The 144,179-nt window shown below is 32.4% G+C and overlaps 14 protein-coding genes and 1 long non-coding RNA gene across 29 annotated transcripts; 7 read left to right on the top strand and 8 right to left on the bottom strand.

Moving 5' to 3' along the window:
• Positions 1–3,359: 3,359 nt before the first annotated feature.
• Positions 3,360–7,545, bottom strand: LOC127262647 (annexin D4). The gene is made up of 6 exons (XM_051291435.1): positions 7,443–7,545; positions 7,177–7,349; positions 4,744–4,962; positions 4,071–4,292; positions 3,904–3,969; positions 3,360–3,763 (listed from the first exon to the last, which is right to left on the bottom strand). Exons 1-6 carry the CDS (start codon positions 7,486–7,488, stop codon positions 3,551–3,553), a joined length of 939 nt encoding a protein of 312 aa, XP_051147392.1. The 5' UTR covers positions 7,489–7,545; the 3' UTR covers positions 3,360–3,550.
• A 7,096-nt stretch (positions 7,546–14,641) lies between these two features.
• LOC127262393 (uncharacterized mitochondrial protein AtMg00810-like) lies at positions 14,642–15,780 on the bottom strand. The gene is made up of 2 exons (XM_051291049.1): positions 15,690–15,780; positions 14,642–15,231 (listed from the first exon to the last, which is right to left on the bottom strand). The coding sequence occupies exons 1-2, from the start codon at positions 15,778–15,780 to the stop codon at positions 14,642–14,644; spliced, it is 681 nt and encodes a 226-aa protein (XP_051147006.1).
• A 35,134-nt stretch (positions 15,781–50,914) lies between these two features.
• LOC127262248 (annexin D3-like) lies at positions 50,915–52,596 on the top strand. Of its 2 annotated transcripts, none has more exons than XM_051290847.1 (6): positions 50,915–51,061; positions 51,194–51,339; positions 51,425–51,652; positions 51,755–51,997; positions 52,090–52,179; positions 52,298–52,596. In XM_051290847.1, exons 1-6 carry the CDS (start codon positions 50,986–50,988, stop codon positions 52,499–52,501), a joined length of 987 nt encoding a protein of 328 aa, XP_051146804.1. In that variant the 5' UTR covers positions 50,915–50,985; the 3' UTR covers positions 52,502–52,596. The 2 variants fall into 2 exon arrangements, with proteins under 2 accessions (XP_051146804.1, XP_051146803.1); XM_051290846.1 differs by having other exon boundaries at positions 50,939–51,061; positions 51,173–51,339.
• Positions 52,543–57,296, bottom strand: LOC127262247 (CSC1-like protein At3g54510). 5 transcript variants are annotated; one of them, XM_051290841.1, is made up of 11 exons: positions 57,185–57,296; positions 56,957–57,096; positions 55,732–55,878; positions 55,433–55,496; positions 54,807–55,019; positions 54,535–54,726; positions 54,168–54,466; positions 53,786–54,065; positions 53,399–53,677; positions 53,082–53,315; positions 52,543–53,011 (listed from the first exon to the last, which is right to left on the bottom strand). In XM_051290841.1, exons 2-11 carry the CDS (start codon positions 57,067–57,069, stop codon positions 52,838–52,840), a joined length of 1,995 nt encoding a protein of 664 aa, XP_051146798.1. In that variant the 5' UTR covers positions 57,070–57,096; positions 57,185–57,296; the 3' UTR covers positions 52,543–52,837. The 5 variants fall into 5 exon arrangements, with proteins under 5 accessions (XP_051146798.1, XP_051146797.1, XP_051146801.1 ...); XM_051290840.1 differs by having other exon boundaries at positions 56,957–57,284; XM_051290844.1 differs by lacking the exon at positions 57,185–57,296 and having other exon boundaries at positions 55,732–55,849; positions 56,957–57,091.
• Positions 57,297–57,465: 169 nt separating this feature from the next.
• LOC127262249 (thioredoxin-like 3-3) lies at positions 57,466–59,968 on the top strand. 6 transcript variants are annotated; one of them, XM_051290849.1, is made up of 6 exons: positions 57,470–57,624; positions 57,727–57,795; positions 58,661–58,711; positions 59,127–59,313; positions 59,395–59,420; positions 59,493–59,968. In XM_051290849.1, exons 3-6 carry the CDS (start codon positions 58,671–58,673, stop codon positions 59,710–59,712), a joined length of 474 nt encoding a protein of 157 aa, XP_051146806.1. In that variant the 5' UTR covers positions 57,470–57,624; positions 57,727–57,795; positions 58,661–58,670; the 3' UTR covers positions 59,713–59,968. The 6 variants fall into 6 exon arrangements, with proteins under 6 accessions (XP_051146807.1, XP_051146805.1, XP_051146806.1 ...); XM_051290851.1 differs by having other exon boundaries at positions 59,123–59,313; XM_051290850.1 differs by lacking the exon at positions 57,727–57,795 and having other exon boundaries at positions 57,466–57,624; positions 59,508–59,968.
• A 10,583-nt stretch (positions 59,969–70,551) lies between these two features.
• On the top strand, positions 70,552–71,473 carry LOC127262583 (zerumbone synthase-like). The gene is given in 3 exon segments (XM_051291332.1): positions 70,552–70,598; positions 70,668–71,145; positions 71,147–71,473. Coding segments are annotated over 3 exon segments (852 nt in total).
• Positions 71,474–77,988: 6,515 nt separating this feature from the next.
• Positions 77,989–88,264, bottom strand: LOC127262559 (protein CHROMATIN REMODELING 24). Its single transcript, XM_051291292.1, has 25 exons — positions 88,004–88,264; positions 87,835–87,924; positions 87,617–87,715; positions 86,625–86,723; positions 86,396–86,500; positions 85,409–86,292; positions 85,195–85,325; positions 85,045–85,099; positions 84,551–84,676; positions 84,350–84,457; positions 84,180–84,235; positions 84,001–84,091; positions 83,600–83,722; positions 83,434–83,511; positions 82,598–82,804; positions 82,450–82,521; positions 81,502–81,582; positions 81,297–81,415; positions 80,368–80,479; positions 80,039–80,107; positions 79,572–79,666; positions 79,301–79,429; positions 79,008–79,073; positions 78,782–78,914; positions 77,989–78,356 (listed from the first exon to the last, which is right to left on the bottom strand). Exons 1-25 carry the CDS (start codon positions 88,104–88,106, stop codon positions 78,231–78,233), a joined length of 3,357 nt encoding a protein of 1,118 aa, XP_051147249.1. The 5' UTR covers positions 88,107–88,264; the 3' UTR covers positions 77,989–78,230.
• A 7,336-nt stretch (positions 88,265–95,600) lies between these two features.
• Positions 95,601–98,274, top strand: LOC127262025 (probable folate-biopterin transporter 7). The gene is made up of 2 exons (XM_051290502.1): positions 95,601–96,190; positions 97,220–98,274. The coding sequence occupies exons 1-2, from the start codon at positions 95,926–95,928 to the stop codon at positions 98,272–98,274; spliced, it is 1,320 nt and encodes a 439-aa protein (XP_051146459.1). The 5' UTR covers positions 95,601–95,925.
• Positions 98,202–110,292, top strand: LOC127262024 (glycosyltransferase-like KOBITO 1). 5 transcript variants are annotated; one of them, XM_051290496.1, is made up of 12 exons: positions 98,202–98,315; positions 99,856–100,270; positions 100,689–100,838; positions 101,865–101,917; positions 102,148–102,256; positions 102,341–102,475; positions 102,653–102,697; positions 103,202–103,389; positions 103,574–103,715; positions 109,466–109,512; positions 109,699–109,786; positions 109,878–110,292. In XM_051290496.1, exons 2-12 carry the CDS (start codon positions 99,914–99,916, stop codon positions 110,127–110,129), a joined length of 1,566 nt encoding a protein of 521 aa, XP_051146453.1. In that variant the 5' UTR covers positions 98,202–98,315; positions 99,856–99,913; the 3' UTR covers positions 110,130–110,292. The 5 variants fall into 5 exon arrangements, with proteins under 5 accessions (XP_051146453.1, XP_051146454.1, XP_051146455.1 ...); XM_051290497.1 differs by having other exon boundaries at positions 98,211–98,315; positions 99,828–100,270; XM_051290498.1 differs by having other exon boundaries at positions 98,247–98,315; positions 99,888–100,270.
• Positions 110,293–110,826: 534 nt separating this feature from the next.
• LOC127262026 (protein IQ-DOMAIN 11) lies at positions 110,827–112,931 on the bottom strand. The gene is made up of 5 exons (XM_051290503.1): positions 112,809–112,931; positions 112,208–112,471; positions 111,907–112,101; positions 111,551–111,682; positions 110,827–111,462 (listed from the first exon to the last, which is right to left on the bottom strand). Exons 1-5 carry the CDS (start codon positions 112,875–112,877, stop codon positions 110,827–110,829), a joined length of 1,296 nt encoding a protein of 431 aa, XP_051146460.1. The 5' UTR covers positions 112,878–112,931.
• LOC127262027 (uncharacterized) lies at positions 111,151–113,645 on the top strand. The gene is made up of 6 exons (XR_007841051.1): positions 111,151–111,293; positions 111,361–111,638; positions 112,003–112,111; positions 112,211–112,497; positions 112,823–113,180; positions 113,272–113,645. It is a non-coding gene; the product is annotated as an uncharacterized LOC127262027 (long non-coding RNA).
• Positions 113,646–124,646: 11,001 nt separating this feature from the next.
• LOC127261955 (uncharacterized) lies at positions 124,647–128,039 on the bottom strand. Its single transcript, XM_051290397.1, has 12 exons — positions 128,024–128,039; positions 127,609–127,926; positions 127,285–127,522; positions 126,943–127,184; positions 126,626–126,832; positions 126,453–126,542; positions 126,245–126,343; positions 125,839–126,147; positions 125,682–125,744; positions 125,487–125,571; positions 124,879–125,018; positions 124,647–124,788 (listed from the first exon to the last, which is right to left on the bottom strand). The coding sequence occupies exons 2-12, from the start codon at positions 127,921–127,923 to the stop codon at positions 124,771–124,773; spliced, it is 1,806 nt and encodes a 601-aa protein (XP_051146354.1). The 5' UTR covers positions 127,924–127,926; positions 128,024–128,039; the 3' UTR covers positions 124,647–124,770.
• Positions 128,040–128,119: 80 nt separating this feature from the next.
• Positions 128,120–129,813, bottom strand: LOC127262392 (uncharacterized). Its single transcript, XM_051291048.1, has 2 exons — positions 128,307–129,813; positions 128,120–128,199 (listed from the first exon to the last, which is right to left on the bottom strand). Exons 1-2 carry the CDS (start codon positions 129,811–129,813, stop codon positions 128,120–128,122), a joined length of 1,587 nt encoding a protein of 528 aa, XP_051147005.1.
• Positions 128,992–135,186, bottom strand: LOC127261956 (uncharacterized). The gene is made up of 5 exons (XM_051290398.1): positions 135,116–135,186; positions 133,345–133,437; positions 131,968–132,062; positions 130,619–130,687; positions 128,992–130,074 (listed from the first exon to the last, which is right to left on the bottom strand). The coding sequence occupies exons 1-5, from the start codon at positions 135,155–135,157 to the stop codon at positions 130,056–130,058; spliced, it is 318 nt and encodes a 105-aa protein (XP_051146355.1). The 5' UTR covers positions 135,158–135,186; the 3' UTR covers positions 128,992–130,055.
• Positions 135,187–135,637: 451 nt separating this feature from the next.
• On the top strand, positions 135,638–137,893 carry LOC127262391 (uncharacterized). The gene is made up of 6 exons (XM_051291047.1): positions 135,638–135,673; positions 135,898–136,203; positions 136,322–136,765; positions 136,859–137,144; positions 137,192–137,243; positions 137,674–137,893. Exons 1-6 carry the CDS (start codon positions 135,638–135,640, stop codon positions 137,891–137,893), a joined length of 1,344 nt encoding a protein of 447 aa, XP_051147004.1.
• The last annotated feature ends 6,286 nt before the right edge of the window (positions 137,894–144,179 follow it).

Here is a 144,179-nt window from a genome sequence, read left to right as displayed (position 1 = left end):
CTACTTTTTAGCCAATTTTTGGCTATTTTGTGTAATTTTTATTCTAAAACCTTCTAGAAAATAGGTAGTTATTAGTAGTTATATTAGTAGCTATTTTTAGAGTTAGTTATTTATGGTTATTTTTAGAGGTAGTTAGTAGTTATTTTTAGAATTAGTTATTTATTGGCGGTTGTAACCGTCAAGCTTCTAGAAGCTTTTCCCCTATAAATATCCCCTCTAATTGTACCATATATATATATAGACCATAGATAGATATAGATACACCATAGATATATATATACACCATATATACACAATAATATACATTATATTTTCTCCATTTCTTTTCTTCCGTATTTTTTTTATCTAGTTTAATAATACGAGATTTTCGGTTTTGTGTCGCGAGCAAACTGATTTTCTCCCCCTTTTTCTTTTAATTTCAGCATATTATTTTAGCTAGTAAAATTCCTATCATATTTCTCCACATCACCTTCACCCAAAAATTCCATGTTCGATTTGAATTGTTCAAGTTGGATTTCGACAAGGTTGCGGAAGGGCGACAGAAGAATCGACTATTTCAGCCCTGTTATGCGCCAAAAGCGGTTTCCGGGTAGTTCAACGTAGCTAAGTACGCGGGAGCCTTGTCGACCTGCTTAGTTGCTGTTCTGAATTCGATTTCGATTAAAGAGAGGTAATAAAAGGGGTAGAGCCACTAGCGGAACGGTTGGAAGAATAATTCATGGGGCATAGGCGGGGGTCTATTGGGTCACAGAGATTCCTAGTAACAGTAGGGTTTCTTGCTTATAATGTTCTTCGCCGGGTGTCGCTGAAGCCTCGTTGTAAATCCCCCAAGATCAAGTACCAACCGAGTCGAGAATCGGCTTAAGCGAGCAAATGCGATCACGTTCATATCTTTGTGCCGCCTCGCAATTATACATATATTTTTCGCTATCACGCCATCGTCATCCCGCTCATTTCATCCATGGAAATCTAGTCATTAAGGAACGCAAAAGTCAGACACAAACGCCTCGCTTCATCCCTTTCGAGATACGTATATTTTATCGCTTTTTAGTTAGATTTAATTTCCGCAATTTATCTTTTCAGTTTCTTCGATTGCATTAACTCATTGCACTTTTTCTAATTAAATATAGGATATTTGCATATTCCCTGAGTTCGACCCGGACACTCACCGGTTAAAGAGATTTTTTATTTTTGACGAAGTTTTTGGAGTGACTACACGAACACACATGACACTATTTTCATTTTATACATATATCATTTTTTTTGTATCTTAAAAGATATTTTAAAAACTCTCCAAAAATCTTCGATCATTTCTGTTTTTGGAAATATAATTAAGCACTTTAATCGCATTTTAAATTTTAAATTTTATAATTTTTTTAATTTTAATTAAACTATTTACTTATCATAATCTTAACCTATAATTATTTTTATTAAATAATAATTATTTTTACTAATAAACTTCTTAATTACTTACTAATTATACTTTACCTAAATTCTCGTATCAACATTAATACACTCGTGTTACATGGGACGGAGGGAGTATTAGATTATAGAATCAGAATATGAATGGGACAGAGCAGAGGCAAAGGCGCTGCTGTTCTGCAGACCCTTTTTATTTTATTTTTTTAAAAAAGAAAAAAGAAAAAATTATTTTCCGCTAGAATGATAGAGCTGTCCCAGTTTGATCTTGTTGGTTGATATTACATTCCCAAAATTTATAAAGCATACCGTCTATAAACTAAATATTCACGCTAAAAAATATAGAATTAAAAATAAATTATACATTAATTATGATTAAGCATACAGTCTTGAAAATACGAAGATTTAGAACAAATTTATGAATCAATACGTAAATCAGCGAATAAATTAAAAATTAATCAAATAAATTATAATTACTTAGCTAACCTCTTTCATATATATCAAATTATGGTTAAGTTTCACCTTCCAATCCTCTATTTCAAACATGTTACATCTTATAATACCTGATGATGACGAACGGAAAAGAACATACATTGGGTTACATCATGCCGCGGGCATTCTTACTATATACATGGGGGCGTTTACTTCGAACGATTAGGTCAAATAATATTATTTTATCCTGATTTAAAGTATCTGGGCCCGAGATAATCACATTTAGAGTATTATTAATCTAACATCCTAATATTATTTAATACAATTTAATAAAATTACTAAACTATTTTTATTCTTAATCCATTTTTTGCTCACACTTCTCAAATCTTCTTCGCACACTCATTAGCTTCAAATTTTTATGGTAATTCATCGACTATATATATATAGGTATCGAATGAAAAAATCAATGACCTACACTTTAGTAATATGAGTTTGTTGAAATAATTTTGTTAAAAAATAAAAATGTTTGTAATAATTTATTTGATAAAATATATAGTGAAAATTATTAGAATTATTTTATATTAATATAATAATAATAATAATAATGTTTTTGTTTTATATTTATTTACATTTTATTTTGAATTCATTTGAAAAGTAATTATAATTTTTTTATCTTAATTAATAAATATAAAGTAATAAGAATGAGATATATTATATTGCTAAAAATTAATTTATAATTTTGGGATAAAATTAAATATATTAAATTTATAATAAAAAATATTATTTCAAATTCTATATATCATAATAATATCACAATTAATATTTAATGGATTATTATATATTATATTGCTATAGTTGGAAAGAATGAATAAAATGTATAAAACATATTATATATAATTTATAATATGCATGATTATGAAGAGCATTTCGAATAAAAAAATAATAATCATGTCATATAATCTAACAAAATAAACATTATATAATTTTATATATTGTTCAATCTATCAAAGTAAACATTAATATTATATTAATTAATCCTTTGATTATTTAATGTCTTGAAATAATCCTTAGTATTATAATGCAATCAATTCGAAGTAAACAATCGTACAGTACAATTTATCACGTTTCATATAAGTATATAAAATTAATGCCCTAGTGAATTCCCGTACAATTTTTCAATCTAACTTATGATTATAACTGTTGAATATATTACATATTATGTGGGATCTCCCCTTGACTTAATCTATCACTAATTGGTTTTTAGGTTGAATGCTCGGATGATCCTTCTTAACATAGTATTAGAGCCATGGTGTTCGTATTGGTTTGGATCTTGTATGAATTTTTTAGATTATTATCTCGAGAGAGAGTGTTAAATATATCCCGTGAAAAATGTGAGATCTCCTCTAGATTAGAAGTTCGGATCCCTTCTTAACAATAGCAACATGAATATATAATTACAATACAACGAATTTCATCAAAATATCACGAATAATATAATTTCCAACACATATTCAGCAATACAAAATTTATAAAAGTAAATGATGATAATAACAATAATAATGATAATAATACTCAATGCACGCAACACAACACATTTATAACAATTTTACATCAATAGAATCTTATTTTTAAAAAAAAAGAAAAAAAAAGACAAATATATAAAATGAGTGTCATTACTACAAACGGAATGATCGATCGATCAAGATTCTCTTGCATTAATCAAAGTGAGTATAAAATCTCTATAGTTGCCATTAGCCACTTGAGCAACCTTTGTGGAGAGATCCTCACCATATTTATCATGGTATTCTTGTTTGATTTGCTTCATATCTACATCCGCCCGAGTCGCCGTTATCCTAGTCAGCCCTTGTTTCTTTTCTTCATGCCCCGACGGGTCCAACGACGCATTTAATACCTATACATAGGATTTGTTTTTTTAGCAAATTTTTTTCATATTTTACTATTTGAATTCTGTATTTTTCGAAAGATAAAAATATTCTCAAACTTATCAAAAGAAACATTACTATTACTTTAATTAATTAATTAGTAGATTACCTTGGCGAAATACTTGTGAGGGGTGCACAAGCATTCTACTGTCTGCTTCAAGTACCCATCAACATCCTTCATTCAATAATTCAACATGACAATGGCAAGAAGATCGATCATCCAATTGAACCGAGGGAAGTTTAATTTAATTTAATTTAAATACCTAATTATATTACCTCATCCAAATTATTGCCTGCAGTGATTTCCTTGTAATGCTTGTGGATGGCCTGGAGATGGAGTTTACTCCTTGTGGATAATATCCTAATAACCTCCTCATTATCAATTTGGAGGCCTAATTGCTTATGAATATCTGAAAGGGACTTGGCTTCAGCTCTCGCAGCTTCTTCATCCACTCGGGGGCCTTCGTAACGATACGCGCTAACGAGCGCAACCAAGAGCTGTTATATTTGTTATATATATATATACACATACGGTGGATAACAGTTAGTTACGTTGTTAACAGACAGACAAATTTACGAGGAAGATTACGGTCTTGAATGTAAAATATAGAAACAGCGCACATCCTTATTACATACAACATGTGTTGTTTGTAATAAAAACATGTGTTGTTTGTTCATAATTAAGCATTGTATGTATTATGTGAGACTATATCATGTGTTGTGTGTGTAGTATATTAACTAACGTATACTGTGTGTTGTCTATGGTAACACCGTGTGTTGTCCGGTAGCACACGGTGTGCTATTCAGCGCAGCACTGAATGTAAAATTTTACATTCAGCATTGTAGCCGCCGCCACGTGCAATTGACATAATATATATGTAATCCTACTATATATATATATTTAAAATTAAACACACTTATAAAATTGGATCGGGATTGGAGTTGGAACCTTTTTCTCGGGGCCATGGATGCGAAAAGCAACATCTTCCTCAATGGAGCGATCGGTTAGGGAATGATAGGCTCGGCGTGCGCCTAAGAGCTCGTCGGATGATCGGCTGCATGCAACTTCAATAAGGATGTCAGCTTGAAAAGGCACCTCCTCTAATGCCCTCTTTACCAGCCGGCCATCCCTCTCCCATGGATGCATTGTCCAAACCACAATTGCATCCTAAAACAATTCATTAATATTTAATTTAATTACTATCATTTGCATTTCAAATTTTTATTGATTAAAAATACATTATTAATTTTTACATAGTACGAGTGTGTTTCCTTAGAACAAGTTTGGGGAAATTTACTCTTCGGACACTGTTGAGGAGGGAAAAGGCGCGAGATCATCCCTACAAGACATCGGCTGATATTCTAAGAAGAGTAGATTGTTTGTTGTTGTCTTTTTTCTTCTTTTTTTTTAAAAAAAGAAATAAAATAAAATAATAAATGTAAATTAAAATTTTTATAATACCTACTTCCTCCGTTCTAAATACTGTGCAATATTTTCTTTTTGGTATGTCCTAAACTCTTGCAACATTTCTAAATTAAGAAATAATTAATTATACTTAATTTATATCCACACACTTTATCCCATCACATCACCCTAATACAAAAATAAAATATACAATTTTTTCTCCATCACATCACATCACCTAATTATTAAATTATCTTACTTAATATTTCTCACCTAAAATTCGTGTTCAACTTAAATGTAGCATCTTGTTTGAGACGGAGGAAATATAATTTAATAAAATATATATAATATATATGTCATTTTGTAGAAAAATTTTTTTATAATACATATCAATAAAAATTTAGAAATATATATATAGATATAATATAAATTCACAATTAAATCTTACTTTTATTATGCACATTTATATTATTATATTTATTATTCATCAAATCAATCATATCAAAACTGTCTAAACTCCAACCAAATCTAAATATAAAACAAACATCAAAATTCAAATTTACCTCAAAATTTAAATAAAAATCAAATTCAAACCCAAATTTCCCGAAATCCCTGAAGAAACACACCCTAAGTGATCTTCCAACACCTCACCTCGTTTTAGTGAATTATGATCTTCTTTTATAATACATATATATTTAACGAGTGAAAGCTTCACATATGGAAATAGAATATACTACTTCATTTCACGAGATAAATTTTTATTCAGCACTTAAAAGATATATCAGTATCATGTTTTATTCAAAATGATATATCTAAATAATTATTATTATTATTATTATTATTATTATTATTATTATTATTATTATTATTATTATTATTTATTTCAACATTATTAGCAATTTATGTTAGAATTAAAATATCAGATCATGTTCATTCCAAACCACACAAACCAACAGTTTTTCTTCCAATTTGTTATTATTAGTACTATTTTTTGGGGGGAGGGGGGACACAAAAGGGTGATCTGAAACATGTGGGGAATGGAATGGAGTGGTGATGCATTATTATAATTATTTAAAAAAATAAATAAATAAAATCATTACTAACTAATCTCTTAAATTTAAAAGGTTGCGGTTGCGTTCTTATGCGAGTTTTATCCTAAATTTTTATTATTATTTTTTTTAAAAAAAATATCAAATTAAATAATTATTATTTTTTTATATTTTATTATAAATTTATTTTGCATTCAAAATATTACATCAATATTTACATTTAATTTTTTACTATTAAAAAATTCAAATCAGCTAAAACCCACGAACAAACATACTAAAAGAGTTGTTATTCACAATTTCATTGTGATCTTTTATTAATTATTTTATTATTATATTATTGTTTATATAAAACTTCAGAAGAAATTTAAAATAATAACAAAATAATAATTGATGTGATGTTTTATAAAATAAAATATATATTTAATTTGATATTAAAAAATAATAAAAAAAAGTAAATAGTGTAAAAAATTTAAAATTGATGTTGTTCAAACAAATTTACATTTTCAAATGACCTCAGTATAAAATTTCTAACTCCAGCTGTAATGCTTGCACATTAAAATATATATATAGCATTTATCAAATCAAATCAAACCCACTGAGTTTTTATTTTTTATTTTTTATTTTTTATTTTTTATTTTATATATATATATATATATTCAGATAGAGATGGTTTTAACACCATGGTTAATCTACAATTCAAAATCTTCTACTACTCTCAAAGGTAAATTACAAATTACCTTCATTCTAATATGGTTCACAAAACAAATCTCAGAGTTCCTTTAAATTTTTTAAGCGACCTTACGATTTCAACGATAAAGACAAATAGTAATTAACTTCACGAAAAACGGTAAATCAGAAACCGATATCTTCTGCTTTTGGTGAAAAACTATTGAAAAATTCACAGTGATGTACATACATAGATACATACCTTGAGACGTAAGAACTCGTGCTGAAGTCGGAGGATGTGGCGATCGTTCCATCGCTCAAATTGACGCTCATCTTCCACGAATAAGTCGCGGCTGCCTTTTCTGAAGCTCTGCCTCTCATTTGGATGCAGCCTCCCCAAAATCGATATCATCGTCTTCTCATCCACTCCAATACCTAATTAATCACATCATTTACCGCCAAAATTAATTACTGCGATTCACAGCTAAAATTAAACAAAGAATATGCGCCAATACACAGAAATGTTACCTGAGAAAGCTCTTGCGAGCGATCCAATCTCATCTGAGGCAGCCATTGATGAAAAGTCTTCTTCTCTGTAAAAACTCTCTGAACTTCAGCGTGAAAGAAGAACGCAATGGCGGAGTGTGATATTTCTTATATATAACCGTAAGGGTAATTCGGAGATTTCCTCGTCCTGGTGTATTGACATAAATACCCTCGTATGAGTTAAGTGAATTAGGTATTGATTACTTATTCAAACATCAATAAATTAGAGATTAATGTAACGACTTTTGTAGTTAATACATTCTCTATTAAAAGGTTTTTCTTTTCTTTTTTTTTTTTTTTTTGCATATTAATGAATTTATTATTGGTATCTACACAAAATAAACTATAATTATATATGTAATAAAAAATTTGTATATTTTTTATTGATTGTAAAATTTTATTATTAAATTTTTTACCATATAATTCGATAAGTAAGACAATTCTTTTGTTTTGGAATTATTTTAAAAAATAATAAAAAGATTTTTTAAAATAAAAAATACAATTTAATATGTTATGTTTATAAAAGTATAAATATAAAGAAATGGTACTTGTTGAGATATTTTATATATTCAGTTTTAGATTTAGTAGATTTATATCTAGATTTGATCTTATTCATATATTAGATTACTTATATTTGAGTCTATCGATATCGAGTCTATTTTGTATTGCCTATATATATATTCCTTATTTTGATGATCAATAAGACAATCTCATTATTTTCCCCCAAAATTTCTAACATGGTATCAGAGTCCTTATTCCTCGTGCCGTAGATATAGCCTACCAATCCGTGTTTCTACGGGTACATTCAACCTGGATTGTACCCGGAGGTCTTGTGATTTTGAAATCATGCCTTTGCAAGTTGTATTTTTGCAAATCTGTCTCGTCTTTGTTGCCTGTGTGCAATATAAAATTTTCGTTGCTTGTCTGTTTCCTGTGTGCGATCTGAAACGATCTGTCATATGTCCGTTGTCTGTCTGTTGCTGCGTGCGATCTGCCAACTATCATTGTCTGTCTGTTGCTACATGCGATCTGCTATTTGTCGTTGTCTGTCTGTTGCCTGCGTGCGATCTGAAAATCTGTGTATGATATGCCATCTTTTCGATGTTTGTCTGTTCCCTGCGTGAGATCTGATCTGTCCGATGTTTGCGATTATGGTTTTCGGCTCCGGTGGAGTCATCTCGTTTTCGGCTCCGGTAGAGCGTCATCTCGTTTTTCGGCTCCGGTGGAGTCATATCATTTTCGGCTCAAGTGGAATCGTGTTGTTTTCGGCTCAAGTGGAGTCGTATTGTTTTCGGCTCCGGTGGAGTCATGTCGTTTTAGGTTCCGGTGGAGTCATGTCGTCTTTTGCTCCGATGGAGTCATGTGGTTTTTGGCTCCGGTAGAGTTATCTCCTTTCGGCTCCGGTGGAGTCATGTTGTTTTTAGATCCGGTGGAGTCATCTCGTGTTCGGCTTCGGTTGAGTCGTGTTGTTTTCGGCTCCGGTGGAGTCATATCGTTTTCGGCTCCGGTGGAGTCATATCGTTTTCGGCTCCGGTGGAGCGTCATCTCATTTTTCGGCTCCGGTGGAGTCATCTCGTTTTCGGCTCCGGTAGAGCGTCATCTCGTTTTCCGGCTCCGGTCGAGTCATATCGTTTTCGGCTCAAGTGGAATCGTGTTGTTTTCGGCTCAAGTGGAGTCGTGTTGTTTTCGGCTCCGGTGGAGTCATGTCGTTTTCGGTTCCGGTTGAGTCATGTCGTCTTTTGCTCCGATGGAGTCATGTAGTTTTTGGCTCCGGTAGAGTTATCTCCTTTCGGCTCCGGTGGAGTCATGTTGTTTTTAGATCCGGTGGAGTCATCTCGTGTTCGGCTTCGGTTGAGTCATGTTGTTTTCGGCTCCGGTGGAGTCATATCGTTTTCGGCTCCGGCGGAGTCATCTCGTTTTTTGCTCCGGTGGGTGGAGAGTCAACTGCTAATTTTATTTATATTTTCTATTTGCGTTTATATTCAGATTTCTCATCAGATCTTATTCATAGATTAGATTACTTAGATTTGAGTCTATCGAGTCTATTTTGTATTTTGTATTGCCTATATATAGACAATAAGACAATCTCATTATTTTCCCCCAAAATTTCTAAAAGGTACGTATTCCAATATTATCTTTGAACTTGCATTTAAAGAAATTTAGAGACAATTTTTTTTATTTTGGAGTTAAAAAGAAGCATCGAAAGTTTTATCTACTATATATTCTTTCCACATTCAAATGGACTTTCCAATTTTATACTATATTAAAAAATAATAATATCTTATTGTATTGTAAAATTTTGTAAGATAATTTTAATTTTTTTATTTTTTATTTTATATATAAATTAATTATATATAATAGTATTTTTTTAATTTTATATAAAATTTAAATGATAATTTAAATGATAATTTATTATTATTATATGATTATTTTTACTAAATTAAGAAAGATATACTTTTGAATCAACCTGAAAAATAGTAAAAAAATACTTTTAATTGAGATGAAGTAATTTTATGTTCTTTAAATAAAAATATAATATTTTATATTCCTTCCGTCCGGCTAATAAGTATACATTTACTTTTGTCGCTGAGTTTAAGAAATAATAGTATTTAATTGTAACTGAAAGTTAAAAATAGTGTAAATATAATTTTATTTTTATTTTTTATATTTTATTTTTTAATATAAAAGTAATGATATAATAGTAAAAGATAATATTTAAAAAAAAAAAGTAAGATGACAAGCCAAAATAAAAGTATACATATTTTATGGCTGGACGGAGGGAGTGTATCTTATATCTTTTAACTAAAGGTACTATTTTTACAATTTTTCTATGTTCTATTTAAATGTATTAACTTTTTATTATACTAAAAATAATTATATATTAATATCAAAATATTCTTAATTTTTACATAAATTATAAATATATCATTACATATCTAATTAAAATTTATGCATAAGATATTAATGATAAAATATCAAAATTATTTTATACATTTTCACTAATTACTAAAATATTACTCCCTCCGTCATAATTTAAAGTACATTTTTTTACTATTTTCATTCGTCACACTCAAAAGTGTTTATTTCCTTTTTTTTTATTAGGGTGTGTTTGTTTGGAGGTTTGAATTTTGAGTTGGAATTTGAATAGTAAAAAATTTGAATTTGAATAGTTGTATGATGTTATATAAATAGATGTTGATGTGATATTTTTTGTGGGAAAAATTTGATGAATAGTGAAAGTTTTGGAAAGTCTCCCAAACAAACACAATCATACATTAATACTAAAATACCCTTAATTTTTATCTAAATTATAAACATATCATTACACGTACAATTACTTTATATAAAAAAAATATCAAACGGTAAAAATGTCAAAATGTCTTACACAATTTCATTAATAATAAAATATTATTATTTTTTAATATACTACATAACCCCAAATTGCCCATTTTCAAAAGGCACGAAAGACGTATTATTTTTTAATATTCAAAAAATCTAAAATCATACATTTAGTTGAAAAATATGTAGGATTACAAGACATCACACACGAGTGATTTGTTTGCTTATAGTGTTTTCACTAAAAGTTTATAATGTACATCATTTTCTAAAATTATTATTAAAAAATTAAATATATAATATATAACATACAATATATACATACAATAATAAAAATTAGTAAAATTATATAAAAAAAAAAAAAAAATTCTTCCATTCTACATATTCTACAATATTTTCTATTTTAATTTGTCTTATATATTCAGCAATATTTTTTTTCAAAATAAAAAATAATTAATTAAACTTTATTTCATATCACTTAAATAAAATATATATATATATATGCACTCCCTTTCATCTCATTACATAATTCTCAATTTATTTTACTTCATAAGTAGGATGAAAAGAATTATTATTTCATACTCGACCACTCTCTCTCCGTCTGATTATGTCATTTTTTTTAGAATGGTTATTGAGAAAATATATATTAGAAAATTAATAATTTTTAATTGAATTGATGCCATAGTTGTAATAGAGTTAAATATATATAATATTTATGAGTGAAATACATATTAAATAATTTTGGCACAAATAATTTTTAGATTTGGACAAATAATTTATGTAATAATTGGTAATAATACTATTTTTTTTAAAAAAAAAATAATTTAAATTATTTATAAAAAAACTATTGTGTAATTACTTAAAATATAGATTAAAAAAAATATGTTTGGTTGGATTTATCAAAAAAATAAATAAATAAAAAAATTTATTATTCACCAATTTTTTTTTGCTAAAAATAACAAATAAAACTCTTATATTTTATTTATTATATTATATTAAAAACTTTTTCATATTAAAAATATCAAATCAATACATATTTATATAACGTCAAATAATTATCCAAATTAAAAATTTTTAATATTCAAACTTTAAACTCACAGCCAAACATGCCACTAGAGTTTATTCACATTACTTTTTTTTTTAAAAAAATATCAAATGGAACTTTTATTTTTTGATATTAAAAATTATTTCATATCAAAATATCACATTAATACATATTCATATAACATTTAATAATTATTTGACTTGAAAATATTAGACATTATTCACCGAATTTTTCTTTAAAAATATCAAATAAAAATTTTATTTTTTATTTTTATATTATACTAAAATTAATTTTACATTCAAAATATCATTTCAATACATATTTATTATTAGAGAAAATTGCAAAAAATATTTCACATATATACCCCATTATCATTTTTGTCCTATATTTATCTCGCTGGTAAAATATAACCTACATGTTTTCAAAGGTCACTATTTCTACATGTAGGATATATTTTAGCAGCGAGATAAATATAAAAAAAAAGTGACAATAAAATATACATGTGAGATATTTTTTACAATTTTCGCTTTATTATTATATCAAACAACTTATTTAAATTTAAAAAAGTTATTATTTCAAATCCAAAACCTAACCAAATACACCATTAGAGTCTATTTACCAATTTTTCCATTTTCAATATATCCATATTAAATTCTTATTTTTTATTTTTATATTGTATTATATTAAAAATTAATTTTACATTAAAAATATCCTATTAATACATATTTTCACTACATAAAAAAATCCTATTCAAGTTATTGTTATTATTGTTAAAAACTAAATTTAAAATCCAAATTTCAAACCAAATACACTGTTAAAGTTTATTAATAATAGAATATTATTTTTTAAAATATTAAAATTTAGATTATTTTTATTTTTTGAAAATTTCAGGTCAGTCCAGCCTAAGTCCAAATTTTATATCATATCCGAATCGAGTTTTTAAATTTTTAGATCATGTAAATTTTTATCAGTTCTAATTAAATATAATTAAAAATAAATTATTAAATAATTTGAAGTAAAAAAACTAAATAGATTAATCTTGATTAAGATTTAATTATTATTAAAATTTGTTAATTTTATTTTTTGTTTGAAAATGTTATATTTGGATATGACAGCTAAAAAAACTGTAGCATAATCGAGTGAGACGAAGAAAGTACGAAACGGAGAAAATATAATATTTCATAATTACTCATACAACACAAAAAGATTATCTAAAAATATAAATACACACATGATGGATGGTTTGGCGGTGTAAGAGTTGAACTTGTGATATTGAGGTTATGGGTTCAAGTTAGTTTTTTTTATTATTTTTTTTTCATAAAAATTAAAAAATATTGAATTAGAGTTAATAATTATGATTTAGGTTATGTAATATTTATATTAGAATTATATTTAATTATTTTTATTTGGCGAAATATTGAAATAAATATTAAAGTAATATATACTCCATTGTATTTTTAACTAATCTTTATAAAAATTATGTATCCATTGTAAATTAATACAAATAATTACATGAAAAAATATAATAATTTAAATGCAATTAATACAATAAAAATAAATTGTAACCATAGAAAATTTTAATCTAAATAAAATCTTACATAAAGTTCTCCTCAAAATATTTCCTTCTAAAAGTATTTTTTCCAAAAATATATTTAATTATTACTATTATTTTATCTAAAAAATATTTAACAAATAATAAAATTAAATATTTTAACAATATTTTACAAATTTTAATACCTAACAACCAAAATACAAAAAGGGTTTGTTTGTGAGGTTTGGTTTTGAGTTTAAATTTTAAATAGTAAACTTTTGAATTGAAATAATTATTTGATGTGATATAAATATATATTAATATGATATTTTGAATGTAAAATTAAATTCTAATATAATTATTATAAATAAAAAATAAATATTTAATTTAATTCCCTTGAAAAAAAAAATAAGTAGTAAAATTTAAACAAAACTCGACAAATAAACACATCATAAAAGAATGCAACCTTTGACTTTTTTTTATTAGTGAGTATTAGAATTTGTGAAAAAATTATAAATTGTATTATTTTGAAAATAAGAGTACAAAAATATACTCCCTCCGTCCCAGAACTATAGTCTAGGTTGTGTTTGGCTCGGGATTTAAAGAATATTGATATTATATTGGTAGTGGGTAAAAAGTATGGGTAAAAGATTTTTTTGCCCTTATGTGTGTATTAGTGTAAAAAGTGGTAGCAATTGTGTAATAATAATGAAAGAGTAAGGGTAGTTTTATAGTGATATGATTATTTATGGAAATGAGACTATTATTTTGGGACGAACAAAAATAGTAAACAAGACTATTGTATTGGGACGGAGGGAGTATATACTAGTGGGCTTAGGGCTAAACTAAAATAAATAATACAGAAGATATATCTATAGCTAACAACCCCTCAAACTCAAGATGGGACAGTAAAGACCAACTTGAGTTTGTCCAAGAGAAATCGGAATCGGCTGGGAAGAAGAGACTTGGTGAAGACATCTACAGTCTGATTTGCGGAGGAGACCAGAACGAGATGGACAGTCCTACCGACGACATGTTGAATGAAGTGACAATTAAACTCAATATGCTTTGTGCGATCGTGGAATGTATCACTGTATGCCATCTTTATAGCACTCTGAGTACGCAGTAAAGAGCCGTAGAAGATGGTTGAGAAACACCAAGATCAGTGAGTAGTCGACAAAGCCATAGAAATTCTTAAGTAGACTCAGCAAGAGCACGATACTATAACTCAAAACTCGATCGAGAAACCAAATTCTGCTTCTTGTTACGCTAAGAGATGAGAGAATCACTCAGAAAGAAACAGAAACCAGTGGTCGAACGACGATCAGTAGGATCACCTGCCCAATCAGCTTCAGAGTAACCGCTGAGAGTCAAAGACGAGTGAGAGAAAAAGTGTAAACCATGGAGGAGAGTACCTTTCGTATAACGAAGAATATGTAAGATGACAGAGTGGTGAGAGGTCATCGGAATAGCCATGAACTGACTCACAATATGGACTGAATGAGCGATATCTGGTCCAGTGATAGTCAAATAGATCAAGCTCCCAACAAGTTGATGATAGAAGGTAGGATCATCAAGAAGAGAGCCATCATGAGGGGTAAGTCGAACGTCATAGGCAAGTGGTGTGTAGGCTACCTGACAGTCTGTGAGACCAGCTCCAGCAATAAGATCTGAGGCATACTTAGTCCGAGACAGAAAGAAACCATCAGGAGAATCAAAGACTTCAAGTCCCAAAAAGTAATGAAGGGGACCCAGTCTCTTCATCTCAAATTTCTGACTAAGATATGATTGTAGATCAGAAATATCAGATGCATCATCTCCCGTGATGATCATATCATTAACATAAAACAAGAGGATAACTGTGACATCCCAACTCGCAAGCCACGCAAAGCCAGGATTTTAGACTGGTCCCATAGGTTTTTCAGTGCGCTTCTGTCCTTACTCACGCACACCTTGGGAGACTTTTCAAGAAGTCACCCATCCTTAAATTATTCTAGGGCAAATACGCTTAACTCTAGAGTTCTTTTAGTAGCGCATCTGAAAAAAATGTGCACATTATTGACATGAGTAATCTATTCAATCCATTTAACCTCTAATAAACTTTTGGATGGCCTAATGCCAACTCATCCGCACACGGAAGTTGCCCTGGCGACGGCCCAACTTTAGAGGTATTATATCCTACCCCACTTAATAGTATAACGTTCCCGTTGCACCTCAAGGATACCTCAACTGTTAGGCCCATCAACCCTATCAATAGTCCAGTCAACGACTACGGGCTGTCGCAGGTCGGCTTTAATACCAACTGTGACACCTCAACCCGCAAGCCATGCAAAGCTCGGCTTCTCAGGATTGTAGACTGGCGCACAGGCCAACACGAGTCCTTCCAGTGCGCTTTTGTCCTCGCTCATGCGCACCCTGGAAGACTTCCTAGGGGGTTGCCCATCCTTAAATTACTCTACGGCAAGCACGCTTAACTCTAGAGTTCTTTCAGTAGGATTTTCGAAAATGAATATGCACATTGTTGACATGAGTAATTTATTCAATCTATTTAACCTCTAATCAACTTTGGATGGCTTAATATCGGCTCGTCCACACACGGAAGTTGTCCAAGCAATGGCCCAACTGCAGGGGTATTACAATAACTATCTTTGATGAAGAACAACGAAGACATAAACCGGAATTATAAGTGCAAGTGTTAAAACCAAACTCCAAGAGCACAGTGCTAAATGTGGCATACCAGCCCGAGAGGCCTGCTTCAACCCATATAGAGCACGGCGTAAGCAACAAACCTTTCCAGAATATGAGAAACCTGGATAAGGAGTCATATAAACTTCTTCAGAAAAAGTGTCATGTAAGAGTGCATTCTTGACATCTAACTAAAGAAGAGACCACCGACGAACATCATGATGGCAAGAAAATAACAAACAGTAGTGAGATGAGTAACGAGAGCAAAAGTCTACTCATAGTCAACCTCATACTCCTCGGAATAACGTTTGGCCATCAGACGAGCTTTGTAGTGCTCAATGAAACCATAAGATTGTGTCTTTATTTCAAAAATCTAATTGCACCCAATAGAGGTCTTGCAAGGGGCAAATCCACTAAATCCCAAGTGCGAGTTTTTTCCATAGCCTACAATTCCTCAATCATAGATTGTTGGCATAATAGATCAGCATTCGCCTCACGAAATGACCTAGGCTCATGGTGAGATAAATGACATAGTAACAATGGTAATCAATAAGGTGAGAGTGAGGTTTACTTATACGGATGGAGCGACTACAATCAACAAAAGGTGCAAGATAAGGCATCGGCTTAGGAGGTGCGGACGGATCAACTCTAGGAGACGGTGACAAGACAAATTTGATCAATGAGTTGTGGTGAAGATGAGGAAGAAATGTCTGGGAAGAGATCAGAGAGAGAAGATAAAAATAATGAGAAGATAAGTGAAACAGTGTGCTAATCTGGATAAGGTTGAGAAAAAATTGTCGTCCCAAAATGTGAAATGACGGGATATATGCAACCGATTAGAGATAGGATCCCAACATCTATAGCCCTTGTGTTAGACTCCATAATCCAAAAAAACATAAATGAGCTCGAGGTTGAAGCTTTGTCCGCTCATGAGGAAGAAGGAGGACAAAATACACACAACCAAATGGATGGAACACACTATAATCAGGGGACTGACCAAATAAACGCTCGAATGGACTGATATTATGGAGGACTGGCGAGGGTAACTGATTAATGATGTAACATCAGTCAAGGCTGCTTCCCCCCAAAAACGACCAAGACACTTAGTAGAAATAAGGATGGCACGAACTGTATCGAGAATGTGATGATATTTGCATTCTAACTGCCCATTTTGTTGAGACGTATAATGACAGGAACGTTGTACCAAGGTTTCCTGACTTGATAGAAACTGCAAAAAGGATGAACTCTTTGAAAAAATAGGAGTAGACTTGATCGATTGGTTTCGAGAGATTATTAAAATATCTTTAAAATACAAAAAATGATATATGTGTATAAAATAAAATAAGTGCCGTGTGTGTTCATATAGTAACTCCAAAAAATTCATCAAAAATAAAAATTTTTGTAACCGGTGAATGTCCGGGTTAAACTCAGGGAATATGCGAATATCCTATAATTAATTAGAAAAAATGCAATGAGTTAATGCAATCAAAGGGGCTGAAAATATAAATAGAAGAATTTAAATCTAACTAGAAAATGATAAAATATATATATTTATCGAGTGGATGGAACGAGTCCTTTGTGTGTTACTTGTGCGTTCCTCAATGGTTATATTTCCATTGATGATATGAGCGGGATACAATGGTGTGATACCAAAAAATATATATATATAATTGTGGGGCAGCTCGGAGGAACATGTGTGATTACATTTGCTCGCTTAAGCCCTATCCTTGATCCAATTGATACTTGACCTTAAGGGATTTACAACGAGACTTCAGCGACACCCGGCGAAAAATATTATTTTGTAGAAAAACCGCTATATTATTTTGTAGAAAAGCCGCTATCACCGGGAATTTCTGTGACCCGATAGGCAAGCACATATGTCCAATGAATTATTCTTCCAACTGTTTCGCTAGTGGTTCTACCCCTCTAATACTTCTCTTTAATCGGGGTTAAATTTAGCTCACGACTAAGCAGGTCGATAAAGTTCCCGCTTACTTAGTTGCTACGAACCACCTAATCTCTGTTAATGAATACGACACGATCATAGGCATGGATAGTTAACCCTTCTGCCGCCCTTCCATAACCTTGTCGAAAGTCTAGCTTGAATAATTTAAGTGCGAACATGAAATTTTTGGGTGAAGGTGATGTGAAGAAGCATGATAGAAATTTATTAGCTAAACTAAAATGCATGAATTAAAAGAAATGGAGGAGAGCTTGCTCATGAATCAAAACTGAAAATCTCATTTTGTTAAATTAGATAAAAACTATGGAAGAAAATAAATGGAGAAAATAAAGTGTATGGAATGATAGGTTGGGTGTATGGTATTTTGAATATAATATACAATGAGAAGAGATATTTATAGGGGAATAGAGCTTTTAAAAGCTTGGCGGTTACAACTACTCATAAATCACTAATAACTACTTATAACTTATTAAAAACTATCTATCTTCTAAATAAAAATTACATAAAATAGTCAAAAATTGGCTAAGGTAATAATGCAGAAATTTAATAGAGGAATTGAGATAGTGTTCATAGTAAATGCAACGGTTGGAAGAATCTGAACAAATTTAATGCAGGCTGGCGCAAAAAATGCGTCGCTGACAGGAGAAAATAAATGGAGCCGCCACTGCTGATTGACATACATAGAATTCTTCTTCACTCCAATTTCCGCGCTCATAAATGTAGCCGTTGTTGCACTCAGTTTCATGTATGAATTTCTGCTCCACTCAAATTTCCGCACTCATAAATGCAGCCGTTGCTAACGGATTCCACACAGCCTCCGCTCGCTTTCGGCACAGCCCCGTTCACTTTGACCTATTGACATTGACTTTTGTGTTGACTGTTGACTTTTGAGCCTACAGCTCATTTTCGCTCATGAAGCTATTTTTTGCGTTTTGAAGCCAAATTTGGACTCTCATACCAGTTTTAAGCATTAATTCACTTGCATAAATAATAAACACCTTAAAATTATTTATTTGAATAAACATGCTTACTAAATAATACTCCTTCCGTCCCACCTATGGTGTCCACATTTCTGTTTCTGTCTATCTAACATTCTATGTCACTTTTCTTTCTTGAAAAATGATTGCATATCTTAATCTCATTTTAATTTTCCTAATTTATAATTTTTTAAATTTTAATTAGACTAATTAGTAATCTTAATCTTAATCTATATATATTATATATTTTATTATAGGATAATTGATTTAACTAATATATTCTTAATTATTTATTAATTATACTTATCATAAATTCTCGTATCTACAATAACCCGGACACGCTAGGTGAGACGAAGGAAGTATTAACTTAACAAAAATTAAATACTTAAATAGCACGTAAATAATTCCTAAAAATATAATTTAAGAAACACATAAATTAATTTAATTTATACATTAAAATAATTATAAATTACACCTAAAAACTAATAATTTAATATTTTACAAATAATATACAATAAATATAATTATTGGAATAAATGAACATAAATATACCAAAACTCGACATAAATAATTAATTAATTAAATAAATATAGGCTATAATGCCAAAATCAAGAGTTATCAATGTTGTTTTCCAAACTTATAATCGACACAATTGAAAGACTCAAAACGACCTAGACCTAAAAGACTTTAGTATGAAGTAATTGGATTTTATTGGAAAATGCATGACCTAGATGAAGATGCCAATGAAGACGAGAGGAATAAGAGGTGAGAGCTACAGAGTTGGGATATGTGGAGGAGGTAAAGAGATTCAAGCTCAAATAATCGACATGTCTTGATGCCCGTCCTGAGAAGCTGACCCGTATGAGAATCCTGAACCTGCACACCACAAGAAGAGAATGTAACAGCAAGACCTTGTTCAACTAATTGACCAACATAAATAAGATTTAAAGCTAAGTCAAGGATGTAATATGTATCAAGAAGATATAAGAAAGGGGAGGACACAAGACCTGTATGGGTAATATGCATGGTAGTATCATTGGAAGTATGTATAGATGGTAAATAAGAGAAAAGAGACATAGAGGACAAGTTATGAGGGTTAGAGGTCATGTGGTGACAACAACTAGAATCAAAATACCAAGTAGATGTACCTTGAGTGGTAGTTAGAGCATAATTGAATTGGATAACCTTTTTTAGGATGGTTTCTATGTCGTGAAGAGTGTAAGACGAATGTTGAGTCTCATTTATAGTAGCAGTTGTAACTGAAGAAGAAACAGTCAAAGAAGACACCACTAGGCTCCCGAGGTTTGGAAGCTAAACCACATGAATGTCTGGGAGAGAGCTACCGAAATGTTTGGGAGCAGAACTACCTGAACACTGAAATCTGGTGGGACAAGCTAGAGCAATATGGCCATGAAAATGACAGAAGTGGCACTCAGTCTTCGGATAAGTGGCCCAAGTGTGATTAGAAGACTTGCAAACTCGACATCTGGTACTAGCAGATCGGGACTGGCAAGACAAAGCTAGAGCAGAATCAGAACTCGGTGTCTTAGCCAACTGGAATTGGGTCTCCTAAAAAATAATCTCCTCAATAGCAGCATCAAGGGTAGACAATGGATGTCGATGTAGGAGTGATGCACGAACAACCTTATATTCAAGTCGAAGGGCCATCAGGATCTGGATAAGATCAAGATGGTCCTGACTAATCCGTGCGTGCCGAAGATGATAGTGAATACACTGAACCTGAGCAAAAAACTCATTAACAGACTGGCCAGGTTACTGTCGAGTGGAGCTCAGCGTGGTCCAAAGTTGATAATAATAATGAGCAAGACATGTAATCTGAAAACGAGCACCAAGCAAAATCCCAAGCCTCATTTTATGTATTAAAAGAAGTCAATTGTACCTGAAACGCAGGTACTTTACGCAACCAAGTAAGAATCTGATGATTCTTACTATCTCAATCTTTCGATTTGGTGACATAATTTGCATGCTCCCGAGAGGTTGGATCAACATTCACAAGAGGTCGTCTGATATCACCAGTGACAATTTGCCATAACTTCCTACCAATCAGAAAATTTTCATAGACTGCATTCGGAGATCATAATTATTGCCAGACAAGATAGCAGTAATAGGAGAATGAATGTCTATACGCTCCATAACAAAAAAACATGTGAATCACGAGATCAAGATCCAAATCAAGAAACTAGATCGAATAATCCAACCGGTAACAGTCGCAAAATCAAATCAATTCCAATGAAAAAACCAACAACACCACGACGAAGGGAATCAAAAGAGGAGTTGGTGGCCGGAGGTGGCCAGACGCGCCGACACGCACGGTCAAAAGGGCGGCAGTAGAAAAGCCTTTCCGCAACGATTCACGTCGGTGGAGCGTGAGGGCGGCAGCAATTTTTGGAGGGCAGGTCGACAGCGACGAGGGGGTCCTAACGGTGGCTGCGGTGTCGACCAGAGCGCAGCGGATAGCAGCGGCGGCGGCTAGTGATACCATGTTAGAATTTGTAAGAAAATTATGAAATTATATTATTATGAAAATAGGAGTACAAAAATATATATACTAGTGGGCTTGGGGTTAACTAAAATAAATAATACAAAAGATATATCTATGGGTAATATTGGAAAAAAAAAATTCAAATTCAAATCTTATTATTCACTAATTTTCGCATCAAAATATTAAATCAAAAACTTATTCTTTATATTTTATATTATACTCTTTACATCTATCAAATTTACTCTCAATTTTTTTTTTATAGTATTTCCACTGAATTGATCCAATTACTAATTTTGGTAAAGTTAACAAATCTAACATTTAACTATTATTCTTCATTTCAACATTTATGTACAGTAAATGTCATTATCTTTATTACTTTCTATTTTCTTATTTTCTTTAATTTTTAACTAAAATTTTTAAAAATACTCTCAAACTATTTTCTTTTTACTTTTTATCACTTTTCTAATAATATATTTATTTTCTTATTCTCCGTGCCAGGATCAAATATTCTAAATTTATTAGATGGAAGGAGTATTAAAAATTAATTTAAAAGTCAAAATGTTATATTAATAAATATTTATATTATACTTCATATCTCCTACCACAATAGACACCAATTCCATTTTCGTCTTTCTCATAACAATTGATACTTTTTTATTTTGGATAAAATTTATTAATAAAAACATACTTAACAAATATATATCAACTTAATTAGTTTCATAACATATAACATCATACATTATGTAGGACTCATTCAAAACTTTTTTATTTCTAGTTCTCTCTTTAAAAAAATAAAAGTATTTTTTTATTTACTTGTATTATAAAAAATTTTATTGTATATATTTTTATAACGATATAAATTTTAAATATTTAAATACATATTTTAATTTTTTTAATCATATATATTAAATTTATTTTACAACTATTAATACTATTAATTACAAAAAAATAATAAAATAATATTTATTATTATTAATGAATTAAACATCATTACCTTAAATATCGTGTCTCTTATGAAAAATATAAACTATCTTGTGACCGCTAAAATATTAAATAATTATTCAAATTTATTTTATTATGTAAAACTTAAGTCTCTCAAATGCACAACTAAACAAACTTTAAAGTTGCCGATGTTAGTAATTCAATGAAATGTGGAGTAGTTAATTTATTAGTTATTACTTGCAAGAAAATACTATTGAATATCTAATATATATATATATAGAGGCTTGATTTTGTGTTTCCGTGTTGGCCTATTAATTTTTTTTTTTTATAAATGTAAGTTTCACGAATTAAAATGACTTTCATCTTTCTAATCGATGACAATGGTTGCATTTTTTTTTTTTTAAGTTTTTTTAAAAAAATTTATGAATGTAGATCCTACAAATTAAATTTATATTTTTTTTATTATACAATAATAATATTTTTACAAATTCATGTGCATAGGACAGGGTGACCACTAGTGTGTATATATATATGCATACATCAAATAAAACAAAAAGTCAATAATTCCATTTTTTTTATATTTTTTTTATATTATTGATAAGTTTCTCATATGTAATATAAAAATATATAAAACTAACTTAACAAATACATCTTTATTTCTGTATTTAAATTTAAGTTTTTTATAAACATAAAATACTTTCTATATCGAAAATAGATATCTTTTTATACAAAGTACGATATTGCAATTAAAAAAACAAAAAAACCAAAATATCTTATTTTTATTAAATTTTCAATGATTATTTTAACAGTATTATCATAATATTCAATACTCAAATTTTATTTAAGATGATATACTAACAATTGGTGCTATATAGTTGAATAAATTTATTTGATATTATATTTATAACAAATAAAGTTATTAATAAATATGAAGTATAAATAAACAATACAATATATATATATTAAAATATATACAAATATAATATATAAATTGACATAATAATAATATTTTTTTAATAATTTATACAACACATATTACAACTGAACTCAATATATTACTCTCTCCTTCCGTCAAATTTATTTTCACTTTTCTTTTTTCAGTCCGTCCATTAAATTTATCTCATTACTAATTTTGGCAAAGTCAACAAATCAACATTTAATTATTATCCTCCATTCAACACTTATTTGTTTTTATTACATTCTCGCGCTTCATTTACTTTTCTTTTAACTAAATTTTTAAAAATACTTGCAGCTGCTTATCACTTTTTCAATAAAATATTCATTTTTTTTAAATTCCTGTGTCGAGACAAATGGATTAATTTTTCCTCCGTTCAACACTTATTTATTTTTATTACATTCTCGTGCTTCATTTACTTTTCTTTTAACTAAATTTTTAAAAATACTTTCAGCTGCTTATCACTTTTTCAATAAAATATTTTTTTTTTTAATTCCCGTGTCGAGCCAAATGAATTAATTTTAATGGACGGAGGGAGAGTATAACTTATATTCATCCAAGACACTCTATCAATTGTATATTCAATGCATGCTTTCCGTTCATACGTGTACAATGTAAACTGAGATCATATACTGTATCTTTATTTTTTATACACATTCTAATCAGTCTTCTACAGTGGGTACGAAATTATAAGAATAATATAATTAAAAAATATATTAATAAAAATAATTACAAATAATTATAGATTAAAATTAAAATAATAAATTAATTTAATTAATAGTAAAAAATTACGACTAAAATATAATTTTTTTTATAAAATATGAGACAGAAGTATAATTTAGACATTTGATTTTTTATTTCTTTTTATTAGTGAGATCATTATTGACATATAATATATTGATTAAAATTCTTTTAAATGCACAATTAAGAAATTGTAAAACAAAAGCTCTGTTCTTTTAACAAAATTTTAAACACATTATTTTTTAAAAAAAATATATATTATACATATTCTTTATTTTTTTATTATTTCCACAAGTTTTCATTTCTTACATAAAAAAATAAATAAGAATATCAAAACACAAAACAAACACATCCAAAATAATATGTTACTCCCTCCGTCCGCCTCTAAGGGGATAACAATTATTTTTTGCGTCATTGTACTTAACATTAAAAATATTATTATATTTGTATAATTTTTTGTATAATGTCATTCTATTAGTATTATAAAACACTAATGAAAGTATTTTTGTAATTTTTTTTCTTAATTTGTACTATATTATGATATAATAATTAATATTTAAATATCAATACGTAAAAAATAAATAAAATCCTTAGAGCCGGACGGAGGTAGTATTAATTTTAAATGGAATGAAATGGACTTCTATTATTATATAAGAATTGTATTTACTATATTAGAAAAATAAATACATTGTGATGACATATTTAATAAATAGCAGGGACCCCGTGTTATACACGGCTGTTAAATAATATATCAAATTTATATTATTATTTTTTATAATTTTCTATTAAATTTATGAATAATTTATTTTATAATAGATAATTTTATTCATTTATAATTTTATTATATTTACTTAGCAAATAATAATTATTTATTTATTGTTTTGTTTCTATTTATTTCATCACTTTTTATCATTTATTTAATCGATTTGTCATTATTACTTTTTATTTATCTCATCATCTTTTTATCGATCACAATAAATGCTAATACAATATACTCATTCCGTTCAATTTCTATCGTCCTAAAGTATATTTGCACCGTTTTTTAGGTGATTGTCTTTTTGTTATGAATTGACAAATTTGCCCTTAATTGTATGGTACAGGTGAAAAGTAATAAATGAATGAAGGGTAAAAATGTAAAATTTGTGTTTAAAAAATGAAATTGAACAATAGTTTTTGGTATGGAGGGAGGGAGTATAACATAACATATTATATAATTGCACATAGCACAACTAACATATGATATTTAATTTGTAATAATTTGTTAATTATCTCAAGTTAATGTGTTACATTGGTAATCGACTTTATGCTTTGTGATGATTTTCTAATTATTTCAAATTAGTTTGCTAATTTCAGAATCAGCATGAACCCTAGCCGCCTCCTCATTTTTTTATTTAATATATCGCATTCAATTTTATTTTTTTATTTAAACATCATACTAATTTTTATTTATATTATACTCCTTCCGTCTCATTTTAATTGACTCATTTTTATTGTTTTATATCTCACTTTAATTGACATTTTTTTTTATTTTGGTAAAATTTATTAAATCAAAATATATTTAACAAATATAAATCAATTTTATTAACTACATAATATATGACATCCAACACTACAGGACTCATTCAAAATCTATTTATTGTTATCTCTCTTAAAAAAAAAAAAATATTTTTTATATTTTAAAATACAAATCATAAAAATATTTAGTAATTATTACAGTAGTATAATATTATAATTTAAAAGAAATGTAAATAAAAAATAAAAATTTTATTATTATTTTAATGATTGACGTAAAAAAATAAAAAATAAAATAAAATAGAAAAAATCAGGAAAAGGGTCGCCACTATTCCCACCTCCCCTCCGGACTCCCCTATCATCCCTTTTTATAATTATTATGTAAGTGGTGGGACCCACACTCCAAAAATAAAAATAAAAAATAAAAAAAAAAGGAAAATTGTTGGTTCACCATGTGGCGAATTTTTAAAATAATATTCTCTCTATCTACAAACTAATGTCCTAATTATCTATTTGGATTGTCCAATAATTATTGTCCTATTTTTTTTTAAATACAAATTTATATTTTTATCCTTCATTCGTTTATTACTTTTAATTTCTACCATACAATTAAGAACAAATTTGTCAATTCATAACAAAATAATCACCTAAAAAAATCGTGCACATATATATTTTAAAACAATAGAAATTGGACGGAGAGAGTATAAAATATTAAAAAATACAGGTAAATAAGGTGTTGCTCACAACGATAATTCAACAATGTCAAATAAATTTGGTTGCTATTCAATCGAAGCAAACTAAGGAAAGGCTTACAAGTTACAACTACATATTAACATTTTTATATAAAAATTTGATATTTTTTTAGTCCACTTTAAATATATTTTTTTTATTGAATCTAATAATTTGTAAATTATATCGGACAAGATAAAGTCATATTAAACAAATATCGAATAACAAACAATACCCATCAGTATTGACGTGACCCCAAATTATTGATCCAATAATCATTTGCTTTTGGGTGTGATTTGTCGTTTTATATTTTTTATACTATTTTCGTCCGGTTCTAAGAATTTTATTTATTTTTGCATATTGATATTTGAATATTAATAATTATATAAAAATATAGTAAAAAGAAAAAAAAATGATAAAAATACTTTTATTGGTGTCTTGTAATATTATTATAATGACATTTGTGCAAAAAATTATACAAATATAAAAATATTTTTCATTTTAAATACAACAACGCAAAAGGTAAACGAAACCCTTAGAGCCGGAAGAATAAAATGTATTTTAAGTGCAAGATATGGCTATGTGTACTATTGTATTTTGTTTTAACATATATTACTATAGATACGAGATTTTAGATAAAAATATAATTAGTAGGTAATTAAGAAATATATTAATAAAAATAATTATAAATTAAAATTAAGATAACTAAATAATTTAATCAAGATTAAAAAAAATTATAAATTATGAAATTTAAAATATGATTAAAGTGTATAATTATATTTCCAAAAAAATGATCAATTATGTGTGACGGACGAAAATGAAAAATGTGAACATTTTATGTGAAACAGGGGGAGTATAAAATATTTATTTTGTCTCGAGACAATTTTATACAAGAGAACCACCCTATATTTTTTTTTTTATATCTATTGTTTTAAAATAAATCGATATTACTATTTTAAACTTTGATCATTTTAATTTATGATTTCTTTTGTTAATTTAACGTCTTATTTCACGTTAAAATGTAAATATAATTAATAATTGGTAACAATTTGAGATTTCAGAATTTAGATTTTAAATAGTTGTTTAATTTGATAATAAATAATATTTTAAATATAAATTCAATTTTTAAGTATAATATAAAATATTAAAATAAAATAAAAGCTTGATTTAATGTGAAAAAAAATTCATAAATGGTAAAAACACGGTAAAAAAAACTACTAACAAACATTGCCTAAATGTTTTGTTTAGAGTTTAGTTATTAGTTGTAATTTTTATTATAATTATTATTATTATTATAAAATTTTTACATTTTATTTTTGCAAAAATATTTTAATTTGAGTATTTCAATTTCAATAATATTTGGTTTGGTTTGAATAGTATTTTAGCATGATTAGGTAAACAGAGGCAATTATTTGTCAAGCAAACCACAATTCAAACTAAATAAATAAATAAATTAATTAATAAATAAAATTAATCTTATGTAAACATATCCAAATATTCGGTAGGTTGAATAAGAAGCTTCCCTATCTAAAACCCACACTTTACATGCGATTTTATGTTCACATGATAATATATAATAAAAATAATAATAATAATAATAATAATATATTATTATTATTATTATTATTATTATTATTATTATTTTTTATAATGTCCAATGAAAGAGATAACATGATTGATCTCTATAATAATAATAATAATAATAATTATTATTATTATTATTATTATTTGTCCTGCCAATGCCAACCTGTAATAATAATAATAATAATAATAATAATAATAATAATAATAATAATGTTCTCTTCGTCCCATAACAAAGTATCTATTTTTTTCATTTTAGTTCGTCTCATAACAAAGTATATATTTCATTTTTTTTTAGTAACTGTACTGTCTACTAATATTACAAATACCCTTACAACTTACAATATATTACACAAATATCATTATATTTATATTATATATACTAATAAGATTATTTTAGTCATTTCTATTTTATTTTTACTATATTTAAATATAATATTAATATTTTTAAAATTGCATAAAAAAATAAATGAATATTTAGTTATGAAAAATGGGGAGTAATAATAATAATAATTATTATTATTGTATTTCATATTCAACTGAAGGCCTGTTTCGGTTTTCAAGTCGTTATCCGTCCATCTGGCAACTTATACATATTCTTTAATCATATTAATTATATTTAAAATATAATTATTATTTAATTATATTAATTATATAATTTAATGGTATAGGTTAAAGTATTATATTTAAAACATTTAATACTCCATCCTCCTAAATACTTTGCAATATTTTCTTTTTGATACGTTCCAAACATCCTGCAATATTTTTAAAATAGAAAATAATTAATTATATTTAATTTCTACATCACACTTTATCCCCTCACATCATCCAAATAAAAAAAATAAAATACTCCCTCCGAGGTATACACGTTTTTATTTTGGGACGTCCAATTACAGAGTAACTATTTCATTAAATACCCTATTTTTTCCACAAATACCCCTACTTTACATCGCATCATTACTTTTATACCAAAAAAGTAAGGGCAAAAATGTCATTTCACTACTTTTATCTACCTACTATAATTAAAATACTATTCTTCCTTAATCTCAGCGCCAAAAGTAAATGTATACTTATTTTGTGGACATAGGGAGTATATATTTCTCTTTATCACATCACCTAATTTCTAAATTATCTTACTTAATACTACCCACCTAAAAACTCGTGCCAAAAATAAATGTTGCATGTTGTTTAGGACGAAGGAAGTATAATTATCCAATTTAGCATCCGGTTCAACCTATTTTGGGTTGACACAAAAATTTAAAAATATAAACTAGTTAAAGATAATTATGAAATTTTAAAAAATATGAAAAGAGAATGTAAATTATGTATAATAATAGTAGTAATATTTATTGTAAATAATATTTAATAGAGGATAATAGTTAAATATTAGTATTTTAACTTTAACAAAAATAGTAATAAAAAAAATTTAGTGAAAAGACAAAAAGAATAAAAACAAAATTAGTAACAAAATAAATTATATAAAATATTTTTATTATTTTTTATTTGAATAAAAATTTAGATATGATCATTTGTAAAATATATAGTACTATCATTCTTATAGGATTAAAAATAATATGAATTGTTGAATAGTAAAAATAAAAATAATTGTTAATTGTTAAGTGAATTGTTTATATTTATTTTTTATAAAAATAATTTTTAATAAACAATACTCTCTCAATTCCACTTATAGTGAAATATTTTATTTCAGACACATGAATTTTAATGGATTAGTATTAAATAGAATAAATTAAAAGTTATGCGATGTTATAAGAAAAAAAAATGTATATTTATTTTTTATTTAAGTGACGTGATGAAATAAATATAGTTAATTATTTTTTATTTTAAAAATATTGTAAAGTATATGAGATAGACCAAAATAAAAAGTATTTGCACGTGCAAAAAGGAAAATAGTATTTAAATAATAATTGGTGGTACTTTCTATGTGTAAAGATTTATTTATTTATTTTGTATTTTCATTTGATAAAAGAGTAGTGATGTAAATAAATATAAATTTAAAGTTATATATATTGTCTTACATGGTCAAATTAAAAAATATATATATATAAAATTTTTGTTTGAACATAAGAAAATGATAAATATAAATATTTTTAGTGTAGGAAGGAAGTATCATTTTTTCATTAATAAAATATCACATTCAAACTTCTATTCTAACTAAATAATAAAATAAATAGAATAAATTATTAGAGTGTGTTTATTTTTTAAAATTGTTTAATTTTTTTTTTCTTTTTTATACGAATGTATAGAGAATTATGTAGTCAATATAAATATATTAAATATATGTAATATAGAATATTATTTTTTGGAAAAACGGATCTATTTGTTTTTGCAAAAAGAACATACTAGTGTTTATTTGAGTTTGGATTATGAAGATTTTATTTAAATTTGTATTTAAATAATATTTGATATGATATATTTTATTATAAAAAGATGAGGCTTTGTTCCATATATATATATATAATATTTCACTTTCTCACGAAAAGTTATCATTCAATATTATTATTTTTTATATTATCGATATAATTTTTTTATTTTATATAAAAAAAATTTCAAATTAAAATATTAAACAAACAAATACTGCTTTCGTCCTGAATAAAATGATTCATTTGGTTAAAAATATGGTATTTTAGGCAATGTAATATTATTTTATTATTTTTTTATGATAACAAATATTATTTTATTATTGTTTATATAAGTAGTGTTGTTATTATTTATAAAATAAAAAATAATATATATAATTAAAATAAATTTAAAATAGACATTTATTCCGTCCACTAGTAAATTCTTTATTTTTCATTTTAGTACGTCCAAATAAAAAATTCTCATTTCATTTTTTTTTTAAAAAGTAACTATCAACTAAATATTAAAATACTTTTACTTTTTATTTTTCACATTACTTTTCAAATAAAATAGATTTTATATTACTTTATTATACTATATATCTATAAAATACTAATTTAATTTAATTAACGTACAAAAGTTAAATAAAAAATTTATTTGTGGACGAAGGAAAGTATTTTAAACACTATAGTTTAGTAAAATCAATAAAATGGAGTATATATATAAATGAGTATTATTTTGTAGTAAATAAAATTTTATATAATATTTTATGTGAGACGAATTAAAAATGAAAAAGAATTACATGTGGCAAAATGGAAGAAATATATTTTTTCTATCTCATTGAAAAAAGGTTATCATTTTTCATTTTCGTCCATTTCCAAACAAGGTTATTATTATCTAATTTAATAATTATAATACCTACATAACATAATAAATATATTTTCAACTTACAATATATTACACAAATGTCGTTATTTTTATATTATATAATATTAATAGGGATATTTTTATCTTTTTTACTGGAATCCAATATAATACTAATATTACAAAATGTATATGCAAAAAATAAATATCACCCTTTCAATGGGACAAAAAAAAATATTTTTTTTTAAAAAAAATATAAAATTCAAACAATAAATATTAAAAAAGTTGATTTAAATTATATATTTAAATAATATTTGTTGTGTTATTTTATAAAAGGTAAGTATTTTTTCATAAAACGTATAATTAAAATAGTAAAATTTAAATAAAAAAAAAAGTCAAAGAAACACACCAAATTGTATATAAATAATTGTACTCTATAAATTATTATTTAAAATAAAAAAAATGATTTATAAATAAAAAAAATTAAGAAACATAAATCACGTGGAATGATAAGATGGATAACAAAGAAATAAATACTGATAGTGATTCGCCAGCTGGAGCGGATCGTGTAATATTTGGGCATGCCAAACACGAGAATACTATATTATGATTATTATTCCATCAAAACACAAACTCACGCAATAATAAGTAAAAGTCAACCATCCGAACATGTGATTATTATTATTATTATTATTACTGTGAGAAATAAATTATAAAAATTTAAAAATTGTACTGTTATTTATAATCAAAATAGGGGCACAATGGGCGCATCTCCTCTTAGAAATGCGCCACATCAGCAATTTAGAAAAATAAAAATAAAATAAAGACTGTCGCTTCCCAGCATCTCTGGAAGATTTTGATTAATTGTCATGCGTCGGCTTTTATGTATATATATATATATATATACGATATATATTATTTTTGTTTTTGTAATTTATATTGAATTTATTGTTATATTTAAATTTTGTAATATTTTTATAATTTATGATATTTTGTATGCTACAAAATGATACCAATATTGAATATGTTTTATTAATTTAAATTTCAAAATATATAAATACAAATATTATATAATTCTATTAACAAATCAATATTAATAAATTTAATTTAATTTATTAAATAAAATTTAAAATTAAATTAAATTATATAATAAATAATATAATTTTTTCCCATAATTTTTTAATAAATCAAAATATTGACAAAAAATAATATAATATAACATAATAATTAAAATAAATAATTAATACTACAAATTAAAACTATAATTTAAAAATAATATATATATAATATGAAAATAAAAATTTATTAAAAAATTAGGATGAGTATCTTTGTTGTGAATATAAAATAGAACAAAGTATTTCTGCTGACGTGGTAAAGAGAGAAAGTGACGTGGATAAGAAAAAGTAGTGGAGATACCCAAAAGCGAATATCTCCGTTGCGGATGTTCTTACATATAGCCATCATAAAATAGATTCGATAAATTCAAATATAAACAACCTACATAACTAAATCTATTAAATTTAAAACTAAATATCTAAAATATCTCAACATCCTCTCAAACTCAAGTGGTATAACAGAAACTAACTTGAATTTGATAAAAAAGTTGAATACATGTGCAAAAGACGCAAATAAAAATAACAGTTGCTTGTCTGACGTTGTCGCCGCCGCTCTACCGTGTCAAAATTAGAAACAATATTGTCAACTGAATTAGAGTAAAAAATAACATAACTCATAACGAACTCGAAAATAATATGACTCTTTATTGGCCGAAAACGACATGACTCTCTACCGGAGTCGGACTCTCTACTGGAGCCGAAAATGACGGAAGTACTATCCAAAAAGTCGGAAATAACAGGACTCTCATTGCAATAAAAAACATGGATCTGGAGAACGCAACAGACGAATCGCAGAATTGAAGACAAACGCGCAAACATGACTTCAAATGTAGACAAAATCAGGATTCAAAACACAATTAAAATCAAAAACAAAAAAAGACTAGAAACCATGGTCATAATTGTAAGACATCCGAGTACATCCTAGGTTAAATATACCTGGAGAAACGCGGATTGGTAGGCTATATATACAACATTAGAAAAATAGGTCATGATATCATATTAGAAATTGTGGGAGAAAATAATAAAATTGTCTTATTGATCATCAAAATAAAAGAGTCTATATAGATGTAATACAAAACGAACTTCGTATACTCAAATATAAATAATCTAATTTATGAATAAGACCAAATATAAATATAAATTTATTATTGGGGTAATACACATAATTATTTCATTCGTCCCACTTAATGTTTATTTTAGCTTAAGCACAAAGTTTTAAATTTTGCGTAATTAATAAGTAATTAAGATGTGTATTAGTAAAAATAATTATAATTTAATAAAAAAATCATAGATTAATATTAAGATGACTAAATAGTTTAATTAAAATAAAAATTTATAAATTATGAATTATAAAAGCGATTAAAGTGTAAGTACATTTAAAAATTCACATCTTTTATAAAATTAATTTAGGTTAATTATAAATAAACAAATGTATTGTTTTTATTTACTTGTATTAATTTATTCTCTATATCCATATTGCATATATTTTTTTATTGCGATATAATGTCAAAATATATAAATATATATTCTAATTTTTTAATTATATATATTAAATTTATTTTAAATTTATCAATAGAATTAATTATATAATTGTTACGTATGAAATTTAAAATTAGGTTAAAAAGGTCAAGGTAAAAGAAAAATGGGCCTAGTAATCGAGTTGATCGAAATGGCCGAGGGGCACCGTAGGAAACTCAGGTAAAATGGATATATTTCTAAGGAAATAGCGGGTCGGAAGGTCCGCAGGTCGGACGGTCCTCAGGTCGGGAGGTTCGCAGGTCGGAAGGTCCTCAGGTCGGGAAGTCCGTAGGTCGGAAAATCCTCAGGACGGAAAGTCCATAGGTCGGAAGATCCTCAGATCGAGAGGTCCGCAGGTCGGATGGTCTCTAGGTCGGGAGGTCTGCGGCTGGACCAATAAGTCGGATGGTCTTTAAGTCGGGAGATCTGCGGCTGGACCAATAAGTCGGATGGTCTCTAAGTCGGGAGGTCTGCGGCCGGACCAATAAGTCGGGAGGTTTGCGGCTGGACTAACAAGTCGGATGGTCTGTAGGTCGGGAGGTTTGTGACTGAACCAAATAAGTCGGGTGGTCTACAAGTCGGGAGGTTTGCAGTCGGATCAATAAGGCGGAAGATTTGCGTTCGGGCCAAAGAGGCGGAAAGTCTGCGGTCGGTTCAGGGAGTTAGACATTGTTGAGAGTAAGTGAGAATGATACTGTAGTCGGTTGAGGGCACGTGTCAGCAGGAGAAGGGTTAGCAGACGGTTGAAAAAGAGACATTGTAACCGTTCGGGTGACGGTTTCCAATACTGTTTCTCAAGGGATATTTAAGGATTTGGATTTTTCTGGAGAAATTATCTTCAATCAACTTAAAAAAAGCAAAGTCAGATTCGGGGATCACCACTTTAAATTTCCAACATTTTAATTTCCAGTTAATTTCTTTATGTACCGTACAGTGTTTAGAGATTTTTAATCTCAGACGCTAATTGATCAAGTTTAAAGATATTTTCCATATCTTTGAATTTTACTTTTTTGTCTGTTGAAAAAATACATCAACAATAATAAAATAATATCATAATTAACTAATTAAATATTATTACCTAGATACCGTGTCACTAGTGAAAGTGGTCAATTATCTTGGACGAATGAAATATAATTTAATAAATTAATAATAGTAAATTATGCACTCCCTCCGTCCCATGAAATTGGTCTCCTTTTTTCGGGCACGGAGTTTAAGAAATATTGTATTAAATGATTAATTAGTTTGGTTAATTTATACTCCCTCATTTCCACATAATTTGTTCGTATTTTTTTTTGTTCATCCCATATAATTTGTCTTTTCATTTTTGAAAATATAATTATACACTTTAACCACATTTTAAATTTTAAATTTTGTAATTTTTTAATTTTAATTAAAATATTTAGTTATCTTACTATTAATTTATAATTATTTTTACAAGTACACTTTTTAATTATTTATTAATTATATTTTACCTAAATTTCTGCATCTATCTTAATACACACATATTATATGGGACGGAGAGAGTATAATATTTATAATGTATTATTTTTTTTAATTATTTTTATTTAGTGATATATTAAAATAAAAATAAAAATAATTAATTTTTTATGCTGAATATTTTATATTTTAAAATTAATTTTTTTAAAAAAATTATTGTATATTAGTAACACAATAATAATGTAAAAAAAATAATTATTTTATTAAATTAAATATAATTAAAGAATAAAACATAATGCGACTATAAAATTTTTAATTGTAATAATATTTTATATAAAATTATCCAAAATTAAATACGAAAATTAAAACTTAAAACTTAAAACTGAATTTAGTTATTGATACTATAAATATGATAGATAGTTATGTATGAATTTGATTATTTTCACAAAATCTTGATCATAGTTCTTAATAATATTATCTCAATCCGTCAAATTTAATCTCATTTTTTGTAAATATGCAAAAGAAATTGGGTCAAATTTACCGGACGAGGGAGTAATACATCATTTTCCTTAAAAACTAATACAATTAAATATTTTAATAATTCTCAATAACAAATAATAATAATAATAAAAAGGTAAACTGTTTTTTAGTTTGGCAACTGACCCCTTATCATTTTAGTTCCGTAAGTGGAGTCTGTCGCAAAATAGTCCCATAAGTGAAAAATTTTCGCTGTTTTAGTCATCCAGCCCGGAGACGCCTGCGTGGTTCGCCGGAGGCCACGTGTCCGCCATGTCAGCGACACCTGGCGGACACGTAGATTTTATTTTATTTTATTTAAATTTTTTTTATTTTTAATTTTTTTATTTGGTGCAATTGAAAAAAAATAAAATAAAAAAAGTAAAATCCACGTGTATGCCAGGTGTCGCTGACCTGGCTGGACACCTGGCGGACAAGTGGCCTCCGGCGAGTCACGCAGGCGTATTCGGCGCCGGATGAATAAAACAGCGAAAATATTTTACTTATGAAACTAGTTTGCGACATGCTCCATTTACGAGATTAAAATGATAAAAAGGTCCAGTTATGGGACTAAAAAAATAGTTTACCCAAAAAAAAGATTAACAGTAAAAAGTATGCAATTTTTGTTTTTTTTTTTAATTTTGAAAGAAATAAAATATAAATTCTAATACAAAATATTAAAATCAAACACCCTAATAAAAAATATTTGATATGCTTTATGATTAATATTACTAAAAAAAAATATATCCAATATATACACATCAAACATAATTTATATATTCTACAAACTTATAAAATTTAATAATTTAATAAAAAATTATTTTTTATATTGTCAACACATTTCTAATAGCTAACATAAAAAAATATCTCAAATTAAAAATACAAAAAAATATTCTCTTTGTTCCGTCTTAATGTATACATCTTTCCATTTTCATTTGTCTCGGTTAACGTATAATTTATTTTATTAGTAATTATAGACCTCATTTTTAGTTTTAAATACCCATATTTTACTATCATACGTTACTTTTATACAAAAAAAAATAAAGATAATTATTTTTATACTATTTTTAATTACTTACTACAATTAAAATATTATTATTATTTCTTAAATTTTGCACCAAATATAAACATACACTATAATACGGAATGGAGTAAGTATATTTATATTTTGTATATTATATTAAAAAATAATTTAATATATAAAAATATCACATCAACACATATTTATATTATATCAAAATATAAAATTTTATATTCAAATATTCAAACTCAACTCTCAAATGTATGCCAAAAAAAAAAAATATAATGATTTAATAGAATATAGTTAAGTATGTGATTTAAATTATTATTTGTTATTTTTGATTTATCAGGAAATATGACCAATTTGGCGGGACGGCTAAAAAAAGAAAGGTGGACCAATTTTGGGGAAAAGATTAAACATTATTTTATTGTTTTTTATGTGAGCGTAGTTTTTGTATTTTTAAAATAAAAATTAATATATCAGTAAAATAAATTTAGAATATGTATTTAAAAATATATTAAACATTATTTTTTCAACGAAATATATATGCAATATGAATATTATTTTGTAAAAAATAAAAAAATAATTTTTATTGTTCAGAATTAATATAAATTAATTTTATAAATAAAAATAGAGAATTTTTAAATGTAAATAAAAAATTATTTGTTGAAGAGGATAGAAAAAAAAAAAATAATGAATTCTATATACAAGATGTTAAAGATTTGATTAAGACCATTTTCACTAAATTTTCTTTTAAATTTTAACTTCACTCTAATCCATTCTATTTCTTTAGAGAACAATTTTCATATTATTTCTTATTTTAACCAATTATATAAAATTTATTCAATTTTTATTTATTTATTATCTCCGGTCGGCTTTAGGAGTCTCGTTTACTTTTTGCGTGTTGATAAAAATGTTTATAATACTGTAGATATGAACATTTATGAGAAGTATAATTAATGAATAACTAAGAAGTGTATTAGTAAAAATAAGTAGAGATTTAAATCAAAATACCTAATAGTTCAAAAAGGTAATATGCGCGAGTGTGTTATTTATTAATAATGATAATAGTTCTGTTATAGAAAAAATTAAGGTCATTATAGAGGTAAATGAAAAGATGATTGTAATATATGTTCTAATAAAAAAATTTATTTAAAAAATTTACACACTAAAAGAATGCAACTAAACATTTTAAAATTAAAATACAAGTATTAGATTGTTGAACGTATAATCAACTAATACTAAATTGTTGATTTATCAAACACTCTAACACAAGTAGTTAATATATTTAATTAGTCAAACCAACTAATAACTAATCGAATCAACTAAAAACAAAAGAGTAATTGTTAATTGACAACTATCTTTTTAATGCACAAACATGTAATCACGCAATATTTTCTATATAAAGTATTTTAAATATTTATATTAAAATTTATGTATTATAAATATAATTTACAATAAAGTTTCGAAATCAAATTTGAACAAAAATAACATTGTTATAATTTGTTCAAACAAACACAAGGTACTTTATGATTTAAACGGTAGTTATATATAATAATTTATGACAATAAAATAATGTGTTTTTATACGGACCAATAATAATAATATTTACCGATAAAAATTACATTATATTCATAATAAAAATATATAGTCTGTAAATAGGTATGATAAACACTCAATATACTCAAATTATAACAATTTATAACGAATACGACTAGATTATAAAGACACAATCTAATAATAGAAATAATATAAACACTCAATATACTCAAATTATAACGTAGCAAAAAATTGTTCATTGTGTTAGAGTCAGAAACACTGCTTTCAATTGAATTAGAATCGGAGACAGGACATGCTTACAACAAAGTGTCGGAAAATAGAACTCTCAATAGAGTAAAAAATGAGAAACTCTCAATGAAATAAAAAATGAGACTTATAATACCATCAAATGAAAAATCGAATTATGAGAACGCCAGCAAAAAAATCTCCGGTGATCGCGTCGGCGCACGCTCTTACACGCTAGCGAGATCAACGGCCATGTGAAACTTTATCAGGGACGTGTGGTCTCCATGTGCCGCCATTTCCCGTGAATTTTTTATGATCAACTGAATTTGAGGCGGAAAACCTAGTGGTAGTGGCGTGACGACCGAAGACAGAGGAAAACTCAAAATATGACGCATCATGGTTAATTTTGCGGGAAAAAGTTAGGACTTCAAATGGAATTAAAATAAAAAACTAAAGAGTTTTAAAATTGGAAGACCTCCAGATATATTTTAAATTGAATGTACTAAAAAAATGCAAGTTAGTAATATGTGTTTGCTTTAGGAAAAAATAAACTTTGATACTGTATGAAAATTATTTTACGAAAATTCAAAATCGCATTGTATTCATAATGAACATAGAGGATCTATAAATAAACATATACCTAAATCTTAAAAATCTAATCTAGTCAATATGATAAGATAATACCTACATCATCTAATAATAGAAATTTCATATAAAATTAAATAAGTAAAATATCAACAAAAGTAAATAAAATATTGAGTTTTCTGTATTTTTATTTCAAGTTTGTTAATTTTGAGGTTTATTTCAAGTTTGTTAATTTTGAGGTGAAGTATAGAAGTATTTTTTATTCTATATTTTTAATGATAAATAAATATTACATGTGATATTTATTTTTAAAAATTGAGATATAGTAAAAAAAAATAGTACTACTATTTAAGAAAGGTAAACAAAGTGTGTTTGTTTTGTTCACTTTGTGTTTTCAGTGGCACGATTGTATATAAATATTATTTTAAAAAAATATAATATACTAATCTATATATTTACAAAAAATTAAAAATTTAATATAAAATATAGTATTATTTTTTTATATTACTAATACAACTTTCTAAGCATAACACATAAAATGCATCCATCTAATCATACAATTTAAACAAACTCGATATTGTACTTTCCTCGTCCTACTCAAAAGTAAAACTTTTGTAATTTAAGTAAAACTCTAAAAGTTAAGAATATTTTAATATTAGTGTGTAATTATTTTTACTAAAATAGAAAAAAAATATTTTTAAGTGAGATAAACAAAAATAATAAAAATGAAATATTGAATTGAAATGGAAAGAGTATTTTTTTAAAAAATACTAATCGGGAAAATACTTTTCCTATCCCACTCGAAAAGGGACATTTGAGATTTGTGGTAGATTAAGAAATAATACTATTGTTGTGTTTTTATATATGTAGGCATTAAAAATTAAATGTCTAAATTAAATTAAATATCATGTATTTTGGAAGAAAATAAAATTCCAATAATACAAATATATGGTATTTAATTATGCACATATGTTAATTTTTGTACAATAAATATCAACCATTAATGCAAAAATATGCTTAAAATGAAAAATATCGTACAAATATTGCGTGTATAAATAGAGCCATAATAAATTTGACAGCAAAATAAATTAATCTTGTCAATAAAGGAAGTATATAAATTAATATCTTCCAAAAAAAAGACAATGATATAAAGATTTTGGCGAGAAATGAAGGTGCACAATCAAATCCGTCAAGAATAGAAAACAACATCTGATAGAAAATGAAAGATTATAAAATCTTTCCATCCACGTGGCACCATCCAAAAAGGAAGCCAAGGCCACCCTCCCCTATAAATAGGAGCCTTGGCCAATTCATTACACACCGAAGTTCATTTGAAGACTCGCGTAAGGGTAAGTCTCTCTAGACTCTCTGCATGTTCTTCATTGTTCTTCGTGTCCTTCGAAGCGTTCTTCGTCGAAAAGTCACCGATTTGGACAAATGATCCAATATTGGTTGACGAATCAATGGAGTTAACGTTCTTCGTCGTATGTCCGAACGGGAGGAATGATCAAAGCTTCCAAAGCCATCGAGGAATCCATCAAAGCTAAGGAAGAGCCTCCAAAGTCGCTCTCAAAACTTCAAGATGTTCGTCGCATTCTTCATAAAAGGCGCAAACTCGGCCCTTTTCGATCTAAAAGTCAAAGGGGCACGCCGCCAAAAGCGTTACGGAACACCAAATCTACCTCCTCAAAGATCAAAGCCGCGGATCGTCCAAAGAAGACATCAAATCCAAAGCTAATGATTAAATCGCCTACATGAAGACCAAAGCCCTCCAAAAGGCGGAAAAGCCAAATAAAAAATCAAAGCTACGGATCGTCCAAAGAGGACATCAAATCCAAAGCTGACGATCGAATCGCCCGCACGGAGACCAAAGCTCTCTAAAGTCCGGCAAAATCAAACTGAAGACCAAATTTCTTTGGATCAAATAAGCAATAGAAAACCAAGTTGGAAAACAAATCGTCTCGGGAAGAGAATCAAGGGATCCAAATAGAAAATAGGACCCGCATATATTTAAATTAAATATAATTTGTACAAATTTTGTGTTTATAAAAATATAACACTATTTTTTTGTCCACAATATACTAATCTGTCAAAATTGATAGTAAAAGTGGCGGTAAATGAAATTTACAGAACACAATCAAACAGAATCCAAGATTAGGCAAAAGATATTAAAGCAGAACTCGAACTTCCCTCTTTTGACCTTCTTCTGGCGAACACACCCAGTCACGCGCCGCAGCTCCGGCGACTTCCTCTTCCGGAAATTTCCAAGCGACTCGACAAACGATTGGGAAAACTATTCTTACGGTTCAGTCTACAACCTAATGACTCACACTCAGGGACTAACCCAACCGCCTCCAAACAAAACCCCAAACCAACGAACTCGATCAACCCTAAACTCTAATCGACCGATTTCCCCCAAAACCTCACAAAAAAAACCCAGATGAACAACTTACCGAAGGAATCGAACAAGAACGACGGCGATTTCGGTGAAAAAGAGAACCCCAAACTTACCGAATCATTGGTGGCACGTGTCACCAGTGATTTTATTTCACCAAAAGAAAATTTTAATGATTTAATAACTGTGCTACTATTAAATTTTTTTAGTGCCCTCATTTAAAATTTAAAATATCTTCCTTATCCAAGAAAATTAGTAAATTGTTTAAAATTTTAAATTTAAAATGCCACATGTACCAAATAATTAAAATTAAGTCAAATTAAAATAATTAACGTACATTTTAAAATATAAATATATAAAAATTGTAATGATTTTGGGTCTGTAACATTTTGGAGGCCCGGAACACTTCAACCCGACCTGCCCATCCGAAATCCGGATCCAGTACCTGCGACCCGACCCATCTATGTTGAGATGTGATGGCAGCTATTGGAATAAGGGATTTGATCTGGGCCGTTGGATCTAATATCCAACCTCATATATATATATATATATTTATATATATATTGGGTCTCTTCTGAACCTGGTTTAGTTCATTCTTCTCTCGCGATATGTCTTTCTCTAGAAATCCTAACCTCGCGACGGCGCTCTTCGATCGATCTTCCTTGCATGCTTTCCGGTGATCTGACTTGCGAATCTGGAGCTTCGACAGTGCGCTTCAACGTTCGACGTGTTCTAAGGCTTTCCATCGGTTTGCTTTCTCAATTCGGGCATGTTTGATTGTTCGCGGTGTATAGTGATTGTCCGTGATGAAATTAGACCTAGAATGTTAGCGTTTCCATAGATTGTGGTTTGGTTAGAATGATTGTGCGTTTCCGTGGATGTCGTTTGTGGTTTGGGTCGAGGTTGAGTGTTTGTGTTCGTTCGATTGATATATTTGGGTAAAACTGAGTCCGAGCTTCTTTGATTTCGTAATAAAGGAAAGATTCTTTAGGTTTCGTTAAATTTCATAAAGATTATGTGTGAATAACAAGTGTTCGATTCGTATATTTTCATAACAAGTGGTATCAGAGCTGTTAGGGCTTGTTTCGTTCATTGAATTTTTGAAATATTTGAAATCTTGGGAACTCCTTGTTCTCGCTGCCTTGATTTATGCCCTATATTAGTGTTTGATCTTGTTAAGGAAGAAAACTTTTTTTTTTTTGTGGTTTTCCTCTTACACTATAAAGTGAGTAACTCTTTGAAAAGAATAAGAGTTGGTTTCAAATGAGTTTGATATTGAAATTCAACCATAGCGGCTGAATTTGTATAAGTCTCTTAATTGATTCATCCAAACATTACTAATCTGTGTTTTAAGTGTGCAGTGAACAAGTTTTTAACATGAGGAGTCCTTTGGATTACAAAAAGAAAGCCAAAGAATTGTTGCGGAGCTTGGAGTTGGGTAAAATTTCGGTTTATCAAACCAGTGTGTTGTGCTTACTTTGTGGGTGTTTTCTATGAATTTTTAAGGCTGTTAGTGATTTACAGTTTTCTGTAAATCTGTTTCTTGTTAAGTAACTTCCCAGTAAGTTGGTTTATAAAGAAACGAACTCACGGTCAGTTAGGTATTGTGAAGTGTTTGTTTAAAATTGCATGTTTGTTGGTGATTAATTGGGTTAGCAAACTGCTACTTTGTTGTTCCCAATTAATCTGTATGTGTCGGCTGTTGGGTGTTTTGAAAATTGTTGGTGGATAAGCTGTAAATTTGTTGTGTGTTTTCTGCATATCTGATTGGTGTCATTTTGTGTTAGAAAACAAAATATGTTTTTTTTCAAATAAATATGCTTGTGTGAGATTGAGGCAATTATGTGCTAGTTTAGGTCATTTTTCTTGTCAAAATGGTAAACCAATCATATTTTAATATACAACCTTTTGATGAAAAAATTGATTTTGCTATTTGGAAACAAAAAATGAGAAATGTCCTTGTAACTCAAAGATTAATAAAAGCCATTGAACTAGATCCAGCCCTGAAATTCCTGCTGCAAAGAGGAATGAGCTGGATGAACTTGCGCCATCGTGTATTATTTTGAACCTAGCTGACCATGTAATTAGAAAAGTAGGGGTTTATGAATCCGTTGAAGATTTGTGGGACAAATTAAATAATATGTTTACTGAAACTTCTTTTCCAAATAGAATACACCTTTTGGAAAAGTTCTTTAGCTTTAAATTAGACCTTTCTAAGACAATAGACGAAAATTTAGATATTTTTACCAAATTAATTTAAGATATAAAACTTACATGAGATAAAAACATAGATGATTACAACTCTATTGTCTTGTTAAATGTCATTCTTAGTTCATATTCAGATGTAAAATCAGCAATAAAATATAGTATGAATGTTATTACTCTTGATGTGGTCATAAATGGTCTAAAATGTAAAGAAGTGGACTTGCAACTTTATAAAGCTAATAAACAGTCACATGAAGAAGTCATGCATGTTAGGGGTAGATATCTCTTTAGACATAGTAAGAATGGCTCTTCTTCCAAATGACAATAAGCAATGGAGTAATTCCTATAATAGTCAACATAAGAAGTCTAGAAGGAAGTCTAAAAATAGGTCTCAAACCCCCTCTAAGTATATTAAACGTTGCTTTAATTGTAGGGATCCTTCACACTTCATTAGGAATTGTCATAGAAAAAACAGAAACTCCAATAACAATAGTAAGCAGTGTTTCAGCAACCCCAAATAATAATTCAAATGAACAAGCAAATTTGATTTTACAAGAGAATTGCTTAGGTGATGTCTTTGTCATTACTGCTAAATGTTATAAGATGATTTTTTTAACAAAAATGAATGGTTATTAGATTCAACGTGCACTTATCACATGACACCTTTTAAAGAATTCTTTTCGGACTATAAAACTCTTACAAATTGCAATGTTTCTATGGCGGATAATAGAATTTGTAGAGTTGAGGTAATCGGGACTGTTTCTTTAAAATTCAGTTCCGGGTCTGTTGTAAAATTGTCAAATGTCGTCATGTACCTGATTTGTCAAGTAATTTGCTTTCTTGTCCGGATTTATCTTCCCTAGGATTAAAGGGGAAATGGGGAGGAAATTATATGAAAATTATAAAAGGCTCTTTGATTGTTTTTAAAGCTAAAATGAGAAATAACCTGTATATAATGACTGTTGTGCCTGTTTTAAATTCTGAGCATGTTGTGAATGTTGTTCATGATAAAACTGACTTGTGGCATAGGAGATTAGGTCACTTGAGTAATAGAGGATTAGAGATTTTGCAAAAATCCGGCTATTTTGGTGGTAAAAAAGTTTCACCTATGCCTTTTTGTGAAAATTGCATTTATGGCAAACATCATAAAGTTTCATTTCCTAAAATTACCGCTGAAAATAAAGTTCTTTCAAGAGATGTTTTGAAATATTTACTCTCTGATGTGTGGGGCCCTTCTAGTGAACCCATACGTGGTGGGAGTAAATATTTCTTGTCAATAATTGATGATTTTTCAAGAAAAATTTGGGAATTTTTGTTAAAACAAAAATATGATGTTTTTGAAATTTTTAAAAATTGGAAGATTTTGATTGAAAATCAAACGGGCAAAAAGATCAAATGTTTAAGGACGGATAATGGTTTAAAGTATTGTAATACATGGTTTGATAGCTTTTGTGTTGAGAATGGAATTAGACGTCATAAGACAGCCTCTTACACACCCCAACAAAATGGGGTGGCTGAGCGAATGAACCGAACTCTATTGAAAAGAGTTTGAAACTTGTTAGCTTCCTCGGGTTTATCAAAATGCTTTTGGGATGAGGCTATTAAAACAACCGTTGATTTGATAAATAGGTCTCCATCAGTGCCTTTAAAGGGTGATTGTCCCGAATTTAGGTGGACTGGGAAGAGAACGGATTTATCAAATTTAAAAGTTTTTGGTTGTTCAACTTTTTTGCGTGTTTTCAATGACAAGTTAGAGCCTAGAGTTGAGAAATGTGTTTTTCTAGGTTATCCTGAGGGAGTTAAGGGGTATAGGCTATGGGTAACTTCTAAACCAGATTTTAAAAATTTCATTAGTAGGGATCTTATATTCAATGAACATGACATGCCTTGTTTAATAACAAAACAGTCCTTAAATGAGAAAGTTGTTGTTGATAGTATTTCTAGTAATACTAGGAATGAGGTGGAACATCATTACTATGAACTAAATAGTAATGAACCTGGAGTGAATGAGCAGGTTGTCTCTGCCGGAGCTGAACCGGCAGAAACAACTGTTTCTGAATTTTCAGATCTGTCCATGGGGACTGATCATGAAATACAGAATCTGGATGATAATTCAGATTCTGAAATTGATGGTGAAAATGTTGAAATTGATAATCAAAATTTTGAAAATTATCAACTTGCTAGGGATAGAAGTAGAAGGAATATTAGACAGCCCCCTAGGTTTAATGATTTTGATATTGCTCAATTTTCTTATAATGTGCTTGAGTCATTAGATGAAAATGAACCAAAGTCATATAATGAGGCAATGAAATCAAAACATAGAGAGGAATGGGTTAAGGCAATGAATGAAGAGATTAAGTCTTTAAGGGACAATAACACGTGAGAGTTAGTTCCTAGGTTGCCTAACAGGTCTATAGTTGATTAAATGGCTTTACAAGGTAAAACAAGATGAAAATAAAGTTAGGTTTAAGGCAAGATTAGTTGCAAAATGTTATACTCAAAATGAGGGGATAAATTACAATGAGATTTTTGTTCTTGTTGTTAAATATACCACTATATGTTTCATGTTTGCTTTGGTTGCTTATTTTAATTGGGAGTTGAAACAATTAGATGTAAAAACAACATTTTTTACATGGTGATTTGTATGAAAATGAAACAATCGGAGGGCTATCTTGATAAAAATAAAACAAATCATGTTTGTCTTTTAAAGAAATCACTCTATGGGTTTAAACAATCTCCTAGACAATGAAATCTTAAATTTGATGAATGTATGAAATCCTTTGAATTCACTAGAAGTAAATTTGACCATTGTTTGTATTTTAAAATAGCATGTAAGCATCCGGTTTTCTTGCTGCTATATATTGATGATATGTTGTTAATGGGTCATAGTTTGGAAACAATAAATCATGTGAAAGATTGTTTAAGCAAGAAATTTGATATGAAATATTTAGGGGATGCAAAAGTAATACTTTGCATGAATATAGTGAGGAATAGGAAAGAAAACTTGCTGTTTTTAAACCAGTCCACTTATATTAGAAAAATTCTGCAAAAAATTTCCATGTGTGATGCAAAACTCTCTTTTGTCCATCTCGCATCTAACTTCATTTTGTCAAAAGAGCAATGCCCTAAATCTAAAAATGATGTGATTTATATGAAGAATGTTCCTTACTCTAATGCCATAGGCTCTATCATGGATTTGATGGTGTGTACTAGACCTGATTTAGCGTATGTTATTAGTTGTTTGAGTCGATATATGGCTAACCCGGGTGTTGAACATTGGAATGCTCTTAAGTGTGTTTTTAGGTATTTGGTGGGTACTTTAGACATAGGCTTGGTGTTTGGTAGAAATGCACATGATATTAACTTGATTGGTTATGTTGATTCAAATTATGCGAACGATAGGGACACTAGGAAGTCTACTACATCTTACTTGTTTACTTTATGTGGTTCTTGCATTAGTTGGAAGTCGCAATTACAACATATTGTGGCTCTTTCTACGATGGGGTCGGAATATGTTGCAATTACCGAAGCCTTAAAAGAAGCATTGTGGCTAAAAGGACTTTTAAATGAACTAAAATACTTGAACAATGAAGTAACAGTGTTTTCGGATAGTCAATCAGGGATTCAACTTTGTAAAAATCCAGTTTTTCATGATCGCACCAAACACATAGATTTTAGATTTCATTTTATTCGAGATGTCGTGTCTAAAGGTCTTTTAAAACTTAAGAAAATTCCTTCCGAATACAACCCTGCGGACTTGGGAAAAAATGTTTTTTCGGTAAAAAAATTCAACTTGTGTAAGAAAACAGTGTATATTGATACTTTTGATTAGAAATTTGTATATTTTTTAAAAAATGTAAAAGCTGTAGCCTAACTTAAAATTATGTGTTTAAAGTTGCTAAATATTTTCTTTTTCTTTTCTTTTGTATATTTGTTACTGCTGTAAACGTTTTTTTGTTGATTAAAATTTGTGAATACTAATCACGTTAATAAGTTCGCAGGTTAAAAGACTGAAATCATTGGATACTCAGACAGTGATGACACCCATGTTTGGTACAGTCTCCAGCCCAAAAATGTGGAGATTTGTAATGATTTTGGGCCTGTGACATTTTGGAGGCATGGAACACTTCAATCCGACCCACCCATCCAAAACTCGGATCCAGTACCCGCAACCCGACCCATCTATGTTGAGATGTGATGGCAGCCGTTGGATTAAGGGATTTGATCTGGGCTGTTGGATCTAATATCCAGCCTTATATATATACTGGATCTCTTCTGAACCCGGTTAGTTCATTCTTCTCTCGCGATCTGTCTCTCTCTAGAAACCTTAACCTTGCGACGACGCTCTTCGATCGATCTTCTTTGAGTGCTTTCCGGTGATCTGACCGGCGAATCTGGAGCTTCAACAGTGCGCTTCGATGTTCGACGTGTTCTAAGGCTTTCCATCGGTTTGCTTTCTCAATTCGGGTCTGTTTGATTGTTCGCGGTGTATAGTGATTGTCCGTGATGAAATTAGACCTAAAATGTTAGCGTTGCCATAGATTGTGGTTTGGTTAGCGTGATTGTGCATTTCCGTGGATGTCGTTTGTGGTGTGGATCGAGGTTGAGTGTTTGTGTTGGTTCGATTGATATATTTGGGTAAAATTGAGTCCGAGCTTCTTTGATTTCGTAATAAAGGAAGGATTCTTCAGGTTTTGTTAAATTTAAGAAAGATTATGTGTGAATAACAAGTGTTTGATTCGTATATTTTCATAACATTTTTTATATTATTAATAATAATATATTTTTTATTAATATTAATATATTTTTATTTTAAATTTATCTACTGTGCCATCGTAAAAATCATTTCTAAATTAGACTATTAGAAAGTTGCGTGGAAATGAATTATGGTAGAAAAATATAATTTATAAAAAATATGGAAATGAATTATGGTAGAAAAATATAATTTATAAAAAATAAATTTTTTTATCTTATTCAACTATATTGAATTAAATTAAAACAACTAAAATATAAAGATAAAACTGTTCAAAATTAATATCTGCGTTTGAATACAATTGATTACGAAGAAACAGAGGATAAATACGTTTTAAGAATTCAATTAATTAATGAGAGAGACAAAACGGTTTATTCGCAAAAATTCAATGCCCATCCGGTGTTTGACTGGATTTGAATTTTAAGTTGATATTTAAATAGTAAAAATTTTGAATTTGAATAATTATATGATTTGATATAAATAGGTATTGATGTGATATTTTGAATGTAAAATTAATTTTTAGTATAATATAAAAAATAAAAAATAAATATTTGATTTGATGTTTTTGAAAGAAAAAAATGGAATGAATAGTGTATTTAAAATCCAATCCTCAAACAAACACACCCTTAATTAATTCCGTTCTAAATTTCGCTAATAATTTTGTTCAAACAAACATCAGAATAGTTACGGCCCACATTTTGAAAAATTAGCAATATACAATAAAATATACAAATAATACAGGTCTTTATTATACACAATACATACTATATTAATAGAAATATGTGTTATTTGTTTATAATTATAAGTGCACTATATAAAAGTATATCATGTATTAAAATCAATTGTTGTGTGAGCTGTATAAAATTATAACATTTGTTGTATAAAAAGGGCGGATCCACCTTTGATGGAACGATGACACATGACACAAGTGATTTATTATATTAAAAAAAATTATAATTTAATAAATGTACTACTCACTTAAAATTTAAAATTACATCATTATTAAAAAAATTTGGTGAATTATTTAAAATTTAAATTTTAAAATATCATCAATACTTTAATAATTTAAATTCAATTCAATGAAATAATTAATTTATATTTTAAAACATAAATATACAAAACAATATTATAGTATTACTGATTAATAAATCGAGTCTTATAATTTATTTTATTTTTAAGTTTATATATTTGCAACTGGTAAAAATATTTTTTGGATCCACCACTGGTTGTATTTGTATATTAATATATTTGTATTATATTAATAATATACTATGTGTTGTCTATAATAATATTGTCTTAGCACACGATGTTCTATTCAACATAGTGCTTATATACATATTTGAACTTTTTTGCATATTATCAATTTAACAGTTATTTTTCAAATTAACCTTTTTACAAAATATTATATCCGAATGTATTTTAAATTTTTTATCTTACATAAACTCATTCACAAATATAATATTTTCTTTGTCCCATGTACCGTAAAATATTTGATTTTCAATAGAGAATATAGATGAGTAATAATAAATAGAATCAATTTAAAATTAAGTAATTTGGATGATGTGATGAGATAAAATATAATTAATATTATTTTCAATATATCACGAAATATATAAGACATTAAAATAAAAATATTAAAAAATATATAAGACAAAAATAATACTATTTTTTCTTAATTTATTACATATGTGTTATGAACATTATAAATTGAACATACCAATAAAGTCACGAACATATTGATAAATATTTATATTTGAACTAAAATTAATATATTTTAATTATATTATGATTATTATTGATTTTTTCTTTTCATTTTAACTTTATAAACTATTCTAATTTTAAAATATTTTTTTAAAAAAATATATAATAAAAATAAAATTTAGACCAAAACAAAGGTACACGGTGGTCTAGAATTATATATAGCACTAAAATATACATGATCATGTAACAACATAGCCGTGTAGTTTTCAGAGCAGTTGTCATGTCACATTCGTTATGTCTACGTCAACAATTTCTGTTAGTTTTTTTAACAGTGTGGTCAAAATTGATTAAAATTGTTTATAATATAACCAAAATTGATTGCAATTGTTTATAATGAGACTAAAATTGATAAATTTTTTATATTAAGATCAAAATTAAAATTTTAAATATATGGAAACCAAAATTAATTTTTTCTTTTTCATAAATTTTAATTTAATTAATTAATTATTTAAATTTAAATTTAAAATTATTTTTATTAACATATTTTTAATTATTTATTAATTATATATTCTTAAATTCTCGTCACGGTCTTTGTCTCCGCAAGGAAACAGAGGACGAAATATTAAAAAAATTTAGATAAAAGAAGGCCAAGTGGTAACAGTAAAAACTCGAAACTGAAGAATTGAAAGATCATTTCCTTTAATAATAAGAAATCACAGAACAGAGAAGAGAAGAAACCAACACCCAAATAATTCCACCGAAGAAGACGGCCATGGCGACCATTAAAGTTCCTCAAGTCGTTCCTTCTCCCGCCGACGACTCTCGCACTCTCCACAGAGCTTTCCAGGGTACCACTCAATTCCTCATCTACATATACGTAATAATAAATTTACTACCATATCTCGGGTATGGATTGAAGTTGAACTGAAGAACGGATTCAGTCATATTATTGGTTTCAGGTGTTTGTTGTTTGGTTGTAGGTCTCGGAACCGACGAGAAGGCCATCATCCGCACGCTCGGCCGCCGGAACACCGCTCAGAGAGGCCTCATCCGCGACACTTTCCGGCAGCTTTACAACAAGTCGCTAATCGACTGTCTCCACGCCGAGTTATCCGGCGACTTTAGGGTAAATATGCGAAAACATTCCTAGTTTCACCTTCTCACTTCTAATTCACATTCCAAATTCGAAAAGCAATTTTGGTGTGCTCTAGAAAGCGGTTATCCTGTGGACCTACGATCCGGCGGAGAGAGACGCACGCCTCGCGAACCAGGCATTAACGTCCCGGCAGAAAGGTATCACCGAGTTGCAGGTGATTGTGGAGATAGCATGCGCCGCACCGCCGCATCATCTCGCCGCCGTCCGGCGAGCATACTGCACGCTGTTCGACGTCTCTCTCGAAGAGGATATCACCGCCAAGGCACCTCTCCCGGTCCAGAAGGTATAATAATAATAATAATATATCACTATATCTAGGGATTGGTTTTATTGTGTTTGAATTCCTTCCCAGTTTACCATTGTTAAAGGGAATTGCTGCGTGCAGGTGTTGGTTAGACTGGTGAGTTCCTTCAGGTTCGACAAAGAAGCTGTGGATTCATCCATCGCAGCCATGGAGGCGGTCAAGCTTCGAAAGGCCATTGAGGCGGTCAAGCTTCGAAAGGCCATTGAGGCGAAGAAGCTGGACGACGACGACGAGCTGATAAGGGTGCTCACCACAAGGAATGCCTTCCAGCTGAGGGAGACTTTCAAGCTCTACAAGATTAACTATGGAAGATCCATAGATGAGGTATGTATAAATATGAATATGATAGCCGCCATTTGTAAGTACGCACTAGTGCAGGATAAAGTTAAATTTGGGGTTGTGGGTGATTGGGACAGGACATTATGAGTTGCGGGAAAGGCATTCTTGAGTCTCTTCTCAAAGTGGTCATTTGGTGCATTGATTCCCCAGAAAAACACTTTGCTGAGGTGATTCATCCAATCCTATCCTATCCTATCCTATCCTCTGTCCTATCAAGTGTGTGTATGATTCTTTCTTGATTGATTGATGATTGATGGGTGATTCTCTCTCTATAATTTGGGGCAGGTTGTGAGGGCAGCAATTGTAGGGTTGGGGACTGATGAGGATTCGCTGACAAGGGCTATCGTGAGCAGGGCTGAAATAGACATGGTGAGGATCGGACAAGAATATTTGGAAGCAAACAAGACTAGCCTAGAAGAAGCTGTCATTGGAGACACTTCTTGGGACTACAAAGACTTCCTCATCACTTTGCTTGGAGCAGATATATAGTAACTAACTAAATCAATTACAAGAATCATCCATCATGTCTCCTCTGTAATTAGTGAGATTATTCATTATTTGATTGACCTTTGTTTTGTGTGGGATTTGAATTTGGTTTCACATGTGTGTGTATGTGTCTTTGTGTGATCAAAGAAAGACAGAAAGATATATAGATAGATAGATATGGTATGTTTGATTTCTCAGGCAACTACTAACTCTCTATAAAGACAGATTGTTGTTTAATTTAAAGAAAGAGTGGCCCATGCAATGCAATGCATGAAAACAAGTAAAAGACAAGAAGAGAATTGAGTAGTAATGTAATGTAAGACTGACCTAGTAGAGCTGCTATGTTGTCGAAGAAGATGATAGTAATGGTTCTACCGAACTGGAACTGGACTCCTCATCGTCTCCCAAATCCAGGGGACATAAACACGGAGGGGAGTATGCATCGATAGCATTTTGTAGGTTGGCTTCCAAAACGTCTGCCTTTTCATCGTAGTCATCCCTATCTCGTGCGTCCTAAGAACATGTTTGGATTGGTTTGGTTCAACAGGAAATTATTAGTAGAGTTAGAGTTAGAGTTAGATACCTTGACCGAACACTGGTTAAACGTGGGAAGGAACCGAATCTTGCAGTACTCATTGAAGAGCAATGTGAAAACCAGGAGAGGTGCGGTGCAGATAGCAGCAGAAGGCTTCAACTTCAAGCCAAACAGGCCCATCATTGTTATTTGCATGATGACAATCGATCCGAGGATGTAGTGATGAATGTAAGGCCAGTATTGACCACACGTTTCGTACGTTGTAGTGTACACATCTTGAATCTGCACAGAATATAATAGAATAGAATGAAACTTCATTGAAATCAGGAAATGAACCATATGCGAATCGACAAAAGCAAACAAACCTGGTTTATCATCACCACGTATCCTAAACAGAAATAGGCGACAAGAAATGGAAGCAGCAACGGCGAAACAACTGCATATACCATTCCTATCAAAATGCAGAGTGCAACATAAGGAATTATTCGGTAGTATGGCAACGAATAAAGATAGGGCCGTTTCCTATCTCCACGATCCCATGCGTGCGACTTAATTGCATCCCATACGAGCAACCCCGGCTGAAGAAGCTCTAGTGAAAATCCAGACAGTCCATTTGTCAAGATGTATGTCATGAAAAAATCTGCCTGAAATAAATAAAAATGCGATAAACAAAGAGCTTCCTTCCTTTAACAAACAATCTTCCTAATTCATGCCTACATGCTCTATTAAAACATAGAATGAAGATGATTGACCTGTGCAGAAGCAGCGCTGGCAAGATGTGCCGGAAACTTCTTGGGATGACTGAAGGATTCTCCAATCTGATCGAGTAATGATCCTGACAACAAGCTTAAGAAGAAAACATTCCCGACGAGGAAATAGTAGACCATATTGCATGCTTTTATATCCTTTCTACTCCTCGAGGGGTATCCGGCTAACTTTGCCATTTGTATCATGGCAAATGGAACGATGTATATAAATCCATTGAGAATGGCGCTTGGCAGATATCCTGTCACAACAGACCGAAGCCCAGGTCTACAGAACAAAAAGGCAAACTAGTGTGAGATTAGATTCATGGGAAAATCGGACAAGACATGAAAGGGGGACAGCCACGTAAGATTGGATTCCTGGTCTTACATCATCTGCACAGCCACAGCAGGAGGAAACCATTTCTTTAATCGATCGAATTTCGCAATTCCTTGAACTGCTGTTACGGGTACGGCGAAGAAGATTGTGAGTAGGGAAGCTGCAATGTAAACGCCTAACTTGTAAAGTGGCAAGTACTTATATGGGATCGCCAAATTACTCCAAAGCACGTCTCTTGGTTCTGGAGCGAATTCTGTTATCCAGGCGAGAGGATTCGAAATTTGCTGAGTTTGAGCTGCTAAAGCAGCACCCCACCGTGATTTGAACGTCACAAAAGCGACCGGCAACTCCTGAGAAAATGGAAGGAAACATTTTTATTACAGTCCATGTGGTAATGTTGTCAAACGAGGTATCTTACCTTGGCCTTAAGTAGTTCTTTACTTTGTGTTTTCCGTATTCTACAGCTAAGTTCTTGAAGCTGTTCCTTCAGTTTCTCGATCCTCTCCTCATTTTTCTGTGATTCAGACAGAGAAATATTTCCATCACGGTTTCTGACTCGGGCATGACGCCTCAAGTTTTCAATCTTTTGTGATACAGACTTGGACTGGCTCTGCATATGATTCAAGAAAAATAGGATCAAAGAGTACCGATACTAAAAAAGCATATAAAGGTCATTGACTGTAACTTTACCAACAAGTTTTCCAGTTCCTTTCCATCGTAGAGGATTTGATAAGACTGATACGAATGAGGATGATATTTTGAAAAGAAGTGAGCTACGGCACAATCATGCGCATTATGCTCATCACACAGTGGAACTTCTCTAACTAATACGGTGAACTGATTCGGCTGATGCCTCAAGCTCTGCAGCTGGCGAATCCTTTTTCGCAAAATATCATCATATTGCTGTGCATCAAATTCCCAAAATATAACCAACATCATGAACTTAAATCACAATCGGAGTAGTAGTCGAGAGTTTTTGTATAGAATGTTTTTGTTAGGATTAGAAAAGATAATTCTTGAGGTGGATTGGTTCAAATGTCATGATATACTAGATCAAATGTAAGTATCCACTGGCATGGTAGTCTTTTGTATGAGCTTATATTAGATTTTTTGGTCTAAGGTGGATTTCTTTGAACGTAATCGAATTCAAACGATACCAGATACAAGCAAAACAATTAATAGTTCCACATTGTGGCATCTGAGTGATCTGTGGGTGATTGGTGTTACTATCTTCAACTTTTGTGGAACTTTTTGCAAATCAATACCAATTGTAATGTGTGTGATAGAAGTTATACATATATGAGGAAAACGATTACCTTATATAGCAGGAATAATCCATAAAAGGAGACCAAATACAAGCATAAACAGTGCACCCACAACCTGTTGAAACACGAATTAATCAGACAAGCATAAACTGCATATGGCAAGTTATTCGAAACTAAAAGGGAAGGCTTAAAAAGGCCGATTCGGTGATTTTACAGCTATGAATGATGATTAGAAATAACTTTGATCATGCTGGGAAATCATCTTATAGAGTAATCTAGAAGACAACTAAATCAATTGGAATTGGAACAATGCGGCAAATCATAATTTGAGACGCTACCAAGAGCTTTACCAGTTAGATCCACTCTTAATGTTTGATATTGTGAATGCGTCCATGGAATGAGAGCTTCTTGACGACGAACCGCCAATGCCCATGAAATAATTAAGGGGAAGCAGCAGCAGTAATCCAACTACAGAGCAAACCAAAAAGAAATTGATCCTGCAATGATACTTCATATATGGAATAAAATGCGTCGACTGCTTCCCAACTAATAAGAATCACTCCTCTCCTGTTTAGGAATGTTTTTCCAGACAACAAATCAACGGCACACAATCTTTACAAATAATGCATAATATGTTTCCATGGCTAGTAATAGCACAAACTTCATAAAGAAAATAGAAATGAAAGCAATCAATTTTCGAACACAGGATTTCATCCACACACAGATGGTCCTTACATATAAAACCATTATCTATATACCTATGTGGATTCAGTAACAGCCCTTCCATTTATTCCAGCATGTTTGCAGATTTAAATAACTACAAGACAAATAGCGGCAACATATCAAAAGCAGAGAGAACACATTTTAATTTTACCCAAATTTGACGAGCTTGATCAAAACAAGCACATCAAGGCCCCATTCTTCAAGGACTTCATCTTCGGATACATGGCGGGAGCCAGGAATCCAACCGAAGGATGGGACATATCGAAGAAGGGAATGAGAGTGATCGAATTGGAGGATCCCATCAATCGAGATCCAACGAGGAAAGTATATATGGGCTTTGGAAGGCAGCTTTCGGAAGATGGAGTAGAGTGACAGAATGATAAAAGCAAATCCAATGTTTATGGCCACAGATGCCAGCAGGGGGTTACCTTCCATGTCTGTTTCTACACAGAGCAACAGTGGATCTGAGGAATGGATGGATGAGGCACATACTCAGGGACATCAATTAATGCAACATCGAAAAAAGAGAACGATAGAGGCTTAGCTACATTACATGGGCGCGGCAAAATGCATTGATTGATCTCCAAGATGCATCACCAAGAAATGCAATAATTAAGGAGGGAAGGATGACCGAGTAAAAGGTATCTTATTGTCTAAAGATGGAAGGCTACCAATTCTCCACCAAGGAGAGAGTGATTCTTCTTCTAATCCAAACCATTCTATACTATAATTAACACAAGAACAGATTTCAATCCAAATTCAAATCAATTATCCGGTGTGAGATACAGAATGTTTGTAAACCCTAAGCACTTCGTTGAATTTCATATTGAAATACACATATATATAGATTACCCGAACTTGAATAGTCGAACGAAGATCAAGACGTCCAGACCAGAGGCGTCGAGAATTTCGTCCTCGGTGAGGGCGAGGGAGTTGCGGATCCAGGAGAGCGAGGGCAGCAGCATGAGGCGGGGTGCGGAGAGGTGGTAGTGCTGAGAGATGCGGCGAGCGTGGTATATGTGAAAGTAAGAAGGCAAATTTCTCAGAATTGAGAAGAGCGTGAGTAGGATTAGAGCTAACCCTATGTTGATCGAAGCTGAAACCGCCAATCCCGCTGCATCCATCTCCCTTCCTGCAAATTGAATCTATCGACCTCACACACTCACTATATCTATATATATGATGAAGAAATTCAAACTGCCACTGTCAGTGGCGGTGATAAACGTGGCGGAGTTGCAGAGAGGCCATTGCTGCATGCAATTTTGGCGCTTTCTCGCCATTTCCGCAACTGATATTCGGGTCGGGTTAAAAACTGATATTCGGGTCGGGTTAGCCTTTACCCATTTCCAGGGCCAATTGCTCCACAGCCTCCTATTTCACTTTATCTGATTTCCCTTCTTCCATTTCAATTTCCGCCGCGAGACTTTCTTCCTCGGCCGGCGGCTCCGCCTCTCTTCTTCGTCTTCTTCGCGAGTCCACGCTGGCATCGTCCCCTCCGAACTACAGTTGCGTCAATTTTTGTAAGTTCAATTCTCCCCTTCCGTTTAATCTTTTTTATAATCGATACTGAAGTGCGAGAATCAAAAGTGTTTTTTTGCTGTTCTGTTATTGCAATTCGATAGATAAGAGCATGAGAATCTTACAAGAAGCAATTTTGAGTTCGAAGATTTCGATTCGATAGAGAGGCGAGTGTGAGTATCTTTCGACCATTTGCTACTGTAGGCCAAAAGTGTGTTATGCATTCAGCTGTGATATCCACTACTAGCATTGCCATAAAAATGCCTTTGAAATGAATTTGATAATCTGTGTAGCTGCATAGTTGGTGTTTCAGAGACTCAAAGTTCGTCCAAAGTGATGGAATTTAGTATTTCTTAGAATCGAATTAGAATTATATCAGTTTAGGATTTTGTCTTTTGAAGAAGGCGGCTCTTACAATGCTTATGGTAGTTGATCGGCACCGTTGTACTGTCAACGCAACAAGATAATAGTTCACACAGGACATACAATGAGAATCTATATAACGCATGTTAGTAGTATATCAAACTATGTAATCAAACAATTTTGTCTGTTGTCAGCTCAGAATTGATTGAGATTCAATCTTAATAAGCACTGTAACCGTTATGCGAAAATTGATAGATGAATAAGCTCGGCATGCCCAGAATTATATTAGTGAGATATACATATAAATCTTTTGTTCTAGTTGTAATTCTTGGTTGTTTACTGAATAAAATGCTTGCCATTTTTGTGATCTTTCCCACATTTGTTCTTCTTTTGTTTTTTGTGCACTTTCTGTGTTATTTCGCCGTTATTATTGCCTTCTTTGTGAAATAGTGGGATTAAAGCGAAAATGTGGTTTGGGTGCAATGTTATTTGGACTGAAAGTTTGGACATACTCTAGATTCAATAGTGTGAAAATGCAAACGAAAAACACAATTAAACATCTTATTCTATCCGTATCTGATTGATTTGCTTTGGCTGAAATCATACAATGAATGTAATCTATTTTTCTGCTACCATTGCCATTGTTCATTACTCTCATCTCTTCACTCTATGCAGGGTTCTGCAAATGCTACAATCGTCCCCTCTGACTATATTCTCTATTAAAGAGTACGTCATAATTGGCTATTCATTTCTTTACAAACGAGTGATGCAGATCCTTCTAAACTTGTGATCCGTTGCTTATTGAATAATTTTTCATTTTTTTTGCATACTGTCGATTTTGCCTACTAGTTAATACACATTTCATTTGTTTCAATGTATTGAGGATTGATTACTATTATATAGAATTATTTCTTCTGTATAATACTAATCGATGGCTTTACGGTTAGTTTGAGGATTTATTAGAAGCATTAGTTGTTAACTTAGCAGATCTTACTTGCATTTGTCTTCTTTTTTTTGTTTTATTTTGTTTTGTTTTTTTTTTTTATGGGTGTGCTGGCTTTGATTTAAATTTAAATTTATTTGTTAAGATTAAGGATTCATTTTACTATTGAGTAAATAGTAAAAGTGTATACTAAGACAGGAAAGAAGGAAAGAAACAACACATAATGTCTGGGAACGACGAAGAAGATAGAGCAAAGAATGGTGAAGATGAAGCTTTTCAAAACTCATCGAGCTCCATAAAAATTTGCAAAGGCAACCTCATCACCGCAGCGAGCGACGACAATCTCAATCAAGTCTTTCGCCAGATCAAATCTTCAAAATCTCCCGTAAGCGCGCACACTCAATATTCCTCTTCAAAATCGCCATTCCCGACCCTATTAATGCTTTGAATTCTATATGACTTGCAGACAGTCATCAACTACGGGGCATCATGGTACGTACGTACATACGTTGTTAAGTTTTACATGTATACAATCATCGTATTTGATTTCTTGGGTTCTTACAGGTGCGGCGTTTGCAGCCAGATACTGCCTGCATTTTGTCGGTTGTGCAACGAGTTCCCTAAGCTATCGTTCGTGTACGCTGATATCGACAAATGTCCGGAGACTACGCAGCGCATCCGGTACACGCCGACGTTCCAATTTTATAGAGACGGCGAACGGGTCGACGAGATGTTCGGCGGCGGAGAAGAGCGCCTTCGTGATCGGGTTTGGCTTCATTCTTAACTTGTTCGATTATTTTTTCTTATCATCAAATTAGAATAAATTCTAGCCTAGTAATTTTAGATTTAATCTTATAGAGAACTAAAATGGTAAGAAGATAAGTTACGAAAGATTAAAATTTGGATTGTTGTAAGTTTAAAGGTAAGGTGAAAAAAAAAAAATCTATCAAAACTGCATGATTGTACAAATTTATTTTTGACCTTTTTTTCATCCATATTGATAATTTATAATAACAATTTTATAGCACATGTTAGAAACATGATCCAAAGGGCCTTTGGGATTTATAAAAATTAAAAAATAATAATATTTTATTAGTTAACGAAATTAAGAGATTGATATTATTGGTAAAATGTAATTATATGTGCAATGGGATGTTTAGGTGTGTTTGCTTGTAAGATTTTGATTTTTGGTTTTGGTTTTGGTTTTAAATAGTAAAATTTTGAATTAAAATAGTGGTTTGATGTGATATAAATATGTATTAATGTGATATTTTGATGCATAATAAATAAAATAAGTATTTGATTTGATTTTTTTTTAAAAAAAACATAGAGTTGAATAGTAAAATTAGATGACAAATTGTACAAGTAAATATACCATTTGTAATTTAGATAAAAATTAACTGTATTTTGATATTGATTTATATTTATTTTTATTAAAATAAAAAAGTAATACTTTTAGGGTGTGTTCGTTTGATGGATTTGGATTAAATTCCACTATTCATCCAAAATTTCCCCTCCCCCCCCCCCCCCCCAAAAAAAACATTAAATCAAACACTTATTTTTCATTTTTTATATTATACTAAAAATCAATTTTACATTCAAAACATCACATCATCACCTATTTATATCACATCATACAACTATTCAAATTCAAAAATTTTACTATTCAAATCCCAACTCAAAATTCAAACCCCCAACAAACACACAATTATTGGGATAGAAAATACTCATTTGATTAGTCAGAATACTCATGTGCTTTTCTCAATTAATAATTTATATATTTATTTTTATTGTTTTTATATCCCCACCTTAGTAGTCATGTGCTTTTCTCAATTAATAATTTATATATTTATTTTTATTATAGGTTGTGTTTACTTGTGAGATTTGTTTTTCTATTTTACTATTTTAATTTTTTTTTCAAAAAATATCAAATAAAATACCTATTATTTATTTATTATATTATGCTAAAATTAAATTTTACATTCAAAATATCACATCAATACATATTTATATCGTATCAAACAACTATTTCAATTCAAAATTTTACTATTTAAAACCAAAATCTAAACCTTAGATAGCTATTGTATATTTGAAAGAGGTTGACGTCCTTGCTTCTCTCATGTACACGCCGAGCCCCAAATTTGTGCGGTATTTATATATATATGATCAGCTGTGTATTATAGTATTGTAGGGAGAGTACATACAATGCTACCAAAGAACAGTAACGAGACAATAGTGAATTTGTTTTTATTACTCTCTCCGTCTCAATCTAATGAGACTTTTTTGGGGGTTTTTTTTAGTAGATTATAAACTAGTAGTTCTTTTGTTTCAATACAATAGTCTTATTTATCATTTTTTTCGTCTTAAAACAATAGTCTTATTTCTACAAATAACCATATCACCATAAAATTATTTCTACTTTTTATTTTTATTACACAATTGTCACTATTTTTTACATTAATATATTCACAAGGGCTAAAAAGTCTTTTATCTATATTTTTTACCAACTACCAATATAATATCAATATTCCTTAAATCTCGTGTCCAACCCAATTAAAACTATATTTTTGGGACGGAGGGAGTAGTATTTTATTAATCGGTAGAAGTGTGTAAGAAGTGTATAACTTTAGTTCTAAAATACTTAATAATTTTTATAGTTACAAACAATAGAATAACACTTTTCAATACAATCTTCATGTTGCTAACTTAAAAATAGGGTAAATTATATAACATTCCCCTGTGTTTTAGTAAAATTATACAAAATTCTTATTTTATTTATTGCCTGAAACCTTTACTTTAATATAAAGTTTGCACAAAACATCTTTTCTGTCGAAAACGGATGTTTGGGTCTAAATAAAGACTTAAATTACACAAGTTTTATACAAATAAAAAATATTTTAAATATTTTTTTAAATAAAATAAATAAATATTAATTAATTAATCCTTTATTTTATAATTTTTTGGAGACAAATTATTTTTTGATTTTTATAAAAACTATAAAAAATATTGTTGATCAATTATTTATTTATTTATTTTATTCAAAAAATTATTTAAGATACTTTACATTTTCTTTTTAATAAAACTTGTTTAATTTAAGTCTTTATTTAGAATTAAATATAAATTTTGGACAAAGAAATAAGGTGTTTTGTGCAGACTTTATATTAAGATAAGATCATGCAATAAATAAAATACAAGGTATTTTGTGTTTTTTAATTCAATTATTTTTACAAAACATTAATTATTTTTATCATATTCACCAAAAATAGAACTATATTAAAGAATAATAATTTATCCTTCCCATTCTCTCATTGTTTAAGAGGGATTTTCACTTATCATAACATTAGTGTTCATCTCGTTGTCTTTTCATTTGATTCTTAAGATTTGATTTCAAAATCCAAAATTTTTATTATTACTCCAAACCTTCTGTTGTGTGCAGAATCACAAAAGAAATTATGTGCATCAAAAGATTTTTGAAAGATCATACTTAGCATACTCGTTGTGCATAACATAAAAAAATAATAGTAATAATAATAATAATAATAATAAAAATAATAACTACTTATTCTTATAATTTCACGACCGTTGAGAACACATCGTGTAGTGAGAGACAAAAAAAAAAAAAAAAAAACTACAAACATCACACATATTCGAAACAACTTGATTAACACGTGCTATTAGAGTTTTGTATCGATTTTTTTCTTTGATTTGCAATGAATTTTGGTAATTAGATTGCAATAAAAAAGGAATAAAAAAAATATAAAATAGAAAAACTGTGTAGAGATCACATAGAATGAGATATATAATTTTCATAATTACTATAACTTACTCTATTACAATTATACCTTAGTCTCCATCTCCACCGTTTGATTAAAAGGGTAATATGACAAATTATGGCTAATCAGCACGATGTTGATTAACCATAATCAACATGTAACCAATGGTTTTTTATTACAGTAAAAAAGAATCACACACTAATATATAAATTATGATATACTACTCTATGTATAACATGTAAATTATACATTTATCAAAAAAAAAATAAAAATTGTACACTTTTATTTATCAATAAAAAAGTTTATAATTATTTCCAATCTATTGAAAAAAATAAATATTTATCGTTTACTCGGATGAAGGCAGCATCACATAATAAACTGAGTAAAGATACAAAATATAAAGTGGTAAATTGAGAGATATATAGTTGGATTTTTATTTTCTTTTTTTTTTTAAAAAAAAAAGAAATATTATTTGATTTAAAATAAAATTTGTTTTAAAAACTATAATATATCACATATGGACGATATTTTATAAAGAATAAAATTTTATATAATACAAATAAATCAAATATTTTTTAAATAAATAATTAACATAAATTAGCTTATAAAAGATAATTTTTTAAAAATATATATATTAATATATTTAATTTAGAAATGAGTCGAAAATTAAAAAAAAAAAATACAAATAAATCTCACCTTAATAAAGTGAGAAATAATTAAAATAAAAGTTATGAATGTAATTCGAACGCGAGTTTTAAGTGACATATAAGACGAGTGTTGAAATGCATAAAATTCAAACAAATAACACATAAATTATGAACCAACAATATAATATAAAGTTTATCTTAATATAATAGCAGCATATGAATTTACCTCACAATATAATATATATCACTATTATATGTGTATACAATATAGTCATAAAATATGACACTCAACAATGTATACAACATATATAGTTAGGGATAGCAATGGGTCCGGGTAGACCCGAGACCTGACCCGGACCCGACCCATTTATTTGGGGTTGGGTTCAAATATTCGGGTCTAAGGTCGGGTCTGGGTGTGGATAAAAAAAAAAAAAATTTAAGGGTCAGGTCGGGTCCAGGGTCCGAGCATGGATCCGACTCATACCTGAACCCGGACCCAACCCGCCATTTAATTAAAAAAAAAATTGAATTATATTGTATTTTTTCTCATAAAACCTAGCACCGCAGCCTCCTCCCCTCTTTTTTTCCTCACGCAGCCCTCCCTTCTTTTATTTTCACAACATCCCCTCCCCACGCGCGCAGGCAGGACACCATCACAGCAACAAGTTCTTGGTCGATTTCTTCCGTCTTCTTCGTCTGATCCATTCTCCAATTCAATTTTTCATCATTAAGCACTGTTGTTGCTCATTATTTGTTGCTATTTTTTTATAATTGTTTGAAAAAAATAGATAATTGTTTAGGCGGGTTGGGTCCGGATCCTATTTATATTTAAAATTCTGAAACTATCGGGTCTATCGGGTCCAATCGGGTAGTTTCGGGCCAAATCCAGGTCCAATAGGGTCTAATCCGAGTCCTGGGTCCATATATATTTCCGGGTCGGTCTTGGGTCGGGTCAGACCCGACCCGTTGCCATCCCTATATATAGTATCAATTTATACGCGGAGTAGGACTCACTAACCATTCCCAACCAAACACACAACGATAATTAGAATGGTCGAAATCATCAAACAAACAAAGATAATTAGAATGGTCGAAATCATATGTATTAAATCTCTAATAAATTTAATCTAAAATCTTTGGCGTGATAAATGATGATAAGTTTTTAATAAATAGTTAGGTATGATGAAATTATATTACCATTACTATTATTATTAAGGTAAACGGTTTTTTTAGTCCGTAACTGAATCCCCTTATCATTTTAGTCCCGTAAATGGAGTCCGTCGCAAACTAGTCCCATAAGTGAAAAATTTTTGTTGTTTTAGTCCTCCGACGCCGGAGACGCCCACATGGCTCGCCGGAAGCCAGGTGTCCGCCAGGTGTCCCGCCAGTCCAATTGAAAAATAAAAATTAAAAAATTAAAAAAAAAAATTAAAAATCCACGTGTCCGCCAGGTAATTTTTTTTTCATTTTTTATTTTTATTTTCAATTGGACTAAATAAAAAAATTAAAAAAGACAAATAAAATTTAAAATAAATTTAAAAAATCAAAAAATTAAAAAATGAAAGAAAAAAAAAAAATCTGTCCACCGTGTGTCGCTGACCTGGTGGACACGTGGCCTCCGGAGAGCCACGTGGGCGTCTCCGTCGCCGGAGGACTAAAACAACAAAAAATTTTGCGACATACTCCACTTATGGGACTAAAATGATAAGGGATTTAATTACAAACTAAAAAACAGTTTACCCTTATTACTATTATTATTATTATTATTATTATTATTATTAAGCGGGATGAAATTGAGACAAATTTTGCCGTCTGTGAGTGAGAAACCATTGGTGTGTTTGTTTGTGTTTGTGATGATTTGAAATATTTTTTGTGGGTAGATACATTTTGGAATTTGGAGTTTTATAATTTAATAGTAAAAAATTAAATAATAAATAAGTTTTTGATGTAATATAATTACAAGTTGAATATGATGATATGGTAGATTTTTTTATATAATGTAGTAAAAGAACAATATGCATTTTTTTCAATGAAGATGAAACTCGCAATTCCTATTCTGAGTGTTGAATGGAAAAATCTTGTGTGATGTCTTGACTTAGAGGATTGTGTTTACGGTCGAGTTAGTTATAGTTTGAAATTGATTTAAAATTGAATATTAATTTAAATTTTTGTTTAAAAAATATTTTGACGTGATATTTTATGAAAGAAAGAATATACTATTTTTATTGAAAACTGTGTGTAAAATAAATAATATTCATTTTTATTTGAAATGCTAAAAAAATAAATAATTAAATAAAAAATATTTTGAAATTAGTTTGAGAATAATAAATAATTGAATATAATATTTATTGTATATAAATAACTATAGAATGTAATATTTTAAATAATTATAAATATTTTATATAAAGAATAATAAGTTTTAGCTATAATTCATTTATTTTTAAATATATTATATGCCAGGCCAATTTTGAGCATGGATTGCCTGATCTATGCTCAGGACCCAAAAATTTTTAAAGCGTCTTAGATGCTCTTTTCAAGATATATATATATACTATTAATATTAGTTATGTGTATAATAGTAAAAATTGTTATACGTGAAATTTTTGTCGATGCCGACCTAATAAATTTAGGTCTGTCGAAATTGACTTAAATTGGATTTTTCGGTCTATTTAAGAAAGTATCCGGACAAGTCTTGCAACAAAATTGAACGCACGAATAGATCCAGGTGATGCCAAATGCGATTAACAAGTTCAGACCTGATTTGATGTAATGAAATCCAATACAAAAAGACTACGAACTTGTATTAATTTAGAAAGATAAAGAAAATAAAATGTAAAGGAACAAAGTGTAGGAATAAAAATAAACTACAAAAACAAGAAGAATTAAGAAAATAAGAAACTCCTTTTTTTTTTTTTTTTTTTTTTTTAATAACATGAGAATCTGCAACTGCTATCCAAAATTGCGCACTGGGTAAACCTCCAGTCAAACCTAATAACTAGATCCGACAAGAAAGTCACACTAGGCTAATCATGTGTGGCAGGTGACCTAAGGCGTCGGGGATTTAAACTCAGGACCTCACGGTCACACGTCCAACCCCTACACTACCAAGTCATCTCCGTGCCGGCCTCCTCTCTTCATTCTTCTTCTTGTATTTATACTTTTATTTTGTGTAACTTCCCACAATATCCATCATTTTAACTGCCCACAACTTTATCTCACTTATTTTTCAACTTTCCAACTTTCTCCAATATTTTTCTTATCAAAATTAGATTTTACTTCATCCGTAGACAATCCTGGGCCGGATGGATCCTCCGGGTTGGGTCATCTCTCTTTATTGGGGCTGAAAATTAGGGAGTAACAATTGCCCCCACAAAAATATTTGGGTGAGAAATTTACGTAAAATATCAAACTTTAAAGCCCAATATTTTTGTATGAGGTTTCGGCGGTACCTCAGCTCTAGCTTTATATGCCCTTATCTAGAAGCGGCAGAGGGCTGGTCCCGGTCATCTCAGGGTCAGAATCGTTGGGGAGTGCGGCGATTGGGATTAAAGATTCTCGATTTTCTTGGTAAAAATCCAACTACCTCGACCTTGAAGTCATCTTCGTACTGTAAGGCTCGCTCCAAGTCTCGATCATTGGCTATGATGTCAAGATTGTTTTATGAAATTCTATCATCTTCGAAAGTCCTAATCATAGGTTCGTCCTCCGTATCTAGAGCTTTTGGATCCTTTGAAGGAGGTTGTTCATCCGAGACAACTTTGTTGTCTGAAATCACTCGTTTTGGCCTCTACTCCTATCGGATCTAGCGTGGACATCGCAAACCACTATTTTCTGACACATTTTTATTCTGATTCATCTGTGTATGGCCTGCTCGAAGTTCACTTCCTTGCTATCCCATCTTCTTTTGACCGGAACTAGTTGTCTAGTACCGATGTTGCTTCCTTCGTCTTTGCGCTCTTGTCTTCTTCTTCCTCAGGTCGCATGTCCGATGCTCATCTCTTGCAGGCTGCTCGTAACGCCGCATCGGATGATATATTATTACCACTTGGTCCACTGAGGTCACCCTTCATATATCTCCATTTTTTTGAAAATGGATTTCCGCAAATGTGTCGCTATGGTTCCTCTAATTTTCGTTGGCCCTTGCTGCTGATGGATAAGATTTCATTAAGCGTAGTCCAATGGTATTGATCGGAACATGAGAGAGTTGGATGGTCACGGAGGTCCGATCAGATCCTTTATTGACATAAAAATTTCCTTCGTGCGCATGCGATGAATGATCTTTGCCACTGACATTTCGTAAGAGCTGTTCCGCCTTGGCCGCCTTTGCGAAAAGCTGTCGGAAATTATTATACCTTTGAAGGGACAATTCGTCAGGAAGTTAAGGTGTCATATTGTCGACCTCCATGTTGACGACTTGGTTTTTGGGTATCCACACCTGACATCGACCGCCCTGTGAAAATTTTTCAAAAAACTTCCTACTGACTAATCATATTTTTGTTATAGGTTACTTAAGTTGGATACTGTCACTTCCGGAAGCCAGATGAAAACCGCTCGTGGAATGCCCTTCTAGGACTCCCCTTGTATGAAATGAATTAGGAAGGAGAGATGCATACCATGTGAAGACTGGTCCGGTGAAGGATAACAAAAATAGTTAGAGCTTCTTGTAATACCCCCGAAGTTGGGCTAGTGCTAGGCCAACCGTGGATGAGCCAATGCCAGACCATCCAAGATTGCATATAGGTTAAATTTATTGAATATACTACTCATGTCAACAATGTGCACATTCTTTTTCGGGAGCCTTATTGAAAGAATTCTAGAGTTAAGCGTGCTTGCTAGAGTAATTTGAAGATGGGTGACCCCTTGGAAAATCTCCCAAGGTGCGTGTGAATGAAGACAGAAGCGCGCTCGTGTTGACCTGTGGGGCCAGGCTTCATTGCACCGTGAACGTTTATTTAACGTAATCTGATTTATAAATATTTACATAAATATGCTCCTAAACTAGAAGGTTTCTCTGGTCAAAAATTCGCTCACTCAGTCTGTCTTTCTATATCTCGAGACATCCTCTGTCCCACACGTGCCATGTATACCTGAATATAATATTTTTTAAAAGCAGTCTAGAATTAAATTCATTTTAAAAACTAACATAAAATATGTCATGATATACTTTTTAAAATGAAGTCTAACTCTCATCAATCACAAAATACGTGTCATGCCATGTCAATAGTGAAATAATGCAATAAAGGTATCGAACTTGACAACCATGCACATACATATATATGCATCCGTTGAAATGAGCAGCCAGAATAACTTCGGCTCCATAATAATAGACTCACTGCATCTGTCTAAATGAGTAGCCGGAATAATCTCGACTCCACAATAACAAACTCACTAGACTATCATCAATAAATAGCCAGAAAACTCTCGGCTTAAGGAAGGGTCTGATAAACCCATAATAATATAACGGTCACCCGGTCACTTCTATATACTCACCATACGACTCAATATATGGATAGCCGAACATTGTCGCTGTGATAGCGAATATAGGACCTTCCTGTCTAGCCCTACCTCGTGTAATGTAGTAGAATCCGTGCAACCTTGAATCACCTAAGGGAAACCTAGAAACTCTACTCCTCTTCATGCGCCCTAACGGGATCATGTTTGGAGTTTGACATATGATCCTAAACTACCGATAGACCTAACTAGTAGCTGCTCTAATGAGTGGAACAACACCAAACACGAATGATTAGACAAAACACGTCTCAACTACAATGGGTCTAATCCCTGAATGACCGTGCTACTAAGTCATCCAATTGTCCGATTACTATCGTCCACTATCACAATGTGTTACGGTACATCAGGATCGAATATCCTAAACCCAGATGATGTCCTCGCCTAGCACTACCAATCACAACGACTAAACGATAGATTCATAAAATATATCCGATAAATTATGCAATATGTATGTAACATGTCAAATAAATGGATTTACCGAAAAGGGCCGGTGAAACAGCTCATATTTCCTCATTTTCAAAAATTCACCAACGCGATCAAATATGTATATCAAATATCATAAAATGTGAATTCTCACACATGCATATGCACACATAATAGCCATTAATATTATAATTGTAATCGCACGTAACATGTATACTTAATTTCCTTAAATTAAATTTAATTTTCTATTGTTTACCTCTTATCAAACTCTTTGGTTTTTGCAATCTCACCCAAATTTCCTCCAACGTACATTTGTCTCATTATTTATTCAAACCAAATAAGCTATATACTTATCCATAGGAGCTACGTGCTTATTAAAATTAATTTTTATAATTAGCTCATCGAGCTTCAAATTTTTATTTAGTACAATACTATATTCTAACTATAAAACTCTTATACTCTGATATCCAAATTCATATTAAAATTTATAATTAAAGTCTACCTGCACTGTTTTTTTTTCATTCTTTCTTTCCTCCCTTCTTCTCACGTACTTCCTTCCGTTCGAAGTAATGGGTTGATTTGTTGTTCGATAAGTATTATATATATATTATTATTATTATTATCACCATCGCTCACCATCATAATCTATTTTATTATTATATTATTTTATATTATATTATATTTACTTTTATCGATATTTATTTGTTTAACAATTTTTTAATTATAATTAACATATAAAATAAAAATAAAAATTTAATTCAAAATATTAATTTCATTGAACTGAACCGTCGAATCGAACCGAATTTTTGGTTAATCGAACAAATTCGATTCGAATACAAATACTACATATTTAATATTTGTTTGGTTCGATTCGGTTTCGGCTTTTGATATTTTTTCGTTCCGGTTAACTGAACCGAATATTTATATTATTATATTTTAAATTTATATTAATAATTATATTCGGTTGGGTTTCGGTTCGGATATTTCAAATATTTACAAATATTTTTATTTAATTAGAATTTTAATTATTTTTTAATATATATTTTTTAATTTCGATTCGGTTCGAATTATTCACAAATATTTTCGATTGATCAAAAATTTGCTTAACCAAAATTTTCGATTCGAATACGATTTACAATTTCGAATATTAGTTCGATTCGATTAAAATATCAAATATCTACATATTTACAAATATTTTAACATTGTCACCCATATATATATATCTTACAAAGTGAGAGTGGAACTGTAGAAAATATTAAATAAAATAAAATGGCATCATCATCAGGCTCCATGGTTTCTTCCCTAACCTCTCTAAGGTAATAGTCTTTTCAAATATATCTATCCTCGAAACTTCTCATCTCATTGATTCTTCAATTTAATTTCAGGTTATCCGGCAAGGTTGCATTAGTAACCGGCGGCGCCGGCGGCATCGGCGAGGCCATCGTTCGCTACTTCGTCGCGCACGGCGCTAAAGCATGCGTAGTCGACATCCAAGACAACCTTGGCCGACGCCTCTGCAACGAACTATGCGTCGGCAGTCCGGACAGCGCATTCTACCGTCACTGCAACGTCACCGTCGAAGACGAAGTGAGGCGAGCCGTCGATCTCAACGTCGACAAGTTCGGGAAGTTGGACATAATGGTGAACAACGCCGGAAAATTAGACCGGCCGCCGGTTCCGGACATCCGAGATGTTGAGTTCTCGGCGTTCAACCGGATACTCGACGTGAACATCGGGGGCGTCTTCCTCGGGATGAAGCACGCAGCTCGGGCGATGATCCCGTCGAGACGAGGCTCGATAGTTTCGCTTTGTAGCATGTCGGGATTGGTCGGCGGTGTTACGCCGCATGCATACACGTGCTCGAAAGCACGCGGTTCTCGGGCTAACCAAGAACGTCGCGGCCGAGTTAGGGCAACATGGTATACGGGTGAATTGTGTCACCCCTTTCGCCATTCCAACGCACTTGTCCGTGTTTACGGACACGGACGAAGTTGACGAGAAAGCGCTGGCGGGGTTTCATAGTCTCGTAGAGAGTGCGGCGAATTTGAAGGGTGTCGAGACCGGCGTTGAAGACGTCGCCAATGCCATCGTGTTCTTGTGTAGCGACGAGGCGAGGTATGTGAGCGGCACAAATCTCGTCCTCGACGGTGGCTTCACGGCGGTTAACCACTCGTTCCGATTTTTCCGGTGAATCGGCGGATCGCATTATCTGTTTCATTAATACATATACATCACATGTGTATGTATAAATATTATTTGTGTGAGGATAGAGGGATAAAATTTATTTTTCCACTGAGGATCCCATGGAGTGAATTGGAGATTAAAGGAGCAACAATGATAGGGATATGAAAGGAAAAATAAATAGTATATTGTAAAGATGTATAAATATAATACAATTGCTTTGTTTGATTTTAGACTCAACTCAAAATTAATATATTTTTTCTGATGACCTATTAATATAAAATTAATATCACTGTTTAGATATAGTAAATTAGTAAATTATTAATAATAAATTATTATATTATTTATTATTTTTTTATATGAGTAGTATTATTTGATATTTTAAAATTATAACTAATATATTTATAATTAAAAGAAATTTAGAATGTATTTAAATATTTTTATAATATATATACTATGGATATCGATAATTAAATTTTATATAATACAAATAAATAAATAAATAAATAATGTATATTTATTTATAATTAACTTAATTAGTTTTTATAAAAATAAAGAATTTTAAATATTGATAAAAATATTTATTTATTAAAAAGAAATAAAAATAAATAGATTTTAAGTGAGTACAATGTATAAATGTATATATATGTGAGAACTTGCATTAATTTTAAAATTAATATCATATTATTTTTTATACTTTTAGAACATAAATATTATATTATTTATTTATTATTTAAATTAATTAAAATCATACACAATAATTTTTTATTTGTTATATTTATATTTTTTCTTTCTTTTGAAGAACGATTTATTTTATTTAACAGCTCTCCGTGTGTATGCATATTATAATAGTTAGTCTGGTCGAAATGGTCGAAGCCCACCTCAAGTGTGGCGTTGGCTAGCAGTTCCTTTCACTGTCATTGCTCCAGAAAATGGTAATTTCAAAATCAAAATAAAATTTTTATCCCTAATTTTTAAAGTCAAATTCTTAAAATCGCCATAACCAATTAACCTCGAATCTCCAATTTCTGCAAATTCAGAATAAAGCGCGTTTCCCGTTGTTGACTGTTGTCGCATATCAACTTTATTGTTTCAAGTATACGCGGTGTATTGATATATGTTATATATGATAAGTATTTTATTATATTTTTGGGTGACTTTTGAGTGGGAATTTTGTATTCATGGTGTATTTTTTATTATGTAATAGGATTTGTGGAGTTGATATAATCTTGGACATATGGTGGACAAAAGGAACATAATGCAGGAAAGTCTTAGACGTGATCATGCTTAAGGACAACAGAGTGAGAAGTGATAAATTAAAAAGAGGTCCTCTTGGGTAAATTAACAATATAGAGATTGTTTGATATTTAATTGCAAAGACGACTTTGACTTGAAGATTAAGAAGACACGATGTGCAATTGAAGAGAGAGAGAGAGAAACACACAATCACGTTCAACCTATGACACCAATCTTTGGAGGGAGAACAAGAAGCGACCAAGAACACTGTGCGGAGCAGAGAACTCTTGGGAGCGGTGCAGGCAGACTTTGAGGGGATTTTTTCTTTATTCTTAGAATTGATTTGTTGTCGATTCTCGAAAATTGAAGACATTATGAACTCTTATTTTGCTTTGTATTTTCGATTTTCATGGATTGTGAGTAATCTATTTTCTACCTTAGATATAAATTGTTGAAATATAAAAATTTGTTAATCGGTCGTAATCAAGGTTGTTGGTTTATGGGATAAATTGGCTATAGTTGATCTACACGTGTTCATAACCAACATTTTCTTATTTTATCGATAGCTAAGGTATGACCGTTAACTATTTCTCTAATCGAATGAGAATCTTCGGTACGATCGTAGTATTACTGACTCGACAGCATTGAGAACTAGAAAGACCTAATTCAATTTAACCAAATTTCTACAAGGATTTATTCAAAATTAAAGTTAATTCCTCCCTAGAGTATTTTGCATCTAGGTTGATACTCCAATTAAAATATTACACAATTCCGGGTGTCAACCCTTAATATAGCTATGAAATTTCAAACTAATACGTAGCCACAAATCGTGCAAGAGTTGGATCCCCCTCCTACTACCCCCACCAATGCGAGCGTCGTCGGTCCATCCATGAGTGGCTGGTCGCCTCCACCTATTCCACGGAAGTTTATTTTTTCCGTCTCTTTTGTATCACCTTTATTTCTGCAATAGAGACATTGCATGAATTAGGTGGGGGGTGGAGATTAGAACTGATGATGCTATATAATGCTTTATTACGATGCACTTTCCTACATGTCCTCTTGTATATTGTGAGTTGAGGTTGTTGTACTTAATTTATTACGATCTTTCCGTGTTTGTTGATGAAGTTAAATAATGCGTACGCTTAGCCTTTTGACAAAGAACCCTTAATTGAGTTTTTTTTAGCTTTATTTGACCAAATTCATTACATACATATCATACATGCTCAATTTTATTTTATTTTTTTATTGTGTGAACATATGTTGTATTTGACTACCTAGAACTTGTTTGTTTATTGCTTATTGATTCCGCATTTATTGAGAATTGATAAGATTAAAATGACAAGGCACTAAGATTACCCTTATTATCCTTAATTAAGTACCTTCACCCATATTATCCCATAGTGAACTAAGTTTGAGCTTAATGTTATTTTTCTATTTTTCTTCATGTTTAACCCCGAGCCTATAAGCCTTTTTTTTGGATTGAGCTGAACATTTTTTGGATTGAGCTGAACATTTATTTGAACCCATGGGAACTTGAAGGATTGTTCTTTAATTCATTACACTAGATTCTTTAGAGTTGCATTCAATATACGATATTATTTCGGAGTTGCATTTGAAGTATTCATATTGTGGCACAGTTATAAATTCATATACATTTTTGTCAAAAGTATCTCATTATCTAGCCTCTAGAAGAAGAAAAGAAAAAAGGGCTGGAAAAAAAAAGGAAAAGAAAAGAAAAATATTCCGAGTCCTAAAAAAAAGAAAAAAAAAAAAGGACTCGTGAAAAGAAGAAAGTATGTTCTATTGTCTTGTGTTGATCAACACTTGTGAAGTATTGTGTTGTTCTTGTTCATTTATGTGTGCGACTTGCGTTCATTATAATATGATAAAAATTGATGATTAATTCATCGGTCCCATTAGCCATTGATATCCTCTTTCCTACCTCAATCATGGTCCCATTACAACCTTTAATTAAGACATTTTATTATGAAAGTTAATTTCTTGATGAATTGTGGAGTTGATTTGATTTCCTTGCAAGCCTATGGAATTCATCGTTTACTTCATATGCATTGAGTGAACATAGCCTAAACACTTGAGGGTGAGAGCCTACCCTACTTTATATACATTTCCACTCACTTGAAATTTAGAAACCATATCTCACACAACAACTAATTTGGCCGCTTTCCCTACGTATTTGCAAATTTTGAGCAATCAATCAATAATTAAAATGGCGTAATATATGATGAAGCATGATTTGAAATCCAATTTTTTAAAGAAAAAAAATGGAAATTGGACTGAATCGGCCGATCATCATAGAGTGGGAAAGAAAGAAAGGAAGAAAAAAAAGATCGGCCGAATCGGCCAGGGGAGGGAAAGATCGACCAAATCAAGAAGGAGAGAAAGAGAAAGATTGACCAATAGGGAAAGGAAGATCGAGGGAATGACCATATTTTCTGCAATCGATGCTTGATTTGATAATAGCGGAATCAATAATCGTTCCTCCGTCTATACTATAGTCGTGAGAGGGTGAGGGAGAGAAAGAGAATGATGGTTTTGCTGACCAAATTGGGAAAGGAAGAGAAAAAGAAAGAGTATGCTGACCGAATTGATTGGGAGATGAAAGAAATAGAAAGGTGGTTTTGACCGAATTTGGAAGAAAAAATGAATAAAAAGATTTTTGTTTTTTTGACCGAATTGGTTGAGAGAATGAGATAAGCAGAGAAAAGATTGTTATCAATATTGTCAATAATATAATATCAATTGTATGGTTCCCTAAGTTTTTTAAAAAAATTTAAAAATATCTTTTGAAATTAAGTATATTATTATAGTATATTTATTATGAATATCTAATATAAAATGATTTTACTAAAAAATCAAAAATGAATAAAAAAAAAGTTAAATTGATATGAATTTCATTTTTAGTTAAAGAAAATGGATTAAACGCTGAAAACTTAAATTCAGCATATATGCTAAAGGCTTAAAATTTGTATTTTTAATTTATATAATTAAATAATATAATTATACTTTAATTATTTTTAAGACAATAAAGTATCTAAATAATATCAAAGAAAGTCATTACAACCTACTAACAGCATAATAGACTTTATAGGTAGTCATTCGTACTACTCTTTCGTGTGTGTGTGTATATATATATATATATATGTGTGTGTTTTTATATGTAAATAAAATCTAAATAAACAAAAATCCTACGTAATAATCAATGATATAAATAGATGCTGATGTGATGTTTTGAATGTAAAATTGATTTTTAGTTTAATATTAAAAATAAAAAAAAAAGTGTTTGATTTGATGTTTTTAAGAAAAAAAAAAATGAGATGAATAGTGGAAATCTAATCCAATCCCCAAACAAACACACTCTAAATATTAGCTGTGTTATTTATTAAAATAAAATAAAATAATATTTTGCGTATATTTGAAGAGACGAGAAAATTATTTAACATTGTTCGGTATTATTCATTGCATTATCTTATCTAATATATCAACTATAACATTGGTAGGTAGGACAAAAAATTAGATAATATTGAGTGACTAATTGTGTTTATGATTATATTTTTAAATAAATATATAATTAATATTAATTAACCAATTTATAATCTTTTAGTTTAAAAATCATTTTTATGAAAAACAATATATTTAATAACTTATTAAAAAATAATATATAAAAATTGAGTGTGTGTTTGTTAACATTACGATCGATTTAAAATTTTTTATTTATTTTTCTTTAATAGAAAAGTATATTTGTAGTACAAATTCTAAATACTTTATTTTTTTATAAAATTCATTTATATTAATCATAAATAAAAATTTATATTTTTATATATTTATATTATATAAAATTCATACTTTGTATTATATTCATACTATATATTTTTATTATAATATATATATATTTTTTTTTAATCATATATATTACATTATAAATAACATATTAATTAAATAAATTATATTCATAAGAAATCAAATCATATTTTTTTATAATTAATATATTATATCCAAAATTATTTTCATTCAAAAACATGGTATCAAATATATGTTTATATTTACATATCGATAGTTAGTTAAATTAAAAAATTAAGGATTTGTTTGAAAGTGTTTTAGTTTGAAATATTTTTCATGTGAGTTAAAAAAAAAATTATAATGATAATATAAAAAATAATATTTATGGTGAATATTAATTATTTTTAGAGAACCCATGACCGACTTTTGAAGTGTAAACATCCTGCCGAACCTAATACCCTGCAAACCAGGCTCGGACCTCACGGTCACAAGTCCAATTCTTTATTACAAGTAGTTAATAGGCCAACTATTTTGTATGTTTTGAATAGTGCATGCTTTAATATTAGTATGCTACATTCAATTTTACGAAGGCTCTAATATTGAATCATGTTTTATTTATTCATTCTCAAAAAATGATATTCCACATTCAAGAAAAGCCTGCCAAAGAAGTATCTCAGCACAAGTAAGGACATTGTTAATCATGCTGATATGTATATATATTTGAATGGAATAAATTACAACCAAACTTGCAATTATTTGGGTTTTGTTTATATTTTTATTTTTTTAAGATATAAATTATAAATACAAAATCAAATAAATGGCTTCTTTTGATAAGTTCAAAAAAAATTTAGTTTAAATTTAATATTAAAATAATATATAATGAGATATTTTATAAAGAAAAAAATATATTTTTTCAAAAAATACAAAGTAGAAACAGTAAAACCTAAAGGTTTATGACTAAAGAAACAAACTCTTAATTACCCATCCTTTTCATATGCATATATATTTATATATATATATATATATATTACATGTAGATTGGAAAATTAGAGGAACAAATACTATGGCATCAACAGACTCCACGCCCTTTGTTTCTTCTTTAACCTCCCAAAGGTAAAAATAATCTATCTTTTCAATAAATTTATCCTCGAGCATATACACACACCCCTACCTGAATTGATTCATGTTTACTTACCTTTCAATTTTCAGGTTATCCGGCAAGGTTGCATTAGTAACCGGCATCGGCGAGGCCATCACGGCGCTAAAGTATGCGCATAGTCGACATTCAAGACAACCTCGGCCAACACCTCTGCGACAAACTATGCGCCTGCAGCGCAGTCTACCATCACTGCAACGTAACTGTTGAAGATGAGGTGAGGCAAGCTGTCGATTGCACCGTCAAGAAGTTCGGGAAGCTGGACATAATGGCAATCTAGGAGAGGCTCTAGCAATGAATAAACACTGCACATTTTGTCTACATTAGTCGAGGACTATAAACTAAAACGAACGATTTTATCGTCATTCAAATATATATGAAACAGTCGAAAAGAAGCAAGAAGAAAATGGAACACAAGGACAGTGAGATACTGCTGCTGTAAAACCTGAGACCTCGAGCACGACTTTGATATCAAAATGCCACATCGTGTGGGCAAATGCAGTGCTCAAATCAAAATAAGTTTATGGGAAGAATGCCGGGGTTATAGAAGCATTGGCATGATCTATTTCTATCTAATCTACAGCTCAATCGCATTGTCCTTATTTCCGCCCTGTGTCATTCTCATCTGTTCGAGTTGCCGGTTCAATGCACTTATCTGGTTGTATAGTTTCTCTCCCTTGTCAGGCAGTTTGGAGACAGCAGCCTGCAACCATTGTATTCATGAATGTTGATCCAAATTGCAGAAATGAAAGTGTATATGTAACTGAATCACACTTGTAGTAGTGAAAAATGGTTCAACATTTAGATGGATGCTGGATTCGGTAAATGTTCGTATCAATCTAATATGAAACCAACAAATTGAAGTTAGCGATAACATTATTTGGCTCTTGAAGATCCATAGCGATCAAAACATGTAAGCTCATAAGCATTATTCATTGCCATATAACAATCTTTCACCTCATGAATATTTCACAGTGTTCAAGAGAGAACTAATAAGTTTGAGCTTTCAATAAGTAAGCCTATTACTTCAATGCTTTTGTTAGGCTAGCCTACTAAAGGATCATGTAGATTTCCTTAGCGATGAAAACGAGCAATCTGAAGGTAATAATCAGTTTCAAGAATGCTTACCTTATTAGCAAAGATATGAGACAAACGAGTAATCCGCTCTCTAATTTCAGCTTCTGATGGTTTCCGGACAACAGGATTTGGGTTTCTCTGTACTTTGTTCACAACATCCTTGGGGTTAAATGCATATTGTGCTCTGCCATATATAAAACTTTTTTCTGTCACACCGAACAATCATTAAGAAATTATGAGTGAAAAAGCAATGCAGCCTTTAAATCAACAGCAATACCCCTCAACATCTTGTTCACGAGATGGTCGCCAAGGTGCATTCCCCATAAACACATTCGCTCTTGGCCTGTGAACGAAACAATGAGATAAATCATATCATTCGAAGACACAAATATTCCAGTGCGTTTACAAGGCAATGAGGATAACATAACAGCAGCCATATATGATAAACATTTTGAAGGTGAAATACAGTAATACAACATTTCCGTATCAACTTCCTCAGGAATCAAAATTTAAATCCAAAAACCAATAATTGGACATTTGAAATCGACTAGTTTAAATAAAGTACATCACCTTCTCACTTCCTCCTCTATCTCCACTGCTTGTGCAGGTGCCGCCTTAGAGAACAGTAAGCTATGCTGGCTAACTCCAGCTATGTTGAGAGTTTCAAGGAATTTTACATGATCTCTGAGAGACTCGTCCCTGGATGAAACAATTACAAACTTGGGGATCAGAATAAACAACATAATTATTGTGAAAATACAAAATTAACAGTAACAGCATTGGATTGTACAGTTACTTTATAAAGTATCACATAAAAGAGAATGCCTAATAAGTTCGTTACATTGTATGTTCCTGATCATGCTCTTCCAGCAGCTGCTGTTGAGTCAGAGAAACATCAAACCCTTGTTTTGGCAAACTGAAAAGATCTTTCAGATCCTGAAATTTCATGCTCAACAATTGTGTCAACAATAACATTACATGGGAAACAAATAATTTCATACGCCATCAGTATAAATGTTCTTGACTGTTGGGCATAACAAGGTATTAGAAAATATAAAAAAGTGATAAAAGGCAAGGAACATAATACACATTTATCAAATGATGTAGCATTGTACTTTTCCTCAAGCAATTATATCTAGTAATTTGTAGTTTGTTTGATTCAAGGACTAATTTACTAATAACATGCATGTCCAACTTCCGGGTTAACAAGTATGTTGTTGATGGACTTTGAATTTCCACAAACCACAATATTCCTAAATATATAGAAAACACATTTCTTTATGTTCACCATTCTAGCGAAACAAGTACCTGTTGGCTAAAGTACCGAATCTGTTCTTTATGTTCAGTTGCACTTCTGAATAATCCTCCTTTGAACACCTGAATTGCAATTTTGAAAATTTTATGCATGCACCAATGAGCGCTCAAACTCAACGAGTAACAAAATGGGTAGTAAAGGCATTCAGTAAAATGCTTGTGCAATGAATGACAAATTGGATCAGGATCTAAATCGGAACTCCAGCGTCAATCAGAAGCTCATAATTTCAGCCGGTTGGTTTCTGTAGGCTTTTATCTTGGAATTCCAAAACGCCATCTCTATTGTTCATCAAAGTGAATTCTAAACACAGCAATCTACAAACCTGCTTTCTATAGATTTTCTCTTCCACCGTGCTACATGTCATTAATCTGTATACAACGACATCCTTCTTCTGTCCTATGCGATATGCTCGATCTACACTCTGACTGTCAGTGCTGCAGATTTGCATACAGGGATAACATTTAAATAAATAACTGAGAACCGAATATTTTATGTAAATTAAAGGTATAAACATGTCAAAGTTCTGATGATGCTAGGTGCCTTCAAATGTGATTGCAAAAAGTTAAGACTCAGTTACCTATTTTTTCAAACTTGTTTTCATGTTATTCACCAAAACTTCTCTTCCTAAGAAACATCACATTCCAAGCACAATTTCATTTAGAGTTTTATATCAAAAATCTATTTTCTATTGAAAACATCACATCCAATACCTATTTAATCACATCAAACAATAATTTTATATTCAACTTCTTATAATTCCCAAACCAACCCAAAACTGCACAGTGCACACACTTTCAAGACATATATAAACACAGCCTAACAATGGAAGATCAAGAGGAAAATATTTTCCACTTCTACAAACATCCTTCTTCAGTCCTATACAATTTGATTGATCTACTGACAATGCTGCAGAATTAACATATAAGGACAACTCAAAGAATAATTGCCAAGATATTTTATGCTTGTAAGATATAAAGAGTCAATGTTGAGCACATGATAGGAGTCATCAAATGTGATGGTGTGACAGAAACAAACATGTATCCTCAAAACATATAGATAGGTGGATAGATTGGATTGTCAACAGTACAAAGACAATTTTATAGCTATGTAAATTGAGCAGCGTATACTTTTCAATTAACCAATTAAATCATGCAATAAAATGAAGTGCATTTTGAGATTTCTTTGAAACAAACACAACTTTCCCTCAGATAAACTAGCATCCAAAATTTGTAAAACATTATACAATCATACCTTGGATTCCATGCAGGATCAACCACAATTACACGGTCTGCATTAGTGAGTGTAAGGCCTAACCCACCAACTTGGGATGTTAAAAGGAAAATTGGGGCTCCACGTCCGTCTTGAAATTCCTACAAGCAACAAACAGGTGATGACAATGATATCTCATCTATGAATTTTTTTTTTTTCACATCATACTAATTGAGAAAAGAAAAACCTGGACAATTTTAGCTCTATCACTTGCTTTCGTAGTCCCATCAATCCGCATGTATTTGTAGTCATTGGACTCCAGAGATTCCTGAGTAGAAAAAAAGGGTCTGACTTGTTTTCCAGATAACAAAAGGTTTCAAGATGCAAAAATTCGTACAGTAATTATTTTGAAACCTTAACTTCAAATTTTAAAAGGTGTAACCAATTTGAGGAACATCATGAAGTAAATTAAAATACTGGAAAACTAACTTTATGACAATGTTGGCAATCAGTAGCATTGTTCTCAATATCAAGCAGCATAACCAAAATATGCAATTGAAGAAAGGACCTATAGTCACATAACAATTTATTGCATTATGATGTGTGATATTGTATTGAAGGTAAAAAGGTCATTTCCCTAAATGTGATGTGCATGAGCTGTAAACTTTTAATATGCATGAACAAGGTTGGGATTCCAAAAACACAGTGAAAGATATTTTATGTTAAAATGGTGAGTATGCTTAGGAAATAATGTTTCATGGTACAACATCAGTTGCAGTCCCTAATCTCAAATGGGAGGTACATCATCATTCTCCCAGTTTTACTGTATGCAATTATAAATACTGCATACATCCCAACTCTGTTGCTTGTATGGCTATCCTACAATGTCCCTGTTCAAAAAGACCATCTCCCTTCAAGTAATTATGTGGCAATACTATCAACTGTGAATGTTTCTTATAGGCTATATACTATAGGCTTGATCAGCACTAAAATTTGCAAGGAAGTTTTAAGTGTCTAGCATTCTCAAATGTTGTTTGCAAAATACTAAGCCACTAAGGAATGCACCAACGACACAGGTTCTAAAAAAACAGATGCAGGTCAATATGTAATTGATGTCAAAATCTTCCAACTATAGATGTGGGTGCTTCATTGAAGATCTCAACACAAAAAGCTAAACAACACATTTTAGACTAACCTGAATTAAATTAAGCATCTTTCGAGTTTGTGAAAAAATAAGCACATTATGTCCCTTCGGTATAAGATCAGCCTGCCAACAAGCATAAATTATAAGATATGAAAAATCTTAAAGTTAAACATATGTACTGTGCTCAAATGAACTTTACCAATAAACCCAATAGAAATGATAATTTGCAAGAGACATCATGGTTCTCAACAATGTCATGTTTCAAAGCAACATCCGCTATGTGCATGGCCAATTTCTCAGCAACACGATGATCTTCCTTGTCAGCAACTGAATCCATTCCTTCCAGCAAATCTTCAGCGGCTCGTTTTGTTAGTAGAAGTGGATGATCGCATATTTTTTTCAAGATCTACATCCAAGGGAAAAGTGTCAATCTTTCTGGAAAACAATAATTGCCCATGCACATAGGTGTGAGCTGAATAGAAGCATTTTGGAAAATCTGTCAGATGATTTGCTTATCAACCTTTTTGTGCTTGTTACATAGTACCTAGAACTTCTCTGTTCTGAGCTTATACTCCTAGTAACAAGAAGTTTGCGACAAAAATTGATACATAGAATTGTTTATTTGATTATTTATTTTCTTATGCTTATGAACCATCATTTGTATTGTTTTTCTTCAATGCATCAATAAGAATCAGTAAATTAATCAATTCAATCAGTCAAGAGTTGTATTTCAGAAAATATAAATAAATAAAAATCACAGAAACGTCCGTTTAAGGGATGAGGCTTGCTAATTGCATATGCATATCATTCAATTCCTACCATATTCCAGCAATTCAATAAGTCAAGAGTTGTATTTCAGAAAATATATACAAATAAAAATCACAGAAACGTCTGTTTGCAGATAGATAAGGGATGAGGCTAGCTAATTGCATATGAATATCATTCAATTCCTACCATATTCCAGTCACAAGTAGTTGTATCAGGGGGCAATAAAAACCACTAAAACCAAAAGAAAAGGCTATTTTAGCAAATTACCGTGATAGCAGCAAGAGGGGAACCATCAAAAGCTGATATAACAATCTCACTCTTCAAGAAGGCTTCATAAAGTTGACGCTGGATTCATGGGAGATCACTCCATAAGATTTTTTTATCAACTTGAAAAGGGAAGTCATTGATAATAACAACAAGACATAATCCATACCTGACATTGAGTTAGTCGTAGCCATACAATGATTTCATTCTTTTTGGAAAGCGTATTGTCATCACCAAATACTTCACTTTTCATACGTCTCAAAAAGTATGGTTGAATACAGTCTCTGAGTTTCTGAAGTCAACAAAAATGCAAATCTTGACAAGGCATTCAGATTGAAATTTTTAACTAAAGCAATCACAACAAGGGCTTTAGATGAAAAACTTTAATTAAAGTAATCTTGACAACATGTTAACATGCAGTAAAATCATTCAGAATATGAAAAACTGCAAGAATTCATCATCAGTAAATCAATCGAAATGACCACCCTCAAGCCATACACAAAATGTCCGATCATCCAATCCTCTTTAATCCAAAATGCAGAAACAAATATATAAATTTTTAGAAGTCACCTTTGCAACAGATGAACCAATACGTTTTTCTCGATCAGAAGCATTTTTTTCATTTCCTCGACTGATGAAGTGCTCATATTTGTCCTTAAACCTTAATAATGAGCAGCAAGAGAAAAGAATCAAAATTGGCTGTGAAAACTCAACAAAGCAGCTGCATGAAAGCCTTGTGAGAGGATTACTCTTTCTTGTCTCCCAGAAGCTCAGGACAGCAGAAATTAAATAAGGCCCACAATTCCTATATTAAAATAAGAAGTGGGGAGAACAATGTCACTATATGTACTTTTCATAAAGAAAGAAAATCATTAAAATCAACACTACAATAAAAGCTCAAAAGCCAACCCCATACTACCTTTAGATTGTTTTGAAGTGGTGTGCCACTGATAATGATACGGTGTCGACAAGGAATCTGAAGTAAACTTTTTGCCCTTTGCGTACTTGGATTCTTTATAAGATGGCCCTAATATTTTGACAGGGAATAATATTGATGATAAAATAAGGCATTTCTTAGCATACAAAAGCAGAGGCATGACGTATAGAACATTACACCTACTTCATCAAGAATCATATAATCCCATGTTTCTTCTTCGTCCTCGTCCTCATTGTAATTGTAATCTCCACATAAGGATTTTGTATTGTTCCGCACAATATCATATGTTGTTAAAAGCACACCTTTGTCCTGTAGTGAAGCCATAAGAGAATTAATAGAGAAAACAAATACTAAAAAAGGAAGTAGAGTAATTAATACAACATCAGATAGATACATTCAATTAGTGTCATAGAAAAAGGTCCAGAAGTACTTAATCTCTGCTTATAATCAAAACTTATAATGAAATCATGTTTACAGGAGAAATGAACCATGCGATGTTGATGTTAAGTACAATAAGACCAAAGCCACTTTAGTCCTTCATGTTTAACTAACACTTCCTACTCCTACATTATTAGTGATGAGTTAGAATCTACTCCTACATTATTAGTGATGAGTTAGAACACTGTTACCATTAAAATCCTTCTACTCTTGATTACACAGGAGATAAGGCAGAATACCTGAAGCACATATTGAAGTTCATAATGGCGAGTTTTTGTGCAAGTTGCAAAATACCTAGCAAAAGAGGAAAAACATTTACATTCCTCTTAGCCATGTCATGAAAATAACACAATTTACAGCGATTACAGAAAACAAAGAGAACTCCATACTCTCTTGTCTTCTGAGAGAGCCCAACTGTTGATAGCTCCTTTATCCAATGGGTTAATAGTGTTTTTGGTGCAACAACCAAGACCCTCCTAACCAAATTTGAGTGAAATAATCCAGCTATAAAGCTGCAAATCTGGAAGTGAGTTCAAGAAAGGTCAATCTGATGTAATAGTATGGGAAAAAGAAATTATCAGCACAAGTATTTATTTCCTTTACCTGCATTGTTTTTCCCAGGCCCATATCATCCCCCAAAATACCACCCTTGCCCATACAATGTAGAGACCAAAGCCACTTTAGTCCTTCACGTTGATGTGGATACAAAATTTTAGCTATTTTACCAGGTAACTTATATGTGTTCCTTGAACCAGTCAAAGTGAAGTCATCCAAATGATCACCCAATGTAGTAATGTCATTAGATTCATCATCTGATAACTCAATAGGTTTCCTTTGGAAGTTAGGAACACGAGCTTCTTTACCCAACTTACTCAAAGCAGCATAGTTGTCAGTATATCGTTCCTTCTCTTCTCTTTTAAAGTTGGGAAGATGAGCTTCTTTACCAGATCCTGACTTTATATGAGTCTTTCTATGTTCATTAGTGTCAATTTTCCCATACTTATGCATATTTCTGCTGGCCCTATCATCATCCTTAACATCAGAAATGTAATTTTTTTTCTTTTGGGGTGCATTGGTGTCTTTATATTTTAACTCCTGTGTCTCCTCAGGGGAATCAGATGAAAACAAGTTTGAAGAAGTGGCAGTCTCAAGCAACCCCTCTTTTATGGGAGCATTATATATTTTACTTGTCACTGGCTCATGGAAATCCTCTTTCAAATCTACCTTCTTGGGGACCCTTTTCTTCTCAATAGAAAGCAAATCAAGCTTCGAGCTTAAATCGTCCAGGATATCCCTGATTTCATTTCCACCTTTATTGTTTGGTTTTTTCATCTGAAGAGGTGAATCAAAATCAAATAATTCATCAATCAGTGGATCTTCATCTCTCGTGGAAGTTTTCCCAGCACCAACATCATTGTCATCATCCTTCGATACTCTGCAAAGGCGGCGTCTGCCTTCAATTCTTACCTTTGTCTGCCTAACTTCTTCTGCAAGAATTCCACAATATCCATGAAAGTGAATGTATTCCAGAAGCATGCACCATAGGAGAATATATATGGTTGGTAGTGGTACATAAAGAGTCTAGAAAACCTGGGTAAGTGGAATTATATTCCAAAGAATCTTTCCCGGGAGCATTCTCTTCTTTTTCAAATATTCTGCAACTCTCAAGCTCAATATCATCAGGTTTCACATCACCTGAGCAATTCAGGGCAACTTGAATTGTGTTAAAGCTAAAAATATATTTCATGGAGTAAGCATGCGAGGGAAAGAGAGAACTATAAAAGGAGTTATAATTTACTATCAAATGGCATGTTTATACCTGGAGAATTTGATGTAAATCCACATGATTCATTAGTTGTTGGATGTCTCTCAGTAGAGATTCCGCCTTCTTCAGTAGCATTTCCATGAGGCTCCAGGGCTTTTCACAGATGATAAATAACAACCAAAAGCATATCAATTTATTCATAAGAAATTAAAAAAAATCATGCAAAACACACTGAGACTGAGATAAAGTACAATTAGATTGACAAAATCATATCAACTTTCCCACTTTTCTTCAAAGTGGCACAATTCCAGTGGTACTTTGGTTGTATGCTTCATTCCCATGTCTTGAAAGGGAAACAAACATCACAAATTATCCATTTGTAGCGTTTTACATTAGTTCAGGTACAATTTTTGATTGATTATCCACTATTTCTTGGATTTAGGACAGTAATTTTATATTTAGATGTCTATTTGAATTAGTTATACTTCCAATATTCAGTTTAGGTATCCATCTATCATTAGAACAAGTCTCTTTACAATAAAATTAAAATTATCCCTGGTCTAGGATTTAGTTCTATACAGAAAGGGTTGCGTAAATGAAAAATAGATCAGTTGTATGAATCAGGTCCATGAGCAAGTAACATTTTCAGTTCACTGCTTAGATATTTATCAGACGATATAATTTTATCATTTTCTAATCAACCATCTGCGCATTCAATAAAATCCATGAGCATGTAAATTATTCACTGTTTATATATTTTTCAATTCTATGAGTCAGGTCCATGAGCACGTATCATTTTGCATTTTTTTGAGTTCTTGTTTCCGCAAATCAAATCCCAACAACTATTATGCTTCATTTATATAGATGTCATGAAAGAGAAATAAATATCTGGTTTATTAGCGGATGTCCTCGAAACATATGCATAACATTAGATGGAACCACTGTAGCAATAAAGAAAATTAAAACAAATGCACAACAATAAATAGGTGCTCGGAAAATGTCCCGCAGGCAAGAATGTAAACACATAGAAAGATAAGAACAGATACCACTAGTGGAGCTCGGAGAGTCCAAATCAGCAATGCCAGCAAACAGCCGGGGTGAAAAATCCTTAACCTTAGGCATATGCTCTTCAACATCCCCTTTTTCTTCAACACCAAAATATTACATATCATTTCCACGCAAACACACCAGATGTAAAAAGGGGAAGGGAATCTATACATAAATATACATATATATATATATATATACATGGAAGCAAGAATACCTTGCTCGGGAGAAGGAGTACCAAAATCGAATCGGGGAAAACCGTCATCTCCGCCAATCTCCCCCTCCGAGTGAGTGTTAGCATCCACCACTGTTCCCAAAAATCAAGCCAGGAGTCGAATAAACCCTAAGGCTTCGGCAAAAGCAACTTGTTTGTGAAAGTAACTCACCTGGCGTGTATTTAGACTTGGCCTGCGAAGCGGAGAGGTCAAGGAGATATCGATTGTGGAGCTGATTGAGGCTGAGCGCCTGCTTCCTTTTCCCGTCTGCCATTTGACGATGTTGCCGGACTGCCGGGGAAGAAGGGTGTCCCTCGGTTTCCTCCACACTTCCCGCTCTTGCACTCAAGATTTGAATTTTGGAATTTGTAAAATGGATTGAAACCAGAGTAGGGTTTATGTTGTGAACGTAGTCTAACTGGTCTCTTTGAATTTGTAATGACTTTTCGCCGATCGTACAAATATTGGGATCCTTATATGTAAAAGAGTCGTGCAGTTTCCAAATTTTGAAAAAATTTAAAACCCGTAAAAAAAATTATATTTAGAATGTGTTTGTTGAGGTTTTGGATTTCGAGTTTGAGATTTGAATAATAAAAATTTTGAATTTGAATGGTTATACAATGTAATATAAATATGTATTGATATAAAATTATTTTTTAATATAATATAAAAAATAAATATTTAATTTGATATTTTTAAAGTAAAAAAAATTGAATGAATAATAAAATTCTCAAACAAACACATCCTATGAGCCATTTGGTACAGAGAATAGAATTGAAGAGAAATTAAAGTAGATAATGGAATTACTGAGAAAATGAATTGAGTAAAGAATCAAAATTAATTATCTTAGTTTGATAAAATAGAGAATTCAATTAAAAAAGGTAAAAAAAATGTAGTTATTGAATAAATGATTAATCTATAAAAGAGAGTTGTAACTAGTGAAAATTTATGAAAAAATATTTTTGGTTATTTTTTTAAATTATAAATTACAAACGAGTTTTGTAAGATTATATGTTAGTACATTTTTTTTTCAAAAATAGTAAAAATTAAATTTTTGAATAATAAATTTAATGTGTTTTATAAAATTGAAATAATATAATTTTTAAAAATTATAAAAACTAAATAGTATATAAAAAAAATCAAAAAATAATAATAGTACTGCAATATTCATTTCTCCTCATTTCTCTGGATTTGAGAGATAAATAAAATCAGAGAAATGGAAATTATTTATTTCTCAATTTCAATTTCCATTTCCCTTACTCAAACAAACAAGAAAAATTAAAACATTTTCATTTCTCTCACGTCATTAAGGGGCATTTGGTATAGAAAATAAAATTACAAAGAAATGAGAATAGATAATGGAATTGCTGAGAAATAAAATTGGGTAAAAAATGAGAATTAATTCTCTAATTCGGTAAAATAGAGAATTCAGTCGTGTAAAAAAATGCAGATATACGAATGAATCAAACAACAATAAATGATTAACTGGATTAAATAAAAAAAAGTTCTAACGAATCAGAATTCATGAAAAATATTTTTGGTGACTTTTTTCAAAAAAAAAAATTATAAATTATATACCGTTTTTTTAAAATTATATTTTAATACAATTTCTTAAAAAATTGTACAAATTAAATACTTTAACAATAAATTTAATTTAATTTTTATAAAATTGAAATAGTATAATTTTAAAAAAATTATAAAAATTAAATAGTAAAAAAAATAAGAATAATAAAAAAATATATATATATATAGTGCCGCATCATTTATCTTCATTGCATATGGCAGAGAAATGAAAATGATCTATTTCTCAACTTCTATTACTCTGAATCAAACAAACAAGGGAAATGAGACTATTTCTATTCCTCTGTACTAAACACATTGCAGTAATATTTTGTGTGATAAAAAAATAAAATAAAATTTTTTATTTAAATAATATATTTTTAAAAAATAGTAAAAAAAATTATTTAAGGAAAGATTCAAGCTAAAAATTGCTTTACTTTTCTAAATTTGAATTCAACCTCTGATAAGAATAATTAAAAGGACTTATCCAACTCGTGGAATTTCAATTCAATCTCAAATCTCTTGGGTGTGTTTATCTGGCGCTAAGTCTCGGAAGCTTACTGTACATTTACGGTTAGGGAAAAATTGGGCGCGAGATCCTCCGTAGGCGACAAACGCGTAGGGACATAGGGTTTGACCAAAAATTATTATTCTCATTCCCTTGCATTTATCATACTCAACCACCCTTCCACATTCTTCCACCCCTTCAAATAAAACACAACCTCCCTTCTTCCACAAATTCTTTCTTTTATGTCGGTCCTCCTTGTTACAGATCCAAGTAGGAGCTTGCAAGTAGGAATGCGACACTGTGTGTAGATCTTGGTGTAGGACGTCGTTTACCGGGAGGCAGCGAGAGTGCGTTTAACCACCTCTATTTATCTTTCACGATACGTCTGAAATTTTCACTTCCGATTTGGGTTTAATGGAGCTTCGACATATTTGAGTAGTCTTTATGTCTCAATTTAGTAGGCATTTTTATTTCAATATCTTGTGGCGTCGAGTATGTGCTATGGTTAGCACTTTCGTTTCATGGGAAAAAGTTCCCCGTTAACTAGGTTTTGAGATTTCGAATAAGTGTAAATGCATGGTAAATCGATTAGGCGATGTCGGATTCCTGGTGGTGTTGTGGGCTTGTATTAGAAAAAATTGACCTCGCTCGTCACCGCAGCTCTGGTGGCCGTTCATCAGGTTCAACACCCGGCGATGAGGCCCACCACGGTTCGAACGCGTCAGCCCTTGGTCTTTTCCTTGGAGCTTTTAATTTAGCACAGTGAGAGGAAGATGTAGTGACACCTTATTTAATGTGTGTCGTCGTTGAGGCATTGAGGTTTGTTAGGAGAACTTTTCTGTTAGTCACCTCACGGTTTCGGAAATGACTCGAAAATTTTTCTACCCCATATATTGAAGTCATACTTTACGGGGGTGTGTACTCACTTTGAAAATTAGATTAGAATTCTTAGAAATAAAATGAAAATTGTAGGAGAAAGCAATGGCAATACTACATTGCCAGAAAACAATGCGACAATAGTTTGGTGGTATTCATATTAAGGCCGCATGTCGTACGATCTTCGTTTCCACTTGTTGTGTGGAATCATTCATGCCGAATGCACTTGAATTGTCGTGTTATTCTTGCTCAATTCAAGTGTCACATACCCCTTTCTCAGTGTAGCTTGTAATCTAGCGGTAACGAATCTAACATATGATTTATCCTAGAATACCTAGGTTGTTAATTAGCGTTGTACTAACATTGTCACGAACGTGCGGATAGTCACACCGCCGAACCCGAACGGAGCCCCCTTCGAGTATGATATTGTGCGTATCCATTTGATGCTCTGTAATTCTATCATTCCTTTGATTGAGTATTTCTTCATTCTTTTCCAGTGGTGCACGGTAGGGGGTTCCCTTCGTACAACCACACCGGAGCACCCGTGTATAGTAATCTTCACGGGCCGTGATATCCGATCGCGTATGAGAGGTGATCTTCAACAATATTAACGAGGTACACCTTCCTACAATTGGGCTCCGCTAGGGGTGCTAACTTTTGACGTGGCGAGAAGAAATGTAAGATGTACCTAAATCTCCAATAATCGTAATCACGGTAGTCGTTCTTCCAATTGCTTTGCAATAAGCGTACTTTCAATATTTGTCTTTCGTGCTATACATGTCCCAAAAGAGAGTGAGAAGCTGGAGCCACACCATATCCTGGATGTCTATAGCTCTGTTGGGAGTTCTATAGTCGTTTATAGCCGCAAAAGGAAACAAAAATTAATCATCTCCACTGACGCCTTCAATCTTGACAGTATATAATTTCTTTTGTTCTTCCTAGTAATCTCTTTTGTAATTCGTTTCATTTTTTCTTTTGTTCCTCCTTCATAGATGTCTCGTCGCCGTGGTGTTGAGGGAGCAGTGCCCCGCCCCCCATCACATTGGGATTACGAATTATAACAATATTTTTACTCACATATGCTGGTTACATTTTATTGTTGAAGAAATAAACGAGAAAAATTTTCCTCCAGAGGTGTGGTCGCAAATAATAAAGGAGTTCTTCGAAGAAACGGATTGAAAGTTAACTATGGTTATCTGTGTGACCTTATTGTACGTCAAACAGGACTTGGTTGGGACGCGGAGACATGGGTGGTACTTGCTAGCGAGGCCCAAAAAGCTGTTTAGTTATTGGTAGCACTTATAATCCCAAAACATAATTAACGTAAGGGATTAGCGCATTGTCTGAGTGATACCCATTGTGGAATTGCAGGCGCATCCTGGGAAATTTCATGAAATGTGATCTTAATATGTCTATTTTCAACTGATTCATTTAACTTTAATTCAAAACAACATAATACTGAATTAAAATTGAATACTGAAAAATGTATATTGTATACTGCAGTATAAAATAAAGTAACCTTAAATGTATCTGAACATTACTAATTAGCTCCCACTAAATTGAAATATCGAAATATGATTCCACTCTCACACGAGCAATATGCTCATTATAGGACTTATGTGAAAACCCTTTAATAATTAAGCAGATCCGCAATCATGAAAGCTATACAAATATGTTCAATGGTTAATTCATTATGTGAAGCCATACAACTAAGCAAATAACGATTATTATGATCAAATAAGGTAGCGGTTCCAACCGATTTTGAACTATAGAAGTGACTAAACTTTATTTCCAAATGAACAATCATAACCAAAATTTTCCAAAACAAAGATTAAAATTAAATTTCGACTAAAGATGTTACCAAACGATGTCTTATCCAAATTCAAATAATAATCGGTACTTAATAATAATCTAAAATTTCCATTGGCTTTAACTTTAACTTTCTTGCCGTCACCCATATAGATGTATCTTTCACCATCAATTATTTTTCGGCAATAGAAAAAATCTTGCATAAACACACTGATGTAAATTGTTACACTAAAATACACCCCAGGTATGTCTCTGAACTGAAGTTAAACTACTTTCAAGAGCAAGACCAATAGGACATACATGTCATCTGAAATGTCTAACTTAAGTGCCCTCAATTTAGTAACAATATTAGATATGTTCAAAATGTACTCTCTTATGTTAAATTTGTCATTATACCTCATGGTAATGAGATTTTTAAGAATAATACTTATTCTCGCCTTACCACTTTTGGTGAAGCGTTTCTTAATTTTGACAAAGAATTCATTAGCAATAGTGATATCATAAGATATTGTATTCCGAAAAATTTATGAATTGTTTTTCTTAATAATCATCGGACTTAGGTGTTAGGCCTATCTCACTTCTTAAACAATTACTTTTCATATGCAGTGCTTTTTTCACCATACGAAGGTGTTGGTCTACTTTTAATGTCAAGTCAAGATTTATGCAACCCAAATGAATCAATATTGATTCTTTCTAGTGCTTATATGTATTCTCATACCATGTTGGGACAGAAAAATATATATATATATATAAATATTTATGAAACTTAACGAAGTTTAAAAATAATGCATTCTTATCCCAAGATACTAAGTACAACATCAATGATAAATATTTGGATCAATAACATTGATGGCTAGCAGTCATCTTGTTGCAATAATCATGCATGGACAATAAGTAATGTCAAATAATAAACCACTCTTTGGACTGATTAACTATTCACATAAGTTAAAGCCATATAATCATATCGCAAATGTATATTTCATTCTGCCAATTACCAACTGCCTTTGGGCCGAAGAATACTCACATGAATTAAAATACACATAAATATTTGCGTTATCAAGTAAAAATCTCATATAAGAGATGTTACTTTGGCAACTTCAAATACTGTTGGATTTGAATCTACAAATTGTACACACCAAAAATTTAATTGGGCCGACCTAATACAAGTGTAGCCCAAGCCCTGAGAGGTTTGCGGTCCAACAGAAGTCCATATTAGCGAGTAGGATTTTTGATATTTTTATATCCCTTGTTATTAATTGGTCTCATCACTCAATTAATAAGTTACTGAATTTCTACGTATAGGAGACCCGCATTTACTAAATACATTGAAATTTAATAAATTAATAATTCACTTAATATATACTTAACCTAATAGCCCAAATAGTTACATTTAACTAACCATTGAATTTTAATCCAACAATTATATCAAATAACTATTTAAATTTTTAAAAAAATTACTATTTAAAATTCAAACAAAAAATGTATGGTATTTTCATTATATATCAAAATACCAAATATTAAAATATCAAAATGGTATACATTATTTTCTTTGTATAAGGAACTATTGAAACAAATTCAATATTTCGATATAATATCGAAAATAAATATCGTACCGAAAACATTCGGTATAATATCATATCGAACTGAAATATTTTGATATATCGAACATGTATGATTTTTGATATTTTTTAGTATGATTGATATTTTTAACTTTAATTAAAAACAAATTATTGAAATAATCATTAGTAAAAAATATGATTGATATTTTTAACTCTAATTAAAAACAAATTATTGAAATAATCATTAGTAAAAAAAATTGGATATGATCATCCAATAAAAAAAACTTTCAATATGTGGACTACACTTACTATTAGTATAAAAAAATACAATATAACACTGATTTACAATATAAAATATTACTTATATTATTAATACCGTCTCAATTATCTAATAATATAAAAATATATCAAACTAAACAGATAGATCTAAATAGATTAATTGAAATAGTTAAAATTTCATTATTTTGAATTCATCAAATTTCTTTTTTTCTATTGAAAATAATATAATAGAAAATAAAAAGTTGCATATTTTAGTGGGGTAAATTATACTCCTTTCTCTCATATCTATATATTTATTTGTTTTTACACGAAGTTTTAAAAATATTAGTATTATATTGGGATAAAATAGAAATAAATGTAAAAAGATTAAATTAATCCTATTAGTATTATATGATATAAATGTAATGACATTTGTATAATATATTGTAAATTGGAAGAGTTTTTATAATGTTAGTTGATAGTACAATTATTAAAAAAAGAAATGAATACTTTGTCATGAAATCAACCAAAATAAAAAACGGATAGATTGTTAAGGGACAGAGAGAGAGTAACACTTAGTTGTTTTTTTTAGTAAAAATGCACAAAAAACTTACTGTTTTATTTATTGCGTGAAACCCTTTGTGTTAATGTAAAGTTTGCACGAAACACCATCTTTATCAAAATCTGATGTTTGGTTTTAAATAAAAACCTAAATTACGCAAGTTTTATACAAATAAAAAATTGTAAAATATCTTAACTAACTTTTTTGAGTAAAATAAATAAGTAAATTAATGGTCAATAATTTATTTTATAATTTTTGTAAAAATCAGATAATAATTTGTTTTCAGGAAACTATAAAACGAAAAATTAATCAATTATTTATTTATTTAATTTATCCAAAATAATTATTTAAGATATTTTTCGTTTTCTACTTTTTATAAATTTACGTAATTTAGATTTTTATTTATAATCAAACATTAATTTTGAATAAAAAAAAATTTTCATGCAAATTTTATATTAATGTAAAGAAGTTTCACGTAACAAATAAAATACAAAAACATTCAAAATTATTGTGATGGAGAAGGTTAGGACGGTTGAACCGTAAGGGCCCAGACAAAACCCTAAACCTAATTTGGGAAAGAAACTTCGCATCTCTATCTCCAGGCCTGCCTCTGCCTGGTCCAGCCAAAACAATGGACGACGAAAACGAACACCAATAAACAAATAAATGCTGCCACCGATTCGGGTCAGCCCACGCCATCGCTCATCAATCTGCCTGCCAGTGCCAGGTTGCCTAAATGCAATTGCATTACGTGTCCCCGCCTCAGTCGACTCACCTTTTCCACTGTTAAAATACTCATCGAACGATCCATGAATCTTTCCTGGAATTCCGTGCGCCACGACGCTGAACAACGGAGCGGAGTAGGAAATTCATACCCGAGATCCTCCGCGCCTGCCCGCCCTGATCGGAGTGCCGTCGCTGGATTTATTCGAATCGGGTTTAAATCCAATTGGTGAGTCCAATGGTGTCTGCCGCGAGTGAGAGCGAGAGTGTGAGGAACCGGAAGTTGTTGCTAGGGATTGGGTTTTGGGTGCAGGGATTGCGGTGCTTTCCATGGATGGGCGTCAATTTCTTCCTCAAGGACGGGATGCGAGTGGACCCTTCCACTCTGCAGATCATTCAGAACTCCTCCAATTTGCCGATGGTGGCGAAGCCGTTGTACGGCATACTCTCTGATTCGGTCTACATCGCCGGCCAGCACCGCGTCCCCTACGTAGCTCTTGGAGGTATCTACCTACCTACCTACCTACGGCCTTAATTTCCTTCTCGTTACGCATATCGTTTATGCTTTATTGTCTGATTCATTCGACCCGTCCCCTTCAACTTGAACTGAACTCAACTCAACTCAACTTCTCGTTGTAGGTAGATTCAATCGATTACTGATACCATCCATCAATTGATTTGATTTCGTTCTGGTCCTGAATTTAATATTTGTATCTGTAATTCTAGCAGTATTGGGTAGCAAATTGATCTTATGCTTGAGGTAAATGATTTTGAATCTGTCTGTATTGAATGATGAACAATGGGACAGTAGGAGAAGCTATCTGCTAGTTACCATTTCTAAGTTGCTTTCATCGTCGAAATGGACAAAATATTTGGAAAGAAGATTCATAGAATGTCCTAAGAAATTAAGAAACTATCTTTCCATGGATTGGATTACTGACGCTGAATGTATTTAGAGCAGCTAAGGAATTAGATGATGAGATGCCCGAGCAGCTCGTAAACTTAATACTGTCTAACGACTTCGTCGTGTTTGTATGGTATTCAGTGTAGGATAACTACAAATATGCATTCATTGGCATGCATTAGACTCGATTGTTCGCAATACTTCAATGTTTATTCATGTCAATACTTTCGTAATTGAGGCGCTACACATGTTTGCTTCTCGCATATCTGTTTGGCCCTTTGTGTCATAATGTTCGAATAATGTATGTATAGCATTTAGAGACTGCTGTGAATAATGCATATATAGCATTTAGAGAGCTCAACGTTCTTTTATGCGCTTAATGTGTGTGTAGAACCAAGTAGAAGTGTGCAATATATATGTATATGGAATGGAATGTAGAATATCACGAGTTATGGTTTTTCCGGGGCAGGCGAGCAAAGAACAAATGAGTTTTTATTTTTTTATTTTTATTCCTGTTTCTGTGAGACAGTGTTGTGGTGCTGTTCTGCTAATGGTGAACGAGTTCTAACTATGGAGCGTGTAGTTGAATTATCAATTTGGTAACTGACCATTGTAATTATCTTTGCAGCACTTGTGCAGGCAGTTTCGTGGATAGCTTTGGCATTTTCTGCTACATCTGGCGCATCATTTTTATCTGTCACGTTTTATCTTCTCCTTGGGAACTTGGGGGCATCTATAGTGGAGGTTGCTAACGATGCCATGGTTGCCGAGACTGCAAAGCAACCTAGTTCTTCCAAGAACTCCAAATCATCTTCCTCCGGTGCACTGCAGTCTTTTGTTTGGATGGCCTCGTCGATTGGTGGAGTTTTGGGAAATCTGTTTGGGGGAATCGCCATTGATAAATACTCCCCGCAGATGATGTTCTTCGCCTTTGGAATTATTCTTTGTTTCCAGTTCTTGATCACGCTGCTCATCCGCGAGAGCTCTCTAAACCTACCCCGAAGTCCACCCAACACGGGCTTTAAGAAACAATTGTCGGAGCTGTTTTCCGCGCTTAAGAAACCAGAAATTCTTCACTCGATATCGTGGTTTTCTCTGTCTTATGCTATTATCCCGGCGCTCACGGGTACCATGTTCTACTACCAAACTCAAAGCCTGAAGATCGAATCCGCAATCCTCGGGATATCTAAGGTGTTTGGGCAAGCAGCTATGCTCCTATGGGGCGTCGTTTACAACCGCCATCTCAAGTTGATCTCGTCGAGGAAATTAATATCCGCGGTTCAACTCTCCATGGTTGTGTTGATGCTATCGGATTATCTCTTTGTGAAGGGCATCTATCAGGCAATCGGCCTCCCCGAGTACATATACGTGGTGATTTTTTCCGGCCTGCTTGAGGTACTCTACTTCTTCAAGATTCTTCCATTTAGCGTATTGATGGCGCAGCTTTGCCCACCCGGCTGCGAAGGAGCAGTCATGGCTTTTGTCATGTCGGCAATCGCCCTGGCATTTATAGTAAGTGGCTACCTCGGCGTTGCTCTAGCTTCTTATGTCGGGGTGAGCGGAGAAGATTTCTCCGGCCTGCCGCGGGGCCTCTTGATCCAGGCAGCGTGCACGCTTTTGCCGGTTTTCTGGGCATCGTACATTCCGGAAGACGTCAAAGGGAAAGCCAAGAAGGAGAATTAGATGTAGTCGGTCAGTGACACATCGACGCGTCGAATCATAAGGTAGGTGTTCCCTTTGTGGATAGTTTACTTTCCTTGTCTTTATTCTTTCAAGTTACTAAGGTACCCGAAAAACTTGGTATTTGGGCTTGTTATGCTATGCTATGTCATGTCTTGGTTATTGCAGAAATTTCAGTGTCAATAAAATACTATACTATGCTGGCAGTGAAATTTAAGTCGGAATATTTAGGTACAACATTTTTATTGAATTGAAGGTGGTTGTTGAAAGGAAGGGCAATCAGCAATGGCCAATGGGGGCTTATCTTTTGTATTGTATAGTATGGTCGATTTGTGTCCGCTGAATACTTTAGACGAGTTAAATTACTAACCATAATTCGATCCGTTTATTATTGTGGGTTGACTTGTGTTGATCTGTTCACATAATTAAGTCGAATTTTTTATTCAAATTAAATTAATATATTTATAATCTCGTTGTCGTGTTCGATTCGAATTGAGAGCCTCAATCATCACCCGATCTTTGTATTATCGTGTTGGGTTCGTGTTGACTTGTATATATAATTGAGTTAAATTTTTTTACTCAAATCCAATTATTTCGTATCAGTTGTCAGTTGTTATGTCGGATAGATCTGTCATGCGCATGCATTTACAAATAATAGTAGGGCTTTTTCTTTTTGTAAAAAAAAAATTTGTAAAAAAAATTTAATTATATTTTTCTGAAAAAATTAATATATTAGATATATTTATTATTTTTATATTATTTTTATATATTTCTCTATCCTCCATATAAAAAATATTTTTTCAAATCAAAACATATACATCCAAAGTAAACATACTAATTCATTAGTTAAAACAAATGTAAAAAGCCAAAATTATAAACAACCAAATAAAAATAAAATTAAATTGTTGATTTTCTTTTTAAAAAAGTTGATTTCAAGAATGTGATATTTCATAGGAAAAAAAATATTCTAATTTAATAATGAAAAAAAAAAAATCTAACTAAAGTCATTTTACAAATAACACAGGTGTGTTTGTTCTGTATTTTGATTTGAAAGAATTTATTTTATACTTAGATATAGAAAATTAGATAGATAATATGAAAATAATAAAGTTAATTTTTTTTAAAGAATGTATTAGCAAAGTATAGTTAAAAAATAAAATAAAAATTTGTTACATACACAGTGCAGTAGCAATGGTTGAGAAATTTGACACCAATATGTTTGTGTCACGGGTTCGAGTCCCGTCTGCGCTGTTTAAATAATTTTTATTAATTTATGTATTGCAATTATTTACTGTTGTTATTTATTTATTTATTTTTTTGTTTAATAATTAATAATGTTATAGTGTCCCATACCGGCATACGTAACTTTATTTATTTTTACTAATTTTCGTAATAAATATAATTCGATACCACGTTAGTTAATATTTTTTCCCATAAATAAAAAATTGCAGATTATCCATTTGTTTATTTTAATCCCATTTTTACTAATTTTCGTAATAAATATAATTCGATACCACGTTAGTTAATATTTTTTTGCCATGAATAAAAAATTGCAGATTATACATTTGTTTATTTTAATCCCAGCGTAGTAATCCTCTACGGAAATTCCAACGTAGCTTTCCTGGACCAGCAGTCTCCTCCAATGGCAGGCTTCCAGGCGCCGCTTCGGCCGCAGCCACCGTCTTCCGCTTCCCGCCACCATTTCTCCTCCGGCGGGAACCTTAATCTCGTTCTTCTCGCACTCCTGCCTCTCTCTCTCGCTCTCTTCGCTTTCCTCCTCCAATGGCGGGGCGGAGGCTTAGAATCCTTAGATGATCCATTTTCCCGATTTCATAGTGAATCACATTCGTTTCCAGGCATGGACGTCGGCGGCGACTATCCTCGCTCTACTGCTGATCAATCTTCTGATTGCTCCACTCTTCTGGCGCGCTCGAATGCAGCAGAGTTCCCGCATTTCAGAGACTGGAAGTTCAAGTTTGACGCTGATCTTGAGCCCAAGGTTTTTCCTATTCGCTTATAGTTTTTAATCTCAGTTATGTTTGATTAAGGGTTTCTGATTGTTCTCGTGAGCTGGATTGTGTGTTTCGGCGATTTTGGAAGTGTTTATGAATATATTGAATTCAAACACAAGGTTTCAATCGTGGCTTCGGTTCCTATTGTACGGACGTATCCGCATGTTGGTCGACGCCTCTTCTTAATCTGGTTAATTATTCCTGTGAGTTTAATTCCTACAAAAACGACGACGCAAAATCCTTATCCAACTTCTTTGACGTCTAATGATGGCTGTTTATGCATAATCGATTTTGGCTGTCTACAGTTCAATTTGTATGAAATGTTTTGATGCATTATTGTAATTGTGATGTTCAATGCCGATGTAGATTGCTTGTTCTTCATGATTGTTCATTGTTTATTTACAGATATGCATTGCAACAAGTACCTCTGCTGGCTTGGAGCAAATTCTTCCATGGGTATATTATCATAAAGTTATTAAGGTGTCGAATTTTTTCCTTTTTGTTGAAGGGAAGGCTGCGTCTGCTCCAGTGTCCAAAGTTCTTGAATCCTTACCGGTGAGTTTGTGTCCTAACGACTAATTTCTTTAGTTTCTGTGATTAAGGATCTTTAGTTTTCGTTGTTTATCTAAATATCTGCTACGGTATAGTGATAATCATGTGATATTGATGAACTAAAACATCAAACAAATCAAAACAGTGTTTGTGGGCTTTATATTGTGTTCAAAGGCAGCATCGATCCTGTTAGTCAAACGAATTATGTCTGATTTGTGAACCTCTTTTTTTTTTTTTTTTTTCTTTGGTTCTTTCTCCAAAGTACAGTAAGGGTGTGTTTGTTTGAAGGATTTTGGAGGATTTCCACTATTCATCCAATTTTTTCCCCCCAAAAACATCAAATCAAACACCTATTTTTCATTTTTTATATTATACTAAAAATCAATTTTACATTCAAAACATCACATCAAACCCTATTTATATCACATCATACAACTATTCAAATTCAAAATTTTTACTATTCAAATCCCAATCCAAAATCCAAACCCCCAAACAAACACACCCTAAGTTTAACTGGCTCTGCCATTCCATTTAGGCTTCCTTGTTGCTATTAGGGGGTTTTATTGGATTGCTTTATTAAGGTAATAGGGGCTGCTAAATTTAGTCAAATGAATTCTTGTGTCTGCACTTTGGTTAAGAGAGAATTGGGCAGCCATCTCTCATTGCTAGCTTCTCTCAAGTCTTCAACTCTTAGGGGGATTCATTTTTATTCTACTTCATTTATTCTTTCATGTAGAACTGGGATGACTACACTCTGTTTTTTGGTCCATTTTAATTTTTCTTTAGTTAGCAGTTGACTTGGATTGACTGCCAATTTCAACAATGATTCTCAGTCTGATTTCTCTTCATTTGGTCTTACATGATTATGGTGTTGCCCTTGTCGATGCCCAAGTGTGTAGTAGTGGATATATTAGTCTGATGCTTTGGCACATTGGTGATAATCATTAGTTGAACACCTTGCCAGAAAGTTGTGCCTTGAATGTCATGATTTGTCAGAATCAATTAGGTGAAGGCTATTTAACCTTGCAGGGAGTGAAAGTGATATACCGAACCAAAGAGCTAGAAGAGCAACAAGCTAAAAGGTATATGATTTCCTCTCTCACCATGCAGTCATTACTTGTAAGCTGTTCAACTTGTTGATATATCATCTACTTGAGAGCATGTTTATTTATGTTTTCTGATAATATTAATGATCTATGAAGTTGTTATCTTGCGCTTAAAAAGTTCATGAGATTAATAATTTAAAACAATAAAAGTGTATGATCTTGATTCTGATTATTAATCTCTTACAAATCTTGTGTTTCCACATCAGCCGGGCATGGAATGAAACTTGGTTGGTAGATTTCTTTTACAAGCCTTGCAACTATGAGCTTTTTGTGAAGCAATCCCTAAACATGGAGATAGCCATTGTTATGGCAAGGGTATGGATTCATACTTGATTAGAAAAACTTAAATGTATTCTCCTGTGATGAACCAGTGAAATTGTTTGCTTGTTATGATTCCAGGAAGCTGGCATGGACTGGATACTTCATCTGGATACTGATGAATTAATGCATCCAGCTGGTTCTCGGGAATATTCTTTGAGTCAGGTTTTGCATGAGGTGCCTCTGAAGGTGGACATGGTTATCTTTTCCAACTATGTAAGTAGTTTGACCCTCTTCTTCTAGTCACTCCTCTTTCTTAAGTGATTGGAAAATTTTGTTCTCAGTATTTCCATTCTTAAACTAATGCTTCAGTGCCTCAGTGGTAATTGAAAACTACCGAATCCTTTATGTTGATTTTCTTCTTTGTGTAAGTAATATATACGTCCTTTGCAGGAGAGCTGTGTTGAACGAGATGATATTAAGGACCCATTCACAGAGGTAATGACAAATGTTTTATGCATGTACAGCTTTAATTTATGTGTGTGTTTAATTTGCTGGACTTGAATGCACCAAAGATGATTATTTCATCTTCTGTGCAATGTTTCATGATTACCTTGTCCCACGCAAATCGTTTACCTGTAACTATCATAGTATGGTCATAATATCAGCCAATTTCATCCTTTTAACTAATTGAGGAAGAATTTGCAAGTTATAAAACCCGGAGGTCGAATTTTCCATCTCGAAGAAAAAACACTCTGATCTCGTATCAGAAATATTCCCAACTCTCCTTTTGGGGCTTTGACTCTTACATAAAATTCTTGTTTGGACAACTCAAAAGTTGGAGAAGTTCTTTTACTAATAAATCGCTATTCAAAATCATTCCATTCATGATCTTTTATCCTTGTTAAATTTTTCTTAGATTTTGGTGAAAACCATCGTTTATGCATCTGTCCTTTTGATTTGGTGGAACTGGCTAATTACTTGTTTCGATATACCCTGTAGGTATCCATGTTCAAGAAAAACTTTGACCATTTGTCAGAAAGCACCTATTTCAGCACGTATGAAGTAGCATCCCATGACAATCCAAACTATTTTTTGACCTATTCAAATGGGAAAGCAGCTGCTCGAATACAAGAGCATCTCCGCCCCAATGGTGCCCACAGATGGTACAATTACAAGAAAGATCCAAAGTATATATCTAATGTTTACCTATAATTTTTGCTCCCATCTGGTACCAATTATGCTCTTCCTTGTTGCTTATTTCATCTGTATTTGATTCATGTTTCTGCTTTGTTGTTTATTTTGTTTTGGCATGGGAGCTCCAACATTTTTTTTGTTGACTTTTGATGAATGGTATTTTATAATAATTGATAGAGAGATCAAAATGCAAGAGGCAGCAGTCCTACATTATACATATGCCAAGTTCTCTGATTTGACATCTAGGCGAGATCGATGTCGTTGTAAACCAACTCAGGAGAATGTCAAGAGATGCTTTATGTTGGAATTTGACAGAGATGTGAGTTTTATTTTATTTTAAATTTTAAATTTTAAATTATTCTGTTGATTTCATTTATGTCTGGATAAAGTTTGTGCCATGTTAGCTGTAGAAGGATGCTATAGTAACTCAATCTTATGGCCATCCTCAGTGCTGAAAGCGGGGCATGCTGATATTTTTTTTGAAGTTGTAAGGGACACTTAGAGGCATGCCGTCATTAAGTCATTAAAATAGTGTCCTATAGGCAATTGCAAATTAATACTAATAGATTTATTAGATTCATATCTATATTAATGTCTATATCTATATTCATATCAATATTTATGATTTAGTTCCTTGTTAGGATAGATTTTTTAAATATTTTTTTATATATATATATATTCTTCCTTTTCTTGTTTTTTTTTTGGAATAATATGAACAATATTTGTTATCAGAGCCAATTAAAATTGAGGCAAAATCTTGTTTCTAGCAGCCGCCGCGAGTTCCGCCGCTGCCGCTGCAAGTCCAAGCAGCCGCCGCCGCCTCTCAAACCCTAATTCAACCAAAACCCTAAATTTTCTCCTACTTCAATTTGAGAATCTTTCCACTCAACTAAGACCATAATCCATCTCCTGCGCTCAACGGTGATAGAGTCTCCGTCCGCCGCCGCACGTGCCCCCATGCGTTGTCACCGAAGGATGAACCAGTTTTGGTTTCGGTCGTTTTTTGACCTTTTCCTCGCGAATTTTTCAGACAAATGCATCAGGTGACGTTGCCTTAGGCGCCACCGCCAGCTGTTCGCCGGATTTTTTCTCAGGAAGCTTTTTTGGTGTTGTTTCTATATCTGATCCATTTAAATTTCAAAATTAAAGAAAGAACTTCCATCTTATGTGCTCTGCTGTGGAATTCCTTGAATCTAACTATACTTCCCACGTATCAAGTCATTTGAGACATGCTATGAAGTTTGGAGTAAGACTTGCTTCAATTTACAACAATGATATTCAACGCTACTACTTTATCTAGAAGATCACACACTTGATCTTCCTACTTATGTGAGTAAACTGGAAACTATTCGACAAGAGTTCAGTTCTCTTATTTCTACTAGTTGTGCAATCCAGAGGTTGCATAGGACAAATTCTTTGCCGTATTAACTCTTGTTCACCTTAAGCTTGATCTGATCATGTTCAAGACCAGATACTAAGAGGTTCCACTGTACTAACGTTGGATGATGTTCTTGTTAGTCTAGTACGACTCTTCTAGTCGTAACACTCATGTGGCTGCCCCATTTACTAATACTATTGATAGTTCATCTTTGGTTTCTTAAATTATACAGCATTCCTTTGTATCAGGCTTCTCAATAGTCTTCTTCCACCACTATTTTCGACTCACCTGATACCCATGCTTCTGTTATTCATGTCTCTCAGACGTCTCTCGGTCCAACTCATGTTACTGTTGTTAATGGTGATAAAGCTTACCCTCAAGTTTTTGGTAGTGCCAGTCCGTCACCTAATTTACCTCTACATTTTGTACTTTATGTCCTTCAAAGTCCATTTGACCTCACACCTGTTAGTCGTCTCACTAGAGATCTAGATTGTTCTATCTTGCTAACTCATGATTCTCTTGTTATTTAGGATTGCAGCACGGGGAGGGCGATTGGTACCGGATGTTTGTCTCATAGGTTATATTACATAGACGAGTCCTCTCGCAATACCTCTACCCTTGCTATATCTTCTATTGAGTGTCCCGAATTATTCCATAAGCGATTGGGTCATCCAAATCTGTCTAAATTAAAACGTATTTTTTTCTAATTTTTATTACTTTGTTACCATCTAAGTCATATGAGCTTGGAAAACAATCTCGTACTTCCTTTCCCAAACGCATCGATAGTCAAGCATCTGAGCCCTTTACACTGGTTCACTCGGATGTTTGGGGGCCTTGTCGTACTACTTCAACTCTTGGTTTTCAATATTTTGTTACATTTATTGATGAATTTTCTCGATGTACTTGGATTAATTTAATGAAAAATCGATCAAAATTACTCTCTACATTAAAAAAGTTTTGTGCTGAAACTCGTACACAATTTTATACATCTATCAAGGTTTTAAGAAGTGATGAGGGTGTAAAGTATTTTTCTCACTCATTTAGTCATTTTCTCTCATCTGAAGGAATATTCATCGGTTGTCATGTTCTTCCACTCAACAAAATAGAGTGGCTGAACGCAAGAACAGTCATCTAACATAAACAACTCGTACATTATAATATTCCATTTCATTTTTGGGCTGATGCTATTGTTACAACATGTTCCTTATTAATCGTCTTCTGTCTGGTATCTTAGTACATCAGATTCCCATAACATGTGTTCAGCCTAATGTGTCCCTATACCCTTTACTCATCGTGTATTTGATTGTACGTGCTTTGTTCATGACCATTCTCCTGATTTGGACAAATTACGTCATCGATCCATCAGATGTGTTTTCCTTGGGTACTCTCAAGTTAAAAAAATATATAGATGTTATTCTCCTCTCACTCGTCAGTATTGCTTTAGTGCAAATGTGACATTCTTTGAGTCATCACCATATTTTATAGTGTTATCATCTCTATCCTCAAATACTTATGACTCTTATTCTAGTTGTCTCAATTTCCAAGCCTCCATTTTAGGTCTATAGCCGGCATACATGGTAGCGTCAGAAGGTACTTACTTCACTATCACTTGCGCTTATTGATGACTTATCTTCGGTTTCATCACCTTCCCCGGCTGTGACTCCACAATCACTTGTTGTCCACGTCGAGGTACATGGTCCATTAGTAATCATAACCCTATTTATAATTTTCTTAGTTATCACCGTTTATCTTTTTCCATGTATAGTGTTGTGACTGCTTTAGACTTCATCTCTGTTCCTCGCTCTCTGCGTGAAGCTATGGGTCATTCAGGGTGGTGTCAGGCCATGATAGAGGAAATGTCTGCTTTGCATGCTAACAATACTTGGGAGTTGGTTCCGTTACCGCCGGGAAAAACACCTGTAGCTTGCCGATGAATTTATGCAGTCAAGGTTGGACTTAATGGTCGCATGGATCGACTTAAAGCTCGACTTGTTGTGAAGGGCTTTAATCAAGTATACGGAAAGGACTATACAAAAACCTTTTTTCCCGTTGCCGAAATGTCTTATGTTTGTATTTTTCTTTCGATGGCAGCAATGCACGGTTGGTTCCTTAATCAATTTGACATTAAAAATGCATTTTTGCACGTTGAGCTTCAAGAAGAGGTATATATGGAACCTAGTTTTGTTGCTCAGAGGGAGTTTGGTCTTGTATATTGCCTTCGTCGCTCACTCTATGGCTTGAAATAAGGATGACAATGGGTCGGGTTTGGGTTGGGCCTAGCCGGACCTAACACCCGACCCGAAAACATATTTGGCTCCGAGACCCGAATTGGACCTAACTATACCTAGACCTGATGGTCCCTGACCCGACCCAAGCAACACTCTAAAAGATCTTATGGACCGCAAGAAACTTTTACATTTATGAAATTTTAACTTAAAATTGAACCTAAACCCGGACCCGGACTCGACATATACGAAAATTATATATTTTATTCAAAAATACTATAATAAAATACAATGATAAATAAAAATAAAAAGTATTTTTAATATAATTTATATTGTTAGAAATTATTTTTTATATATATATAATTGATATATTATTAATATATTAATCGGATCCGAATCCGGGTCCGGGTCGGGCTCATTTTTAAACCTGAGTCCCCATCTGAATCCGATATAGGTATACAAGACCCGATCCATACTCGATCTGATACCCGAATAAATGGACTTAATCCCAAATAAATGGATCGGGTCTCGGGTGTACCCATACCCATTGTCATCCCTAGTTTGAAACAGTCTTCACGGGCATGGTTTGGACGTTTTAGTGTTGCTATTAAAGAATTTGGTATGACACAGTGTTCGTTTGATTATATTGTATTCGTCTAGCATACTTTAGAGGGACAATTTGTTTACTTAATTGTCTATGTTGATGTAATCATTGGAGATGATATTGATGGTATTACAAAGTTAAAAAAGCATTTACACAATCATTTTTAGACCAAAGACTTAAGACCACTTCATGCTTTTTAGGAATTAAGATTGTCCAATTTAAGAATGGTGTTATCCTATCTAAGAGAAAGTATATTCTTTATATGTTGGAAGAAACATGTATGAATGAATGTAAGGTTGTGGATTCCCATATGGATCTAAATACAAAATTGCTTTCACGACAGGGGGAGCTATTGACTGATATAATGCTAGACAATATAAGAGACTGCTTGGAAAGCTTAATTATCTCACTATCACCTGATTAGATATATCATTTGCAGTAAGTATAGTAAGTTAGTGCAGTCTCTATGTGACTCTCATTGGAAAACACTTATGCGTATTTTGCGTTATATTAGAGGATCTCCCGGAAAAGACTTACTTTATACAAGTCATTGTCATTCTGAAATGGTTGAATATTCAGATGCTGATTGGGTGGGGTCTCTCTTGTTATTGTGTGTTTGTTGGAGGTAATTTGATATCTTGAAAAAGTAACAAATAAAATATGGTGCATTCTAGTGCTGAGGCTTAATATCGTGCTATGACATGTGAATTTTTTTGGATTAAACAATTACTTTGTGAACTCAAGTTCTGTGATGTGACAATGATGAAGTTATGGGGTGATAACCAAGCAACACTACACATTGTATCAAATCCAGTATTTCGTGAACGAACAAAGCATATCGAAATAGATTGTCACTTCATTAGGGAAAAAGTATTATCTGGATTTATAAATACTAAATATGTGCCCTCGTATAATCAACTTGCAAACATTTACGAAAGTTCTGACCTAGATCCTAGTCCTTGGATCCTATGATTTGTACGCTCCAGCTTGAAAGGAGTGTTGGATTTATTAGATTCATATCTATATTCATATCCATATCTATGATTTAGTTAGTTGTTAGGATATATTTTCTAAATGTCTATATATATGTATGTATTTTTTCCTTTTATTTTTCTTTGGAATAATATAACATTATTGTCCCCTTATTTCTCTACAAATACCATCGACTGTTTAGCTATTTTTTGTACTTATGAGAACACGAATCAACAATTTGATATATTATGGTTGGTGAAATCAACATATCATACACTACTAAGTTCAAACTCTAAGAAGTTTTAGTTAATCTGTTTATATATGCCGACAATAATCTCAATTGAAGTTGCAGAATCAGTAGGCTCCAGTTTCAAATTTAAACAACTGGCTTTGTGGTGGGGTTCTACACTTTTTCCTATATGTTCTGTATGAATTTCTCTGTATTATAAATGTACGGGCCAATATAATTGATTGCCAGCTTCGTGGATGCATTTCTTTAGTGCACAATGTGCTACTGGCCTTTATTTGTGTAGTTTTAGTTTGTTTCCTGCTTATGTACTGAAGGAGATCTTATTATGATATGCATTTGTCTTCTTTTGTGAACCAATTTTAGTTGTTCTGTTTTAAGGTATCCATAGTATTTTAATAATTTCAATGAAAGTATGGTATGATTCTCGAGCTTAACTATGATTCTCTAAGGAAAAGCTGGCAATACCTATCTAGTTTCCATGAAATCTAAGACTGAATTAATCACTATCGAACACAATCTAGAAAATTTTCTGCTATTTTCCTAGGGGTGAAATAGCATTTGAAGACCTATGTTTTTGTTCTATAAACTATTTCTTGTGGTTCTTGTTTGCAATCTTATTTATTTGTTCGTTCATATGCAGGCATTTATAATTGCTTCAACTGCAACAGAAGAGGAGATGCGAAACTGGTAATAACTGTTCTGACACCGATTCTTGTTATTTATCAACACGGGCAACTTTGTAAGAAATTATCAACTCCAAGTTCACTTTATAGACCTGACAAAATAGAACATCAATTTGGTTTTAGAGCTATTGGATTCTTAGTTTTCGTATATATCATTTGTATTCATTATCGTATGCTTGCTTTTTGACAGGTACAACGACCATGTTGTATGGAACAATAGAACTATCAATCTTAAACTGCTGAAGAAGGGAGTTCTCACGCACATCTACACTCCCATGGTAAGCTCAACATCACTAGTTGGAAAAGAAGACTGCTGAACAAGAGTGTTGGTGATCTTATTTAGTTCTTTTCTCGTGCACATATGTTCAGACAATCATTCAAAGTTTGAGGGAGTCTGGTCTATTTGCATCTGTTATTGCTTCCGCCCAAGGATCCACCGAGAGGCGCAATTCCTTTGCAAGTACTGGATCTCTATTGCTTCGGACAAGAAAGTTCGGTAGACATAAAATGTATCAGACCAATATCAAATCTCAGGCAAAGGAATCCTACAGTTTGTACAAAGCAGCAGTCCCGAGACTCTCTTCCCCGTTGCTTTACAACCGAAGCATGATGATTGATTGATACATTTACGTTTCTCGACAAGAGGAGAATCTGGAGTTGTATTTAATTTATTGTTTCTCCAGACGGCATGAGAGAAGCAGGGGCAGACTTTTATAGGGGTTGGGAATGGAACATGATATGTATAGGAATGTGTCTTAGTCAATCAAATTTTTGTTTTTCTGTAGACTGCAGCCCCTTTCCTGAATGCATGTGCAAATTTACTAATGCTGCTAGATTATAATGTACTCTATGTTGTCTTGATGCAGCTATTCAACGAGGAAGTGACGTGAAAGAAATTTGAATAACATGCTTGTCTAGCCAAATAAGAGGTAACAGGTTGAGTGGCAAGGAATACAGGGCTTGTTTACAGCGCAGGCGATTCGCCGGAAATGCATACTTAATTGACGGCACTTCAAAATGAAGGCTACGAAAAATCATCATCTGCTGGTCATCTGGAAGTCAGGCTTGTCTTGACGAACATCCTCGAATAGTGACAGTTCAAGTTAGTTCGGTTCATCAATCAGATTTCTGTTCACAAAGTAAGCTTACTTGGGTTGCCCCATGGTGGGAATTCTTGCGGAGCATTTTGAAGGCCAATTCAAATCAGTATATTTGATGCTTAAAGACCGCCATGGAGATTTTGCATAACAAAAGTTTATTTACATCGATTCTTTCTTAAATGCCGAAAATTACATAGATACATTCATAGATAACCAATTCATTTCCCTGCAGGATTTGCATGGCTTCCATTTTGGTAGCACATCCCTCGGAGTCGAAGTTCCTTGGTGCTCATGGTTGATTTTATAGGACCCGGCATACTTTTCAGGCGTGGAGATCTTTGCGTGGACAAGTTTACATGATTCCCAACCCAACTGCTGCTTGTGAGCTCGCTATTGATCGAAGATATAGGGGACAGCTTATGCTTGTAAGGGGAGGCAATCTCTGAGCAGACATCGAAGGTAAGTGGTCTCAGCCTAGGCGAGCTCAACGATCTAGTTTTCGCTCTGGCAGACTCGGTGGCAGCCATGTATGCAGGAATTGCTGGCGAGCCAGAGCCCGTGGCGAACAACCCCTCCTCGCCTATGGACCGCTGCTTCCTGTGATGGTACACTCTTCTCGGGATATTATAGCCAGGAGAATCCGACATCTCTGCTTGACAGTGCTTTTGCAGGGGTCTTAAGTTCGGTAATTTTCTGCCGCCATGTGATTCTTCTCTGCCGATACTTGAATTGGCTGACAATGTTCTGTCCAGGTTCCTCAGCTTGCTGCCTTTCTCCAGCTGGGCGTCGACCCACTGCTCTAACCAATATCGCCGTCTACCATATGCTCTGTCGCGTTCAGTTTCTGCTGATCTCTGGAAACATATGGACAGATAACCATGTTACTTAAATGCATGCAAAGACTTTGAAGGGGAAACAGAACTATTCGATCAAGAATCGAACCCTATGGCTCAAATAGTATTCTCTGATCCTTTCCCTCTTTATGGAAGCCTCTCTTTTAGTCATGAAATGAGCCTTCGCCTCCTCCTTTGTAAGTGTACTATCATCCCACCTTTTTTGGCTGTTTAAATCCATCTACAATTTCAGTACAATTTTCAGTGAGTGATCATGTTTTAGTCAGTTTTGAGTATGAAAATTCTAGAACAATCTAGCAGCTTCTGGAAACTACAAAAAGAAAAAGCTTGTGCCAAATTTTGCTCCTCCACAGATTGAGTTTCTTGACAGATGTCTGTTTCTTGCAATTGCCTTTTTTTTTTTTTTTTGTGGCTTTGATTAGTATTTAAGATTAGCTGTCATACCTTGATGTCCTTTTCTCTAAGATCATGTGATTTGTCTCTGATTCTTTCACTTCTCTTTGAGCAAACTTCTGTCTGAATGTTGACAATTGATTGCAGACACTTGAGGGTGTTTATTGCCTGCTGCCGCACTGCCCAGCCGCGGATCAGCGCTTGCAGCTTCACTACTCCTTTCAATGCCCGCAGTGCCTTCCTCGCCTGAATTAATGTAAGAACAATACACACAACAACATTAGCATTATATGCTATATATATATATGTATAAATAATAACATGCTAATATGAAAGATGACGGCTGACTCACTAGAAAGCCACGGAAAGCTGCTTGAATTTTGATGGCAGCCAAATTCCAGAGATGCTGGCTGTTGCTTCTATTGCATGCTCGATGCCTAGCCTTGTGGGAATCCTCAATCCGCGAGGCTGTGGCTGCTGGTATTGGAGAAGCAGCCACAGCATCTTTAGTTGGTTCTGCTGTTTCCCATTGCAGCCGGTCCTTAGCCGTGGACAGCTCCTTCATCTTTAGTAGTCGGAATGCCCATCGCTGCTGCTGCTGCCGCTTGCGATCCTTCTTCGGAACATCGACACAAAATTCAGGTAATAGGGTTAGCTTTTTGAATCAGTAAACTTGTAGTTTTAGTCCTATAAGTGGATTTCATTGTTATTTTAGTTTGGTAAGAAAGCAGTTTGATTTTAACACAATAAATATTCGGAAAGACTCTGAATTTGATATGCCCCTTGATGGAAAGTGCCAATCTTTGGTACTTTTTTTCTGTAGGCAGAATACTATAATTGGACATTTGGAATAGTTAATGGTTTAAAATCAATATTACTAAAATAATAGTAGTAATTAGGAATATATATGTGGATATATGGTTTTGATGTTGAGTAGACTGAGTAGTAGCTACCTTATGTGATTCAGAGACGAAGAGCCTCTTGAGAAAGGTGAACCACGTCTTCTTCTTGGCCATAGCCATAGCGATGAGAGTAGAGAGATCAGAGCATGATTGAGGGAGGAGAAGAGTGAGAAATTGGAGGGGGTTCTTTATGAGCGAGAGAGAAGAATCAGTAGATCAATAATAATAATAATTCCAGCAGGTCCATGATGGAGTGGCGTGTGTTGGGCCCGGCCCCATAAAAGAAAGAGGAGGAGGAGGTGGTGGAGGATTCACACTCTCTCGCTCATCATTCTCTCTTTCTCTCTGTATCTTTTACTCATAAGCCATAACCTGTGGAGTGGAGGGAAATGCAAGCAAAGCATGCATGCATAATACAAGCAGGTACTGAATGAGTATATATATATATATATGTATATATATGATAGATGCATTTTATATTCATCCATAAATTGATTATCTTTTACATATATAGCATAAAAGAATCTACAGGTTTTATGGGACCGTAGCTAATTTGTGAGGGATAGAGAGAGAAAAGGCACCCCCACACAACACATGGCGGTAGGAGCCCCCCACGAAGTGAAATTTCAGTAACATTACATGATCAATACGAAAGTGATACTAAATTAAAGGGCTATGTTGCACTTTCTCACTCTACTGCCTTTTCCATGCATCTATCTACACACACACACACACATATATATATATATATAGAGAGAGAGAGAGAGAGTCTGACTGTGTGTATATGCCTTTCTTGCTAACTTTCATTTACAGTCTTACTTTTTGAGATTGCCCTTTTTATTTATTGAGAGTGGTATACATGTGGTGGTGTTTGGGAATGGATGAGTTGTGTGTGTGGAGATATGATGTGTGTGATTGATTGATGAGGTGGAGATGAGAGAATGAGAATGAGAGAGAGAGAGAGAGAGAGAGAGAGAGAGAGAGAGAGAGAGAGAGAGAGAGAGAGAGAGAGAGAGAGAGAGAGAGAGAGAGAGAGAGAGAGAGAGAGAGAGAGAGAGAGAGAGAGAGAGAGAGAGAGAGAGAGAGAGAGAGAGTGAGTGTAGAGAAAATTACATAGAGACATAGTGATAGATACATACACAATAAGGGGAGGGAGGCACTAGGCAGGGAGCAGCCTTTGGTTGAGAAAACAGCTGTAAGAGGGCCCTTTAATTTGGTGTGTTTTAGCATTTTGCAGATCCAACTTGTGTCATTGTGTAACTATGTTGTCTTGTCTATTTACTAACTAATAATCACACTCATTCGCTCACTCACTATTATTTTACAAATTATTACCACACCACACCACATTGACATGACATTGCTTCATAGATTATTTGTTAACAGGGCCCTGTTAGAGAGCGAAATAAGTATCCCAGAACGAAGAAATATGGACGGACTTAAGGTTGCCTTTGTAAGTTTGGGTTTCTTTGTCTTTAAATAATTATTATATACTTTTATATTTGGATTTTTATTTTTTATTTAATGGGTCTTTATTATTGCTTAATCTATTTAACTAGGATTAGGATTTAGTTTAAATAGGATTAGGATTTTGTTGTTCATTCATTCATCTGGAAAATTTAGGAACAGACGTGGTGCTGCTTTTGGGCAAATAAAAATCTTGTGTGATTATTCTTGACCTATAGAAGAATTGAGAGCAAAAGGGCTATGCTTTAGGTGTGAGAAACCATTTCCGTCTGGTCACGATTGCCCTTTACAACAACTGCCGGTGTTGGAATACAAATATGGATAGAAGCTGAGCATGTTCATAATTTGAATCAATACATGTTAAGAAAAAACAGATAGCTCCAAATTCTTTCCCGACGTCGATCGAATAAAAAATATAGTGGAGAAGCAGGTTTCAGTATGCTATGGACGAAAATAATTTTCTAGAAATTTTTTGAAATGCGATAAGTTTTTTCTATTTTTTATCTATTGCAAAAATAACATATGGACGAATTTTTATTACATCATATGTCTATCAATATCATGTTCTAAAATATATGCATCATAATCATATTAGTCATTCAGTGTATTAATAGGTATACACAAAATTATTGAATCAATGACTGAATCAGTAACTGAAGACTTCCAGTAGTACAATGAGATGCATTAAGTTTATCTGAATTGTGAAGCCCAATCGTTGTGTGCGAATAATATATAGCCTGAAAAAGAAAATAAAATGGTTTGCATTATTTTGATGGGAAGATTTTAGATCTTATTATTTTTTTAAAAAATTATATAAGTATTCAATTAAAAACGATAAGTTTTGTAACAAGATTTAATCGATTGCTTAGTGAAATTATATCTGAAACCAATAATGTAAGGAGCATAATCATACCTTATTCAAATTTAAAATTGTTGAATTATACTCATTTGTAACATTCTAAAATTATAGAGAGTTGAAACGGTCTCCAAATAAAATCCTTTTATTATTTTAATGCCTAAAAAACACAGAATATTTATCAATATTCGCGTTGAGCGACATCATAATATTATATTCCGTAAACCATAGTATATTACTATAAACAATATATGTTATAACATCGTATATAATTTGATTATCTAAGTAACGACTATTAGATCAATGCATCTTTTTTGAATTCCAACGATGCGTACATGCTATATTGTAAATATGTGCATATTGAGAGTTTTTTGTGAAAAAACAAATGCAAAAAAGCAAGGAAAAAAATAAAAATGATCCTCATCATGCCAAATACATTCACTATTGCTCAATAAAGAGAGGTATAAACATCATATGTTATAATATTGTATATCATCTGATTCTCCAGGTGACGACTGACGACTATTGGACCGATGCATATTTTTTGAATTCCGATGATGCGTACAGATCATATTGTAGATATACGCATAGACAAAAAGTGATATTCATCATATGCAATACAGTCACTATTCCACCATTGGAGGATTCGTCAACTGCGGAGGTATAAATAGAAGGAGAATAGACGGCGGACGCCGAAAATGTGTTTGACGGTGGCAGGCGCGGCCAAAGATGTCGGCGGCATCGATCGTCAATTGGAAGTATATATAGAAGGGAAATCGAGAGCGAAAACAACTAATGTATTTGACGGCGGTGGGCCGGCCAGGGATGTCGCCATCGACGGTCGTCAATTGTGGAGGTGTAGATAGATGGGTAATCAAGGGCGAATGGGGCTAGCGTGTTTGATAGCGGTAAGCATAGATATATCGTCGTCGTTGGTGATGGCAGAACGCGTGGTCGAATAAGACAGTGCAATCAAAGAAGGAAGAGAGAATGTGCTTGATAATATTTGGACTTGGTAAATAAATTGGAGTTGGAGAGGATCAAAGGAATAATATTTATATATAATTGATTTTAATTTTATTTAAAAAATTGTTATATCATAATGTAACTCTCTAAATAGTATATATATACATTTTCGTGTATCAATTGTATATAGTATTTGTAATAAGGGGATAAATATTGAATTAATTTTTATTATGAAATATGGAAAACATTTATATAAGTATTGTGTTCTATAAATACAGGATTAGAATAAGGGGATTAATTTTATTTTTTTCAAAAAATTATTTGCGTTAATTGAGGTTATATTTGATTGATTAGAGAATATTGTATTTTAGGAAAATAAAGTTAAAATTATCTCGTCATAATAATAAATAATTCGCATGTTAAAAAGATACATCATAATGTATGTATTTGAACATCATTTTAGAAAAGTACATATAAAATGTATTTTTGTAATAAAACAGAATATGTAAAGTATTTATTTGCAAACGTTTCTATATTTAATTTGGATTGAATTTCCGAATATATAGGAAGTAGTTAACATAACTGATTTTTTTTTTTAAAATAAAAAATCATTGAATTATTTATTGAACACTCAAAACATCCTCAATTAAATTTAACCCTTGGATTGCCAATAAAAATTGATCGAATTGTTGAAATAAAATAAGAATGCTCCTGAACTTTATATAATATAAGGAGGATATCAGTATTTTGAATATATACTTTGAATAGAAAATATTTTTTTGGTTTAAAAATTTAAGCAAAAAATTAGGTATAAATTGGTGATCCTCTTAAAAATGCGAAAGTAAATTTAAAAATATAAGTAATATTATGATATTATTATAGAATTAATCAATAAAAATATTAATTATTTTTACAGTTGCTATTTTATATATATTGTATAAATATATATGCATATAATATACTAAAGTAGATATATATATAATATATAATTATATATGTGAATGTGTCGAGTCTAGTTTGAAGGATATTAGGTTCAGCCGGAAGTTTAACCCGTGTGCACTTCCGGTAGCGGCTGCGATTTCTCACGTTATAAAAAAAATTAAAAAAATAAATATATATGTTAATATGAAAAAAATATATATATGTTAATATGTATATATTGATGTACATAATCGCGCACACATATATAAGTATATATTTAGGATAAAAAAATGCAGAGAGAATGTATTTAAGAGATAGGAAGTGAGAGAGTAAAATTTGGGATGGGTAATTTTATTTACTTTAGTTTGGAATATTTATAGATACAAGAGGGTCAAAAGTTGTGGACTATATATACTATATATATATATATATGTGTGTGTGTTGATTGTTCATGCATCCACACCATGTATGATTATACCACTTTGTGAAGACGTATGCTACAATACTCCTAATTTGATAATTCCTTTCAAACACCGTACAATATTTCTTTTTTTTGGTATGTCCCAAACATCCTGCAACATTTTCAAAATAGAAAATAATTAATTATACTTAATCTCTATCTCACACTTTATCCCATCACATCACCCAAATAAAAAAAATAAAATATACATTTCTCTCTCCATCACATCACCTAATTTCTAAATTATCTACTTAATACTACCCACCTAAAAACCCGTGCCCAAAACAAATGTTGCACTTTATTTGAGACGGAGGGAGTATTTTAATACAAAGAATGTGTATCGTTAAAATTTTATTAGTAAAATATTTTTTGTAAAAAAAATTTTAGTGAAAGAAAAATAGTACAATATTTTTTTTGTTTATTTGCTCGTCCTGATCTAAGCATTATTTGAGATGTCTTAATCGATGCATTCCAATTTTCTTTACTAATTTTCAAGTGTTAGAGTCAGTAATGCTTTGATTAATATATTCGCTAAAGTACTATTTGATCGAATTTACTTGACATCAATTTCACTATTCTATCAAAGATTATGAGTGAAAACGAATTTTGGTGAAATATATTTTGTTTTATCTCCTTTAATGTAATCTTTTTCAATTATAAGCCGTATTATTTTCATATAATGTCGTTGAGGGAAATTTATCATCATATATTAACTAGCAAATTTTCAGAATATGTTTGAGTCATTGACTTCAATCAAACACATTTATAAAAGAGCTTATATTAATTATCTCATAAGAATAATATCAGTTGTAAAATATCTTTAAACATTATTTAGGTTTTCGAGGATCGAGTGAAAAACTCTGTCAATATAATAATGGTAATTTTTTGGATAATTGAAATGGTTGCAGAATTTAATATAATAATGCAAGATCATATTAGACGTATTCAAAATAATGAAATTCATTATCTTAGCCACAAAATTCAAAATGAATTAATTTTTTTTATTAGCTTGCAGGTTAGAAATTCTATTATAAAAATTATTAAAGAATCAAAATACTTTTCAATAATTTTTTATTATACCATGGATATTAGTCATCACGAACAAGTGACATTAATTGTAAGATGTATAAATGTGTCAAGTAGTAATATTAAGATAGAATAATACTTTTTACAATTTTTAAAAGTAGATGATACAAACGGTTTAGAACTTTTTAATGAATTAAAAAATACACTTGAGGCTTTAGGTCTTGATATTAATAACATAAGAGGTCAAGATTATGATAATGGTTAATGGCCAAAAAAGATTACTTGATATAGCACCATGTGCTTGTAATAGTCTTAATCTTATTGCTTGTGATATGACACATTCTTGTATAAAAGCAATTTTATTTTTTGGAGTTGTTCAGCATTTATATACATTATTTTCAAGTTCTACAAAAAGACGAAAATTTTTACTTGATAATGTTACAAATTTAATTTTAAAATCTTTTTCAAATACCCGTTGGGAAAGCCAAATTAAAAATATTAAAACTATTAGATTTCAAGGTTCTCAAATTATATTAGCTTTTTTAGATTTAATTAATTTTTGTGATGATATTAAATAAAAAAATGAAGTAGAAAGTTTGATTAATTCACTTGAATCTTATGAATTTTTATTAGGTATGATTATTTGATATGATATTTTATTTGTCATTAATTGTATAAGTAAAAAATTATAAAATTAATTTTTTTGTATTGATACTGCTATAAAACAATTAGAAGATGCTTTATTATTTTTTTTAAAAATATAAAAACAAAGGATTTTATAGTAGTATGAATATTGCAAAAGAAATTGCTACTTAGTATAGATATTAAATGTATTTTTTCAAATAAATGTAAAATTTTTAGAAAAAGAAAATTTGATAATGTTGATCGAAATGAAGAAGTTCAAATATGATAATTTTTTTTTAAAAGTTAACTATTTTTTAATTGTAGTAGATATGGAAATTACCCCATCAAATGATAAGTTTCGGCAATTAAATATGTTTAGCAAAATATTTGGTTTTTTAATTAATTCAAATAAGCTAAAATCTTTAAATGATGAAGTATTAAGATAATGTTATAATATATTTTCAATCATTTTTTCTGATAACAATGTATCTGATATTGACTTAGAAAAAACTATCTAAGAATTAAAAGTTTTACAAATGATTTTACCAAATCATTTAAAATCGCCAATAGAAAATTTTGAATTTATTAAAGTTGCGGATTGCTATCCAAATGTTTCAATTGCTTATCGTATATTATTAACCGTCCCCATAACTGTAGCATCGGTTGAAAGGAGTTTTTCAAAATTAAAATTATTTTAAATTTATTCAAGATCGTGTATGTCTCCAGAGAGATTAAATAATTTAGCTATATTATCTATTGAAAAAACAATATTAGATAAGATCGATATTGATGCTATTATCGATGATTTTGTTTCTAAAAATATTTGAAAAAATTATTTTATTTGATTATTTAAATTTATTATAGATAAAAAAAATATTTTATATATAGGGGGGGCCTTTTTTTTTTTTTTTTTTTTTTTTTTTTTTTTTTCTGTAGGCCCATCAAAGGTCAGGACCGGCCCTGCGTGGACATATAGGATCATTAATGTAACATGCTTTCGCTGAGATAATTGTACTACATTCCGGCCTGATTTGCTTGAGCTCATATAAGATTTTTCCAATTTGATTGAACATGATTCTTTTTTCATTTAAAAACAATGTGTTTGTTTGGATGTTTGGATTTTGGGTTGAAATTAAAATAATAAAAAAATTAGAATGAGAATAGTTGTATGATGCGATGTAAATAAATATTGATGTGATATTTTGAATGCAAAATTGATTTTTTATATTATGAAAATTAAAAAATAAGTGTTTGATTTAATATTTTTAAAAAAAAATTTTGATATGAATAGTGGAATCTTTCAAGATCCTCCAAACAAACACATAGACCTAATTTTTATATTACCTCTGTCCCAATAGTACCATTGATTTTTACCTCTAATTTTTTTAATATTAATTATTATATTAATTTGTAGTATAAATCAAGAAATAAAAATAAAAATAAAAATATTTTGTTAGTCTTTTATAATACAAATGCAATGATATTTATAAAATAAATTATATAAATATAAAAATATTTTTTCTAATAAATACAATAATATAAAAAATAAATAGTATCATACTTTTGATTTATCGAAAAAAGTTCCTTTTTTAAATTTTAAAAATAATATAAAATATCAGAATATTTATAGAAAGCCAACTAAAAATATGATTATTTTTATTTTTTCATAGTTTTTTCTATATATTTTGGATCGATGATGGAAGTGTCGTTTTCAATCAAGGAATATATGAATAGTCAATAAATACAATAAATGTGTGTATAATGGTGTAAGTAAATGCATGAAGGAAGTGGGCCTTACCAATTTTAAATTTTATTTCTAATTTGCTATTCACGGACAGTACTATACACACTTAGGTTATTTATAAAATGTGGGATTTGTTTATTTGAAAGTTTATTTATGTATTTATTTAATTTATTTTATTGTTCAATAGTCTAAATTATTATTCTTATTGGCGGGACTTAGAGTGCTAATTTGGATAAATTATTAAATTAACATATTAATTTGAAATAATTTGTATTTTATTACAAGATATATAGTATATATTATCTAGAAACATGTGTTGTCTGAATTATATATTGTGTTATATTGTATAATTTGTTTATTGTGCTGAAATTATAATATATTATGCTACATAGAATTATACTCCATAAAATACTGCTACGTTTGTCTCACTTAATTTGTCTACTCTTTCCATATTCGCTCATCCCACATACATTGTCTCTTTTTCTTTTTTGGAAATATAATTATACATTTTAATTACATTTTAAAATTTAATTTTTTTTTTAATTTTAATTAAAATATTTAGTTATTTTAATTTTAATCTATAATTATTTTTACTAATATATTTTTTAATTACTAACTGATTACATAATATCTAAAACTCAATGCCTCAGATAAAGTTGACAAATTAACTGGGATGGAGGAAGTATGTTGTATTAACATTTGGGCAAAATTGCTCATAACTTCCTGGTGATTTCGAAACTCAGCGTGAATTATCCTTATACTTTAAAATTTGCACGACTTCACCTTATACTTTAAAAAATATTACATGAAACCTCTATGTAGTTTCGAAACTCAGCATAAATCTCCACTTTACTTTAAAATTTGCATGACGTCCCTTTATACTTTCAGAAACTATGCATTAAACCCCCTGCCATGCAAAAAATATAGATAAAAAATTATCTTCTCATCACACAATGACGTTTCATGGCAGGGGTTTTCATGCAACTTTTTTAAAGTATAAGAAAACGTCATACAATTTTTAAAATATAAGAGATTCTACGCTGAATTTCGAAACCACAATGGAGTTATAAACAATTTTACCTTAACATTTGTTCGTGAGTTATATATTGTGTTGTGTTGTATAATCCGTTTATTGTGTTGAAATAAAAATATATTGTGATATATGTAATTGTATAATCTGTTATCAAAATATATGTTATATATTATAGGTAAAATTGCTCATAACTTCCCTGTGATTTCGAAATTTAGCGTAAAATTTTCCTATACTTTAAAAATTACACGATGTTCTCTTATACTTTCAAAAACATTGCATGAAATCTCACCACCATGAAACATCCCTTGTGTGATAAGAAGATGATCTTCTATCTATATTTTTTGCATGGCGGGGGTTTTTATGTAATATTTATGAAAGTATAAAAGAACGTCATGCAATTTTTAAAATAAAGTGTGAGTTTACTCTAGGTTTTGAAACCACAAAGGAGTTTCATATAACATTTTTTAAAATATAATGGGACGTTATGCAATATTTAAAGTAAATGAGATATTTACGCTGAGTTTTGTAATCACAAGTGAATTATGAATAATTTTGCGTATATTATATTAAAGGGAGTATCATTTGAGATTTCATCAATTTTTTTTGAATTTTAAAAAGTTTATGAATTTGTGATTTAGAAAATTAGAGTCCATTTAGAGTTTGATGGATTTTATTAATTAATTTAGATGAATTTTTACAAATTTGATTGAATTATTTATTAATTTATATAGTTTTGTAGGATTGTAGAATAATTATTTTATTAATTTATATGATTATATAACCTTATATGAAAGACAAGTTTTATAAATAAAATATATATTTATAATTAAAACTATTATATTTTATAAAATAAAATAAATCTTAATATATAATTATTAATGATGTAGAAATATTGTAACATATATAATACTACTATTTTATATTTTATAGTAATTTTTATTATATTATCATTCAATATATCAATATATTTTTTTTAGTTATATAATTTTTTTACATATATAAAACAAATATATATATATATAATTAAAAACAGATTGAAATCAATCAATAAAAAAAATATAAATTAACAGTTCAACAAAAAATATATATAAATATCTAGTTTACTTTCACCAGAACGTCAATATAGTATATTTGATAATTGAAAAGTGAATATAACAATAATACATATTTATTATAATAATAGTATTTTTAAACATTATATTTATAATATAAAAATATATATTTTCAAAATTTTTTATAATAATTAGTTAGTATATTTTAATTTTAAATTAAAATATTTGTTATTACAAATTATAATAACATTAATAAATATTATCATATTATTTAACACTTGTACAACAATAATAACAATAACAACAACAATAATAATACTAATAATTTTTAATAATTCATCAAAATCTCTACTTACCAGGAGAGATTTATCATGGACCGAATTGATCAACCACACAAGGCACAGAATAAACTAACGAAATAGAACTAACTAATAAAAACAACAAGAAAGAGCAAACTACTAAACGAAACTAATTAAGCAAGAAAAAGGAACGAATAAACTAAACGGAATGAATAAAGCGAGAAAAAAGATAATCAAAATAAAAGCAAACCTAAGTAAGTACTAATGTAAGCACGACCCAATATCCTTCTAGCATCGAACCATCATCTACGAAGGCACCACTTTGGTCGACACTTTGAAGAGCTCTTCTCCTTCCCCAAATGTCACAAACTTGAAGCTTTATACTTAAATCCGAATTTTGAAACTGAACCCCATGAAACATGCAATGAAATTGCATTTTATGAAATATTAGACTAAAAGAGAAAACATTTCTATCAAGCATAACTTTCAATAAAAAAAATTAATCTTAAATGATCAATTATTCATTAAAATATAATTTTGCTTGGTGTCTTACAAAGCACCTTAAGACACCTATTTATAGGAATGAGTGAAGGGGAACATGGACTAATTTTGCAATGTGTGATGGATTTTCTATAACTCAACTTCCAATCACTACCAAAAAAACTGTTTTCTATTACGGCCGGAAAATCGTAACAAAAAGCCATATTTCGTGCAATTTGCGTATTTGCTACGCCTTTGTTACGACTTTTTTCCGTAATGTGTACTCGCGTAACGAATGTTTTTTGCCACGCCACTTTTCGTAACTATTACGATCGGTCAACGCTCCCTGAAGTATGGTATTTGTTACGATGTTTGTTACGAATTTTCTCTCGTAACGAAAGGTAGATCCTTCAGCGCGTGTGGCAGGACTTTTAGTTACGGTATTTGTTACGGAAGTTCCTCGCGTTACAAGTGTTTTCCATTGACCGGTTGTCAGAACTTGGTTTTTGTTACGACTATTTGTAACGGCATTGAACCCCGTAAAAAAAATATTACCTACTTATAGTCACGAAACCGTCTGTAACAACAAATATCCAAAGACCACTTTTTGTAACGATTTTCTGGCCTTTTGTTACGGAAAAATAGCGTATTGTGAAAAACAGGGGGTACGCTGCAATTGAAATTGTTCGTAACAAATGGACCTGCTGTGATGCGTATGATACGAAAATAAATTACGAATACAAAGATTGCTATAAACATCATCATCATTACGCCCCGCGCAAACATTAATTCATATTAAAATCTGAATTCCATACCTACCAACAAAGTAAAGCAACCCATAGAACAAGCCTACTAGTATCTACACATCAACAACCTGTTCCGCAAAACGTGCTTAACAGTTCAAACAGAAGTAAACAACGCAATTAGGCACATTTTTCACCATACGAATTCAAACCACAAAGGTCTACGCATCAATTCCAGACATAGTTCAACAAAAAATCAACACAATCCATCCAAAGACAGGTTCGACATTCAATCCATATGACAAACGGGGCAATTAACATGGGTGTATCGGTACCAACATTTCAAGCCCGGCGCATGAGCTGCAATTGCCAACACAGAGATTACTTTAAGTCATACTTCTTATAAATTTCGGAAGGCAATACAAGAAAGGTATTAAAGTAGATCCTTACGTCGTTGTAGCTCCACTCAATAGGATCTTCGCCGACGACATCGCGAAGGGTAGTCGCCCCAGAAATGGTCGGCAAAATAAGGGGTGTGTCCGGGACTGACGCGGATGTCACGAAGACCTTGACCAAGGAAAGTGTGTCACCTACAGCATTCACAAGAGCAATTTTTGATTACATTCAAGCATATATATCAACAGACGTTCGAACTGTATATATAACATGTCATAACACAGACATTATAAGTGTAATACTTTGGAACTAGAACAAGAGGAGTACGTACATTCAGACATGTCGTACAGTACATGGTATTACATTCATGAGTTAGGTAGCGAAGCACATTATACCCTAATTTCCTATGTAATTGCAGCTTGATCTTTAAACCAAACATCCTTCAATAAACATGGGTCGTCATAATAGCAGTTATTTTACCACCCCTACATTAACAGTCTACATCGCTTTGGAAATCCACGGATCGTATCATTGTATACTTCTACACTTAGTGAATCCATGCTAATACGCAATATGAGGCCTGAACAGTCACGAAAACCTACGATATCTCGCTGAGGCATATTAAAAGTTTAATTAAACATCCTCAAAGATACCGGACCAACCTGGCCCAGGGGGGCAGAGCAGAAGTCCCTCTGCAACAACTTTTTTCTCACCGGTGCGGGATAATAGAAGCACATGTGTGCCGACCTACAACAGACAGGGCATATGAGTTGGATAAGGTAGTACGCAGTCAAGAGTAGCCTAAATTAGACACTGCACTGATTTCTAAGAAACTCCAGGGCGTCACGGAATCATACCGTCATGCTTGGCTCGGACACAGGCCTGGGAATCTCAGGGACTGAATCAATACGAGATGTGCCCTATCATATAACATGCCGAGGATGGTAAATTCCTTCGCCATCCAAATCTCATGGGATACTCATACCAAACAGGTCAGGGATTATGAATACTTACTGCCTGGCCAGTAACCGCTCCGGAGTTTCTGTGCATGAATGCATACACATCAGCCTTGATGGTTTTGAACTCATCCATCATTGCCTTCAGCTCCTCCATTCCATTCTGTAGTTGTTCCCACCCATGCTGGAATGCTACACTGTCTGTTAAACCAGTTGACTCGCTGCGGGGATGAGCTGAACTTGCCGCACTGTCGACCTTTGACCGCTTCTTAATCTTTCCCCCAAGGGCCCGTCGGTACAGAGTCTCCCGAACAGAGGGAGTCCGCCCTTCAGGGGGAACCTTGTTTAGCTCATTCTGTAAATAAGTCTACAGGAAAGATTTAAGTGAGGCCGAACTTGCTCTTGTTGTTAGAGATGTAAATACTGACTGAATTGTAACTAAGTTGGGAACGAATTTATTCTACCAATATCTCCTCGGTTTCTTGGTCATCCTTTCCCTTGCCTTGTGTGCGACTGGAAATCCAAATCTCCAGATTGTCGGGGTCCTTCCCCTTTGCCTTGATCTGCAGCAATACAAGGCCTTCTGTCATCGAAAACATAATGAAATACAGGAGAGGAAAATATGGGGATGGAGCATGACATGACTAATTACTTAATTGTAATAAAAGGTACCTCCTCTGCCAGAGTCGTGAATGACTTCCGCCCAGTACGATGTGGAAAGCTTCTTTTCGCTACGTTCGACGCATTTTTCTTGGATTGAAGCTACGTCAATCAAAGTTATTTAGTTCTCAGTCCATGCCCGTGCAGATTTAACGTATATTAATTTGGCATGTCCCTATGCGTACCTTCACCTTCTCGTCGCGCCAATACTCAACCAACTTCGGCCACTGATCGGGCACAATCCTGCTTGAGGGAACCTTCTTCAGTGCTTCTTCATCGTCCTCGATCGGATTGAAGTAAGTTGATTTGATGCTGTATTTCCAGTGCCTCCAAACTTCCCTTAGGTCAGCCAAGACCACTTTCTCCGCTGAGTCTGGTAATCCGCTGTTACTCTGGAATGCCGTTTCACACGGTTTCCACCAGGTCCGGAGAAGATGGTAGGGCCATATATAAGAATCTATATGAAATAAAAGAACTTTCAATTTAATGAAGTTTGCATCACCTGAACCTCCATCCATGCACCCTGTCTCTTCGTCTCCGGTATCTCAGCGAACGTGGGGTAATGTAGAGGAAGTCGAGCTCCGTTGCGTGCAATGACCCCAATGGCTGTCTTGTACTCGTTTACGTCGGGTCCGACGATGCTTTTACCATCCGGCGATGTGAATACAAGCATCCTGTGATCTTTTCCCCATCCACGCGGCATTCGTGCCGCCCCTCTCCCCTGCTTTTTCTTTGACGAACCAGCTGACACAAACAGGAGATTACATGTTCTAATAAGGATATTACATGCAAAATATGAAGTCACTAAATGTAATCGGTAATCTTTGAAGGCTAATTTCCAAACCGTCGTGCGATGTCATCTCGTCCAATGGTGCCATATTGCCCGCCTCTGTTCCTGTCATCAGAGTGGGGTCGGAGCCTGGCCCTTCATCCAAGAGTGGCATATCACTCTCTGCAGTCTCCATGTCCTGCGTCGGCGGAAGTGTCTCGTCATCTGCTTGTGTGGGGGGGATTGTATCATCGTCATCCTGTGTCAGTGCCGTCGGATCAAAAAGTGATGGAACATCCCTATCATCATGTTCCTGTTGGGGTTAACAGTGTCAGCCTATTGTAGTGTTATACTGAGAGTTCAAATAAGGACATGCTTTCGGCAAAGGAACCACATTACCTCCAAAGGGCCCTCTGAATCCTGAAGCACTGCCCTTCGAGTGGAAGATGTTGGCTTCATGCTTTGACCACGAGCATCGCGCTCTTTCTCCCACTCTGATGTGATGGACCGGAGTCGCTGGAGCAGTGGCGAGACCCGAGATCCCTTCCGTTTTGTCACTTTCTTTGTGGGATTGCGGATGGGCGATGGATTCCTGCTTGCGGGATGAGTTGCCTCTAGGGGGCTGTTACGTGCGGATGCCCGGGTAAAACGTCTTGCGGGAGAGACTGCCGGATCCTGTGACCCTCCAACGGCAGCACGTTGAGATTTGCCCATAACCTGCAAGACACCAGTGTTAGTTGGCAGTATGAAAACGTATATTAGGAGAAAATCAAAACACACTTATCACAACAAAGCTTATGAAGTGACATATTACGAGAAATTCACATAATAGTTACTGCAATTAATCAGGGTATACCGTCGGGCAGCAATAGGTAGAATTCGTTGCATAAGAACATGGCAATCGTGGCTCTTAAGTCCCCATATTAGTTGTTGTTCTACCTTCACACGACGCGATAAGTTTGAACTGAACCCATGAGGTGGTCGGAGGTCCTTCAACACAGATAGGAATATCCGTTTTTCGGGGTTACTCATGGTGTACGTAGCTGCCGGCAAATATATAGCGCCCCTAGGACCCGATACCGGGTGTAAAGAACTACGTATTTGCATCAACTGTAAGTCTTTCCTCGTGTTCAGATTGTCCTTTGTTTTCCCCTTAGTTCCCAACAATGTATACAGTACATTCTCACACACATTCTTTTCAATGTGCATCAAGTCGAGGTTGTGACGTACCTCATTCTCAGACCAATAAGGGAGCTGAAAGAATATGCTCTTTTTTTTCCACACCTGTTGCTGCCCGTCCACCCCCCGGCGACGCTTGCGAGACCCCTGTGCAATGCGTTTCTCAATCAAGTCAACCGTACGATACTCAGTAGGCATATCCTGAAGCTGCTGCAGAAGTTCAGCGCCGGTCAAGCGAGAAGGCTTTCCGTCAAAGCTCATCGAACCGTCAAATGCATGTTTATCAAAGCGCATTCTATGCCCAGCCGGCAGGAACCGTCGATGCCCGCAATAGCTATACTTATGTCCATTTTTCAGGTATCTGGAATGAGTTTTTAAACCACAAACAGGGCATGCATTCGCCCCACGAGTCGGCCACCCTGACAACATACCGTAACCGGGAAAATCACTAATAGTCCACAGCAATGCAGCTCGCATCTGGAAATCCTCCTTAGTACTCGCATCGTACGTCCGAACACCATCATACCAAAGCTCCTTAAGCTCATCGATCAAAGGTTGAAGGAAGACATCAATCTGATCCCCCGGGCCATGCGGGCCGTCTATAATCGTAGAGAGGATGAACGATGGTTGCTTCATGCACAGCCACGGAGGTAGGTTATATATCACAAGTACGACGGGCCAAATACTATAACTCACACTCATATTCCCAAAAGGGTTGAAACCGTCAGTGGCCAGACCGAGGCGTACGTTGCGAATCTCCTCAGAGAACGTCGGGTACCGATGATCGAAACTCTTCCACGCAGGACTATCTGCTGGATGACGCATCTTGCCATCGTCTACACGCCCTTCGGCATGCCATCTCATAGAAGATGCAATTTTGGAAGATACGTACCATCGCTGCAATCGCGGAATTAATGGAAAGTACCTTAACTTCTTCACTGGAGATCTATCTTTACCCTGTGTAAATCGCTTTTCCCCACACACAACACAAACCTCACGGTCAACATCTTCCCCGGTAAACAACATGCAATTGTTGATGCACGCATGGATAGTCTTGCATGTGAACCCCAAGTCCTTGGTCAGCTTATTAGCCTCATAGAAGTTCTGCGGAAGGACAACATCGTCTGGAAGTGCATCCCGTAACAGCTCTAACAGCAAATCAATAGAATTATTAGACCAGTGGCACAAAACCTTCAAGTGCAAAAGCCGTGCGATAAACGAGAGTCTACTCATCTTCTTGCACCCTGGTATGAGCTCTTTCTCTACATCTTCTAACATCTTTCTATACCCCTTACTGCCATGATGTATATGTTCATTTTCGTCATCCCTATGAGGTTCATTTCCACTGGGCCCCGGATCGGTGTGCTCTGTATATGCACACTCTCGCAATAGAAGTTCTAGTTCCTCCTCCCAACGCATTGGCATGTTGTCGTTTGCAACAGCAGGGTTCACCTCTCCTTCTCCGTGGCAAGTCCAAACCTTGTAGGTTTGGTCGAATCCATAACGAATACAATGGAGCAAGACATCTCTACGAGATTTTGTTAAGCGATTTCCGCAAGATGTACAGGGGCAATAGATGCAAGATTCAGAGCTACGATCTTTAAATGCGAAATCTAAGAAAGCCCTGACCCCATCCAAATATTGAGCCGAGATATGGTTCGCATCGTCTATCCAACTCCTATCCATCTAAAAAGGCAATATACATGTGATTCCATCAACAAAACATGCATTCAAAATTGTAATGTTTAAGTCTTGATACGGGCTTGCTCCCTCAATTTAAAAGAACAAAGTTATAGCATCAGCTTTAATAAACTGCATTTTTGTACCTATAAGTCCATGTATTGCACTTATAAGTAAAACATAACATTCATCACAACATTAAGGCCCATGGTTTAAAATCAGCCATTATCTCCACTTTAGAACCTTTTATGGATGCCATTTAATGAGAATTAAATGATGTCTACGCTCCGCCAAAAATTCTGAGCGTCATCTCTAGATACTAGAGCAACAAGAATTATCCATACCCTACTTGGGCCAAGAAAAATTTCCTACTATTCTAAATTTTTCCTTGCCCTTTTGTACGAATATGAAAAAAATCCTCAAATCTGATGTCTAAAGAGTAAAGCAGGTTTGTGGGAATGCACATAACACTTAACTACACCACCACTCGAGAAAACATAGAACACTTAGAAGCTTTGCACTGTGGAAATGCATTAAAAAGAAATCCGACCTTCCGTTAAACTCAATGTTGCTTATCCTGAATTCACACTGCACACTTTTGTCTCCACAATTTAGTATCCTGTAAAAAAACACAAGTTAAATATGCACTCATTTTCAGTTAAAATAGCCCAAATGGTGTTGCTTCCGACAAATCGACGCATACAACCAAGTAACAAAAAAAATGGTATTGGTTCCGACAAAGGAGCCAATACTTAGAGTGTAGATATGATATCATATTCATATTATGCAGCATATGTATGTATCATTATCTAACAATATATGCGTCTGAATCTGTATATATTATGCTGTAGAATCCAATGAAACTTATTTAAATATCCACACATAATAACAAAATTCAAAGTTGTTTTGGAAAGAAGCACTCTATATTGGATAGTGTTGCTAGATCATTTTTGTACTTCATTGCAATTATTGCAGAATGAAAAGATAAAATGAGTGAAAGTCTTGGGAGGGTACACCAATAAATAAATAAAGTTCACAAAACCATCAAATCATAAAGTGTATTTATTAACTTTGCTTGTGTGTGCACTTTGGTTTTTTTAAAAAAAAATAAAAAAATCTTGTTGCATCATATAATCTATACTAAAATAATCTGCTTCCCTCTATTTAATTATCACATCCGACACCTATTTTCTATTCAAAACATAATATCCAAAAACCCTTTTTCCATCCGAAAAATTTCAAATCCAAAAAATCCACAACACAAGCACTCTTTCCCAGATATTATGACTGAAATTCAATACAATTACACAAACAGAGAAGTTGTCATATCTTCATGAAAATTGAAACAGAACCATACACCATTGGAATTTCACATATATTTATCATAATGTAGGATGCCCAAATTCCTAAACCAAACAGCACAAAACATCACACTTAACTTAATCGATAAATTCACTTGGCACAATTGTATACAGTAACAATGTAAAAAATTCAAAAGTGCTGCACTTTGCTGGCTAAATGAATTTTCAGTATCTGTGTTACAAACACATCACCAACATGGTGGATCACGCAATACCAGAGTTTGCTTCTAACAAAACATCAGACTTCCAAATATATGACTCAATGTGTAAAAATATACAAAAGCATATTTTAAATCTAACAGAAGGAGCTTCAAAATAAAACCTAGAGGACAATCTACAATGTAAAATACTACAAATCTTTCAAATTTATCGGCCATTGGTTGTTGTGGCTGAACAACCAACCCTAACAACAAGCAATGAACAAATGGGAATGGAAACGCAAAATAGAATAAACAAAATTCACCGACGAGGGCATGGCGAGGAAGGAAAGCAGGACAAGAAGAAATAAGAGAAGGGAGAAGCTAGAAAAACCACCTACCTGATGGATCGATGCCGGAGACGTGTTCCAAAATCCCTCACTTCAACGGGACGCTGCGGCGGGGAGAATTCGACCAGCGACCAAGGTAGATGAGACTGCAAACGGAAGAAACATAAATTAAAAATCGATATGAGAAAAATGTTTTCACATTATCGATTTTTAACCTACAGGGGCGTCGGCGGCTGAGCAAGTTAGAAGAAGAAAAAAGAAGAGGACGAAGAAAGGATAACTTCGCGTTGGAGAAGAAAGGGGGAGGGCGGCGGGTGTGGGTAGGGTTTATGATTTAGTTATAAGTGATGGGAAAAAATGAATGATAATATTATTTTATTTTTACATATTTATATTTATTTTTTTAAAAAAATAATTTAAAATTATATTTAAAATAATGGTATAATATAATATAAATAGATATTGAGTCAATGACGTGATATTTTAAATATAAAATTAATTTTTAGTATATTATTAAAGTAAAAAATATTTATTTGATTTGATATTTTTAGCAAAAAAAAAATATGAATAATAATTTGAAATTTGAAATTTTTTTATAAAAGAACACAATAAATAAAAGAACAAAAAAATAAATTTTCTAAATTTAAATATATCATTTTCTTCAATAAAATATTATTTAAATATCATCTCTTTCAAATTATCACATCAATATATCATTTTTTTCAATAAAATAATAATTTCATCCTACATAATCATTACAAAATTCAAACTCTCAAACAAATTCAACTTAAAAATCCATACTTCAAAATTCTCCAAAATCCAAATCCAAAATCCAATCATCCAACCAAACACACCCTTTGTAAATTTTATAAATATAATTAATTAATAATAAATCTTTATTTATATTTATTTTACATTCAATTTGTTAAAACTAGGAGGAGGGCGGCTGGTAGATAGTGCAATATATTTTTACTTATTTATTATATATTGTAATAAATTTTATATACAATTAATTAATAATAAATTTTTATTTATATTTATTTTACATTCAATTTGTTAAATATTATTTTCAATATTTGAAGTTTGATTATTTTTTTAATTTTTAATTTTTTATTAAAAATTATAAAAAATGCTTTTCTTTGTTACAGAATAAAGTCGTAATTATTGTATTTACGATATTTTTTTGTCATATTTTTAATTGTTAAGAAACATTTATCGTAATAAATAAAAAAAGACGTTGACTAATAAAAATTCCTTTTGTCACGAAAAAATTCATAACAAAAACCATCTTTTATTATGACAATATTGTTACGAATCTTCTTTCCGTAATGAAAGCTATTTTTTTGGTAATCTCGAGATTATGCCCTAATTTGTCGAAGATACCTCGCGTAATACAAAATCTTTTTCGAGCTACCTTCAAAACCTTACCTGGGTGAGGTGCGCCGGAGTAGATCCCAGGGACGGATCGATTTCACCTCGCGCGTCGTCGTCGGCAGCTACAGGAAATCGGATCGCGGGCGACTGTGAGAAGCGAACGAGGGAAATGAACCAGATGCCCTAATTTGTCTAAGTGTGGGATGATATAGCGTTTTTGTCCATTTTGATCGTTTCTGGAATGAAAGCGTCAATCCAGTATTTTACTTTTTTTTTTTTTTAATTTAACTTTTCCAAAAATAAAAAATTAAATACCAGTAGTTACGAACACTTTACGTAACTAATGTTATTTTGACCAAATTCTACCATCTCATTATTTGTTACGATATTTTTTGCGTAACGACAGAACCTAAAACGTTGACCGGGTTTTTTTTTTTTCGTCACGGATTTTGTCGTAACTAATATATCTATTTGTTACGATTTTATTGTTACGGACTCTCAACCCGTGGTGAATAGCCCTTTTTTTGGTAGTGAATGAGAGACACCTACCGTATTGGCACCAATGCATGTGAGATGCATGTGACATTTCCTATTATATATATATCCCAAGAGATGGTCTCCTACTTGTGTATGTGCAATCCAACTTTAATGTAATTACCTATTAAACCCTCTATTTTTAGCATACTCCTAGATTTGTATAATTTTTTTTTGTTAGTTATGCGATTGAGGCATTGCAAGCTCCAACATCGGCATCCTTCGAAAAGTCTTTGGTCATTGCAACATGGGCTTCAATCTGTCCCCAACTTTCAATCTTCGTCATCAAACCTTATAATTTGTCAACACATGGTGTATTTTGGATTCTCGAAGCTAGTCCGACAGAAAGTTTTTGATTGTGTATCTTGATGTTCAAACATCCATGTCAAGATTTCATAATATACAAAATTTTCATAATTTTTTATTAAAATTCAATAAAATTCAGAATTTTATGGATGGTTGAATACCTCAATATTTTAAAGACTCCTTAGGATTTTGAAAAACTTTTAAAAGTTTGAATTGAATACCTCTAAATTTGAGTTTAAAAATTTAAATTAAATACACCTAAATTTTAAAGATCAAACAAAATCCTACATAGTTGTTGCGACACTCCGGCCCCTAAGCCACGCAAAGTCGGGCATCCTTCCAGAGCATTTTTGTCCTTACTTACGCGCACCCGCGCATCCTATGAGACTTCGAGGGGGTCATTCATCCTCAAATTACTCTCCAATTAAGAAGCAACGTACCCGTTGCATCTGGAGAACTCCGAGATATTACATTTTTCCCCACTTAAGAATGCAATGTACCCGTTGCACTATGAGGATCATCAACTGTTAGGCCCATCACCTATCCAGTCAACGAGTGTGGACGATCGTAAGTCGACTCTGATACTAACTGTGACACCTCGGTCCATAAGCAACGCAAAATCGGGCATGTCAGGATTGTAGATTAGCCCTACAAGACAACACGAATTTTTCCAGCGCACTTTATCCTCACCTCACGCTGGGAGACTCAAATTACTTATAGATCAAGCACCAAGGTTGTCACGGCTGTCGCCTAGTCTTTCTAGCGGTGTATCATCACCGCCAGGAAATGTAGCCTCGCCGTTCGGCGAAGCTGGCGTCCGGACGTCTCTTTGGCGACGCCATATATCGACAAGCCCAGGCTTAAGGCCCTATATTCAGCCTAATCTAATTCTTAAACCCATATTAGAGTTTAAATCTATTCTAAATCCACCAAGCCCTAAAGGTGAAACTCAGCCCTAAACCCAGCTTTATTTACCCAACCTTACCTCTGTTAGCTTAGTCCCACCCGATTCTGTTGCCACTGCCATCCGCCTCTGCCTTCCGTCGTTGGGTAAGAACTCCTTAAGTTGTGGGTTTAATTTTGTCGTAGATTAGTATATGATATATATATATATATATATGATATATTTATTATTAATAAAGTAATGAACTAATGCTGCAGAAGAGTTAGCGGAGAGGAGTCAGTGACTAGTGTAGTATTTTATATTATTATTTTTTTCTAGTGCAGAGTGTTAGGTTAGTATATGATATATATATATTATATACATACATTTTTTATTATATATGCTGCAGAATTTAATTGGCTAGTACTTTATATTATTAATTATTTTTCTCTAGTGAAGAGTGTATATATTTAGTGCATAATTTTTTATTATTATTCATGTACTATCCTAGTTAATATTGACCGGCCTTAAATAATAAATATTTAATTGAATGCGCTCTTTGTCATAGAAATATGCATTTTGAGGTCTAGAGGTTAAAGCAATATTTAGTTGGGAATTACGACGATGAGGTTAAATGCCCTAACACCACAGAAGAAAATCGTAAGGAAATACATCAATTTATAAGCAAAAAAGTGATGAATAAAGCATCGCGGGGTACTACCGAATTTGATTATTTTGAGGATAACGAAGACAATAAGGAGTTAGAAGAAACTTAATCTACGGGTGCTACAGATTCACCTTCCAAGCCTTCAGCGGATCCAAGTTCAGGAATAAATAGCAAAAGAAATATAGCTCAATCAAATTTAAAGTTTTCTGAACCTCAGAAAGTTGGAAAACAAAGTAAGTCAATTCTTGCAATTATTCCAAAGACTCCTGAAGAGATTGTTGAAGAAAGACATATGAGCGGTTATATTCAAAAAACCATCGAAGCTTCTACAAAAGGAAAAGAGAAAACAAAAGAAGTGCAAAGGCGTATTGCCGATTTTTTCTATGAAAATGGCATTCCATTCAATGCTTCCAAATCAAGAAGTTACGAGATTATGGTTGAGGCCATCGGACAATATGGTCCCGGTTTGAGACCTACTAGTTATCATCAGTTGTGGGAACCATTTCTTGAGGATTTCGTAAATGTAACAAATAAGTTGAAAGAAAGGCACATGGAAGCTTGAAAGCAATATGGGTGTTCCCTTATGTCAGATGGGTGGACAGACAAAAGAGGACGACACTTACAAAATTTCTTGTCAATAGTCCAGAGGGGCTTTTTTCTTGGAGTCTATTGATGCATCAGCTGAGTCGCATTATGCAAGAATCTTGGCTGACCAGATTGAAAAAAAAGTTGAAGAAATTGGCAAGGAGCATGCTGTGAAAATTGTGACGGATAATGGAGCAAATTATAAAGCGGCAGGAAGATTATTAGAACAACACATTCCTGGTCTTTTTTGGACACCCTGTGCAGCTCATTGTATCGATCTCATGCTAGAAGACATTGGAAAAATGAATGAATTTAAACCCTACATTCAAAAGGTTAGGGATGTCACAACTTTTATTTATCGACATGGGAGAATTCTCAGTGCAATGAGGGAAAAGACCGGTGGCAGAGATCTAGTGAGGCCGGCGACTACCCGATTTGCTACCGCATTTCTCACTTTTCAGAGTTTAAACAAACATAGGAATGAATTGAGGCAGTTATTTGTGAGTGATTATTGGAGCGATAATAAGTTGTCAAAAATGTCAAAAGGAAAAAAAGTGATAAAAACCATTCTTTTATTGAAATTTTGGGATCAGGTAGAAAATTGTTTACGGGCAACATTTCATCTTTTGATTGTTTTGAGGATAGTTGATGGTGATGAAAAGCCAGCCATGCCTGAGCTTTCTTTGGCTATGAATCACGCGAAGAAGAAAATAACTGAATCTTTTACGAACAATAACAAAACAAGGTTGTTGGCCAAGTTGATGGAAATAATTGAGGATCGATGGAGCGATCAAATGGAGGTGAAGTTATATGGGGTTGTACTATTTCTAAATTCTTCAAAATATTTTGAATTGAAGAGGAGTGATCGCATATTTGCTCGTAAGCAACGTCAGCTGTTTAATATTGTTCTTGAAAAATGGTTAAAGATGAAGAGTTGATGGATAAGATTAGTGGTCAAGCAGATGATTACGATAAAATGTGAGGAAGCTTTGGCCGTCAATTGACAATAACACATTGAATGCAAAAGAGTCCTCGTAAGTTTATTTAACATATATATATATTTATTTTTTATGAAACTTAATTTTAAATATTGAATATATTCCAATTGCTTTTCCGCCGGTTGTGAGCGCAATTGGAGCACATTTGAATTTGTAAGTAAATTTATTCGAAATTTACTTATATTAATATTTTTGTAATAATCTTCAAATTTTGATATGAAATTTTATTTCTATATTCATACCAAGAAAAGAAACAGACTAGAGCACCAAAGGCTAAGTGATTTGGTGTATGTTCGATATAATCAGAAAATTGCACATTGCTTTCAAAAGCGGCAGGAAGAAAGAAACAATTTTAATCCCTTAATTCTTGAAGAATTTCAATGGGACAATGAATAAATTGATGATTCTAGAGATTTGGTTCATGAAGATAGAGATCTTGAGTGGCATCATGTTGATGAAGCCATAGGTGCTTTAAGTAATCTCAATAGTTCCGACCTTCGTAGTAAAGGTGTTGGTGAATTTTCAGGTCTGCCCATCGTGTATGATTGTTGCCATGGCCCTTCTAACAGACGTTTGAAAAATGAGGATGAAGAAAATGACGAAGATGATGATATGAACAGTGAAGACTAATGTGAATTTGAGAAATTGAGGGCTTTTTTTTTTTGGTGTTTTGGAACTTTCATATATCGACATATTGATATTTTAGTATTTTGATGGTTATGTTTGGTGTTTTGATGGTTTTGTTTGGTATTTTGATATTTTATTTGAAATTTAGTGATTTGATGTTATAATTTTATATTGCATAATTAAATATTAGAAACTTATAATAAGCATGTTGCCGTATCGCTATATTGTCGCAATTTTGGGTGCCGTGTCGCCTAGGCGACATGGCAGTCTAATGGCGCCCTGCCTAAATACTCGCCGTAACAACCTTGGCAAGCACACTTAACAGAGTTCTTTCAGTAAAGTTCTCGAAAAGAAATGTGCACATTATTCACATTAATAGTTTATTCAATTCATTTAATCTTTAACTAATTTTGAATGACCTGACACCGGCTCATTCACAGTAATTGGATATATGCTATTTTATATATATATATATATAAATATGTACTTATTGGGTCAAATCAATATCATCGAACCAAAGCGATTACTCTTATACGTAAAAATTAGATTCTAAATTAGTTATATTTTACTAATTCATTAAAATATCAAATCATTGTATCAGAAATATTTGATTTAAATTTCATATTTGAATAATGTTGATGTTTTTTTTTTTTTTTTTTTTTTAACAAAAAACATATATTTTTTAAAAAGAAAAATACAGAGTTGAAATTATAAAAATTGGAAAACTTTTATTTCTATTTAAATTGTTTTGATTTGAAATTATTGATTTTAACTCCTAAACCTAATCTATTTATTACTTTTTTTTATAAAAAAATTAAAATAAAGAAAAAATACACTAATTTTTCTTGTTTGTATGTCATAAAGACTATTTATTTTTTTAGCAAATAATTATACTGTTTTTAACTTTTATTTTTTACTATAAAAGTTAAAAATTATACATTATATAAAAGTTCTTGTCAAAATTAAATAAGTTTATTTTTACATTAAGGAGGGATTATAATTTTATATATAAAATATGAGTATATTATATATATGTTAAAAAAAAAAAAAAAACTAGCAATTTACATTTGAAAGTTGAAATTTGTTGATATGAAATTATATAAAATTAAAAGAAATATTGCTATTAGTGCTAATAAGTGATGCCGTTTTTATAGCCCAACAACTCGGGGGCAAATTTATTATATGTTTTTTTTTTTTTATTCTTCTATTATTAATTTCAATTATATATTTTTGAACTGTTAATTTTTGACATTTTATTTGAATCATAGTTTGGGTTTGTTGATGTATTTTTTCAATAAGCAAAAAGTAAAATTCAAAGATACAGAAATATCCTTAAATTTGATTAATTAGTGCCTGAAATTAAAAATCTCTAAACATTGTACGGTACATAAGAAAATTAACTGAAAATTAAAATGCTGGAAATTTAAACTGGTGATCCCCAAATCTGACTTTGCTTTTGTTGAAGTTGATTGAAGATGATTTGCCAGTTGCAAATTTTTATCCTTAAATACTCTTCAGAAACGGTACTGGAAATCGTCGCCCGAACGATTACAATGCCTCTTTTTCAACCGACTGCTAACCCTTCTCCTGCTGACATGTGCCCTCAACCGACCAAAATACCATTCTCGCTCACTCGCAACAATATCCGACTCTCTGGACCGACCGCAGACCTTCCGCCCTTCTGGCCCGACCGCAAATCTTCCGTCTTGTTGGTCCGACTGCAAACCTCCCGACTTGCAGATCACCCCACTTGTTTGGTCCAGCCGCATACCTCCCGACTTACAGACCATCCGACTTGTTGGTCCAACCGCATACCTCCCGACTGACAGACCATCCGACTTGTTTGGTCCAGCCGCAAACCTCCCGACTTATAGACCAACCGACCTGCAGACTTTCCGACCTGTGGACCACCGGACTTGGAGACCATCGGACCTGCGAACCTTCCGACTTGCGGACCATCCGACCTGCGGACCACCCGACCTGCGGACCTTCCGACCTGCGGACCATTCGACCTGCGGACCTTCCGACCTGTGGACCTTCCATTTTGCGGACTTTCCGACCTGCGGACCTTCCGACCTACAAACCCTTCCGTTCTGCGGACCTTCCTTCTTGCGGACTTTCCGACCTGTGGACCTTCCGATCTGCGGACCTTCCGTCTTGCGGACTTTCCAACCTACGAACCCTTCCGTCCTGCGGACCTTCCGTCTTGCGGATTTTCCGACCTGTGGACCTTCCGACCTGCGGACCTTCCGTCTTGCGGACTTTCCGACCTACGAACCCTTCCGTCCTGCGGACCTTAGAAACATGTCTATTTCACCCAATTTTCTCACACTACCCCTCGATCAATCCAACCAACCCAATCATTGGCCCATGTTCTCCTTGTAACTTGGGCTTTTTGACCTAATCATAATTTTCATACGTAACAACTTGCCCACTGCCAAGGGACTTCCAAACGCCATTTCTCAATCGCCGTTTGGAAGTTTAAAAATCAAAACCCTACTGAGAAATCGCCTCTGCAACTCCATCAATTACCGCAACATACCTGATTCCACTAAACTCTCCCTTCTTCAATACTAGCCTTTGTGAATCACAATCTATACAACTCTAAACCATGGCGAATCGATACATCCCTGCACTTCCCTTTGACGGATCAATCCCTGACACCACTCTTGTGTCGACGAAAATGCGCACTCCAACTGTTCGTCCATATTGCACAACTGCTGAAGACTCCAACCGAATGAGAGAAGTCTTGGAAGCCCGAACCCTACTAGCTGTCAACAACCCTGACTGCAATGCGGTCCGCCTCCATGACAACATCAAAACTCATTTGACGGACCCCAAGGATCCATACTGCGCCTGGTACCAACGAGTAGCAGAGCATTTTCAGGATCAATGGAAAAGTCAACAAATCGATCAGGCCATACGTCTGTCTACTCTCCCATGTCATCTACATGAGAAAGTCCTTCTAGCAATGATGGCGTTTTGGCACCCTGAGATTTGCACCTTCTTTCTTCCAACAGCCCCTATTGGCCCCACACTCCTGGACGTGGCCATGATCGCTCATCTACCCATTGTGGGAGAAGACCCTATAATGGGTGCCTTAGATGGGCAAGAGACCAATGCAGACCATTTGGGTTGGTCTCTGACGGACGTGAAGGAATGGGGCTTGACTAAATTTCTAATCGACCACCAAGGAGCAGACGGGACCCCTGTAATCGACCGAGAACACACAGCCTTCCTGCTCTTTTGGCTCTGTAAGTATATTGTAGTTTCCCCTTCTAAATGTGTCCCCCTTCTCACCTTGATCTTGCTATACACATAGCTTCGGGTCGTTTCTTTTCATTAGACACCCTTTTCATTGCCAATCTTTTTGAAGGGCTATCCAGGGTTAGCACCCGTATTACAGAAAAAGATGGTAAAAAATTAGACACTGCTGCATGAGGCCCCTTTTGGTTTTTAAAACTTTGGTTCCATCTCTATTTTCCCAACGCTTTCCAACTCGGTCATCCTCCCATTGCCCCCACACTTGAGAAGTCTCTAGGAGTAGCTCTTAACCGACTTTGCTTAGGTTGTAATAACCTCCAAGCGTCTGATCCGATCATAACTGCCATTCTTACTGATAATCGAAATGATACCCATTTCTACATACATAAAAGGTATATTGGTTATGCATCCGGCCTGTTTTGGCCATTCCCTGTTCCGTCACCTTTGTCTGGACCAGACCCATTTCCACATCCGACTTACTCTTTCTCCTGGGATGTTGCTCTTAAGCCCAGGTCTTTATTCGCTAGTAAGAAAATTGATAAAAAGGGTCCCAAAGTTTTTTATACATTCAGCTACTAGCCTTAATTCTTGGCCCATGAATTCGGATGCCAACAAGGCTTACCTAGTCCCATTGCTCATCCACATTTAATAATTCAAAGTCCGGATGGGAGAGCCATTCCTAATTCGATTGCCCCATACATATCCCAACTCACAAATTACATAACTTTCAACTCTTACATTCCTTACAAATCTTCTCCAACTTCAGTTGAATCCTTTCGCGAGTGGTGGTCGGTTACTTGGGCCTTGATTGCTCCTGACAAAGATCGCTTACTGGGCATTCTTCTTCCCCCACCTGCGTTAACATTAGGGGCGACCCTTCTGACCAACAACCGAAGGAACTTGATTACTCAAGGCACTGGGTCAGGCACTCCTCATAGGAAAAGAAGAGCTCCTCAGACTCAAGCTATTCCCTCTTCTGGAAACGATAAACAGCCTTTGAGAGACCACTCATCAGGTCGGGCACCTGCAAGGACCCGACCTCGTCCAGGTATTTTTCCAATAATCCTAATTCAATACAAATTTTGTACTTAGCATTTTATTAACCATCATTCTGATATACAGGTCAGACTTCGGCCAGAGCGTCCGCCCAAACTATTCCAATTCCAAATAAACCAACAAAGCCACCAACCGACCAACTCTATGAACTGGAACCCCCGACCAAACGACGGGCCCCAGTGAGAGCATCTTCACCAGCTGAACCAGCAACAACAAGGGTTCCATCGAACAGTGATACGACTGCTTCTGCTGCGGTCGCCTCAAAAGACAAAACTATCCCTGAGGCGGCCGTTCGTGATGCTCTCGCTGAACTTGTTGCAGCAGCCCCAAATGCACCCGACCAAAGGGTAGCAGACTTGGGAGCAGCAGACCTGAGAGTAGCAGACCAGAGGGCAGCTGACCTGGGGGTTGCCGACGTGAGAGTGGCAGACCCAAGGGCAGCGGGTCCTCTACCAGAAATAAACAGACACGAGGAAGAACTCGTAGCTGCTCCACCGAGAGGCTTTTTACAAGAATTACAAGAGATTCATTCCTCCAACTCAGAGACTTCTGTTAATCTGGTAACCACTTGAGATTGTTCCTTCCAAACTACAAGCTAGTGTTAACATGATTTTTAACACACTATATCTCCATCATTCAGGGACCCAGATCCATACCACAACGCCCACTTGAAGTAGCCGACGAGTCAGCCATTGTAATACCAGCCGCCCAGCCCTCCAGACTTGAGGCTATTCTAGCACCTTCAGTGACCACCATTCGTCCAGAGGTAAGGACAATTTCCACAATCAATTCTCAATATCCAAGCTCCATTCAGTCTGAGAAAAACATCTTTTATTTTAGGGATGTTCTGATCTAGCCCTCTTGTCGGCTGTCCCCATTTCGACGGACGTCCAAACTATAATCGCACAGGCTGTTGACCAATCTTTCCCCGACCTGGGAACAGACTTGCTTGACAGCCTTCTTCAAGCCATTGGTGGTCTTTTGTTTCAAATATCTTCAGAGTCGGCTGCTACATCCATTTTTCACCAACTGATGGAGCGACTATCCGAACTCCGGAATGAAGTTCTGTTTGCTCGTGTTCTGACCACTGAAACACCCTTGCCTGATTTGGATCGAATAAGTCTGGAGGCTTCCTTGGCCAAAACTAAGGAATCCATTCAACAGGCAATTGGCCGGCTAGAAGGCCTTAATAATGCCAAGGCACAAATAGAAGGGTCAATACAAGAAAAAGAAGCAGAACTGAGGGCGCTTCATCAGGAAAAGTCAGTCCTGGAAGGTCATATAAATGATGAACAGCGCCTGATTGAGCGATACCAAAACAATGCAGCCGACCTGGACCAAGAGTTAAAGATTCATGCCCGATCCCAACTTATCAAGCAGTATCAGTCGGCTGCCAATAACAGGCGACTCTCCAAGACAGAGGATAAATGGTCTCAGATTAAACTTGTCTTAGGATCTCTTTTGTAAACTTTTGGAAACTTTGACTTGGTAAATAAAATTTTCATCCTATTGTTAAGGATCACTTTCCAAATTTCCAACTCTTCGGGAACCAAACAATTCATCTCCTTTATAAACACTTGCAGTCCTTGCTAACCAACAAAGAAGCATTTATCCATAAATCAAACCTTGAACACACCTACTAACAAATATTAAAATGCCACCCCACCGTCCTCATGTTCCTGTAAACAATTGGCAAGATGTCATTCAACCCTTTTTTGTGGGTAATCATCCAGTTGGAGGTCATACTGAAGACCTGCTAAGCATCCTCAAACAATTAGATTTCAAATTCAGGTTTTCCCAACGAGGCAGAAAGACCATCCATCGTGTTATTCGCCTGATGGAAAACGTGCTAGAAGGATATGAGACCCTTCAGGATATTCAAAGTCGCCTTCCCGACATTGATCATCACATGGATTTGATTGAATACCATGTGACAGCCATACTCCCAGACCTTGGCTGGGATCATACC

This window comes from Andrographis paniculata, unplaced genomic scaffold, assembly GCF_009805555.1.
Source record: "Andrographis paniculata isolate CXL003 unplaced genomic scaffold, ASM980555v1 Contig65END, whole genome shotgun sequence".
Taxonomy (NCBI): domain Eukaryota; kingdom Viridiplantae; phylum Streptophyta; class Magnoliopsida; order Lamiales; family Acanthaceae; genus Andrographis; species Andrographis paniculata.
The sequence above is the reverse complement of the archived record's forward strand: the minus strand, read 5'-3'. Positions and strand labels throughout refer to the sequence as shown.

What these genes read in the sequence shown, in the direction of transcription:
- LOC127262647 (XM_051291435.1), bottom strand. Translation starts at nt 7,488, where the DNA reads ATGGCTGCCTCAGATGAGATTGGATCGCTCGCAAGAGCTTTCTCAG. An exon ending in CAGGCAATAATTTGGATGAG is followed by an intron (nt 3,970 to 4,070) that starts GTAATATAATTA and finishes TATTGAATGAAG; the next exon opens with GATGTTGATGGGTACTTGAA. An exon ending in CTCACAAGTATTTCGCCAAG is followed by an intron (nt 3,764 to 3,903) that starts GTAATCTACTAA and finishes TCCTATGTATAG; the next exon opens with GTATTAAATGCGTCGTTGGA.
- LOC127262393 (XM_051291049.1), bottom strand. Translation starts at nt 15,780, where the DNA reads ATGAGCGAGGACAAAAGCGCACTGGAAGGACTCGTGTTGGCCTGTGCG. An exon ending in GAGCTTTGCATGGCTTGCGG is followed by an intron (nt 15,232 to 15,689) that starts GTTGAGGTGTCA and finishes GGGATGTCACAG; the next exon opens with TTATCCTCTTGTTTTATGTT.
- LOC127262248 (XM_051290846.1), top strand. Translation starts at nt 50,986, where the DNA reads ATGGCGACCATTAAAGTTCCTCAAGTCGTTCCTTCTCCCGCCGACGAC. An exon ending in TCTCCACAGAGCTTTCCAGG is followed by an intron (nt 51,062 to 51,172) that starts GTACCACTCAAT and finishes TATTGGTTTCAG; the next exon opens with GTGTTTGTTGTTTGGTTGTA. An exon ending in CACCTCTCCCGGTCCAGAAG is followed by an intron (nt 51,653 to 51,754) that starts GTATAATAATAA and finishes TGCTGCGTGCAG; the next exon opens with GTGTTGGTTAGACTGGTGAG.
- LOC127262247 (XM_051290840.1), bottom strand. Translation starts at nt 57,228, where the DNA reads ATGGATGCAGCGGGATTGGCGGTTTCAGCTTCGATCAACATAGGGTTA. An exon ending in GCTGTGGCTGTGCAGATGAT is followed by an intron (nt 54,066 to 54,167) that starts GTAAGACCAGGA and finishes TTTGTTCTGTAG; the next exon opens with ACCTGGGCTTCGGTCTGTTG. An exon ending in CCAGCGCTGCTTCTGCACAG is followed by an intron (nt 53,678 to 53,785) that starts GTCAATCATCTT and finishes TATTTATTTCAG; the next exon opens with GCAGATTTTTTCATGACATA.
- LOC127262249 (XM_051290848.1), top strand. Translation starts at nt 58,671, where the DNA reads ATGCTACAATCGTCCCCTCTGACTATATTCTCTATTAAAGA. An exon ending in TCAAATCTTCAAAATCTCCC is followed by an intron (nt 59,314 to 59,394) that starts GTAAGCGCGCAC and finishes TATGACTTGCAG; the next exon opens with ACAGTCATCAACTACGGGGC. An exon ending in ATCAACTACGGGGCATCATG is followed by an intron (nt 59,421 to 59,492) that starts GTACGTACGTAC and finishes GGGTTCTTACAG; the next exon opens with GTGCGGCGTTTGCAGCCAGA.
- LOC127262559 (XM_051291292.1), bottom strand. Translation starts at nt 88,106, where the DNA reads ATGGCAGACGGGAAAAGGAAGCAGGCGCTCAGCCTCAATCAGCTCCAC. An exon ending in TACGACTAACTCAATGTCAG is followed by an intron (nt 83,512 to 83,599) that starts GTATGGATTATG and finishes CCATGAATCCAG; the next exon opens with CGTCAACTTTATGAAGCCTT. An exon ending in AGAAAATCTATAGAAAGCAG is followed by an intron (nt 80,108 to 80,367) that starts GTTTGTAGATTG and finishes ATTGCAATTCAG; the next exon opens with GTGTTCAAAGGAGGATTATT.
- LOC127262025 (XM_051290502.1), top strand. Translation starts at nt 95,926, where the DNA reads ATGGTGTCTGCCGCGAGTGAGAGCGAGAGTGTGAGGAACCGGAAGTTG. An exon ending in CCCCTACGTAGCTCTTGGAG is followed by an intron (nt 96,191 to 97,219) that starts GTATCTACCTAC and finishes TTATCTTTGCAG; the next exon opens with CACTTGTGCAGGCAGTTTCG.
- LOC127262024 (XM_051290496.1), top strand. Translation starts at nt 99,914, where the DNA reads ATGGCAGGCTTCCAGGCGCCGCTTCGGCCGCAGCCACCGTCTTCCGCT. An exon ending in TGGTTATCTTTTCCAACTAT is followed by an intron (nt 102,476 to 102,652) that starts GTAAGTAGTTTG and finishes CGTCCTTTGCAG; the next exon opens with GAGAGCTGTGTTGAACGAGA. An exon ending in GAAGAGGAGATGCGAAACTG is followed by an intron (nt 109,513 to 109,698) that starts GTAATAACTGTT and finishes GCTTTTTGACAG; the next exon opens with GTACAACGACCATGTTGTAT.
- LOC127262026 (XM_051290503.1), bottom strand. Translation starts at nt 112,877, where the DNA reads ATGGCTATGGCCAAGAAGAAGACGTGGTTCACCTTTCTCAAGAGGCTC. An exon ending in TCGTCTCTGAATCACATAAG is followed by an intron (nt 112,472 to 112,808) that starts GTAGCTACTACT and finishes GATGTTCCGAAG; the next exon opens with AAGGATCGCAAGCGGCAGCA. An exon ending in AATACTATTTGAGCCATAGG is followed by an intron (nt 111,463 to 111,550) that starts GTTCGATTCTTG and finishes ATATGTTTCCAG; the next exon opens with AGATCAGCAGAAACTGAACG.
- LOC127261955 (XM_051290397.1), bottom strand. Translation starts at nt 127,923, where the DNA reads ATGGGCAAATCTCAACGTGCTGCCGTTGGAGGGTCACAGGATCCGGCA. An exon ending in GTGCATGGATGGAGGTTCAG is followed by an intron (nt 126,833 to 126,942) that starts GTGATGCAAACT and finishes ACGGCATTCCAG; the next exon opens with AGTAACAGCGGATTACCAGA. An exon ending in TCACGACTCTGGCAGAGGAG is followed by an intron (nt 126,344 to 126,452) that starts GTACCTTTTATT and finishes GTATTGCTGCAG; the next exon opens with ATCAAGGCAAAGGGGAAGGA.
- LOC127262392 (XM_051291048.1), bottom strand. Translation starts at nt 129,813, where the DNA reads ATGCCAATGCGTTGGGAGGAGGAACTAGAACTTCTATTGCGAGAGTGT. An exon ending in CTTACAGTTGATGCAAATAC is followed by an intron (nt 128,200 to 128,306) that starts GTAGTTCTTTAC and finishes TCTGTGTTGAAG; the next exon opens with GACCTCCGACCACCTCATGG.
- LOC127261956 (XM_051290398.1), bottom strand. Translation starts at nt 135,157, where the DNA reads ATGGCAGTGGCAACAGAATCGGGTGGGACTAAGCTAACAGAG. An exon ending in CTCCGGCGCACCTCACCCAG is followed by an intron (nt 132,063 to 133,344) that starts GTAAGGTTTTGA and finishes TTCCGTTTGCAG; the next exon opens with TCTCATCTACCTTGGTCGCT. An exon ending in CTCCGGCATCGATCCATCAG is followed by an intron (nt 130,688 to 131,967) that starts GTAGGTGGTTTT and finishes GTTTTTTTACAG; the next exon opens with GATACTAAATTGTGGAGACA.
- LOC127262391 (XM_051291047.1), top strand. Translation starts at nt 135,638, where the DNA reads ATGAGGTTAAATGCCCTAACACCACAGAAGAAAATC. An exon ending in GAGTGATCGCATATTTGCTC is followed by an intron (nt 137,145 to 137,191) that starts GTAAGCAACGTC and finishes AAATGGTTAAAG; the next exon opens with ATGAAGAGTTGATGGATAAG. An exon ending in GCAGATGATTACGATAAAAT is followed by an intron (nt 137,244 to 137,673) that starts GTGAGGAAGCTT and finishes TGATGATTCTAG; the next exon opens with AGATTTGGTTCATGAAGATA.